The sequence below is a fragment of the Patella vulgata genome, chromosome 3 (assembly GCF_932274485.2).
Source record: "Patella vulgata chromosome 3, xgPatVulg1.2, whole genome shotgun sequence".
Taxonomy (NCBI): domain Eukaryota; kingdom Metazoa; phylum Mollusca; class Gastropoda; family Patellidae; genus Patella; species Patella vulgata.
The window spans coordinates 69,828,220-69,958,795 of NC_065881.2; the positions used below are offsets into that span (position 1 = coordinate 69,828,220).

Here is a 130,576-nt window from a genome sequence, read left to right on the forward strand (position 1 = left end):
AATTACCGTTGTGTTATTACGTTCGCTTTTCAGATCTTTTATATCGTCTTCCTTTAAATCAGACACGAGTCTCGAGACTGTTTAATGCGGGTGAGGCGGTAGACGTAATTCCAGACTGCAAAACTATACATGTATACATGTTCCACAACGCGACATCTGGTTTGCGGAAACAGTAACTCTATTTTTCAGAAGGTCAAGAACAATATCATAAAAGGCATAATAATTGTCAATGCTGTAATACAAATTCTATTTTGGTAAGTGCGACCGACAAAGACCAAAAATATACCCCCTTTTCAGTGCTGATGCAAGAGCGCCAGTGACATTTTTAGCCAGGGGCCCCATGAAAATTTCACCCGACCCTGCTATAAGATCGCATACAATAAAAAGTGGTCTTACAAAATATTGTTTTATGATAATCAATTTCTTGATAATTACCGTTTAGAGATGAAGAAGCGATTAAATGGGTTTAATTGTTGGCAAAGGCTATCAATATATTAATAGTGGCTCTGTCTATGTCTACGCTTGCTCGTTCTTGGAATCCGTCAACCTATTTTAAAGGCATTTGCTTAGATGGTTAGAAGCCAACATCCCTACAAATTACTGTTCAAACGGTAATAAGAAAATGGCAGAATGTGCCATGGATCAATTTGATTTAAACAAATCTGAATATTTACCAACCAAGCAACATATCTACTAAACTGATTGGAAACGCCCTGAGTTGTTTTACGAAACACCTTTGAAAAAGTCAAAATCTTCTTCTTGGTACCGCAACTATGGACATGTGCAAATGGTGTTAAGCATAGCGGGAAATGAAATTGACATTCTAAATCGTTACTCTTCCGTTCATACTCTAAGAGTATATACAGTGACCAACACTGATCCACACCGGGAACTACTAAATTATTCAACTACAATAGAGAAACATGGGCTACCGTCAGGTTTTTAATTGTAATGAATTTGGATTATTTGAGTGATATAATATTTAATGAAAACAAAAAATAATGAAATTTGTAGACAGAATCGGTTAAATTCCATGACATTTAAAGGTCGTCAGTTTATACTACCTTGAGTGGTAAATATATTGCCATTTTCAGAAGATAGAGGCCACATTGGGTTTACTATAATATTGGTATGAAACATTGTGATTGTAGAGGATCAACATTATGGGACTTTTTGGTGCAGAGATTTATCACGTGTCCAGGAAAGCTTGTGAACACGAAACTCGATAGAGACGAGATTTCCTGAAAGCATACTGAATCTTAAGAAGCTTTGGTCAACATCCAAGTACATCTTTCGGATAAGCTGCCTTATGTAGCTATCTTTGTTTCGAGACGTAACTGCTGTGTGGGCATACTTCAACGCTTTGCAGAATTGACTTTTACAGGGTATATGTCTAATTAAACTATATAATTCTTGTCAACGTTGCTTCACATTATAAAGGAGAATCATATATAGAGAACGAAAATATAGAGCATGGTTGATAACAATTTTTTTTTCAATTGTGAACAAAATTTGAGATTTATCCGTCGATCCATTCGTTGTAAAACCCCGCCCCAAAACACCTATAGAAACAGACAAATAAAAATTCGAAACAAACGTTCTTGGGTTGTTTTACCATTCTCGTATAACCGTGGGTGCTTGGGGTGTATATTCGTTACATAGAAAACTATATTTAATTTTCGGTAATATGTTATGTATCTAAGATTATTTAATCTAGTTGTCAATGTCATATTACCACTTATAAGCTATCGCATACAATGTGGCGAAAACACAGTAACGTGTCTTGGAATGGATGGTTCATGTAATACCAGTGACGTGTGTAATATATCAGATTTTTAGATCTTTAAATACATTCCCATTCAGAAAAAATCGAGTTACCTCAAATTATGGAATCAAACAGTGGCACCAGGTGTTCAACATAGAATGGTTTTATAGAAGAGTTCAGTTGTAATATTGTCTGAGATTCTTCCAATTTCTAAGAATTGAAGACAATCATAACACACAAGCAACATAATGTTGGGTCTTGCACCTATTATGAAAATCATAATAGATTTAGAATTATTTTTATAACTGACCAACCATGTTACGAATTAACAACAGTACTACGTACGATGGATATGCGAATTCATCAAATACGAAGTGGTATCGTGAGTCCTAGAACGAATAAGGATACGATTCTTAGTGCACAAAGCCATCACTGCTTATAGCTAACCGGAGCAAGGCCTGGGTCTGAAATTACCCTATATTTACAAAGAATGTGACAAGAAAAATGAATACGGCTACGTATCAGTTTAAATTTTACTTAAACTTCTGTTACTAAACAGGGGTGGTGACTCTGACCTTCGCCATTAACATGGGGTTATCAGGCTATACCCAGAGGATAGCTACAACGAAAGCTTCATTTTAAAGCGACGACTGTTGCTGTGCATGCAGTTCTATATGCTTCCAGACACTTAAATCTAAGTAGGTGTGAATATCATGCACGAGACAAGTTATGCTTAATGTCTTCACAGATATATTGCACTTTTATCAGCCAATTCATGCGTTAGTATCGATGTTTGATTTAATGCCTATTAAACAACTTAATTTCATATTTCAGATTTTAATTTGAAACAAATGGATTATTGATAGTTTTATAGTTATTGTACAGATCTATATCTACAAGGAAAAGATAACTCTTATTACAAAAGAAAATGTGCCGATTTCTTGAAAGTTTTATCACCGCTCTGTTTATTGTCCTTGTCCTAAAACAAGGTAAGTCGAAATTAATAACTTTTTTTATATATGTACCGAGCCTAGCATGTTGACCTGTCAGTAATTTTTCAAATCAAAGTTTCTAATATTAGTCCTATTATTATTTACCATCATTATTTTTACCAAATGTATATAATTTGCTCCTTTTTACATCTGGTGTATATGTAGGTACTTTTCACCCTTGAATGACACAGTGTCGCTCCTTTTTTAGGGCATCAAGTGACGCCAGGTGTTATGAGTGTTAATAAGATTTTTAGAAAAATAAATTAATGTGTTGGAAGTAGATTGGGATAAAAACAATTCCTATTTAGTGTAAATGGGTACATAAAATGGTACAGGAGGGCGTAAAAGGCGCCAATTCTGCAGGTAGCTTGTTTGTATTTCTACGTCCGGTGTAAACGACGTACCCCCCCCCCCCCCACTCCACCGACTTATCTATAGTTCCAATAAAGTAACAGTCGCCTGTGATATATGCCTTTTGTACCAATTGGCACATGTTAATATTGACTACCCCGGTTTCTTGAAAACAATTAGAGACAAGCGTTATATTAATACCGGTACATCCCTGAACAGACCGAAACAGTCCTAAACTGCGGTTTCTTAGATCGGACCAAACCGCTCAAGGTATTCTAAAGAACCCTAGTAGAGGCGGTTCGGGCGGTGTAAGTGCTAAAGGGGTATACAGTAATCCCTTTAAATTACATCTTTCTGGGGAACATTGGGAAGAAATAAATGATCAGATTTTTCGCAATTTCTAAATTAAGAATTCTTTTATCTGAAATAGGTAAATGCCTAAAAACTTACAGCAAAATGATTCCAAGCAGAAATGTGAACTGGTCAAGTCGTTTAACTAAACCCAGTGAGAAATCTTTTTCATTGTTATTCATAACTCTTACTTTTTCCATTTTCTATAATTATTCATTTTAACCCCAGACTGAAAAAAAAGACTTTTAGTGTAAAAAGCTTCATAACGAAATGCATTATTCAATCTTTTCTCATATAATAGGTAATAATCAATAAGAAATTGCTGGATCAGTTTAGTTCATAAAGAATTCCAGACCAATTGGAACTCAAAGAGTGATTTAAGACAATACTAAAACACTTGAATGAGCACTTTGATATCGTTGTTCACTAGCTTTGTCATAAACACAACCCCGAACCAGTCAGACAAAGTGGCCGTCCTTCAATTTACTTCTTAAATATCATGCTTTATTATTTAAATATGACGTCTCTGAGGAGCTTTCTATCGGCTGGATTGAAATTCTGATTTCAGATTTTATCAAGGATTTACAATAAACCCCCGTTTTATATATAAAGAGAGAGAGAGAGAGAGAGAGAGAGAGAGAGAGAGAGAGAGAGATGGGGTTTAACGGCAACTCGACACAAACTAGATCATTTCGGGACTTACACATTGTTCTTTAGCAGTGGCAGGAAACTGCCGGAGAAAACCCACGAGGTTGGACAGGTGACCCTACTCCTTGTCACGTACAACTGGGAATCGAAACCACGCCAGTTGACTCAATGACAGACCACATGATACAGCGCGCACGTGCTAATCATTCGGCCATCCAACCCACTCGTTTTATATGATTCAATATAAATGGCAACAGGTCGTCTTAGGGAAATAATAAATCTTTAAAAATCACATGTTCTGTGGAACGTGGAATGGTTCTGTAATGATTAAAAAAAAAAAACCCAACAAAATTCCATCTAACTCGTGAACAACACTTTGCTAGTTTGTAAATTGGACAAATACTACTTCATGATGATCACAGGGGAATATTAATATAGGGACAATCTCTGTCTAATAATCAGTCTCTATACTATACGGGGGCTGGAACTAAATACGAGAACAACTGGTCAGGTTTTTAATAAATGGAAAATGGAAAATTATTCCAGTGGAGTTAAAGAATGCCTGTTAATGTCGAGTACGGACATTTTTATTTCACATGGTTCAATAATCGATTTCTGATCCCGTTTTCAATGATTATTATTAACTTTCGAGTCAATAATGTCTTTCAATAGCCAAAATGTAGTCTAGATAACATGCCGAGATCAAACAATATTTTTTTATTGTCTAACTCTTCTTTCAAAGCCATTTTTTTTATCCCTACCATAATTCCTTCCTTGCTAACATTTCAACTTTAAAAATTTCTAGAGAGATAACTACTGGTTTTAAGTTGGAAGTTTTGGATTTAGATTATTTTCTTCACAAAATCCAATTTAAAATTAAATGAAAGATAAGAAGAATATGACGAAAACTAATGTTAACTACATTGGATACAAATCTATACCAATTACCTGTTAATAATTATACTACAGTTTGTAAATATCAATAGATATACACACTGCATTATTCATTCACTAATTACTCTAATATAATATATAAATATACCTTATTATTCGCATTCCAATTAGGGCTGGGTATCGATAGTGATTTTTACTATCGATAATCGGCAATGAATTGTCGGTCGATAATCGATAGTATCGAAAACAAACTTATTTTCACGGTCGTCATCAAGACTGGATACAGTGTAAGTTCAAAGTTCAAAACCATACGAAGTTGCGAAAGATCGTTTGCTCCTGTCTAAGGAGATTTATTTGGAAAACATTAATAAAACTTGTTATATTACGTATATATACGTAAATTGATGTTGTTTATTATTAAAATAATGCAGCCGTGGTTCCGACTGAAGAAATATCGTAAATAATTATGTTAAGGGACCAAAATGAACTTGTTCCGATTCAAAACATTGCGTACGTGCGCGCGAAAATATCAATATGGCAGACGAATTCTGAAGCTTACAAAGGGAAATAACTCTAACTTTATTTACACATCCGGGTATCTCCGATTTAGCGATATTCAACAATAATTTCTTCAAAACTAAAGTAACGTTTCAATGAGAGTGAATTTATGAAAACGGCTGTTCAATAAGCAGTCACAATTTTGTTATGTGTTACATTGATACTTGATAGTAATTAAAGTGAGCGGTGTATTATGTTTAAGTTTAACTGAAAGAAAACATTGACATTTCAGACGCAAGAAAAATAGACGAAGAGCGATAATCGATAGTAACCCACCGCTATCGATGGTGCTTTTCTGTGCCGTCCAATCGATACTATCGATTTATAGCGATATTTTACCCAGCCCAATACCCTAGAATGGTCATTATAAGTTTGTTTTTGTTCAACAAATTATAGTAATTTATAGGTTCATGTATACAAGCCAATTTTTTCGGTTAAATTTTAAGAAGAAGACGTTTTTTTTTTACCGAATTAGATAAAACTAGTAAAGTCTTCGTATAAGAATTTTATTGAACATGACCTTTTGTGAACGCATCGATATTCTTTTCGTACTTTACCAATATGTGTCCAAAATGAAATGGGTTTGTTTTACTTTTGGTATCAGCTGGGCTAATGCAGACGGACATTCGCCATGCAGTTTCATTGCAGTTTACTATAAAGGACATTTTGCACGGACATATTTTTGCCATGATGTCCGTTTACCACATTCCCGGTTGTACGTGACAAGGAGTATGGTCGCCTGTCCAGCCTCGTGGTTGTTTTCCGGGTCTTCCGGTTTCCTCCCACTGCTAAAGACCCCTATACGCATGCGAATTATTGAAATAAAATTGAGCCACATGTTAGTCTCTCTCTCTCTCTCTCTCTCTCTCTCTCTCACCACATAAAATTACGTACAAGGCTAGAAGAGTTGTTATGTAAACCGCGTTCTGGTTGATGTAACGAATTAGCCAATGAAACGGTCTACTACGGCGAGTTCCTGGCGTCACAGGTTCAAAAGCAGATCAACACCCTTTACTATTAAGTGGTAAAATACTGTATATGATTCTAATAACCAACACTTGTTTATTGTAACCATGTTTGGTTCCCCTTGTCAGCGATGCAGGACGGAGGGCCTGGCAAGGACAGCTGGCTAGTCATTCGGATGAGACGAAAAACCGAAGGCCCGTACACATTGACGTGCACGTAAAAGATCCCTTGACAGATGGAATTCGATATAAGAGTAGGCAAATGTCCCTCCTAGCACACTGTATAGCGTATGCCCGTCTTCATTAGCCCAGTTCGGAGCAAAACAGTAGGACGTTAAACCCCATTTCATTTCATTGTAACCATGTTACAATAGCACTGATTTGAATTTGTGTAAAGGTGTCCATACAACTATTCGTGCTCGACACTAACATCATCTATGAGAGAAATGCTGTCTTGTGGAATGTTCGAATGTACGACCTTTCGGCCAGTGAGCATTTCAGACTAGGACATTTCGGTCTAGGACATCTCATCCTAGGACTTTTCGGTCACTTTTGTTTTAAAAGAAAGAGTTCGTTTCGGACAGATGTATTTGTTTGTTTTCTCCTACAGATTTTTTCTGTGTTTTTTTGTTTGTTTATTACTGCGACAAATATATAGCCGTAACGTCCTAGGCCGAAATGTCTACTGGCTTAAACGGCCTAGGCCGAAATATCCTAAGTCGGAAAGTTCACATAGACAACCTAATGCCTGTTTCCCTCAGGCTTAAACCTATATCAAACAACCGATAACATTGCTTTTTATAAGAAAATTTGTGGTAGATATAATTATTCTAGGCTATTGACACTATAACATTAATTGTCCGTTTCATCTCATAGATTGAAATAACTTACTGTTTATAGTTTGAGTAAATTTCTATTTCCTGACTTCTCCTATGATAAAAAGGAAAGTAATTGAGATTTACTTTTAAATACAGAGTTCATCAAAGATACTATAAACATTACTCGATAATCTCTAAGATTCTAAAGGTGTACTATAGGTTCAACAATGAAACAGTACTATGAGCTCAAAGATACTAAAACAACCACCAAAACTTTAAAAAAAAATGAGCGAAAATTATTATATCGTCAAAGTAGCTGAATTGCACTATGTATGCACAGAGGGTGTATCAAACCTTTACAACGATTTGCCTGTTTGACGCTTTAAAAAGAAAATAGGCTATAGGCCAACTAAAAACAACTCGAATAAAGATGGCGATAGTATATTAAATATTATTTGTTATTCATTAAAATATAACAATACACAAGAAAATAATGATTTGTTATCTGTCTCAACTGTTCGAAACTAGATTGCCTGAAGCATGTCAATAGTATATGGAATTTTCTTAAGAAGATTTACAATTATTTTTTTAGCATCTCCACATATTTGATATTTTTATGCGAAAATTCTTCTTAGTTTAAGAAAAGCATTTTTTCGGGGATCATTTTTTAAAAATATATATAGATGTTCTTAACCGTTTGGCGTTGGGTTATGTGGACTTCCATAAGGCAGCATTTCTCATAGATGATGTTAGGGATGTCGAGCACAGATGGTTGTATGGTCCCCATCTTTACTCTAACAAACCACTGTAATATTTCGATGGCATGTGCCTGTTTTTGTGCCATCCTAAAGACTAGACGCTCCTCCTCATTGGGTTAATGGGCCAGCTCCTTATTCACCGAGACTTAGTGTCATCCCTGTATACGCTTGCAGCCAGTTACCATAATGGCTGATATTCTTTCCAGACCTTAATATCACCTGAATATTGGAATCTTGTTTGTAAAACAATACTTATTAAAATCTAAAAATGTCGATGCTGGGTAGATTTATTGAATAATGAAATCGTAGAACGTCAGAGGTGCGTGTATCTTTTAGAAAATTAAATGATTCGATTTATATAATATCCGGTATGACATGCGTGGAATGTATATGTAAAGTCTTTAAACAAAAAATGAGCCTTATAATTCATTCTGATATCCTCCCTCGGGCTGTAAACCATGACAGTAGCTGTCACAAAGGCTAGAAAAGTGGATTATGCTCCGAATAATAAGTGATGGATAATGGCCGAAGACTGTCCATTATGTAAATAGAAAGAAAAACTAACGCCCCTCAGTTGTTCTTTCTATTTACATAATGGACAGTCTGAGGCTATTATCAAACTTAAAACATGACACCATAGAGATACATGTAAATGATAGTTTTCTAAAAGAACAAGACACAAAATAATGGATATGTTCTTAAAACAACATGCACATTCTCATGAATGCATGTGACAAAACACTCCAGTCATTCAATGCAAGCATACACAGACAGTCCAAAATATAGGACATGGAGACGACATGTTTATAACACAGTCGAAAACAAATATTAATAATGAGAATATACGTAATAACTAATAAGCATTTGGATACGGATTACATTTGGTAATGTACTCAATATGGAAGATAATAGCCGTAAAAATTATGATGTTCTTGATATGGGGGATAATAGCCGTCAAAGTGTGATAGAAAGGCTGCTTATGAAAATGATTTAGATATTAATAATATTCTTAGTACTGTGGGGGGTATGGAGAGTACTAGCCGTCCAAATTTTGATTTGAAATTTAATATATACTCTGATATAAGTGACAGGACATAGGATCAAAGGCACAAACCAATTCAGGAAATTCGAACTCAACTGTCATTATGGTGTAACGGTGAACGATTTGTTAAAATCGGATAAAAAATTGTGACCTGTATAGGTTCCACAGGCTCAAAACACGTTTTTTTGTTCAATCAGGGGTCATAATCCAGGAAGTTACGGTCCGATATGCGTCAATATCGCAAGGAATCGAGATCTTTGGGGTATAAACACACATGTTTACTTTCATCAAAAGGGCTAAAAATTGTGACCTCTAGTGTGTACAATTTACGTTCCATACAAGCCAATATCGAAAGAAACCGAGATCTTTGGGATATATACCTATATTTCAATTTATGACTTGTAGAGTGTCCACAAAGAAGGTGTGAAAATGTGGGCGTATAAAAACGTACGATATCGATCTAGTGCCGAACGTACTATTAAACGGACAAGTGACATATAACAGACGGATTTAAGTGGAATTCTTTATGTAGACAAACTCGTGAAATCAACATTCGGTCATGTGACATTTTGGTAACTATGAGGTTTTAAAGTAATTTCATGTACTGAATTCGTTCAGAGAATAAATTATCCCAAAATACATGTTCATTTTTCAGATAGGTGTCTATTATTGGTAAACCTGTCCATTATTTTCAATACATAATGGACAGTTTTATTAATAATAGACGATTGTTAAGAAAAGCGTACATTCTCCTATATACTGGTTAAAAACATCAAAGGGTGACGTCATATCTATGTTTTAATAAGTATGATAGAATAGAAAACTGTTTTTTTATGGCTAAATATGTAAGTTATTGGAAGGTTTCTTTATAAGCTTTTTAAGGATGGGGTATCAGAAGACAGGGTTTATTAGCTTGGCATGAGCGTGAGACTGGTTTTATTAGCTTCAAAATTACGAGTGACTGGTAGACTGGCTTTATTAGTTTACTAGAAGAGTGGGGTGGTGGAATAGACAATTATTTGACAATTGGGAGATACTGTAGTCATTAGTTTGTGGTATGTGGTACTGTACGATTGGTTTTAGTAGCTTGGTAAGGTGAATGGTAGACTAGTAGCTTGGCAAGAACGGTGTAATGTACAATTGGTTTTATTAGCTTGGCAAGGTGAATGGTAGACTATTAGCTTGGCAAGAACGGCGTACTGTACAATTGGTTTTGTTAGCTTGATACGGATTGGTTTATTAGCTTGGCAGTTATCGGTTATTGTAAGATTATTTTTATTAGTCATGGAAAGTATAGGGCATAGGTAGACTGTACGACTGTTTTTTTCTAGCTTGGTAGAGACTGGTAAACTATTTTATTAGGTTATCCGTTTGACAAGTATAAGAGACATGCAGCTTTGTTAGCTTGGCAAGTATGGTAATCTGGTAGATTCGCGTGATAATTTTGAGAGTCTTTGAGACTGGTTGTTATTACCTCCACTCGTATTTAAGACTGGAAGGTAGAGGTACAGAGGGTCGCACTTCAGGTTGTGGCAGGCCGGTCACCTCTCGCTTGCGGTCGTCATTTCGATCACTGGTGGGTCTGGTTCAACTTCGGGTACAACGGTTTCCTCCCACAGAAAAGATCTCTGCGCGTGCGCTAGGATAATAAAAATGAAAATATGACAACTTGTCTGAGATATCACCCTCGGTGGAAGAACAACAAGACTGGAAGAATAGTTTTATAATCTTACAAATTATGACAAACGGTAAAACTGTTTTAAGAGCGTGTTGAGGCTATATAAAAGAATATGAAGAAAATCTTCTCGTATTTCATACTTGAAATCCAATCCAAACGTATCTACATGATCATCAGCTTTAGTATTTAATTGAGTGCTTTACACACTGGTAATAGTGCAGTAGATAAAATAAATCTCTAAGAGAGAGAGAGAGAGAGAGAGGGAGAGAGAGAGAGAGGGGGGTGTTAACGTCCACTCGACACAAACTATGTCATTTCGGGACCAACACATGGTTCAATTTCATTTCAATAATTCGCTTGCGCGTAGGTTTCTTTAGCAATTGGAGGAAACCGGAGGACCCGGAGAAACCCCAAGAGATTGGACAGGCAACCCTACTCCTTGTCAAGTACAACCGGGAAATCGAAACAACGTCAGTTGACTCAATGTCAGACCTTATGATACAGCGCGCACGTGCTAACCATTCGCCCCCCTCCCTCCACCACCACCCAAAGCTCGAAAAAAAATACTAGAGAGATAAAATTAAACACACGAATAAAGTTTCCTCTTGATCATTAGCTTTGTTTCTGCCATTAATTTATAACTGCTGTAAATAGTAAAATAAAGATCGGAAAAAATATCAATGCTTTACGTGACTCGATGAAATACAATGAAATCAGATAAGAATCGAATTGTATTACTTTTGATGAAAAAAAATCCCCAAAGATTTCTTTTGTTTTCTTTAATAAAGATAGGTACTTTAATTAAAGATGATAATGTCATAAAGATTCAACAAATCTGATATAAATATTGAATGAGAGCATTGTAAATAAAAATAATTGATTTTAATAATATATATAATACTGTTTTGAATGGTCTAATCAACAATTCCATTTTATCTCTGGTCGGGGTGGGGAGGTAGGCAAGTGTTAAAGGAACTGGACTCTCTCGATTAGAATGTCCTGTGTTTGAATGCCAACATGGGACTAACAAATAAATTGTTGCTTAGTCTATCGAATAGGACTAAAATCGATATCAATCTGTGCCCGGTTGGTGGCACATACAAGCACCCTTGAAGTGGAAATTCGACAAAGGTTATGGACGGAAACACCGCTATTCGGCCAAAGTGCCCTATCGTAGAGCTTGGAGCGTTATTATAGAAAAAAGTAATCTATGTTAGTCACAAAATGACCGTTATATTGTGTTTAAGATACGTTAAACTTCAGATCTTTACTTTACTTTTCATATTATCTCATATATTAGTATAAGATTGTCAGATGTTTTACAATGGTATGACCCGAACAAAAAAGTGCCATTTCTGAAAACCGATAGACATAAAATTGTGGACATTATTGAGTAACCTATATCCCTAAGAACAAGATTCAACAACAGTGGTTCTAATCTTATGAAAACGTATTTATAGTCGTTCGAATGGGACGAAAAACTGAGGTCCCGCGTACACATTGGCGTGCGTGCAAAAGAACCCTTTGCCCACCTTCATTAGTCTAGTCAGGTCAGAACAGTAGGACGTTAAACACCATTTCATTTCATTTAACCAGATTGAAATTCAGCCAAGCCATAAAACGATGCTACTTTAAAGAGCCATGAGCCATGACCGAGCCGATCATTTAAAATTGATATCTTTGTGCTCACTAAAAAACTGGGCATAACGAAATATTATCGCTATGAGCTGTTGATAAGAAACGGAAATGAAATAAATCAATTAATAGATATTATAAGGTTACCGTGAGTACTTATAGCCGATCATGACTCATGTTAGTGTTTGTGTTTGGCATGACCCCCTTGCACTTACTATTATAACATCGATCTTGTAGTGTTTTCAGGTAAATTTGTCAACATCATCGTGTAGGCGTGTATATTTTATTCCGTGAATATTAGGCAATATTAACACTAGATTCAAGTATATTCATAACATTTTACGATAAACGGAATGTTGAATGAAGTCTTATCGATATAAATGGTAATAAGATTAATTAAGGGTATTCGTCCGCTATACATTATGTATGTTCAATTAACCCTAGTTAATTCCTCATTCCATGCACATGCTTTATATTGATTGGTAGGTTCTAGACTGCCGTAATGAAAATGTTATTTCTCTCATCACTAAGATGCTGTTATTCACATTCCTTAATAACAAACTGTAAAAATTTGAACTATGAAATTAGTTAATGGTAGAATTGTGAAAAAAAAATGGTTGGCTTTTATTTCAGTGCTAAATTATAATGACAATGTTTGAAGTTATTTTCCTTCAAAGCGCCCCGATACATTATAATTATAATGTTTGAAGTTATTTTCCTGAGAGCGCCTGGATACATTATAATGATAATGTTTGAAGTTATTTTCCTTGAGAGCGCCCGGATTTGAAGTTATTTTCCTTGAGAGCACCCGCATACATTATAATGATAATGTTTGAAGTTGTTTTCCTTGAGAGCGTCCCGATACATGCACATCGATTTACGTCTATGCGAACGAGTGAAAGGATTTATGTTCTATACCAGTTCTATAAATACCCCTATATGGTGATTCCCAGACGTTTGAATGGGCGAGCGACACCCTTAAACGTAACAACTGTCCAGATATCAGTGGGGTCTCGTGCACAAAGCGTCGATACATGACGTGTACCCGCCTTCATTATCCCAGTTGGAGAAAGAGAGAGAGAGAAATGGGGTTTAACGTCCACTCGACACAAACTAGGTCATTCCGGGACTAACATATGGTTTAATTTGATTTCAATGATTCGCTTGCGCGTAGGGGTCTTTAGCCGTACAACCGGGGATTCGAAACCACGCCAGTTGACTCAATGACAGGCCTTATGATACAGCACGCACGTGCTAACCATTCGGCCATCCACCCCCTCCCTATCCCGGTTGGTGCAGAAAGAAAATAGGACGTTTAACCTCATTTTATTTCACGAAATATCACCCCTGGCCCCTATTCTGTTTAACTAGATATGATATATTATGTAATTGTATTTTCTGTTTCTAAGAAATAGATATTTATTAAAGGGTGATATCGAAGATAAATTATTCTGGTTTCAAGTTATTTATACTTTATAATGCGCGATCAGTAGTGTACATGTTGTGATCGGTCTACCGCAGATAAAACCTGTGACAGACATATCCGCGAAATCCTTTGAAATACTTTCATTATCCAAACATTTGATTAACTCTTTATTAAGGTCAAAGCTACGAATACACTGTTGGCACAAGCACAAAATGCATCGTTCTCATGTTAATAAAGTAACCAAGTTCACTGTCGATTAAATATACAAAGACAATATTAAATGGCACTTACGAAACCCCAATTCGTTATTCTTGATAACTCGATGTTTACAAATAATGGCGGATTATAATATGACCGTATAAATAGTTTTGAAGTCTGTAAGTCCGAACTATAACTATAACCCAGTCTGATCTTCGTAATGATAATGGGGAATATTGTCGTTATTGGGATTTAAGCAATCAAAATATGCTGGCATTGTTCTTTGAGTTCTCATAGCGATTAAGTCTATTGTCGCCATCAAGGGATTTAAGTTACCAGAATGAGGTTTATTGGAGACTAGCCCCGATTATGTTTCACCGAATATACACATCCTACATGAAACGGACGTAGACATCGGCCATCACTAGTGTTTCTGTTTATAGGCCACCCCAAACACGCATTATGTTGCGGGTGTCGTACACTAGGCATACACCTTTCGGAACACCTAATACTGCTTAGCCATAGGAATGTCAGCTACTTTGGCGTATTCAATAACAGAACACAATTTTTATGGGAAACAATCACTGGTTTTATTCTAAAAGCACGACGTTTCGACAAGTATTCTCTTGTCGTTATCTTGTCGTTCCCCAATCACTAAATGCCACTTAAAGATTATTGGCGTATTCACTTAGTATTTGTAAACTTTTGAGTTGATTTTCTTTAGAACCGATTAGTGCGAAAGTTATGTCAAGCTTCCTGACAAACTAGCGTCAGCTAAGTTTTTCACTCCTGGGGTTTAGCCGTCACGCAGCACTAATTTGGCGCGAAATTCGACTAATGGAAATTCGACGTAAACATTAATTTCATTCTTGGTGGATGGAGTCACCAGACATACTAGAACGTAGTTTTAGTTCTTAAGAAATGGTAACTACCAGTATTTATATTCGAATATTGTAGTAAACACCCACTGTTTATGCCAAACGATTCATTAGCAAACAAAACCGCTTAAGAAATCTTGAGGTAAGGAGTTATCAGATAAGACACGATGCAATGACATGATGGTAATGCAGCTCCTCAGCCGTTTTAATCGAACATTAATGTAGAATTAAGATCATTTTCCTCATAGACTTCAACTTCGGCAATGACTTACAATACATAAGCTTTTGAAACTCGTACTTTTAGCCAAAGACCCTCAGCCAACTGACCCATTATCCAAGGACTATGCAAATCAGGTACCACGTGATATTAAATAGTTAAAACGTTCTCAGGATCAGTTAAGATTGCAGAGAGTGATCTGGAGTTGACAATTGTAGCAGGGAATTCCACGTTTGGTAGCACTAATTCTAGGTTACATAGTATAGTACTAATTTCACGCCACCAGTACTTTGTAATATTAAAATACTATAATACTGACATTTATACCTCGGATAGAGTGAACGATATTTTTTTGCCCAACCTATTAAATATTTGCTTATCGTCGGTGAAGTGTCAAAAGGGTGTATCTAAGAATTTCTAAAGATTAAGAAATAGAACCTTTTGCATTTCAAAATATCCACAAATCAAGATACAACATTTGGACACGTGAAAACCAGAACAGTTCTAATTGGTGTAGAGATACACAGCTTAGACAGAAATGTGCATATTAATTGGGAGATTTTAAAAAAAAAAAGCAAAAAAAGTGTATTTGACTAATTTCCCGAGATAAACCCTTTTGACACTTCACCGACGCTATGTTAATCGTTAATGACCTTTGATACTTTTTGTTTCAATCTTAGAAAATTGTACTAATACTAGGTGTACCTATGGTGGTGCTTGTAGTTACTGTATGGCGTATGCCCGTCTTCATTAGTCCAGTTTAGGAGCAGAATAGTAGGACGTTAAACCCCCATTTCATTTCATTTCATTTCTGGGATTGCAATTTTCAGGAATGACAATATGGTTATTTTAAAGGTATATACCCCGATAAAAGAAACTGGATTCGATTTGGTTCTTTTAAAGTACATTAGTACACACGACTAAAGATCAAACGCGCAAAACAGTTTATGTTGACCAAAAGTATGATATTTATTATTTAGTACAACCGTGGTCTATAAAAATTTAATGTTTTTAATGTCTTTATATTGTAACTCAGGGCTGGTTGTCGTTTTAAATTTCTAGCGGGCCTACGCTGTCCGCGTTTTTATCTTCTCATATTTATCTGAACCATAAAAGCATATTCGGTTTTTATGACGCATACGACATACTCGTATTACCTTTCACGCCTGCATTTAGAGACACCTACGCTGGAACGGAACAATACCTGTGAACAATACCAGACTAAATAACATTTATTTGACTTTATAGGTATACTTACTAAACTTATTCATGAAGGTAATTAAGTTTCTCGTTTTGCGTGACAATTTGCATTAGAATTTAGTCTAAAATCGATGAAACGGTTTTGATATACATTCACTGCCATGTCTTGCTCAGTATTAATGATTTGTGAGTGGATGAATGAGGCGAAGTGAGATGGGAAAATATCTGTGGACATTCCAGGAGTTTAAAGTGAAATGAAATGGGATTGACCGTGGCACGATATTACGAGGGTTATACCAGTACAGGAAGTATAAATTGAAGCCTTGTCGTCACAGTAAATATGGAGCAAACTGTATTTGCCATCGAAATTGCAAGGAGCCTTTTACAATCAACAAAAACAAACTGTAGATAAAAATCTCTCAAAGAGTATAACAGGTCTCCCTCTAGATAAAAATCTACCAAAAGTATATCAGGTCTCTCTAGATAAAAATCAACCAAAGAGTACAGCAGGTCTCCCTCTAGATAAAAATCAACCAAAGAGTACAGCAGGTCTCCCTCTAGATAAAAATCTACCAAAGAGTACAGCACGTCTCCCTCTGAAAAATAGTAATGGTTGAAGGGGGTATTGTAAATGATCTGTTTCAACCATCCATTCCATATAGTTAGCACAGTGGAAAGAATTCAGGATCTGCACATGCGCATGCAACATATTATTAGAAATAGTGAACGTCTGAAGCATCCGGGTGTAAGAAGAACTACTTCGTACCTCAATCTAGTTTTTCATTGAAGAAATTATTTAAAAGTCGATAATCAAATGATATATGGTGACATTTCCAACAGTAAATCAATTTTATTAGTAAATAATTCTGTTCAATTTTCATTAGTCTATTCAACACTGTTAAAGGTCAGTGAGCAGTTTTTATTCAAACATCTATCATTTAAACCACATCCTGGTATCATTTATTTATCTGGAAACCCAAAAGATCAAACTTTTATGAACATGCACGACTGAGACTATAAAAGCTATCATTAATGTTGCATGATTAATTAACCAATGTAAAAATTTCATCCACATCTTGATATAATTTACTTATCTGAAACGAAACATACTAAGTTTTTAAGAACATGAAAGTATGAAACTATATAAGCTATCATTACTGTTGCATCCACGAGATGTTTAAAAAAGAAATAAAATTGAATGACATTAATTTCAACCCCTGACTTTATGTTTCATTTGTTTTTTTTCTGAGATATATACTCTTCAAAAAAAGAAGCGCACAGTCCATTTTTCATCATTTTTTATTTGAACGGGGTCGTTGTTTCCATAAATCTTACTTGTTTTTAATGTCATTATGTAAGGATAAAGGGAATTCATTATTGGTTTTAAATGTAGCGTCACTAATTGTGACTGGTCATACTTCGTGCCGAAATTTGTTTTCGCTTGATTGCACCAAGACACATGAGTTTAACAACTTCGCGAGCTTTTCGCACGAAACCCAAATCAAAAGCCTTTAAAATCCAGGGGTTCTCGGTTTTAAAAATGAGTTGCTCATGTAAACACTCCACGAGCCAAGTGATGCCACACCTGAACGAAGACCAACACAAGAACGCTATCGGTTGGTTAAAAAGCAGGTGAATACCAGACAGATGTAGCCAGGCTACTAAATGTGTCCGAGAGTACCATTTCTCGCCTTTGGGATAGGTACCGACAGCGAAGATCAACAGCGGCCAATGCTCAGGCCAAACAAGAGTGACCGCTTTGCCCTGGTTACGTTCTTTGCGGGAACGGTTCACAACAGCGACCAGTACTGCAGCAGCAATTCCTGGACGGCGTAGGATCTCAGACCAGGCAGTCCATAGATGCCTACGTGAAACCGTATTACGAGCCAGACGACCCGTTAGAGTTGTTGTTTTGAAATACGCCGACACACAAGGTATGGCCACAGTAACGCTGGAGCACAGTTTGGTTCAGCGACAAGTCGCGGTTTCTGTTACAACGAGGCGATGGTAAAGCGAGGGTATACCGACGACGAAATGTCACTATGTGTTTCTTTATTTGAAGAGTATATTACTGAATTTATCGGACACATTATCGACCGACCGTTAAACCGGAATTAAATCTCTATATTGAATTAAATAACCCGACAATAATATTTAAGATATGGTAGAAGCTGAGCATTATATATATTTCTTCATGTAAGAACAGAAAATTCCATTTCGCGTCCCGACCATTAATTTTTGTCGGTATATCTTTATGCATGACGTAGGAAGTAGACATATAAAGTAGATCTGCGTATGCTCCCCCAGAACAACAGACACTCTTTTATTTCGATATAATCAATCGTTCAACTTTATTAAATTTTCTTACCATTGATGTGGATAATAATGAAATCTTACAGATTAAAAGACATTAAATAAAATGTTAACGGTGGCGTTTTTAGGTTTTAAACTGTAGACTCCCATGACATATCCATCTGGAAAAAAGAATTTGATTTGGACAAAAAGAAGAAAAGATTCGTCTCAAATTAGCTGAATCATTTACTTCCGAACATTTTAATTTGAATGAAAATTTAGAGTGAGGAACTAATTAGTTACTTATAACAACTACTATTTTTAGTTTTAAATAATGAACTAAAATGTCTGGAAATAAGAATCCAATAGTAAATAAAATCTGATTATCACAATTTTAATATCGATAAAAAAAAGGAGCCAAAGCTTCAGAAATAATGCCTGGAGATATAAACAAACGCAGGATTGTACTTCTTAAAGGAGCTAAAACTCTGTTCGTTGGTACCTAGAAATGAACAAAAATGGGTCGCAACACATATAACAATGTAATATGCATGCATATAAACTGATTTACATTCAATCGTTTCGTTTCTGTTTTACTCTAATTTCTAATCAGTACGTTCGGCGAGTGCAAATTTATTGGCAGTCTCTGATTACACCAGTCTACACGGTAGTCTTCCCATGTGGGATATATTTAATCACGTTCATCCACCCACTTCATTATAAATGGCGCTCGAAAGCATCTCACTGAGTCTTAAATATTGGATGCCAGAAGCCCATCTTTACGGGGTAAGACAACATCAATGTTCATTTAAATTGTCTAACAAGTCGTGTTTGCCATGTTGAAGACTGTGGATAATACTAAGTTAAAGACATAGCTACTTTAAAACGTTCTTTGAATTTTCACATTTAAAAAGATCAATCTTTTGTGTTAAAATTACCTCAGTGACGTTCGTAAGACACAAGACTCTTCTCATTTGAAGCTAATTGATTTTCTCACAGGCTAAAAGATTTTTATATCAGAATTCTAGGTTAGTTAGATATAATTGCATCTTTGACATCTAGGTACAGACGATCTTAGGTCTGTCACTAATGACACAATATTTTATATTCGAATCATGAACAAAACCTTGTAAGGTTTTTTTTCTGAAGTCGAGGACTTTATCTTGCTTATTAACCGTATATGTTTACATATAAAATGAGAATATCCCAGAATTCCAGTAAGAAAAACTTTATATTATGTTTTCTTATCGGGAAAAAAACCTACCTTGGAACAATAACCCTAAGTTCTGCTGTATATATCCAAAGCCGCAAGTTATTCCGGGCATAGAACGTACCCCAAAGATCAAAGAGATTTGCCGTTATAGGTTTATAATGTACTTAGAGACATAACATTTCGGACCAAAGGTACATTCATTATTTACTTTGATTCCATACACAATAAAACGTAGTCGTGTCAAAATACATATTGGTCCAAATCCACCATTCCAACCCACGTTACGGGAATCTACGCCCCCCCCCCCCCAAATCTCATTTTCTTTCATGACGTCATTTTTTTACATCTTAGACCGTAAATCGACGACAGATCGATAATTCATTTCTATCCACGAACATCGAAGCAAAAATGGCGCCTAACCTAGTTTTTGGTTTAATCGTGCAGGTTACTATCTAAAGATAGGAAAATTAATTAATGAAAATGAGGACACGAGAAAAATGAAATGGGGTTTAGCGTCCAACTGTGCTGCTACGACCGGGCTAATCAAGACGGGCATACACCAGGCAGTGCTATGATAGAAATTTTGCCCGGACAGCGGCCCAATCAAATGACTTGACGTTATCACTTTCCAGGCCCTCTGTCCTGCACCACTGATGAGGGGGAACACTGCCGGAAACTCTCGATGACCAACGCAGAAATGCTGCATTTACATGTAAACCACTCACGTACCATTTTTTATCTTCTTTCCATGCCTTACCTTACTGTGAACAGGTACAATTGTGGTTTTCAACTAATTTACATGAGCGGGTCCTAGTTGTTCACACCATCCGAATGAATAGGCACTTTCTCTTGGTCCACATTAATAGAATTTGAATCCACGAGTCTGACAGTTGAAATCCGTATTCGTACAGATTAAAAGACACAAAAAAGGCTTAACATTCATTAGTGGTCGATATAAAACAGTCCATAATGTATATAAAAATTGAGTCCTTGTTAGAGAAAGTTTGAAATATGCAAAATGTATTGGGATGCTAAATAAACACCACCGAAAAACTAACGAAAACCTCATTAAACAAACAGAAATATTTAGGGCTCTCATTTCAGCCATCTTGACTGACTGGAGAACATTCACACAGTCAACTTTTATGCCATAGTATATATTTAATGGAGCTAAATCTTTAACTCAGTATCATCCAGCGACTTATTGGCCAAATTAAATCAACATTGATTTTGTTATCTTGGGCTTCTGATATCCAATATTTCAGACAAAATGAAAATTTTAAAATTGGCACACGAATGGCGTGCCAGAATGCTATCGAGCGCCAGTTGGATGCTGCGACTCGATGAACGAGACTAAACATATCCTATGTAGGAGAATACTACCGGTGTACACTGGAATAACCAAACACCAAAGACTGCCATTCAATTCCGACTCTTTCGCCGAACATAACTGATCAGGAATTACAGTAAAAACAGAAACGATTGAATGTAAATCAGTTTATATACATGTACCTTCAAATTACATTATTATATGCGTTGGGACCCATTTGTGTCCATTTCTAGGTGCCAGAGAACAGCGATTTAGCTCCTTTAAAATGTGGGATAATGCCAAAAAAAAAAAAACGACAGCACAAACCAGGCCATTTCGGGACTAACACATGGTTCAATTTTATTTCAATAATTCTTTTGCAAGTAGGGGTCTTTAGCAGTGGGCGAAAACCGGACCACCCGAAGGAAACCCACGAGGTTGGAGGGACGACTCTACCCCTTGCCACGTACAGCCGGGGAATCGAAACCACGCTAGTTGACTCAATGACAGATCTTATGATAAATCTAAGAAAGACGAAATACAATCAGCTGGCAAAAATGTTAAATGAAAGTTCGGTCTCCACTGCATCATTTGTCTGGCCCTGTTATCCCGCGTTGTCTAATTGGAAATAAAGAGAAATAAATGCGCATCAGTTCACAAAGTGTTAGCACCAAGCAATCAAACTTTAAAACCCCCAATAAATCAACCCTGGATTCCGAGAGTGACATAGTAAGGCGCATAAAGGAATGAAAGTACCATAAAAGGTCATGAATGGTAGTACTCAACACGTCAAAATCTATTGTCTAAAATCAACAGTTAACTATTTGACCATTTCATCTCGTAAAGATGTCTAAGGTTATTGTCTAATGTAAAATATATTCTGACAAATGCCTCGAATCACTACTGCAGGTCAGAGGGTAACGGTACTGTGAATATTTTTCTTGTATGTGTAAAAGAGTAGTTAAGACTTATGGGAACAAATAGTCGTAAAACGTGATTTTTGTGTCGACGGGGGTCGTAGGTAAAGACTATTTGAGATGCTAATGTGTCGTCAATCTGATGGAATTATTGTGTAATTGTTCTACACAAAGACCAGTTAACGAGCTGATAGTGAATATTTAGTAGCAATTACACACCTAAAGGAATCGATTGTCTATACCCAGTAGAGAAAGCAGCATCAGCGAAAGACTACTTTTCTTAAATGCAAGAAATCCTGAATGATTAAAATGATTGAAAATCCATTGTGTAGTCGGAATGAAATGGTCAGTATAGAAAACAAAAATAAATGTAATTTGGGAATAGTTTAATATTTAAAGACGCGGATGATTACTAAAGAAAATGTTATTTCGGTGAATATCAGCCGTACCATCTTATAAATCTTTTTTTTTCACCAGAAATACTGCGCTATTATTACACCCTTTAAAATCTCTGATCATCATTTGAGAGATTCTGAATTAATATTGTGAAAGTTGAATATCTCAAAGGACTATCAGTGCCATCTATAATGTTCGCTGAAATCTTTTGTTATTAACCCAAACCGACATTTAGATATTGTCCGAAAATTTAAATGATGACACGTCAACGGCTGATAAAAGAGATATCAACATTGGACCGGGAACTAACATCAATCAATCAGCACCCAAAGTAAAAATTACTGCTGAACGCGATCTGCCAATTAGCATCCTATATTTAAAGTCTATTCAACAATCCATCAACTAATCAATATTAATTGATCAGCAAGAAACATGCACTTGCAGGTTAAGTTAGTTCTTTAAGGAAAGACAATAACAAGAAAGTACATAACACCAAAGAAATTTGCAGTGGCATGCAATGGTTTTGCTCATTACCCAGAAATGTGAGAGAAAAGCGCTAAAATAGGTAAAAACACATGAGATTAAGATGGACAGCTTGCACATCAAAGTTTCAACAGCGATAATTTTAAATTTCATAAACTTGTATTAATGCTTGTTTTATGTTGGTGGGGTGGAGGTGGGTGGGTCTTATCTATGCCCATGAATGTTTCAACCAAATGGCAGGTTTTGTAATATTCACAATATTTCAAGCAGATCCTTCCAAACTGGTCGCCTATAGATGGGTGACAAGGTTTGGAATCCGGGGCCATAACGCATCAACGAATTTTGTGGACGAAAAACATTAAGGGGTCATCCTTTGACCATCGGTTATGTGTGCCATGTTTCAAATGATCAAGCAAAAATTTATTTTAAAATGTGGGACCTCAACTTTGTAAATAATTTGATCAGTTGATTAAAATTTAAAGCACACCGATCTTAGAGCATAATCATTAGGGTGATCTGTCAAAACTGCAGATTGTTTCTAATTTACAACTTGTCTAACATAGGGGGCTGTAACTCCATGACTAATTTGACCAGGTAAGCCTAAATCAATAGAGATCATCCTCCAGGAAAAGAAACAATAGTATGCCAAGTTCCACATCGATTTATATCAATCTGCCGCCTATAGATGAACCACAAATGTTTTGGAATCGGGGCGATAGCCCTGTTACTAATTAGGACATGTGAACCAAAACCCTTAGGCCGTAATGAATAACTACACCGAATTTCAAGAAGATGGGTCAAAAATTGTGGACTGTGATTCATAAATTTATTGAAGCAGACGACAAAACTCCGTACCTAATTAGGTGACACACACACTGAAAGGAATTCGCTGATGCATAGGAAACATGCAAATCCAAAATAGAGGAAAAGAGAAAAAAGCAAAAGCTGAAAAAAAAACTCCGGGAGGAGATCAAAGTCAATTTCGATGCCTTGGGAATAATCCAAAAGTTCAAGCATCGAGAACTAACATTGGGTTCTATCGAAGCCGCCCGTTGCTGTCATATTAGAAAACTATATATAGTGCCAACCGTAAATTGTGCGATGTACTAGCAGGGGAGAAAGGAGCCCCTTGTTCATCTTTACATGAAATGAAATTGGGTTTAACGTCCTACTGTTTTGCTCCGAAATGGGCTAATGAAGACGGGCATACACCATACAGTGTGCTATGAGGGAAATCTTGCCCGGACAGCGGCACTACGACCTACTCTTATATAGAATTCCTACTGTCAAGGGATCTTTTACGTGCACGCCAATGTGTATACGGGGCCTCGGTTTTTCGTCCCATCCGAACGACTAGACAGCTGTCCTTGTCAGGCCTTCCGTCCCGGATCACTGACAAGGGAGAACCACGTCCGGAAATATGGATGAACTTTCTCGGCCAATGCAGGGATCGAACCTCCGACCTCCAGGCTAGCGAGCCAGCGTCTTACCCACCGCGATCCCCGTTTAACTTTACAGCAGACACCTAACATGAACTTAATGCATGTAAGATGTATTCGGATGATGTGGATTTGTGTGGAGATAAATAGAAAAACAGTGACATTATAGTAGTATGGATGTAACGGATTTTTACGTTACATTTAAATATCATAATCCAAAAGTGTCACGAACATGGAAAAAACAAGAAGTAAACATCGTGATTTAACAAAAGGGTCATTTATGCCAGTTTATCGGTTTCATCCATTGTGAAACTTTTGCAAATCCCCAATCTATGTGCTGGGCAACCGAGCTGAACGCCTCCCAGTAACCCAATTGGAGAAGAAGCTATCAAGATAGCCTATAGGGCCACTGGCATCCATTCAAGTACATTTTTCTATAACTATGGGGTTTACTTGACCTTTCTAGTTCATGCTGTACCGTAGACTTTCCTAAAAAAATATGACTAAAATACCTATTGAAAGTGTATTTTGACAAGCCATCTATTTAGTAAAACGTATTACAGAAATCAGGTTTAGCGTCGTATGTTTCTGTACCCACCGGGTCAGAACAGTCAGGACGTATCTGTGACTTCAAGATACTTCAATATATTAGATATGTAATACCTTTACATTTACTATCACAACTTCAATAATATTTCTGGTCTTCAGGGAATCGTGTAGACGATGTCATTATAAATACTTCACCTTTCCTCGACTTTCAAACTGACACATGGCTGTTGTTTCAACTACCATCTCTTCGTTCTGCATAAACAATTTAAGACAGGTTTTAGTTTACCAAACATGTCAATATGTAAGAAATAAAATAGCGCCTTCAAGCATGTAACCCTTCTGATGTACATTGGTATCTAGATGTTTTGGTAGTCGCCAACATTGATACATTTCTCTAGGAAGCGAATGTTAGACCAAACGACAACTAAGGTTTAAATTACAGCATAATGTAAATTAAGCAAACCCAATCACTAGATGTTTGGAATTGCAGATGTTAATGTATACTATAGGTTATGGATTTTAGGTTTGAAAAAAAAATGGCTATTCATGATGAGATGGTTGAGATATATGGTTTCTTTTCTGCCGGTCGCTTAAAATTTAACGCTGGAAAGTAAAGATAAACAACCAGCAATAGACAGTCAAATTCTAAAGTTTCAAAAAGCAGTACATACATCTGCACAGACGTCATTCAGAACTTTTTTCTAAAGAATTAGCGAAACATTTCTCTCATTCATAGTAAATTAGGCTATATTGTGGCAAAATCAATGGGCTCAAACGTACTTTTTTTTTTAGCTAAATTATCTACCTATATCTATACCACGTTACTACTTTGGCAAATGTTGTTTTAAATGTAAGTGTACTAATGATCTGGGAAATATAATTTCCTAATTAATAGATCTTATAAATCTGTAGATATTAGGATAAATCAGACGGAAATGAGCAAAAGATCCCATTTCTAGCATTCGTTTGCGTATATTATTAGAGGCGGCATCGTTACCATAGCGTAATTTCATATTCATGGAATACAAAACTAGCAGTACACAATGCGGTTTTGCGTGCCACGTCGCCTTTTGTTTTGACGTAAAGATGTTACTACAGAAACATGTATTCATTTTGTCCAACCAGCCTTTGTTCGGAAATAAGTGCTGATAGGTATTTTTGTAATGGAATAAAATGGAAGATAATCTATATAAACTCTATTTCATTAACACTTCTGGTATATCTGATCATTCCATGAAGAACCCCTTAAAGAAAGTCTATATACAAATGTATTTCATCAACACTTCTGGGCGATTGTGCGAAACGTATAGTCTATAATGAGTTCATTCATTAGAATGTAAGTAGCCCTCGTGTCTAATACTAAATTCCCCGTCCTATTATTTTGATATCCCCTTTTTTTTGCATAATACTCTTTTTGCATACTATTGTTGTTTGAGTGGAGGGGTTAGTGCATTTCCTTCTGCAAAACACAGTCGTCAATAAACCAACATATTTCAATTCCATAAGTGGGTTCGTATCCTGGCGAAGGACGAGAAGAGCCTTTAGGAATCTCCAGTCTAAGTTCTCACTTGCCGTCAGTGTGGGATAAATGTCCAGATTAGGTTAAAACGTAGGTGCCTGGGCAAATTCGCCAAACTTGTATTACATATTTAACCGTAGAAATAAATATTACAATACATTTCATTTTTCATAAAGCCAAAATATTAAACCCCACAAGTTCCATCTCATTGACATTTCCAATTGTGGTTGGGGACATAAAAGGAATCTGTTTTGGTTTTACTATGTTCACATGTAAAACACGACTTCTTACAAGTTATGTATAGCGTTTGCTGGGCTCCAAGTTATGAACAACTTCTAATCACAAAATGGTGAAATAAACCCAAGATTGAACAAATTTATGAAAAAGCCGAATTTTATTTTAAAATGACTCCAACAACTAGATAATAATTAAAGTGTACAAAAACTGTAACACTGTCAGTACAATTATAGCATAGGCACGAATCTAATAACATGCGTCACAACCCTTCAAACACCTTTCATAACAATTGAACTGGAAAAAGAATTATTGTATCTAATTAAAAATTTATTTTCCTGGCTGCTGAATATGCTAAATTCCAAACTACTAAAATTATTTCACATTGTTTCCATGATGTAGTTTAGCCCACTTTGACTTAAGGTACACTCTTACACTCGTTTCTGGCTTTACTTATACTTAAAGAAGCATTATGTAAGCGCTAAATCTGCCCATTGCAGATCTTTCTTTTGGTCTCAAATGTTATATGAATTATCAGACATTTCAACTCTCTATTCAACTCTCTAGATTACCAGATGGTTGTAATTTTGAACGGATTGAAATATGATCGCCATTTAATAATTTATTAAAAATTGGATAATCGATATTTTGTTTATTTTCGTAACAATGGTAGCAATGAATCTCGAGACTATTATAGTCTTCCAACATTTAAAACTTGACGAATGAAGTAATTTGACTGAAATTGTCAAATAATTTCTTTTTCATTACCTTTGTTTAAACTATTATTGCGCGAACTGTCAGCTCGTTATGTAAGCTTTACATAATTCATCTTTAAGAAGTCTAAAATATTTCTAATTTAGGAAAACTTTACTAGAATTTCACTTTAGTGTCAATATTTTTTCTTAGAATGTGTAAAACATTGCATATGTTGAAGTAAGAAGCTGATTACTGCAAATTTTTAATTCGAAATTAATAAACGGTCTTACGCTTGTTTGTGTATAGACATAGATGAACTTATAAGTATTTGTATTATAATGACCTTTACAGTGCCACAAATGACCAGTAATAATTGACTATGACTAGCCTGACGTTCCTTCGGTTAACTATATTCCCCAAAGATCTAATACCACTGGAACTATTTAATTTACCATGTATTTTGTTATCGGGCTCGATGAACCTGAAATGCCCGAAACAATATCGGGTTATAGATGGCGGTGCCGGTCGTCTGCGAGAGGCGAAAGGGTGGGGCTTACCGTTTAGAGCTCCCCCACGCCCATTTTATTTTAAAAATCGAAAATTTGACGGCCACAAACGTGTTTTCCTTCAGTAAGGGAATACACCAACTTCAAAGTGGTCTGATATAGCCTAAATTAGGTAGCTCACTCGAATCCCAATCAACTAATCAATCTTTAACAGTCCACGGAGATGGGACCGTCCGGAGAATATTTAACTGCCGCAAACGCGTTTTCCTGCTATTCCAGTTCGTGAATACAGCAAGTTCAATGTGGTCCAATATCGCCTACCTTAGGTGACTTACCCGAATCCAAAATCCCAAACAACCAATCAGTCGTTGCGGAGTATGGAAGCCTCGCTCTCCCCAAGGAAAGTTTCAAAAAATTAATTGTTATTCTAGCCCACGAATTAAGAATTAAGCAACCCCAAAGTTTCTAACCGGTTTGGAACCGAAATCCCACTCTATGACGACCTAAATTCCAACCATCCAAAAAATATTTTAATACGGGGATTGAGCTAGGGGGAATTGCAACAAGAGATTCTTTTCTCTAAGAATATGAAAATCATTAGAAGAACGTAAAAAATACCCCAAAAAACCCAAAACATAACAGATTTAAAGATAAAACGGTGCAAGATTATTTAGATATTTGAAAGTTAATAATATGATTGAAGTTACGTGATCGTTTTACATGGAATAACAAATGACAACGAATTAAAAGAATCTAAACGAGAAGTGACAAGAGAACACATCGAGGTCTTTGTAGCGTCAATTTATAAATATTTTGCTAAAGTGTTTAAGATGATAATAAACAATTTTACAAATATTGTCGATATAATTATCCATGGACAAGTTACTTGCTGATAGAGCCGTCTCCTGCATCAATAGAGAGATCAGTTTAATTTGTTCAAATTGGCCCCAGGCCAAATCACAAGTTCTCCGGTATTGCCAGTTTTAGAAAATTGTTTTTCAATCCTACCCGATTCCCTCTCATTTATCACCGGAACTGTCCCTTCATGTTGCAATGACTAAATATATATCCATTTGAAATAGACTGCTTTCGTTCATGGGCCGCGTCATATTTGTTTGGCATATTGAAGGTCATTATTGTTGTCTGTTCTTGATTTGACATTAATCGCGCTTAACCAACGTTCTAACCGTTCGCCGGCTGATTGATGGGCCTGGATTATTAATACTATTTTATTCGAAACATAATGATCAGCCTTTCCAGGTAATCACTTTACAGATTTGAATGTGAACACATGTTAAGGTAGGGTCAACTTTTATTAGCTATTAATGGTCTAGGAATGGCAAAGTCCGGATACAGCCCGCAGTTAGACTAACCCTTCGAAAATTGCTAGAGCCGCGTCTTTAGAATTCTCTGGGAACAAAAGTGTGCAAGACGTTTGTATCATGGATAGTGAGATGCTGATGTCGGATACTTTATTTAGAGAACTAAGCGTCTATTCAAAATTGATAAGGAAAATGGCTCTCAGTGTCATCATGTTCTAAAGTGGATCTGGTTGGAGTGTAGGGTTATGGTGATAGCCCTATTCTACTAATCTTTAATATACAGATCAAGTTTGTTTGTTTCTGCAAAATGCCGCTAGACATCTCAGTGATAAGCGGTTTTATTTTCACCAGAGATTGAACACTCACATAAGTACTTGTATTTATTAGGCGGATATCTTAAAACCCTAAAGGCAGTAGACGATATTCTTTTATAAATATCGTAATTATCTGGGTTTTGAGTGTATTTGGGTTTTTCTGGGTGTGTGAAAATACAACACCCAACATTAAAACACAAATCTATATTTACTGTACTGGGTATGAACTGTTTCCGAAAGGTATTATGTTAAAATGTCAAAGCATTTGAACACGGTCGAGAGGTTATGTCCACCGTAGTTCAATAACACGTTTCGTTTCCCCACAAGCCTTTACTAATGGGAGAATTGGTGAGAGGCAACCTCATCATCGTCACGTACAGCTGCCATGGCATCAGAACCGCGACTTACATAACGGACCATTATTTCATCCGCAGCACACGCGTTGGACAACTTACCACTAAATCAATATGTAACCCCGCTTCTTAAACTAACCAGAAATTAAGAAAACTGAAAAATTAATGTCTTATCCTCCATTGTTTCTAAAAATAAAAACTGTTGTCCTGTCTAATGAACTACTTTTTGGCCATTTCAATCCTAGGGTTAAATATATTAAAACGTATTTGAAAGAGACATAATCTCGTAATCTACATTTTTCAATATTTATACTTGGCAAAACACCCATTTGGATACTATAGACTAACATAAGGGTATGGCTTGATTTGTCAAGGCATCACAGAAATAGAGTTTGTCAATATCCTAATAAATCTCTATGATTGATAGCTGCATATTATTGTATTCATTGAAATGAAAATAACGCTTTTCACAACAACAAGCCCTCTTAAAGGGACAATAACACTCTTGCTGGCTTGAAAGCTCCAGAAAATAAATAATATCTCTATCTAAGTACTAGATGTTTAAGTGTCCTACCTGTTGTGCAATTTATCTATTACATCCTATTTTACTTGTCCAGAGGGTTCGAAAATATTTTTAAATCGAAGTTTCATTTGAAAAGGTTTACGTTAGACGTTTCAAACCATTATGTTGAATTTTTCAAAATTTTTAAATAAGGTGTGTTAAGATGAAATTTGTATCATCAATTAATTGAAATATTCTAAAATAGTACAATTTGTTGACCAGAATAAAGATTGGGACATATTATTCAGTTACAACAAGAGTGGTATTGAGCCTTTAAAGTATATAATTTATTAGTGTTCAGTACTCACTACCCATCTATTAATTAATCGAACAGTGGACAGTATTTGTATTACTAATGATGCTTTTAAGGGTTGTACAGAGCAACGCTTTGCACTTGAAACTCAAAGACCTCCATCCTTTAGTAATTCAGCGTGAAGAGTAATTAATTCTTTAGTAGAAGATGTCACAAAGATGATTTTCTGCCCTTCAGGGTGCATTGTCCGCCTTTTGAGTTGCCATGACTGAAAGCGGTCATCGTTTGATATAGGATATAATGAACTCTCGACCATATGAATTTATTCTTAACTCCATATAATTGTTCACTTCAATTGAGATCGTTAACTTAGTCAAGGATAGGAACCGTCAAGTTCAAGGATTACAGTTAAGATATACTGAAACCGAGATGTCTTAGTAACTATACCCCAGTTAGTGTCCGACTAAATTTGACTGTTACGAATACCCCCCCCCCCTTCTCAAGATTAGATTTGATTTCATTTAAGATAATTGTTAATAAATCTGGTGAATGAGGGTAGACATCAGCGCATCAAGATGTTGGTCGACTGCATAATTCTACCAAAGAAGACATTTTCCGTATGCTTCTATACCTTGGTAAATTTATTCCCACATTACTCAACCAAATATAACCGATTGGATAGCCAAATACGAAACTACCAAATGAGTCACATAAATTAATGCCTGGCTTACTTTCGTAGAACGTTGATACGAATAGAAAGTTTATTTAATTTCCGTTTGGCGAACTTAAAATTACCATCATAATTCTTTATGTTTTACCTTCAGTGATCTACCTCTCCTATCTACAACCACATACAAAGCTAAAAATGATTGGATATCCGATTCCCATCAATAACCAATCAATACTCACGACACTAATTACTCCAGGCCATAAATAGAAATACTTAAAGGGAATTTCTTACATCCGGTGATTACTCGTATAAAATTTTACAAAATGAAATCAAATATTTTCAGGTTAAAGAAAAGACCCTTATAATATTGTTATTTTAAAAAATCCTCTAGGCGCCACCATTTCTATTATTCTTTTATAATGATTGGGAACGACATTTTAGTACTAAGACGAAATATAAAATGACGGTAAAATAACAATTAATACTGATTTTGTGCCGTTCTTTATGGTTGCTGCGTATAGTAGTAGTTGATTTGATTAGTTATTATTATAATACTTTTTTGAATGTAAGTATTGGTCACATTATATGCATCAACATTATAGTAGGTGTTTCACTTCATAACTGGTGGATTAAGTTTCCTCATACGACACTGCATGACCACCTACCTGCATTAGTGCAGACAACTGGATGTTTAACAGCTTAATCGATATTCGAGATTATGCTTAGTTGACAACGACTTCTTAGTAGGCTATGCACTAAAGGTAACACTTCTAGAAAAGTGATACCACGTCTCATTTGAGTAGTTCACTTAGATAACAAGCTGATTTGAGTTTTGTATTTAAGCCACTTGTCTTTACTTAAAGGAGCTAAGTCTCTAACTCAATATTATCCAAAATCTTCAACATTGAAAACACGATTTATTTGTCAAATTAAATCAACATTCATGTTGTGATCTTACCGGGAAAAGATGGGCTTTTGATATCCAATATTTAAGACAAAATAAACATTTTACCATTGGTACACGAATCGTGTACCATAATGCGCTTCAGCCCCAGTTGTATCAAGAGACTCGAGGGACGAGGCTAGACACATTGCACCAAATCAAACGGCGTATGTAGACTGGAATTACCAGACGCTAGAAATTTGCACTCGATCGAGACTGCTGGCTTATTTCACCGAACATAACTTATTTGAAATTGGAGTAAAAACGGAAACCATTGAATGTAAATCAGTTTATATACATTCATATTACAGTATTATATGCGTTGCGACCCACTTTTGTCAATTTCTAGGTCCAAAATGTTAGTGATTTAGCTCCTTTAATAAAGACGGGAGAACCCTCGCCGAAACCTCGCTGAAATAAACTCCAAGTAACTTGTATTCCATATAATTATGTCATGTGTTATTGTCTGATGTCTGTTGGGGGCCTTGCACAATTTTCTACCACCTTGTAGCCTACGACTTGTCTGATGTCTGTTGGTGGCCTTGCACAATTATCTACCACCTGAGGGTTGAAACCACCGCTTAAGTGTCGTGCCGGATGTCAGGAACTGTTTACTCGAAAACCGGATATATATCATGACTATCTGTTTTCTAGCGGGGTGGCGTAGGGGTGTCCATTTCAAATCACGTGGTACCATTCTTACTACTTTGTGAATATTTGTACGATTTCACTTCAATGGTGGATATAGAATCAATTATTTACACGAGAGTAACCACTGAATATTGTAAAATTCCCAAATGGTTGTATTGACAGAATTATAGTAGACCCTACACTACAGTATTATATATTGGGTGTTAAATTAGATTAATTTATAAAACAATTGATTGACAGCATTATGGCTAAAACTTCATTACACTGATTTTTGTTGTAATTTATATAAAACAATTGATTGACAGCATTATGGCTAAAACTTCATTACACTGATTTTTGTTGTAAATGACTGGATTTAGTAATCGGATGTGTATTATTCATCAAGTTGCTGTTGTTGCTAGAAATAGTTACCAAACCACTAGGATATCTTCTATACGAATCGAGAACGGCTATTTCTTTGGTTATCCGTCTAAAATGATTGGAAAAACAAACTCGCCTGTCATACAGCTTCCCGTCCAGTTAATGTTAATTGATCTGATGTTGTTCAAGGTTGTTTCCTCGTCATGTAGCAATTTACACTCGCGGGTTTTACTTTCAGTGTAAAGTTGAATTTGATGATTGGGATTTTTGTAAGACTGAAATGTAAGCGATGCGATTGGAAATTTACAAGTGGTAATCTTTTTACAATGGCTATTGATTAAATTACACTATAAAAACTGTGTGGTTTATGTGCATTCTTAACGCGAATCTAAACGCAGCCGGTTGTACATTTAATGACCATACTGTCCTTGGATAAATATGGTGTACACGTTAGAATTGGTTGAAGAAAATTGGTAGGATGTCAGAGAGTGGTAGGAATATTGATGTGGGAAGTCGACTAAAAAGTACTTATAGTTTTCAAGATCTATACAATACAAGAAAATTAACAAATCTCTTTTTATTTCAATTAAAGTGCATTACAAGTCAGTATCGTAAATATTAAGTGCGCTTTAGCTTTAGTTATACAACATTTTGTACTCGCCACAGGATATCTTTTGGGGTATATCATCCCATAACACTTGATATCGCCCTTCTTAATTATTTTCTTAACTACTTCGGCCGTTATTATATATCGATTGTAAATCCAGTTTTATCGACCCCTTATGTATTCATATTAACCACCGTTTTTCCGACAGCTAAATTTAGAAATTAAACAAATTTTGGCCTGTAGTAAAATTTTGACATGACTGAATGACTACCACAAGTAGGTAGTTCGATGCAAGACGTAATGCATGATAATCTGTTACTTTAAATGAGCCAAATCTTATTGAATTACATAACAATGTTTTAGACAGTACTTTCAAACAGCAGGGTAACTAAACTTGTTGCTGAAAACAAGTTTATCTTACGATATCTTTTTATATTTGAAATCTAAAAATACGGTCATTACGAGTAACACGTCAAGAGTGTTGTAGTCTGTAGCTTTAAATCTTGAATTGTTTTTTTATTTATTGTAGACTTAATAACCACTTAGAGTGTGTAATTTTATTATGCTAGATAATACGAATAAATTTAGTTAATACCTTTAAGAAAACATATCTTATACACAAAAAATGTCCGCTTACTTTGAAATTTAGAATACACCCCGTGACTGTTGGGGTATATAAAAGTAGTGTGTATATATTATACCTTTGTACTGTGATATTTTATGAATATGCTTAAACACAAATATCTGTTATCAGATTACGTTGTATATTTGTACGCAACCTTTGATCAAAGTTTCTTCGTCATCTGAAATCCCCCCATTTAACAGTTTTTAAGTAATACTATACGCAGAGACACACACGAGTCAAAATATGCTAAATAATTCTGGTCAATTCAAACAATTTTAACACACCTTTGTTGTCTTTATATCAGTCTATTTCACCCATTCAAAAATTATCTGCATGTTGCATTAATTCACTGAAGTTGGTACACACTGGACTAACAAGATATGGAAACAAATGAAATGGGGTTTAACGTCCTACTGTTCTGCGCCTATACTGGGCTAATGAAGACGGACATACGCCATACAGTGTGCTATGAGGGAAATTTTGCCCGGGCAGCGGCACTATCGCCTACTCTTATATCGAATTCCAATTTACTGCCAAGGGATCTATTACGTGCATTCCAATGTATACACCGGACCTCGGGTTTTCGTATCATCCGAAGGACTAGACAGCTGTCCTTGTCAGGCCCTCCCTTCTGCACCACTGACAAGGGGAAACCACGAGGGAAAATCCAGATGAAATTTCTCGGCCAATGCAGGGATCGAACACCCGACCTCCAGGCTAGCGAGTCAGCGTCTTAACCACCTAGCCACAGATATGGAAACAAAAGTAGAACTAATGATTTAGTCGCCTGTAACAGATTATATTGACTGCCTTATTAATGCGCGCTAAAATATTTCAGACACATCGGGTTACACCTCACAGGGTTACAATTGTCTTTCATTGATTTATATTTCGATTGTCTTCTCTCCACGTCTTTTTTATTTTTACTTTTGTTATAAGATTTGGGCCCTGTTTCTCGAAATTTCAACTAAAGATAAAATCCAAATTTTAGTAGATACTTCAATTTTGATTGGTTAAGCACTAAAATCAATCTAATATTATCCAATCAAATTACAAAAATTTGGATTTTTATCTTAGTTAAAATTTCGTGAAACAGGCTCCCGTATTGTTTGTGATTTTAACTTGGTGTTTTGTTTTCTTCCTCATAGCAATAATATTAAAGTTAACAAGTTCTGGTGCACTCCACATTAAAATCCCATTTGTTCGCCTTTTGTTTTAACGTGTGTGCACACGAGATCATAAGCTTTGTCACTGATCCAGGCGTTGCTCAGATCTTGAAAAGTGCAATATTTTTCCGGCTATAAATAATACCAGCTGACTACACGCATTTTTTTTCATGATGTATAGAAACTTTGATGCGTTTGTGTCCCTATTAACTTTGAGGGTACTTATCAGTGTAGGGAATTTGAACGATGCATTAAAGATACATTGTGTAAGATTTAGATAAAGAGCTAGCCATTTTTGTTATAATAGTTCGAAAATAGATAGATTCATGTAAAATGAATAATTTGAAAATTTCATTCAAATTACTGTATTATAAGCGAAGCGAGAGAAATGGGGTTTAACGTCCACTCGACACAAACTAGGTCATTTCGGGACTAACATATGGTCCAATTTTATTTCAATAATTCGCTTGCGCGTAGGGGTCTTTAGCAGTGGGAGGAAACCGGAGGACCCGGAGAAAACCCACAAAGTTGAACAGGTGACCCTACTCCTTGTCACGTAAAACCTGGGATTCGAAACCACGCCAGTTGACTCAATGACAGGCCTTATGATACAGCACGCACACGCTAACCATTCGGCCATCCAACCCCCCCTAAGCGAAGATATAAGCCTTTAAAAGGTTTGACAATACGTGTGCATTTATTGCATGCACCGTACTGGTTGTTCGAAGCTAAGTCTCGCTCCTCCATTTTTAAATTAAATCAAATTATGGCTGAAACATTCTAATCTACTTAATATCGGAGATATCCGAAGGCAGCGAGAGTTGATTATGGCCTGGATAAGGTAATTAATGTCTAATTAAAAAATGCAATACGAAGATTTAGCTTTTGCATAATGTATGTTTAATAATACTAGAGATCTTTTTTTATACCAACAGGAATCAAATTAAGACTGTTTTATCGATATACTACAGATATCCCGACATTAAGTTGAAACCTGACATGCTTTAAAGTCAAAAATATCCCCTTAATTTGATTGCTCAAGGAACCGAGGGCTTTATGTCATTTAAATTGCATAACTTCTAATACGGAATTCATTATTTATGCGATCAATGAATACGTCGCAAATGCAATTAACTCAACAGTTTTCTGAATATAAAGATCCCACAAACCAATCATAAATATAACTTGAAATATGTTGGATTCAAATAAATCTGAAGCGGGGGTTTTAAGATATTGAATGTCGTCAGATGGAATTGTGGGTGGCATATTGGAAAGATTGTTTATGTGATCAATACATATAACGTATATGTAGTTAACAACTTTCCGAAGATCTTGTAACAAGTCATAAATATAATTTGAAATACTGTAAAATTCAATTAAAGCCGTATTCGACAGTTTTTAAGCTTCGGATTCTTGACATTTTTGTACGTGTGAGGTACTTTGAAACTTTATCTCGTCTACTTTCTAAGCTAGTGGCATAGATACCATTTTAGCGACTCCTGTCGGTTACGCATATAAATGAATTGGTGTTTAACGTCCTACTGCCCTGTTCCGACTGGGCCAATGAGTAAGGATATGCAGTGTGCTATGAGGGACATTTTGTCCGGACAGAGGCACTACGGCCTACTTTTGTATTGTATCGAATTTCAACTGCCAAGGGATCGTTAACATGTACGCTACTGTGTACACTGAACCTCGGTTTTCGTCCCATCCGAACGACTAGACGCTGTTCCTTGCTGTGCGCCCGGTCCTGCGACACTGACAAGAAGGAAAATCCCGATGAACTTTATCAGCAAACGCTGGGATCGAACACGTCTTTCACTAAGGTTTCAAAATGCTACCTACTTTAAACCATATTGTGGTTGTTTATAAGCATGAAGGTCATATTCATTTATACGATGTAATCCACTTAAAAAATAACGCTGTTTAATAGTGTGTCGAAAATGTCGCTTATAACTGAGAAAATGTTGAACAGCATGACTTTTTTTCTGGAATTTCATTTTTACTTCTCGATGAATTATGTGGAGTTAATTATCTGGTAAACGCGTATATGTTAAAATTTGACATCTTCAAGGTGAAACTGATTAAATTGAAGAGACGCTTTAATATCGCCTGGGAATTGTTATCTACATACCATGTTTTCAATTGCACGTAGAGTTCGTAACAAAGTTACTCACGTGACGTGAAGTTGTGACCTTGTAAGCAAATAGCTTGAACACACAGTGAGTCGATTCGGTGATATATACCATTAATCTCTGTTACCCCACCCCTACGTCTCAATCTGGTCAATAATACAGTGAAATGAAGATGAGCATACGCCATACAGTGTGCTATGGGGGAACATTTGCCCGGACAGCGGAACTACAGCCTACTCATATTGAATTCCAATTTTCAAGGGATCTTTTACGTGCACGCCAATGTGTACACGGGACTTCGGGTTTTCGTCCCATCTGAATAACTAGATAGATGTCCTTGTCAGGCCCTCCGTCCTGCATCACTTACAAGGGGGGAACCACGACGGAAAATCTGGATGAACTTTCTCGGCCAAACCTCCAGCCTAGCGAGGCAGCGACTTACCCACGTAGCGACCTTGACCCCCAGCTCGGGAACGGAATGTCGCAGAACACTTAATATAGATAGGGTTATCCGCTCACGACCCCAATGCCTCCCACCAAACTTGAAAGATATCCTTTAAGAACTGTAGCCTCGGTCGCGTTCAGTGTTTCAGACAAGGTGGATAACTCCGTAACGAAAAGTCATGGAATGCTCACATTCAGTAGAGTTCATCCTCATGACCCCAAAGCTTCCCATAAAATTTGAATAAAATCCGTTTAAAATTACGCGTTACAATGTTTTCAGAAAAGATGGAACGCTGAAAATCAGTAGGGTTCATACCCATGACCCCTATGCATCCCACTAAGTTTGAATAGCATCCGTTAAAAACTACAGCTTCTATCGTGATCGGCGAAGGAGGGTAACCCAGGAACGGAATGTCACTGTGTACTGCATATCGATATGGTTTGTCTTCTAATGACCACAATGCTTCAAACCAAATTTGAAAAAAAAAATTTCTGTACCCTCTATCGCGTTCTAAAGCCATTTGTTGACGGACCGACGCACAGGATGACGACACAGAGTAAGTGTTCAAATATTTGGTGTATAGACCCCATGGATATGCTAATATTTTACATACGATACGTTTAGCATTGAATGTAGTTGAAATTCAACCCACGGTAATATGAACGTAAATTCGCAGTTTTCGAGTTAAAATTGTAAATATTTTGTCCGTCATACTTTATTGCTAGGGTGGAATGTAACACGCAGATATTTGTTCTCGTAATTTTTCTATACATGTTCAAGTGACAAACAAGTCATACATGTGGGTGTGGTTATGTACGGGTCCACACTAAATTGTGTGATGAGCATGGAAACAAATTTAATTATATGTAAACGTCGTTCGTAAAGAGACCATGAAAAATCTAGAAAAACACATTGCGTTAATTTAAGGCGGTGAGAGTACCAGAGTCGTGGGCCGAATGCTTAAATTTGATCACACTACCACCCAGAAACTGGCCGATCGTTTCCTGCAGGCAGGGTCGCTAGAAGAATGAACGGCAATGCCTCGGCAAGACTGAAACATTATCGGCAACATCTGCAGGAAAGCACGCTACCAACTACCCATACTGTGACGGGTTCACCAGTGCTGACACGGTCCCTGACCACCGGAAATATTGTCGACCCCTCTGTCCGTCCCCAACTTCAAAAATCTCCGTATCAGATCCGAGTACCAGAGACGTGGAACGAATGCTTAAATTCGATCACACTACCACCCAAAAACTGGCTGATCGTTTCCTGCAGACAGGGTCCACCAGAGGCTGTTAAAAATACGTCCGCTCCTACTAAGAAGTATGGGCGCCACCATTCCAGTCTGAATATATTTCAACAACAAATTTAAGAACGCCAGCGATACGAAGACGAAACGAAATTTATGAAAGTAACGGAAAATTGATTAATACCGTTGCATTTATTTAACAGTCTTTATGTATTTCCAAGTTAAGAGTTCTCATTAACTACCCCAACTGATTATTAGTAGTATACATCTTTGTTGTTTTGCTTACAGAGTACTGGATTGTACGTTATGTAGGCCGGTCGTTTCTTTACAACTATAGGGTATTGACCGAATATATAATTCTACATTATGTAGGTCGGCCATTTGACGTGTAAACACATACAGGATATTGACCGAATATATAATTATGTTATTTGATATAATCCTTTATTCATCGTAACTGGTGCATGTCACTTGCTATATGTGTATTATATACTAAAATAGTGATTACTTTCTGCGTGTAAGCATGTCTTAAATAAGTAAAGCTATAAACAGGTACATGACATTCTAAATGGCCTTTATTATATAAAGTCCAAACTCGTCCAACCATTTAAGGGAAACCTTACTTCTAATTCTACTTAAAGATACATTTGCACAAAAATAAATATAGGGTAGTTATTTTCAATAAAAGTCTGACATATTTGGTATATAGGCAAAGTAAGTACCCTCCAAAAACACACATTGCATGCTTTTAACTGGCAGCCCGTCTCCACGACTGACGTAATGAGCTCGTCTTATGTGTTGATCTAATAGCTGACGATGAATTCAAACATTAATTTGGTACCCCAAACGTGTTCAGAAGACGTACGAAGGGCGTTTTTGTCGAAGTTACGCCACTTTCGGTCCTTACAGAAAAATGTTTACGAAGCATACAAAATTTATTTTAGACGAAAAGAATAATAAATAATGAAGCTAGATCATCCAAACTTATGTTGCGAAAGGCGAAATAACTTAGAGAAATGTCGGAACGCCTTACACCCGTATCCAAAATGCCATTCAATATAGGCACAAAAAAATTGTTTTGTAAAATTTTAAAACTCGGCGCTAAACAATTGCAAAGATATGCCAAAATTAAAAAAAAGTGTTATAAACAAGAGTTGAAATCTTACAGCTACTTAAAATGTTTCGCGTTTTCGCATTCAGATTGCAGACTGCAGACTATAGTGCAGTTAGGAAAAGTATCTAGTCGTTCGTCCGAAACAAACAGCCGAATTCTTAGGTCCCCAATTCCATGTCTTCTGTCTCTTTACATGATTCTATACGACAAAATCTACTGTTGATATATATTTCCAAACGAATAACACCACTCTTAATATGACAATAATGTGTATATTCCCGACCCTGTAAATTTGGTTTCAAAACTAAAGCATCATTGCGTCATTTAAGCGCGATAAGTATCCGTTGAAAACTACAATATTGTGAAAGATGAATCTTTAATAGGAATACCGGTATAAAAATGGCTCAATGTTGAATTGAAATTTCATCGATCTATGCTACTTGCCGGTCGCCATTATGTTGTGGGCGAGCAGGGTTGATAAGCCGGTTTTAAATCGGATTGAATCAAAGCAGGGAGGTTATCAAGTCCTTCACGTTTTTCCCTGTATATTTCGGCACTAATTTCGATTGTGTACTGACCCAACTTCAGAGCCCACTAGATTCCACAATCATCGCGAATACCAAGCCTCACGCTTTCCAGCTAAAATGTTGTGAAATTCGCTGTCGTTGCTTCAGGAACATGAAATAATCATTTCTTTGTAAGCTTCTTGTTTCCTTTCGACATCTATATAGACTATGAATATTTGCTTGAAAACGATATCTGTATGTGTATCGAAACGTAGCATGTTAATAAATTCAGAAGTAGTATATCCATATAAGTGTGTTTTATTTTTAGTGAAATCTATTTCTATATGTCTTAAAAGGATTATGAATATAATGTTTAAAAAATTCGAAACGGCCTGTGTTCTTCTTTAAGTCGCTACCCATGCGCATGTTCTTAGTTTTGCATGGTTGGTTACATTTACTTCACATTTTCACAAGTGATATTACGCAGGCCGATTTTGACCTATATGCTTGTAGTCATTTAACGGATGTGACAATTAAGTAACACCGTAGATACCAACAGAGAGTATTATAAAACAAACTGTTGGAAATATTCTTGAGCAGAGAACTCATATTTTGAGAAAAGTAGCCATCATGATGTCACTTTTTACCCATTCAGTGTTAAACACCGTATTACTTCTGTGTGTGTGTGTTGTTGGATATCAAGCGGAAATTATTAATACAACTACTGCAACCGCGGGGGTCATAAAAGGTAAAACAAACACTGTTTCTATCGATGATAATAATATAACGATTGTGGAGTATTTAGGGATTCCCTATGCTGAACCCCCTATTGGTAAATTACGTTTCCAGCACTCCATCTTAAAATCAGGGAACGCAAGTGATGTGTTCGAAGCTTTTGAGTATGGCCCACCCTGTTATGAATTTACTCCAGAGACACCCATTGTTAATCATAGCGAGGACTGCTTAAGCTTGAACATTTTTACTCCCTCCACCAACGGGACAGATAATTACCCAGTCATGATTTTCATTTACTGTGGAGCTTTTCTTCACGGTAAATCGTCTTTATACGACGGGAAAAGATTAGCTGCATACGGTGACGTGGTTGTAGTGACGATGAACTATCGATACGGACCTTTTGGATTTTTGTCAACTGGGGACAGCCATGCCCCGGGCAATTTAGGGACAATTGATCAACAGACTGCCTTGAAATGGGTGAAAGATAACATTGATAGTTTTGGCGGAAACAGTTCCATGGTTACAATCTTTGGAGAATCTTCCAGTCCCGCAGGCATTATGTATCATATTTTATTTGGGAACCAGTCGTTATTCCAAAGAGCTATATCACAGTGTGGTTCCGTTAATGGGTTTTGGACTCAGTCCACACCCGATCAACAATTCAACACTGCTAAGAGATTCGCCATGGCATTAAATTGTTCGATACCAAACAACAGACGAAAAGCAAGCAAGGAAATCCTAAATTGTCTCACATTAGTCAAGGCAGAGGATATCTGGTCAATAGCGTCTGAACCAAATATATATTCCTGGGTTCCCAGGTTTGATCTTACCAAGTTGAACACAATTCGTTGGCCTCAAGCACCGCATCATATGAATAAACTCAAGGATGTTTATCAGGGGAAAGATTTGCTACTTGGAGTAAATGGATACGAAGGCCATTTTCGAATTGAAAGTACTTTCAGGGACAGTCTTATTATGATGAAAAATACTTCCATTCCTGGAATACGTTCTCTGTTCAGACACTTTGTCAAAGGTTTCGTTGCACAGATGAACATTGCCCCCGATGCTAACTCACTGGAAGCATTGATTGATGCTATTACGAATCTGTATACGAATGCCGAAGATCCGGACGATCTGGACTTTAATCTGAAACAGTTTACCGATTTCCTAACGGATACCTTATTTGTAGTGCCTGCTTATAGAGACGCCGTGAGCCATGCATATATGAACAACCAAACCAAAACCTACCTATATGAATATAATCACGTATTTCCGTTTAGGGCCCATAAGACTATTGACGACTGGTTAAATTCACCACGACATGGTGGAGTACTTGGTTATGTATTTGGATTACCGAAGTCGCTGACTACATCTTTGAACACTACTGAAGATCAGATAAACAGTCAGTGGCCATTCTCTAAAGTGGTTATGGATCATTGGACCAACTTTGCAAAATCAGGGTAAGTTTATCAATTATATTAAACAGAACGTTATTTTTCTCGGGTTTCTATTTTATAAATAATTAACACATTTATTCGCTTTATGACCAATGTTGAGCGAAAAAAATTGCAAGGGATTTTCCAGCGTGCAAGGAACAGCTACCCATGCAACATTTCCTGCACAGTGCACTATGGTGTATGCGCGCGGCTTCATTTTATTTATCACCAGTCACGTCTAAACCCTTACCATGATTTATTAACTTCCCAGGATCATATTGCTTAATAAAACCCGAACAAATTGTGACGCTAAAAAATAGCCGTGGGTGTCAACTTTCCCAGGATGATTCTATTAAATAACCGTTGACGAGCTAGATTTCATGATTAATTACGGTTCTCCCCTGTTGATTGCGCAAGTCGCGCTAAACCGAGGCTTGGTTGAATAAACGGTTATTTTTATTAGTCCCTACTAAATACGTAAGTTTATTTACGTTACGGGGAATAATGTCTTGCTCTCAATGAAGTTATATTTAATTAACAGTAGATTCGTTTATCTTTCCAATGCACCGACTGGACTAATGAAGACGGGCATGCGCCATGTAGTGTGCAATGAGGGAAATTTTGCCTAGACACCGGCACAACGGCCTACTCTTTTACGTGCACGCGAATGTGAATACGGGGTCCCGGGTTTTGTCCCATCCGAAAGAAGATGTAGTTCCTTGCTAGGAACTCCGTCATACACCACTGGATACAGCCTACTCCTATTTTGAATTCCAACAGACAAGGTTTCGTTTACGTGCAGGCAAATTTGTACGCGGGACCTCGGTTTTTCTTCCAATCCGAACAACTAGACGCTTTTCCTTGCCAGGAACTCGGCCATACGTAGGAAAGCAACGCCGAAAAAAGCAGACAAAATTTCTCGGCCTAAACCGGGAGCGAACCCGGGAAATCCTCTATGGTAATAGTTATGGACATCACTTGGTTCATATGCATTGTATCAACAAGGATATAAGTCTGAAACTGATCAGCGAATCTGTTTAATACTGTACGATAATGTCCATTTTTTCTCTCTAGAAATCCGAACCTACCAAGAAATGTTGAAACAGAATGGAAAGAGTACACGAACAATGAACAGGAGTATCTTTACTTTCCTGAATCCGGAAATCCAATGACCAGAAAGTACATCCGAGCCAGGCTTATTACATTCTGGCAGGATTATGTTCCCAAGCTGATGAATCGTACCAAAAGCTCGCCCACCAATCGAGAGTGTAACCCATCATCTTCTACTCAAGCAAGCGTGAATATTATTCTGTTAATGAACCTTTCATTCAGCGTGCTTCTTATCTTTAAAAACCATTAATAAATCGTGCATTCCAAGTGGTGTGTCTTACGAACACAAGAGAGTGCTTGCATTGCCCCCTTTAGACTGGTTTAAAATAATGTGTCTACTTAAAGTTCTGATAACCGAAAGAGGGTATTTTTATGATATTATTTTATAAAAATCTATATATTTTATATTTTTTTTAACTTGTTGCCCTTGTCATTGTAGATATTCAAAGATAACAATAATTAAAAGTCCCTTTACAATTGTTTCATTTTGCCCTTATGGGAACTTGGGCTAGAAAGAGCATAAGAACTTTGGGGGATGGTTGCCTTTAATGAATAAGGAGTTGACATTTTAGCCACCCCCCCCCCCGCCAAAACCCTGTCATTCAATCCACAGTCGCACAGATTATATTACATCCATAGGACTAATATGCTTGTTATGTCATAGAATGTCGAATAATATTTTAGCTTTTTTATAATATTAAATACAAAAATAAACATTATAAATACGTTGTTATTAATGCAAAAAAAGAAGAAAAAAACACTGACGTATAAAATAGAAATGGCGTCAATAAGAAATAATAAGTTCTAACCTGCAAGCATATGCTTTTTTGTGTTTTATAAAACCTTTTCACTATAATGCACGGAACTGTGAAACGGTAAATTTACCATTAACTAAATCTTATATAAAGAGGATGATGGCAATGTGAACTGGAAAACTACATTGGGTTCGTGACAAATCTATAGCATGTGAAGGAAAATATGAAGCGGTTGACACATACAATGAAAAAAGTATGGAAAGAAATCGGCTGCATTCTTTATTATTTCTCCATTATTACCTTTTTGCTGCCGTAAAAATTCTACATGGTTAAAGTGGTTAAGGATTTTGTGTTTCATGCCATGCTAAATAATAGTGTAATATAAATGTATATAAACTGATTTACATTCAATCGTTTCTGTTTTACTGTAATTTCTAATCAGTTATGTTCGGCGAAATATGCCAGAAGTCTCAATCGAATGGCAATCTCTAGGGTCTGGTTATTCCAGTCTACATTGATAGTATTTATTGTACATGCCCTCCGTATAACATGATTTGTGGAATATGTCTAGCCTCGTTTTTCGAGTCCCTTGTTACAAATGGCGCTGAAAAAAGGGTTTGAAAATACATTTTCTGCCAGGTTTTGGTGAATATTCATGATTTTGAGGCGGAAAGATACAAGAGTTGTGAGGTTGGTTACGTTGAATGTAGGGCCGGAAATTGCGTGTTTACTTGTCTCTACTTCCAGCTTGTGTATGTCAAGTTTTTCATGGTGAACCTCATACATGCTTTTGGGCATTTGTTTGCCACACGTTGCTCCATCTGTGGCAGAAAGCGTTCTACCCAACAAAAAATTTGGGAAAAAGTTAGCGCCGGTCTAAGAGACGAGAATTAACATTAAAGTCAATGGGGAAATAATTAGTGATCTGTGGCCAGATAGATTACACCCACTTGACATCCGCTTTATTACTCCTACCGGTTGAATATCTGCCTAAGTGTCAAGCGAAATAAATGGTTAACGAGAATAGTCCATGGGGTAACACGCGGGTGGAATCTGTATGTAGACTACCCCAAGAGATTGCAAGAGGGTTGAATCTCTTCTGGGAATGCTTCTCGGGGTGTCAAGAAACAAGAATCTTTAAATAGAATAATGTAAGGGGGTGTCAAGTGGGTTTGTCATCTTATCACCACAATGCTTCAAACCAAATTTAAAAAAAAAAATTCTGTACCCTCTATCGCGTTCTAAAGCCAATTGTTGACGGACCGACGCACAGGATGACGACACAGTGTAAGTGTTCAAATATTTGGTGTATAGACCCCATGGATATGCTAATATTTTACATACGATACGTTTAGCATTGAATGTAGTTGAAATTCAACCCACGGTAATATGAACGTAAATTCGCAGTTTTCGAGTTAAAATTGTAAATATTTTGTCCGTCACACTTTATTGCTAGGGTGGAATGTAACACGCAGTTATTTGTTCTCGTAATTTTTCTATACATGTTCAAGTGACAAACAAGTCATACATGTGGGTGTGGTTATGTACGGGTCCACACTAAATTGTGTGATGAGCATGGAAACAAATTTAATTATATGTAAACGTTCGTAAAGAGACCATGAAAAATCTAGAAAAACACATTGCGTTAATTTAAGGCGGTGAGAGTACCAGAGTCGTGGGCCGAATGCTTAAAATTTGATCACACAACCACCCAGAAACTGGCCGATCGTTTCCTGCAGGCAGGGTCGCTAGAAGAATGAACGGCAATGCCTCGGCAAGACTGAAACATTATCGGCAACATCTGCAGGAAAGCACGCTACCAACTACCCATACTGTGACGGGTTCACCAGTGCTGACACGGTCCCTGACCACCGGAAATATTGTCGACACCTCTGTCCGTCCCCAACTTAAAAAATCTCCGTATCAGATCCGAGTACCAGAGACGTGGAACGAATGCTTAAATTCGATCACACTACCACCCAAAAACTGGCTGATCGTTTCCTGCAGACAGAGTCCACCAGAGGCTGTTAAAAATACGTCCGCTCCTACTAAGAAGTATGGGCGCCACCATTCCAGTCTGAATATATTTCAACGAACAAATTTAAGAACGCCAGCGATACGAAGACGAAACGAAATTTATGAAAGTAACGGAAAATTGATTAATACCGTTGCATTTATTTAACAGTCTTTATGTATTTCCAAGTTAAGAGTTCTCATTAACAACCCCAACTGATTATTAGTAGTATAAATCTTTGTTGTTTTGCTTACAGAGTACTGGATTGTACGTTATGTAGGCCGGTCGTTTCATCCACGTGTAAGTTTCTTTACAACTATAGGGTATTGACCGAATATATAATTGTACATTATGTAGGTCGGCCATTTGACGTGTAAATTTTATCACAACACATACAGGATATTGACCGAATATATAATTATGTTATTTGATATAATCCTTTATTCATCGTAACTGGTGCATGTCACTTGCTATATGTGTATTATATACTAAAATAGTGATTACTTTCTGCGTGTAAGCATGTCTTAAATAAGTAAAGCTATAAACAGGTACATGACATTCTAAATGGCCTTTATTATATAAAGCCCAAACTCGTCCAACCATTTAAGGGAAACCTTACTTCTAATTCTACTTAAAGATACATTTGCACAAAAATAAATATAGGGTAGTTATTTTCAATAAAAGTCTGACATATTTGGTATATAGGCAAAGTAAGTACCCTCCAAAAACACACATTGCATGCTTTTAACTGGCAGCCCGTCTCCACGACTGACGTAATGAGCTCGTCTTATGTGTTGATCTAATAGCTGACGATGAATTCAAACATTAATTTGGTACCCCAAACGTGTTCAGAAGACGTACGAAGGGCGTTTTTGTCGAAGTTACGCCACTTTCGGTCCTTACAGAAAAATGTTTACGAAGCATACAAAATTTATTTTAGACGAAAAGAATAATAAATAATGAAGCTAGATCATCCAAACTTATGTTGCGAAAGGCGAAATAACTTAGAGAAATGTCGGAACGCCTTACACCCGTATCCAAAATGCCATTCAATATAGGCACAAAAAAATTGTTTTGTAAAATTTTAAAACTCGGCGCTAAACAATTGCAAAGATATGCCAAAATTAAAAAAAAGTGTTATAAACAAGAGTTGAAATCTTACAGCTACTTAAAATGTTTCGCGTTTTCGCATTCAGATTGCAGACTGCAGACTATAGTGCAGTTAGGAAAAGTATCTAGTCGTTCGTCCGAAACAAACAGCCGAATTCTTAGGTCCCCAATTCCATGTCTTCTGTCTCTTTACATGATTCTATACGACAAAATCTACTGTTGATATATATTTCCAAACGAATAACACCACTCTTAATATGACAATAATGTGTATATTCCCGACCCTGTAAATTTGGTTTCAAAACTAAAGCATCATTGCGTCATTTAAGCGCGATAAGTATCCGTTGAAAACTACAATATTGTGAAAGATGAATCTTTAATAGGAATACCGGTATAAAAATGGCTCAATGTTGAATTGAAATTTCATCGATCTATGCTACTTGCCGGTCGCCATTATGTTGTGGGCGAGCAGGGTTGATAAGCCGGTTTTAAATCGGATTGAATCAAAGCAGGGAGGTTATCAAGTCCTTCACGTTTTTCCCTGTATATTTCGGCACTAATTTCGATTGTGTACTGACCCAACTTCAGAGCCCACTAGATTCCACAATCATCGCGAATACCAAGCCTCACGCTTTCCAGCTAAAATGTTGTGAAATTCGCTGTCGTTGCTTCAGGAACATGAAATAATCATTTCTTTGTAAGCTTCTTGTTTCCTTTCGACATCTATATAGACTATGAATATTTGCTTGAAAACGATATCTGTATGTGTATCGAAACGTAGCATGTTAATAAATTCAGAAGTAGTATATCCATATAAGTGTGTTTTATTTTTAGTGAAATCTATTTCTATATGTCTTAAAAGGATTATGAATATAATGTTTAAAAAATTCGAAACGGCCTGTGTTCTTCTTTAAGTCGCTACCCATGCGCATGTTCTTAGTTTTGCATGGTTGGTTACATTTACTTCACATTTTCACAAGTGATATTACGCAGGCCGATTTTGACCTATATGCTTGTAGTCATTTAACGGATGTCATTTAAGTGATATTACGCAGGCCGATTTTGACCTATATGCTTGTAGTCATTTAACGGATGTGACAATTAAGTACCACCGTAGATACCAACAGAGAGTATTATAAAACAAACTGTTGGAAATATTCTTGAGCAGAGAACTCATATTTTGAGAAAAGTAGCCATCATGATGTCACTTTTTACCCATTCAGTGTTGAACACCGTATTACTTCTGTGTGTGTGTGTTGTTGGATATCAAGCGGAAATTATTAATACAACTACTGCAACCGCGGGGGTCATAAAAGGTAAAACAAACACTGTTTTTATCGATGATAATAATATAACGATTGTGGAGTATTTAGGGATTCCCTATGCTGAACCCCCTATTGGTAAATTACGTTTCCAGCACTCCATCTTAAAATCAGGGAACGCAAGTGATGTGTTCGAAGCTTTTGAGTATGGCCCACCCTGTTATGAATTTACTCCAGAGACACCCATTGTTAATCATAGCGAGGACTGCTTAAGCTTGAACATTTTTACTCCCTCCACCAACGGGACAGATAATTACCCAGTCATGATTTTCATTTACTGTGGAGCTTTTCTTCACGGTAAATCGTCTTTATACGACGGGAAAAGATTAGCTGCATACGGTGACGTGGTTGTAGTGACGATGAACTATCGATACGGACCTTTTGGATTTTTGTCAACTGGGGACAGCCATGCCCCGGGCAATTCAGGGACAATTGATCAACAGACTGCCTTGAAATGGGTGAAAGATAACATTGATAGTTTTGGCGGAAACAGTTCCATGGTTACAATCTTTGGAGGATCTTCCAATCCCGCAGGCATTATGTATCATATTTTATTTGGGAACCAGTCGTTATTCCAAAGAGCTATATCACATTGTGGTTCCGTTAATGGGTTTTGGACTCAGTCCACACCCGATCAACAATTCAACACTGCTAAGAGATTCGCCATGGCATTAAATTGTTCGATACCAAACAACAGACGAAAAGCAAGCAAGGAAATCCTAAATTGTCTCACATTAGTCAAGGCAGAGGATATCTGGTCAATAGCGTCTGAACCAAATATATATTCCTGGGTTCCCAGGTTTGATCTTACCAAGTTGAACACAATTCGTTGGCCTCAAGCACCGCATCATATGAATAAACTCAAGGATGTTTATCAGGGGAAAGATTTGCTACTTGGAGTAAATGGATACGAAGGCCATTTTCGAATTGAAAGTACTTTCAGGGACAGTCTTATTATGATGAAAAATACTTCCGTTCCTGGAATACGTTCTCTGTTCAGACACTTTGTCAAAGGTTTCGTTGCACAGATGAACATTGCCCCCGATGCTAACTCACTGGAAGCATTGATTGATGCTATTACGAATCTGTATACGAATGCCGAAGATCCGGACGATCTGGACTTTAATCTGAAACAGTTTACCGATTTCCTAACGGATACCTTATTTGTAGTGCCTGCTTATAGAGACGCCGTGAGCCATGCATATATGAACAACCAAACCAAAACCTACCTATATGAATATAATCACGTATTTCCGTTTAGGGCCCATAAGACTATTGACGACTGGTTAAATTCACCACGACATGGTGGAGTACTTGGTTATGTATTTGGATTACCGAAGTCGCTGACTACATATTTGAACACTACTGAAGATCAGATAAACAGTCAGTGGCCATTCTCTAAAGTGGTTATGGATCATTGGACCAACTTTGCAAAATCAGGGTAAGTGTATCAATTATATTAAACAGAACGTTATTTTTCTCGGGTTTCTATTTTATAAATAATTAACACATTTATTCGCTTTATGACCAATCAGTAGCTCACTACCAGGTGATCCGGGGTTCGATGCTGGTGTTGAGCGAAAAGAATTGCAAGGGATTTTCCTGCGTGCAAGGAACAGCTACCCATGCAACATTTCCTGCACAGTGCACAATGGTGTATGCGCGCGGCTTCATTTTATTTATCACCAGTCACGTCTAAACCCTTACCATGATTTATTAACTTCCCAGGATCATATTGCTTAATAAAACCCGAACAAATTGTGACGCTAAAAATAGCCGTGGGTGTCAACTTTCCCAGGATGATTCTATTAAATAACCGTTGACGAGCTAGATTTCATGATTAATTACGCTTCTCCCCTGTTGATTGCGCAAGTCGCGCTAAACCGAGGCTTGGTTGAATAAACGGTTATTTTTATTAGTCCCTACTAAATACGTAAGTTTATTTACGTTACGGGGAATAATGTCTTGCTCTCAATGAAGTTATATTTAATTAACAGTAGATTCGTTTATCTTTCCAATGCACCGACTGGACTAATGAAGACGGGCATGCGCCATGTAGTGTGCAATGAGGGAAATTTTGCCTAGACACCGGCACAACGGCCTACTCTTTTACGTGCACGCGAATGTGAACACGGGGTCCCGGGTTTTGTCCCATACACCACTGGATACAGCCTACTCATATTTTGAATTCCAACAGACAAGGTTTCTTTTACGTGCAGGCAAATTTGTACGCGGGACCACTGTTTTTCTTCCAATCCGAACAACTAGACGCTTTTCCTTGCCAGGAACTCGGCCATACGTAGGAAAGCAACGCCGAAAAAAGCAGACAAAATTTCTCGGCTAAAACCAGGAGCGAACCCGGGAAATCCTCTATGGTAATAGTTATGGACATCGCTTGGTTCATATGCATTGTATCAACAAGGATATAAGTCTGAAACTGATCAGCGAATCTGTTTAATACTGTACGATAATGTCCATTTTTTCTCTCTAGAAATCCGAACCTACCAAGAAATGTTGAAACAGAATGGAAAGAGTACACGAACAATGAACAGGAGTATCTTTACTTTCCTGAATCCGGAAATCCAATGACCAGAAAGTACATCCGAGCCAGGCTTATTACATTCTGGCAGGATTATGTTCCCAAGCTGATGAATCGTACCAAAAGCTCGCCCACCAATCGAGAGTGTAACCCATCATCTTCTACTCAAGCAAGCGTGAATATTATTCTGTTAATGAACCTTTCATTCGGCGTGCTTCTTATCTTTAAAAACCATTAATAAATCGTGCATTCCAAGTGGTGTGTCTTACGAACACAAGAGAGTGCTTGCATTGCCCCCTTTAGACTGGTTTAAAATAATGTGTCTACTTAAAGTTCTGATAACCGAAAGAGGGTATTTTTATGATATTATTTTATAAAAATCTATATATTTTATATTTTTTTTAACTTGTTGCCCTTGTCATTGTAGATATTCAAAGATAACAATAATTAAAAGTCCCTTTACAATTGTTTCATTTTGCCCTTATGGGAACTTGGGCTAGAAAGAGTATAAGAACTTTGGGGGGATGGTTGCCTTTAATCAATAAGGAGTTGACATTTTAGCCACCCCCCCCCCCCCAAAAAAAAACCCCTGTCATTCAATCCACAGTCGCACAGATTATATTACATCCATAGGACTAATATGCTTGTTATGTCATAGAATGTCGAATAATATTTTAGCTTTTTTATAATATTAAATACAAAAATAAACATTATAAATACGTTGTTATTAATGCAAAAAAAGAAGAAAAAAACACTGACGTATAAAATAGAAATGGCGTCAATAAGAAATAATAAGTTCTAACCTGCAAGCATATGCTTTTTTGTGTTTTATAAAACCTTTTCACTATAATGCACGGAACTGTGAAACGGTAAATTTACCATTAACTAAATCTTATATAAAGAGGATGATGGCAATGTGAACTGAAAAACTACATTGGGTTCGTGACAAATCTATAGCATGTGAAGGAAAATATGAAGCGGTTGACACATACAATGAAAAAAGTATGGAAAGAAATCGGCTGCATTCTTTATTATTTTCCCATTATTACCTTTTTGCTGCCGTAAAAATTCTACATGGTTAAAGTGGTTAAGGATTTTGTGTTTCATGCCATGCTAAATAATAGTGTAATATAAATGTATATAAACTGATATACATTCAATCGTTTCTGTTTTACTGTAATTTCTAATCAGTTATGTTCGGCGAAATATGCCAGAAGTCTCAATCGAATGGCAATCTCTAGGGTCTGGTTATTCCAGTCTACATTGATAGTATTTATAGTACATGCCCTCCGTATAAGAATGTGGCGTCACCGTTTAACATGATTTGTGGAATATGTCTAGCCTCGTTTTTCGAGTCCCTTGTTACAAATGGCGCTGAAAAAAGGGTTTGAAAATACATTTTCTGCCAGGTTTTGGTGAATATTCATGATTTTGAGGCGGAAAGATACAAGATTTGTGAGGTTGGTTACGTTGAATGTAGGGCCGGAAATTGCGTGTTTACTTGTCTCTACTTCCAGCTTGTGTGTGTCAAGTTTTTCATGGTGAACCTCATACATGCTTTTGGGCATTTGTTTGCCACACGTTGCTCCATCTGTGGCAGAAAGCGTTCTACCCAACAAAAAATTGGGAAAAAGTTAGCGCCGGTCTAACATTAAAGTCAATGGGGAAATAATTAGTGATCTGTGGCCATATAGATAACACCCACTTGACATCCGCTTTATTACTCCTACCGGTTAAATATCTGCCTAAGTGTCAAGCGAAATAAATGGTTAACGAGAATAGTCCATGGGGTAACAAGCGGGTGAATTCTGTATGTAGACTACCCCAAGAGATTGCAAGAGGGTTGAATATCTTCTGGGAATGCTTCTCGGGGTGTCAAGAAACAAGAATCTTTAAATAGAATAATGTAAGGGGGTGTCAAGTGGGTGGGCCAGGCAAGTGAAATTCCTTTTGGGAATAGTTCTCGGGGTGCAATCCGATGTAATCAATATCTAGATTACCCCATTTGTGTGTCGGAAGTGACAAAAAACTTGAAAATCATTATTTGAATGGTTTTGTGTGGCAGGGATTTTGTATGGTATAGATTTGTTAGAGGAGTTTATTTTGGCTTGGTGTAAAATGACAACCTATACACTCTTATTTCACAACAATAATTCAAGTTCTTTGTACAATATTGCCTACAGTAGAATCTGTACGAGCAGCCACTCCTATTTAGCGACATCTCCTTGTAAGCAGTCACGACAAATCTACCCCCCCCCCCCCCGTAGAAATTCTATACTTTTTTGGAACGAGAAATTTATACGTGCTTTTGTTAAAGGGACAGTCGTATATTTCACAGAAATAATAAGAATAGTGACTGAAAGATTCAAATGAAAGCGATGAACTGTTGGCAGTATAACTGAGAAAACCACTAGAGGGCCCACTAGATATCGGTCAAGGTCTGGACAACGTCTCGACAAGATCAATACATTTTCCGGCTACATTTGCAGGCTCGGACCCTACCAGCATGTCGTAGTGTTGCCACTGTAGGGCATCCACATGGGTCCAAATATATTTCTGAAACATTAAAAAATGTCCATTATCAGAGAGCCTATATATAACTAAAATGCTACCCGGTCATAACGTAAGAAGCCTGCTAAGGAAAGAGCGGATAACCAGATAGGCGTAGTCTATGTAAGGATTTCGACATCGCGACGAATGTATAGGCGAACAGATTAATTCATATACAAATGAAACCAGACAGTTATATGGGTAGATTGGCTGTTAAAGATATCTTGGTTTGTCGTACCGGTGGGATGAAATGTGTGGTGAGCGTTTGAACACTCTTCTTCGAATTCTATCTATCAATTCAAGTTGTCTATTACCTATTCTTAGAAGACCAATTTGCCCGTGACACCTCCAGTCTACACATTCTTTTTTGGTTGACAGAGGTTATTTCTAGATTGCATTGATAAGTCTAACTTTGCAAATAACACAAAACAATAAAACTTAGGTTGAAGACGTCACATTCCGATTAGATTTAAGAACAAAAAAGAATTCTAAAGTTGTATAATATAATTCATCCAAGCTATACAAGTCCGCCCAGTGACTATATATCAGACCCCTTTTGTTTTAACGGTGTCATCGATAAGATTTCAATTCATTATAACTTGTAAATACTGATTTGAATTGGGTCATTTTGGCGGTGTCTGTGGGAATGAACGGTAAGAAATAGAGATAAATTCGACTTAATGATCGGGTTTCCCTTATTTCCCGCGTATTTATTATTCTGCTGTAAAAATTAGAACTACCGGGAAATCCACTACGAAACGAAGAAATGCAATGTGCTGCTCATAGCATATGTCTTCTATTCAATTTATTCCTTAAATATTCACTGATCTGTGTTGATAAAAAACTGATAATCATTATTTACAGTTTTTCGACCAAAATTAGATTTCAAGATAATTTAATCTCTGATATTTTTTTCTAACTTAAATATAAATGTGCAGATTTGTCTGAATTGTTGCATACTTTGTAAGGTAAACATTTCCGACTAAACTGCGTAGTCAAATAAAAGAAAGGATAAAAGGAACAATGCCGATCTCAGTGGCGATAACCAATGTGTCTTTTAATAAATCTGATGAAATAATAAGTAAAAAAAAAAAAAAAAAAAAAACTACAGAAAAAAACAATCATGGCAATGCCTTATTTTTGTTAAGTTTCTGTTAGTTTCATTTTCTTCGAACGAAAACTAATAATATTTATAATAATAAAGACTGAATTTATATATATAAAAAAGTAAATATTATAAATGCAAAAAAAGATCATTAAGGTTTAACTTAAAAAATTTTTTATTGCAGTGGAACTTAAACATGCATTATGCAAGAGCTAAATCTACTTATTGCATGTTTTTCTTTGGGCCTCAATTGTTATCTAAATTATTAATTAGACATTAATTATCTTGATAATCAACTTTGGATGCCATCGTTAGCCTGTGATATTTACTGGATTTGAATACATTTTGTGGTGGATAATTTAACGTAAAACTGGATAACCGAGACTTTATCATACCAACGGCTGTAGTGACGATAGGAGACAATCCTAAATATTCAATGGCTAATATCTCGGTTCAGAGTGAAGCAATTTGATTGAAATTTTCAGCATATTTTGTTTTCATTATCTATTTTGTAACTAATGCCACTTAAATACATAGTTAAAAATGCAATATTATTAACGCCAATAAGAAAATAAAGTTCTAACAAACATCTTTTTTGTGTTTTTTTTTTATAAATCTTTTCACGGCAAAGCCCGGAACTGTGAAACGGCAAATTTGTTATTAACCAAATTTTATATAAAGATAATGATGTAAATATAAAGTGCGAAACTGTAATAGGTTGTTCGTGACATTTTATAGCATTGGAACAAAATATAATGTTGAAACAGAATTGCGTTCATAATTCTTTCATCTATATTATTACCTTTTTGTTGCCGTAAAAAAGTTTAAGATATAAATTTAGACATACGTATTATCGCTTGTCATGTTATTTGATGTGTGTCGCGTGCAGAGGGAATTAAACGTCAATAATTTCAAGAATGTTTAATGCATGATCAAAAATCTTTATGGATTATTAACCAAGGTCATGTTTGTTAATTTACCTTTAATTTATTGGTACATTTAATGAATAATTACCGCCTGATCTTTAGATTCATCTATTATTAATAAAATTTCTTTCGACTGAATTCTCCATTTGTAAAATGTTCGAATAATTAAAGATGGTAGCCAGAGAGAATGAAATAAAATAGGGTGTAACGTCCTACTGTTCTGCTCTTACTGGGCTAATGAGAAGAGGCAGCTAGTAAGAGTACGCATGCATTACTTAAACAGTTTATGCACGGTCCCTAAAAAAAGCTTTTGTACGTACACGGCGGCCTCCGCGCCAACATTTTACAGAATTCATTTATTTTAAGAACAAAAATTTGGGACGTGATTGAGGCTGAAGTTAATAATCTGCAATGGCTTATGCCCTAACGATAATGTTTCCGGACGAATCTTTGTATACATTAATTGTCATAACGACAAGCTTTTCGGATTTTCTATCTATTAAGAAAGTAAAGTTAAATTAAATATGTTAACCCTGCTTTTTGAATATTAATCTTCGTCATGTTGGAACTAAGAACTAAGCAGAAAAATAACACGGGCTTTATCGGATATATCGTTTCGAAGAACTTTCTGATCAGAAAGGAGTATGCCTAAATCTGTATGAACACTTGGTACCACTGTCGTGTGGAAAGGTTCAAATGTACGTCTTACAAGAATTGTTAAAGGAGCTAAATCGCTATTCTTGTACCCGGAAATGGACACAAATGGGTTGAAACGCATAGAATAGTATAATATGAACACTCGCAAACCTCGGCAAACTCTACATCTAGCCTCGATGCGGCACCGGTTTGCTTATTAGGAAATCTTGCCGCTTTTAAAAATAAGTTATCAAAATTGCGTCGTTCGATGCGTGTGTAGAATTATCAGAGCAAAGTTCTCCTTGTTTGAAGAAAATCGGATGAACTTTAAAGAAAAACAGCTTCAAACTTTAAAATATGTGTATGGTAATCTGGGAACTTGAAAGTAGTTCCAATGGCGGACGTCGTCATAAAGCCGAGGCTAGGGGACTGGCATCTGCTGAGGTTTGTCGAGTGGTAATATGAATATATATAAACTGAATTTACATTCAGTCGTTTCTGTTTGTACTGTAATTTCTAATCAGTTATGTTCGGTGAAATACTCGAAGAGTGCAAATTGAATAGCTGTCTTTGGCGATTCGAGTGTCAAGTTTAAAAGTTTCATTGTGTCTTAAATATTGGATTATAAGTAGCTCATCTGTTCAGGGTAAGATAACAACACCAACGTTGACTTAAATTGACCAAATAGTTGTGTTTGCAATGTTGAAGACTAAAGGGCTTTGCTACTTTAAGTACATCACATGTTTCACTAATAGCTTCACTAATGGTGAGTCATTGGTCATTGACCATCACGTTTGCCTTACATTGTAAAATATTTAATAGAAGTATTATATCAATGTGTTACAATGATTGGGTTGTATCAGTAGTCTTGGGCAAATCGCCCCGCCCCGCCTGCTTAAAATGCTTAAAAGTACCCGTCATCAATACATTGGATGAATATCCCGAGCCTGCTAACAATATGTTAAACAATTATGTGTTATTTTCTTAACAGCTGGAGTTAACAGCTCGAAAGACACCCGTATTCTCCTGCCGTTGGATACAAACTACATTTAACAAGTGTTAATTTTAAAACCATTTATAAGCATTCGCTAGCGGACTTTTCCTGTGTCGGAACTGAAATAGACAGAAATTTGAAAATCATTATTCTATTTGTCGTGTATATATGGAAAGCAGACATACTGAATAGCATAGATTCACAAAACTTGACAATTGAAGTACAAAAGGTCAGATAGTTTGGCATTATCCAGCAACATGAACATATAAAAAGCAAACATCGGTAAAGAAAGAACAAAAATCAATTTACTTCCAAGTTTTTTTTTGCAATTGATTTTAGATAGATATTCCAATTGTTGATTAAAACAATGTAATGTGAAGCATGTTTCAGTTTGCGATATTGATTTAGTTATTGAGTTATTTGGTAGGTTTAGCTCCCAGTGAGGTAACCATTCCCTTTTCAACATAGCGTTCGTCCAAAAGGATGACGTCACGCGATTCTCAAAAGTGCTGAATCTTCTCTTGCAGATGTACTACGAGGTCTACCAGAACGCCGACGGTCATTTACCTCACTCGTCTTATTTTTTTCACAATTATCGACTAATGGTCGAGGAATGGAGGCCCAACTGGCGTGCAATCTCAATCCCAGTGTGTTGCCGACACAATGGGCGCATGCTTTCAGGCAGCTTTCATTGGTATCTCGTATGTATGGAGGGCAGACTACTTCAAAATTCTAATTTCACTTTTCCATATATTTATTTAAGTAATAACTTTTTCTTAAGCACAGAAAGATTCAGGTGTTGCGATACTTTTTTTTCTCTGTGTATATTCTGAATTTGATCATGATTCAAGAACATACTGATCAATACCCCATTTACGTCATATTATGTTTACATAGTTTTGAGGCACTGGTGAATGTTTGATTTAAATGTCATCCCAAAAAAATCAAAACCGCCAGTTCTAATTATCCGATCAGTTCAATGTTTTTATTCACACTTTGATATTGTTTTGTTTTTTAAAGTATGAGCTGCGTCAGATCAATTTGAACGAAGAGAAGTTAAGCTAAAACAAATAACTTCGGATCTTTATGTTTGTAGAAATAAAAATTCATTCCAAAATTAAATATTGCGTGAGAAAGTCTCGAATTTGAAGGAAGATGGTTAAAAGTGAGATCAAATTAATACTAGTTGAGCCAAGGATATGTTAAATATGACAGTAATAATATCTAATAGATTTTATAATCTGTATTTAATGTTTCTTGAACATGTACTTAAATATTAGACTAGTATCCGACAATCTTTCACTTTCTTTGCCAATTCTCCGATAGTTCGGAGGTAACATATAAACGTTCCACGGGTAAGACTGCAAAGTTGAATTTGAAATATAGCTAATTACAAAGAATTTCTATCGCAACAGTCAACAATTGAATTGTGTATTATCGGTATATATCTAAACTTGCAAATATGGTAATGAAAGTACTCTGATGAATTCAGTGGATGCTAATTCATAGATTTCGACGATTAGATAATTCTTTTATCATAACATAACATACCATATTTCAGAAGCTGACTTTTTGAATCCAAATGGCGACTGGAAATTCTCCGATAACTCGGAGTATTACATAAGCATTCCATAGGTAAGAATGCATAGTTAAGTTGAAATACAACTAACTACGAAGAATTTCTATCGCAATGACACAAAAATTGAATTGCGTTTTTTCAGTATCTAAACTTACAGATATACTAATAAAAATACTCAGTGGGTGTTAAAATTAATTTCGACACTTGGATCATTTTTTCTTATAAAGTGAAGCTGAAATCCCATAGTTTGGATGTGACCAATACCATGTGTCAAATTTCATGCTTTTCTCAAAATGTGAACCATTCTGCGAAAACATCGAATAAGCTCTCTTACAAACGATTTAAAAATTTACAATTTAACAGTACTAGCTCGACGATCCGAGACAGGTGAATTAAATTTATTAAATGCCTTAAACATGCATTATATCTTTCTTTGGACCTTAAATGTTATATGAATTATTAATTAGTCATTTATTAACACGACAAGATCCGGATGCCCCCGATTTTAAGTAGATTAATGATTTAATTTATAAATGCTAAGATTCGAATGACGAGTACTTTAGTTACGATCAATCTACACATTTTATCAAAACTACAACCATTGATAAAGTAATTTGAATGAAATTTTCAATATAATCGTTTTGCATTATCTAATTTTTTAAAAAATATAGCGAGAACAGCCAATTATTGATCTAAATCTTACACAATACCCCTTTTAACAAATAGCGAAATAAAAAAAAAAACAAATGTAACAAAGCACTCTATAACTTTTATCAAATTGAACTTGTTGACCTCCAGCTGTTTTCACCTGTTAATTACTTCAAAAGATATACGCAGTGCAATTACATATACCATAATCTGATAAATAAACAATACCATAATTGCCGTACGCTATATACGCAGGAGTTTGCTGATCATTAGGCAGACGACTAGAGACGAGCGGAGACAGAGAGACCGGCGTATGGACTCACCCGAGTTCAGCCGCTGCCTTGGTAGAGGGGCAGAATGGTGGATTTAATATAGTTATATGTGTTCCTGTCGTAGTCTAGTTTCTGTATACTAGTTTAAGTTCCAGTATTGCTGTATGCATGTAACTGTAGCTGTTTTATATACCTGATGTAAATAAATCATATATTTACTAAACTGATCTCTGTTATCACTAAGATAGTGTTACACAAATTCCAAAGAGATTAGAAAAGAATTAAACCAAATACTAAAGCGATGGACATACTAACCGAGCGATTCGACCGAATCAATCGGCGACGAATTGCAGTCGAATGAGATTCCGCCGAATGAGTGGACACACTAAGCGAAACCTTCGCCCGATTCACTAGTCAATTGCATCACCTTTCACGTCACATGATTAAACGTGGCAGCGATCATGTCTTCAAATCGTCACGTGATATGAGTGGTGATTGGCTAATGAATTCTACAATCGGGCGAATTCGGCGAAGCGGGCACACTAGGCGAATATGATTCGGCCGAATCAAAATTTAGCCTAATATATCAAACATGTTTGATTCGGGCGAATCATTCGGCCAAATGACAATGGACACACTAGGCGAATATGTTTCTCAGTAAAAACATCCCACCACGTTTCCATATTATGACCAATGTAAGATCAAGGGATTTACAAATGGCCCACATAAAATTGTTCATGAAAACGAACCGCCTACACTGCACACCTTCTAATTAAAAAAATAAATACACAACGAGGGATATGACCTAGAGTATCGATTGCATCACATGATTAAACATGGCAGCGAACACGTGATATGGATGGTGAATGGTCAATGAATTCTACAATCGGGCGAACACTTCGGCGAAACGGACAAACTAGGTGAATATAATTTGGCCGAATATCTTACAAACATGAAATTTATCTAAATGAGACATATCATTGGCAGTTCATATTATCCAATTAGCTTCGCAAAGGAAACATAATATTCCATTTAAGAAACTAAAAGATATTTTCTTGAGCTGCATGCTGCGAATTCTGATCAAAATATCTAATTTGTCTGGATGCCAAACAACATTGATTTTAGTTTGGAATATTATAGTCACTTTAAGAGATATGAAAAAAAACCTATCAAAGATTTATCGCCGTCTGTGACCTTTAACATATATGATACTAAACACGGAATAGTTTATATCAGGAATCAACGAACTTATGATTATTGTCAGGTGTCTAAGATTGGGATTTGAAATGTTTGAAAATTAATTTGTCTCGCTGTGGGACTGGAAATTAAAAACTGAACAGAGAGCACCGGGCGAGACGTTTGGTAACTGACTATGTTATTAGTTAAAAATCACTTTGGCTGAACAATGTTTGGCACGCCCATGAGCAATCCATGTTCAATCTATGACCCATTCTTCCAATCTGATTAAAACACAGATCCTATTTCGTTTCGTTTTTTATAGTTCAAAATTTCGTTTTACTTGTCTTTACTAAACTAGGACCTGGAAGAGTTGTTATATTACCGGCGTTTTGGTTGAAGTAGGGGATAAGCCAATGAAACAGTCTGTTACGGCGATTTCTTGGCGTGCTATGCACGAAACTGTTGGTGAACTACTAGAAACGCCAACGCTGATTGATTAATCAATGTCTGACGTCATAGGGAGAAAAGCCCCTCGTACGACCCCTGACACGACCATCGCATACAACTTGTCAGATCTTCATGTAGTGTAAGCCATCGGAAGTATAAAAAACGAAACGAAATATAGATCTGTGTTTTAATCAGATTGCCATTCTTCAAATGCTGGGTATTTATCTATATTTAATATCAGTCATTGATCAGTTATAATATAATTAGCAGATATACGTGATTGAAAACTATATTAAATATGTACACCTAATGTTTTGATGTCGTGATACTCTTCAAATCAGATACATTTAAGAATTTTTAATTCACTTTTATGCAGAGAACTTGTTGTCCAGTCTAGACGATCCAGATCTTTTAATTCTATTGTTGGTAGTTATTTCAAGGTATTGGAAGGTCACAGACAGACATGCACTAGGTGAAATATAGAACATTACCTTTAATGACGTGGTTCAAAAGTCCACATACCTGGCGCACACTAATATACTATTCAAAAAAAGTAGGGGATATTTGATTTTTAAGTGTTATTAAAGTCACCTAATGAAACTGACGAAGAAACAAATGACAAAATGAAATGAAGTTCACATTCATCGATTTATTCCAAATGATCGTTAGACTAAGTAAGGCACAGACTGACCATTATAAGGGTAAAATGATACCCGGGGTCAAACAGCAAAGTTACCACAGCATCACAACCAAGTCAGTAACGGGTAAATCCTCCTCTGTTTGCCAAACAAGCATTGATCCGACGTGGCATACTCCTAATGAGACGTCTAAGGTCATTTTGGTCCAGATTGTCCCATTCCTGTTGCAACGCAGCAGCAAGTTCTTGGACATTGGCAGGACGTTGTTGACGTTGACGTAACCTCTGTCCAAGCATGTCCCAGACATGCTCGATGGGGGAGAGGTCGGGACTCAGTGCTGGCCAAGGTAATGTGGTGATGTTCTGTTGTTGGAGGTAACCTGTAACGATCCTGGCCCTGTGACATCTTGCGTTGTCATCATGGAAGATGAAACGGCGGCCATGACGTCGTGCGAACGGCACAACATGGACTGCCAAGATGTTGTCCCGGTAGTACTGGCCTGTAACACGCCCTGCAACAACATGTAAAGCCGTTCTTCCAGCAACAGTGATGCCTCCCCACACCATAACAGAACCACCCCCAAATCGATCATGTCTGATGACGTTAACGTCTTGGAAGCGCTCGTTTCGACGACGCCACACCCTCCTACGTCTGTCCAAAAAATCAACAGTGAACCTTGACTCATCTGAAAACATCACATTGCTCCAGCGTCGATTATCCCAGTGTTGACGATCCCTACACCAACGACGTCTTGCCTGAATGTGATGATCTCTCAAACAAGGGATCACGCGAGGACGTCGGGCGCGAAGGTGACCCCTATGCAGTCGATTCCGAATCGTCTGGCCACTCACTCTCACACCAGTGTCTGTTTGAAGACGAGCGCTGATCTGATTTGCTGTGATGACACGATTTCTCAAGGCCAAGGTACGGATAAATCGATCCTGGGCTTGAGTTGTCGCCCTTGGTCGACCTGAGCGTGGTCTGTCCTGTACAGATTGTGTATCACGGTATCTGGACCATAGCCTGCTTATGACAGACTGAGAAACATTCATCGTCCGCGCCACAACCGCCTGTGTTGTGCCGATCTGTAGCATGCCAAGGGCACGTAACCTTTCATTTTGGGTAAGCCGACGCATATCAAAATTTGTTTTCTGGTCACTAAAACAATTAAACTGATGTTTCCACCCTGGAATTCAATGCCACAATGACTGTAACATTCAAAGTCAGAGTCGTGCAAATCTTGGGTTGGACCCCCATGATGATCCCAAGCATCACCTGCATTCCATGCGGTAGCTATTGGTGCGTTTGGGCGTCACATGTAATTGGAAATGTTTCTTCTGTTAGGTTCTATAGTGACTTTTTTCGTAGTCATTTGCATATTTTAGTATTATGCCCCCAAAATCAAATATCCCCTACTTTTTTTGAATAGTATACAATAGGTGGCGATAAAACAGTAAACTAACTAAACACGAGATCGAGAGAGAGAGAGAGAGAGAGAGAGGGGGGGGGGAGAAAGAGAAATGGGGTTTAACGTCCACTCGACACAAACTAGGTCATTTCGGGACTAACATATGGTTTTAATTTTATTTCAATAATTTGCTTGCACGTAGGGGTCTTTAGCAGTGGGAGGAAACCGGAGGACCCGGAGAAAAGCCAAGAGATTGGACAGGCGACCCTACTTCGAAACCACGCCAGTTGACTCAATGACGGGCTTTATGATACAGCGCGCACGTGCTAACCATTCGGCCATCCAACCCCTCAACTAAACAAGAGAATCATAACTATGGCAATTTTCTTAACTTTACTGTACGCCACCATTTTATAAATCATTTGCGATCATGTGACTTTTCTTAGATTTTGTGGTGTTAGCAGATCAGCCCCGCACTCCCTCCCGATTCAATCCCAACATTCCAGCACACTAAGACGTTAATGTGTTGCCAAAACTGTAACGGACAGACAGGCGAACAGTCAAACAAACTCAATTAAATATAGTTGCCTGCTTTCTTTGACAGGCGGAGGACAAATTCAATATAAAGCTAAATTAAATTAAATTGAAACATAATGTTAATAGAGTTTAATTAAGTGTGTAAAAACATTTTATATCAGTGCAAAGCAATGAAGATGCAAAAAATATTTAGTCAATAATAAATCATAGATTCTAGATTGTTAACCATAAAAAATAACGAATAAACAAAGAATTAGTTGTAAAGACTCTTCTTTTTTACAACAATAATATGAGAATTCATCAAATCCCACAATTTATTACCAGAGATTTCCACATACACGAGTAATTACTTGTAAAAATCTATTTATCCTATTCAACTATTTTCCCATTTATCAACTTTTTTTTATTTCTAGTTTTTGCAGCCAATATTGATGACGTAAGTCGCCTCCACGCAGATTTATTTAGAAAATATCGGAGAGTTATTCCCCCAGTTTATAACCAATCTAAAGCTGTAAATGTAAAAATATCTATGTTTCTCCTGATGATACATGATCTGGTGAGTTGTATATTTAAATTCCTATCGGGTGGTTTGAGCCAGGAACAATTTATATGGTTTAAAATTAATATATGGGATCCCCACTTATTCCCCATATGCACTAAAACACCTAGTCAAAATTTGTTCATTTCACTGGATTTTATTATACTAATTTATCGCTCTTCATTGAATGTTTACGTCTATAGATAAATCTTGTGTTAAAATATAATTGTTTTTGCGTTCCACTGTCGGTACAGTTAACCATAAGATAAACTACAGCTGACAAAATTCCATTCGCTTTATTAAATCTACTTAAACCTACACTATGCAGGGGCTAAATCTTCCTATTGCAGGCCTCTCTTTAGACATAAAATGTTATATAGACTATCAATTAGACATTTGATAACATGGCAAGACCATAATCAATGCTCGATGCTTTCGATTTTCATTGATTTGAATCCGATTTACCGTTCAACAGCTATTGGCGATTAACCGCAAAAGTGGATAATCGGGACTTTGTTTATTATCGTTATAACGGTAACAATGACATTCGAGGCTATAATGTTATTAAAATGAATGTTTCTCGACTTAAAGTTAAGTAATTTGCTGATATTTCCAGTCTATCGCCGTTACATTATCTATTATTTAACTATTATAGGAGAACTGACAGCTCGTTGTCTAATCTTCCATAATGTATCTTTAAATTATAGAGTTATCTGGGTTAAACATACTGGTTATAAGAAGACAATAAATTAGTCCAGCTCACATTGTGACCCCACTAAATATTACGATCGCCCCTGCCCAAACTGTCCTGCTTCGAATACAACAGTAGTTCCCGCTTATATCGCGTTCCCCCGGTAGAAACTGGCTCAGATTCAGCTGCAACGATCGTGTTTGCGATCGCTCCGACAGAAAGTGTCTCGACTTCTACGGTATTGAATAATGGTCTGGACAAATTAGTCTATGTTTCACTGATTATGCGATGATCTATATGTATGAACATTTATTTTCTGTATTATATTTAAATACATTGTTACCGTATATATTTTACAGGACATGAGGAATCAAGTTTTAACAACTAGTGGCTGGTTAAACATGGTAAGTACTCAACTAGCAAAAAATAGTTTCTACAGGGTTCCATATAAGTGTGCCAGTGCACTGAGTTGCAGTAATACATTTCAAACGGTGTACACCTTTATATGATAAGCCACTGCTATTGGTAAGGTTGGTTGCACAGAAGGTGCCGCAGCCAGCACACAAACGCCAATCAACACGATTATAAAGGAGAGAAACAAACTGGTACCTGTATATGTTATTGTACCTATGTACTTGATTGGTGATTACGCAGAGACCACCATACAACTCCCAGATAATATAAGGTCTTGCTTATAAAACGTGTTTTACGAACCATCATTCTATATACGATATCTGATGGGAAGGGTATGTGGTGGAGGCAGGTGGTATTTAAAAATTCTCCTGTGTCAAATATTGTATCAAATAAAAAATATTTTGTCATTTACTCCACCAAGAAACGTCTTCGTCATCCCATGAGCATCTGCAATTTTAACAAGAAAATTCTCGAAGGTCATTTATTTTATTTCACAGCGATTAGCTTGTCGTAGATAATACAACAATATAATTCTCAGGCATGTTTTTGTTTACTTAAACATGCATTATGCAAGAGCTAAATCTCTTGCGGGTCTTTCTTTTGGCCTGAAATGTTATCCAAATGTCATCGTTAGTCCGCGATATTTATTGGATTAAGATCCGATTTGCTGCCGAACTTTCATTTATAATTTAATCATGAAATAAATAATCGAGAATATATATTTTTTATTGTACCGACTTTAGTAATGATGATCGAGGCTGGGCCGAATATTCAATCGCTAAAATCTCGGTTCAGGGTGGATCAATTTGACTGAAATTTTCAGCAAATTGCCTTTACATTATCTAGCTTTTAACTATTATAGTGAGAACTGCCAGCTCTTTATCTAATCTCCCATAATGTATCTTTAATCTGAACAATATCTAAATATCTAAAGCCTAGGCCATAATCCACCGTACGTGTTTTGACAAACACAGGTCGTAGGATTTGGAAACTCGCAGACCAGTCGAAAGAAACCGGGTGAAGGACCAACAGTCTCTGCGGCCAGTCTGCGATCTTCTACAGTGCCGAACACACGAAAGTGACACGTTTGTCTCACGTTTGTCTCAAAAATTTTGTTGTACTTTGCCCCCCCCCCACATCACAAAATACAAAATAGCTATTTAATTTTTTCTTTACCCGAAAACAAGAACTGAGAAAAGAAAGATCCCTACCCCATACCCCAAAAATATATAATTCAAATATATCTAAATTTAATAACATCCAAACCAAGCCCTAATTAGATTAATTATGCACTAAATTGAAATACTTTCAGAAACTGAAAAGTGCTACAAAGTCATATTACAAGTGATTTGTGAGGCATCTAGAAATAACTAGCATACACAGAAAACTAACAAAAGAAAAATGCACTATTTTGCAGGAGTAATAAAATGATGTAGAACCTTTTCCTCAAACAAAATGAATATTTTGTACATAAAAGGAGCAAAGCATCAAGATTACAGGATTGAAAAATAAAAAAATATCAGAGAAAATCGCAAACATTAAATAATATGTACAAAATATATATAAATAATCACAAGTCAAAAGCAAGGAGGAGCCACTGTGGTTCAGTGAGTGCATTGGCCGAGAAATTTCAACTGGATTTTCCGACATAGTTCCCACACGTCAGTAGTGTAGGACATGGCAAGGGATAATTGGGTATAAGCCCAGAATTGAAACTACCCCCACTGCGTTTACTTTAAAGAACCCTTGACAATTGAATTATCTGACTCAATGACAGACCCTTCTGATCCAATGTGCGTGTGTTAACCATTCGGCCCTCCTGGATTCCCTTTAAACAACCCGTGACAGTTGAAATATTTGATATAAGAGTAGGTTGTAGGGCAGAATCACCATAATAACACAGAAAAGTAGGATATTAAACCCTATTTCATTTCATAAGCAAGGGAAAGTCACCTTAATGTAGGTCAAGGTTTTTTGTAATTCTGGGTATATTTGATCTACATTTGGTTTCTAGACTATGCCTATTAAATACTTTATGATTTCCGACCAAATTCTAAGTGATTTATATGTCACTTTACATTCTATATTATACATAAATTTCTGTAGAGAATTAAAATCTAATTGTGTTTGGGATGAATATTTAACAGTAAAAACAAAAAAAAATATTCAAAAATTGGGTCAAATGCATTCTTTTCCAGAATTATAAAATAAATTGATGCTTGGGATCTCTTGTTGTTATCATACATCAAATAATCTTCCAGCCTAAAAAATAAAAAGTAGGCAATAAGAATACTTTCTTACTATTTATGGTTCACAATGTTTAAATAAACAATTTATTTTGCCACATTGAGACTGAGTCTCTATTTTGTTTCATCTTTGGGTAACACTTATTGTGTCTTGTCCAGTAACAGACCCAGGCAGATTATTATATTTTATTTCCATCGACAACAAATTGGATATTACCTATTAAAATCTATTTGAAAAGTAAAATATTGTCCATTTTTATACTGCTATTTACTGTAAAAATACACATAGGGTCTATCACAACTTTAAGAAAATCAATGGATGTGATTGTCAAAAATCAAGAATGCCAAGACTTGAATAGGAGAGTCCTAGGCATTGCCCCAAGAAGAATAACTAGATTACCAATCAAGTGTATAGAACTAGTTGATGATTAAAAATACAAATATGTATGTTACTTACATTTTACCTGATTATCAAGCTCTGTGAGAAAAAGTTTCCATAATATGAATAGCCATTTCCAACTGTCTTGATCTTTCTGATGTAGTTAACTGAGAAAAAGAACATACTATGTTTTAGTTGACTTAAATCGATTCAATATTTAAATAGACGAAAGTTTTAATTTAATTAAATTGTATTGTAATGTGTTGGTTTGCTTTGTCACAGATGAGACAAAATGAAAAAATGAAATGAAATGGGGTTTGGCGTCCTACTGTTCAGCTTCGACTGGGCTAATGAGGTTGGGCATATGCCATACAGTGTGCCACGAGAGAAATTTTGCCGGGTACCGTGACCCTAAGGCCTACTCTTGTATCAAATTCTAACTGCCAGGGGCTCTTTTACATGCACGCCAATGTGTACACGGGACCACGTTTTTTTGTTCAATCTGAACGACTAGACAGCTGTCCTTGTAAGGCCCCCCGTACTGCATCGTCTTACTGCAAACCCGCGACCTTAAAAGATGCAAACCAGTGTCTAACCCACTTGGTCACCATGGGTCCCCACAGATGAGATAGTCATATCTACATGTATCTGGACATAAGTAAGATTCTGTCTGTGCACATACATGTGCTCTTTCTTTTCCCATATTTGGGTTTTTTGACTTATTTTATTATATGATCTTTGATTTGCTATGGCATCTAATATGGAAACTGAAAAATATGAATATGTGACATGTAATTAGATACCTTACCATATACAAACTGTGTGATATCTAAAACCATTTTAATCCCGAAGATCTTACCTAAACCATGAAAATCTGTTTTAATAACCCTTGTTTGTCATGTGACTGGAGAGTCACAGTAATTAAAAGAGAGCCATGTGGCTGTAGTGTGTAAGGCACTGGCTTGCTACCCGGGAGGTTGCGGGTTCGCTCCCAGTGTTGACCGAGAAAGCTCATTTGGATTTTTCAGCATGGATTCCCTGTCTAGTCGTCATGGTGGCTAAGTGGGTAAGACGCTGGCTCGCTAGCCTGGTGGTCAGGTGTTCGATCCCTGCATTGGCCGAGAAAGTTCACCCAGATTTTCCGGCGTGGTTTCCTCTTGTTAGTGATGCAGGACGGAGGGCCTGACAAGGACAGCTGTCTAGTCATTCAGATTGAACAAAAAAACGTGGTCCCGTGTACACATTGGTGTGCATGTAAAAGATCCCCTGGCAGTTAGAATTTGATACAAGAGAAGGCCTTAAGGTCACGGTACCCGGCAAAATTTCTCTCGTAGCACACTGTATGGCATATGCCCAACTTCATTAGCCCAGTCCTCCGTACTGCAATGTCTTACTGCAAACCCGCGACCTTAAAATATGCGAGTCAGTGTCTAACCCACTTGGCCACCGTGGTCCCCCACAGATGAGACAGTCATATCTACATGTATCTGGACATAAGTAAGATTCTGTTTGTGTACATACATGTACGTGTACAAATTTACTATACTAAACTGAATTTTAAATTTCAAAACAATGAAATGAAATGGAGGTTTATGTCACATCAGCTCCAACCGGGATATATTGTGCCAAACACATTATGGTGAGATTCTAAAATACCATAACAACAATCTTTTCTATTAGAATTGAACACTCACCCTCCAAAAACACCTATGAGAAAGCATAGGTGCTCAAATCACCATTTCTTCAGCTCTTTCTTTTTCCATATTTGGGTTTTTTGACTTATTTTATTATATGATCTTTGATTTGCTATGGCATCTAATATGGAAACTGAAAAATATGAATATGTGACATGTAATAAACTGTTTAAGATACCTTACCATATACAAACTGTGTGATATCTAAAACCATTTGAATCCCGAAGATCTTACCCAAGCCTTGAAAATCTGTTTTAATAACCCTTGATTGTCATGTGACTGGACTGTCACAGTAATTAGAAGAGAGTCATGTGGCTTAGTGTGAAAGGCACTGGCTTGGTACCCGGGAGGTTGCGGGTTCGCTCCCAGTGAACGAGAAAGCTCATTTGAATTTTTCAGCATGGATTCCATGCCTAGTCGTCATGGTGGCTAAGTGGGTAAGACGCTGGCTCGCTAGCCTGGAGGTCGGGTGTTCGATCCCTGCATTGGCCGAGAAAGTTCACCCAGATTTCCCGGCGTGGTTCCCCCTTGTCAGTGATGCAAGACGGAGGGCCTGACAAGGACAGCTGTCTAGTCATTCGGATGAAATGAAAAAACGAGGTCCCGTGTACACGTTGGCGTGCACGTAAAAGATCCCTTGACAGTTGGAATTCGATACACCGCAGTGCCGCTGTCCGGGCAAAATTTCCCTCATAGCACACTGTGTGGTGTATGCCTGTCTTCATTAGCCCAGTTCGGAGCAAAACAGTAGGACGTTAAACCCCATTTCATTTCATTTCTAGTCGTTTCAATGGAACACAAAACCTGAGGTCCCATTGGCGTGCATTTAAGCCGATAGTATGGTAGTTGGAATTTGTTGGCTGTAGCACCCGTGTCACAGTTCGACTGCTAGTTTGCGATACCCACTCGATATGAATGAGTGGTGATTGGCTAATGAATTCTAAAATCAGACGAATGCTTCGGCGAAGCGGACACACCACTCAAATACAATTTGGCCAAATATATCAAACATGTTTGATTCGGGCGTATGTCAGTGGATAAACTAGGTGAAGTTTAGCGCCAATTGATTCAGCCAAATCCTTTGGCTAGTTTATCCAGCACTGACGATTTAAGTTTGTACTTTCTTTATATGCAAATATCACATTTGAAAGAGGCTGTAAGCCTTCTTTCTTTATATGCAAATATCTTATTTGAAATAGGCCATTATTATGTGATTCCCCACTTGAATGTGACTAGGAATAGGGTCGCCTGTCCAGCCTTGTGGGTTTTCTCCGGGTCCTCCGGTTTCCTCCCTTTCCTAAATACCCCTAGGGTGTATTCGAAACAGTGTTCCGGTGCAGAGAACGTTCACGAACACATTCCCGTTCTCAAATCCCACACTACTTCATAGCTGGTGTGAGGGAGAACAAACATGGTCGACGTATTGATAACTGCTGAGAAAACAGCATCATGGGTGCATTTATTAATCTAAAAGTTTAATACTGTTCGAAAATTAGATGTAGTATGTGGCCAGTATAACATCAAGTAAGTTAGGTTGCCAGGCAACGAAACATATGCCCACAGCAGTTTAATCGTTTGCGCAGTCAACAGGGATTGTCGCATATTCATTCTTTTGTAGGTAATGTGGGCATTTACAAGAAAATTTCATACAAGATTATAATTTTCGTCGTTTGTGGGTTTACAAAGGTCGACGCATCGATAACTGCTGAGAAAACAGCATCATGGGTGCATTTATTAATTTAGAAGTTTAATACCGTTCGAAAATTGGATGTAGTATGTGGCCAGTATAACATGAAGTAAGTTAGGTTGCCAGGCAACGAAACATATGCCCACAGCAGTTTAATCGTTTGCGCAGTCAACAGGGATTGTCGCATATTCATTCTTTTGTAGGTAATTTGGGCATTTACAAGAAAATTTCATACAAGATTATAACTTTTGTCGTTTGTGGGTTTACAAAGGTTCTACAAACTGAAACAAGGGCCTTAATTGTTGAAATTTGACAGATTTTTTTGTTTTGTGTTTTACTAATTTAAATAATGCATACAATTTTCATACAAATCGGATGATAATTTTGTTGTTCGTGCGTTCACAAGGTTCGACAAAGTGAAACAAGGGCCACAACTCTAGACATAATTCACAGAAATCGCAGAAATTTAATAGACGTCTTCGTTTCACTAATTTAAAAGATTCAAATGAATTTCACAAAGTGAAACAAGGGCCATAACTCCAGAAGAAACTAACAGAAATTATTGAAATTAAATAGGATTCATCTCATTAAAATAAACAACATATCAATTTTAAAATAATCAGTTCTGTAGACGATGGACAAACCTACGGACGAGAGCGTATCAAAAGGTGATGTAATCGTCATCCAAAGAATTGAAAAGGAGTAAAACGGTGTCATAATTTATCAAAATTATGCTTAATAGCGAAGTAAATACTAAACAAGTTATCGTAACAGATTGTATGAATTTAATTCATCTTGTTACCATTGGATACCGTTCTCTCATGTTCGAGACTCATGAAAGTGTTTTCATGTTCTTCAGCCGTTCTCGAACCTGCGCAAACACTGTTTCTAATACACTCCTACGGTACGCGCAAGCAAATCATTCAAATAAAATTGAACAATATTAGCCTCGAAATTACCTAGCGCCAGTAAGTATAAAGGATCTATCCGACAAACACTAACAACAACTCTAGGTTGATTACATGTCATTTGGGACTCACATCATTTGGGACTCGCGTCATTTGGGACTCAAAAAAATATGACCACGACATTTGGGACTCCGGTATACGTCGTTTGGGACTCGGGTTAACGACGTTTGAGACTCGGGATAATTTATTAGAAATAGGCCAATTCAAACAAAACACGAAAGAAAATATTTATTAACATGAAACACGTGGTTGGTAAAAGGCTCAACCAAACGATAAAACATTAGTTGCACTTACGGTTCTTTGATAATCATCGTTTCTCATAAAAGTTTTATATTTATTTAAAACGAATAATATGCTGATGAATTTATTTGAAAATGACCTACACAAAAAACAAAATAAATATTTACACGACATGCAATCTTTTTTTACAAGCCCCTAGAAATTGTTAACGATAATCCGTGAGCTGCACGTTGACATGTTTGTCGTAGATGGCAATACCAATTGATAAATTAGTGCGTACAAGGCAAAGTTTTTTTGTGGAAAATATAAGAAATGGCAACGATCAAAGCGGGATAATTAAAGCTGATTAACTGATAATCCCAATGTTATTACAGTATGTTCAAAGAAACCTAACGGTTCTTTGGTGGATGAGGAAAAATGTGAGTTGTCAATCATCGAGAATGGCGGCCGTGTGTTATACCGTTTCACGAAAAAACATTAGCAGTGGTCTGTCAATCAAGCTCGTTTACTATTTATAACGCAAATTTTTCGTTTCGGTTAAAACAAAATATACGTCCATTTTAATTGGCCGAAGGATGTGTGACTAATAGAAATATGGCGGGCGGACAAACTGACCAAACAGTATATTTCGAGGTATTTGAGGTAAGCTAATTTAATATTATATCATAACTGCATGTGCATACTTGTGTTTCTGTGTGATTAAATATTCAAAAAATCATTCTTAGGATACAGCCTCGACACCAGTCAGCCCTGAATTGCAATGTTTGTTTTGTGTTCTGGGCGCCATTTTGAAAAAAAACTGACATGACCTATATAATACAATCCAGCAATAGTGAAGTCAATTTCCTTTAAAAGGGAATCCGAATTTGTTAATTTTCTGCAATATCACTTCGGTGGTAGCGGACGTTAAATAAAGCTATTTCACGTACAAAGACCTACAATAAAATCCAGGTGAATTGGGAAAAATATTAATGTATTTTCTTATTGAAGAGTAGCTATTTCAATTTGTAAATGCCCAGTCATCTTAGACAAATAATAATTCCAACTTCAAAACAGTTGTGTTTATTCAAATCATACTATGAATAATTGTATTTTTCCACTTGCATAATAATAAAAACTTGACTTTTATTATTTTATTTCTTCAGGCAAAGAACATGGAAAATTGGTAATTGCCTTGTATCACTGCTAACTATAAGGCACAGGGAGCCTTGGGCAGAAATGATAATAATATGGTTCTCAGATATGTTACTGTGTACAGACTGAACAAAAAATATATATACACTTGCTATTACATGTACATTATATCATTGGCAATAATAAGATCCAATTTTAGTTTTTAGTTACACACTGTTAACCACCAATAGATGAAAATAAATCATAAAATGTATTCAGCTCGACGTAAGACTTAAATAAATAGATACAGTTGGTTTAACTTGAATAGAAGTTTTAATTATCTATGCTGCATATATGCATATCTTTTTAGTTGATGTTCATATCGTCTTACGTATTTGTCAACATCAATGTGACCTTGTTCTATGTCACATTAGCCTATTCACGTTACCACGAATTTACTCACCACACCCTCGCATAGTTATGTATTTATTGTTTCACTTGACTAAAGAAACATTTTGTAGGAATGTATGCTTTTATAGATTGGACACTTGTTTGCAATATCATTGTCGGTTGAAACTGGCACTATACCTAAAGAATGACTGAACAAATAGCGGAGACGGGGTTTCAGCCGGCTGATTTAAATTATTTCTTTAAATACAGTAAAGCTTGAAATATGTCAGTTTTCCCTCTTTAGAATGTTTTTGTAAATAAGTTTTTATTGTAGTTTCCGTGGCGTATTCCCAATAAGCGTTAGAAACAAAGATATACACCCTTAATCCCGGTGCCGATAAATGTTGGGTTGTGTGGAACATGCTAACAAATCTCAGGTACGATATATGTTTGATTCTGGTTGAGAACAGCATGAGAGCAACATGATTGTTTTCATTGGAGATGAGACGCAAATATTCAAAGGGGTCAGACAAACTCTAAACCAACCGCGTTCCCTTCACTGAGTCCCTTCAAAGGAGGCCCTGTCTGTCTACCTGTGGAATAACATGCATTTGTATCTGTTAAATTTGTGTGGTAGACAGATTGATATTATTTATATAACGTCTTACCCCAAACAAATTGCAAAAGAAACCATGAAGTTTCTGAGAGCGATATTTCGTAATTAGTGTGCTTTAATGGTGGGAGAATAAATAATTAAATTTTTCAAACACAAACTGGTCATATATAAAATAGCATTTTCTGACAAGACCAGCGATAATCTCGTAAGATATGACTTTTACTATGTCTATTAAATGGTTTTCGACGTCTCTTCAAGGTCACCGTCTTGCGCCAAAGTCGTGAAACGCACCGTCGGGGGATTTGTTGGGGCCTGTCTCCCCCAGAAAAATTTCTAGAAATTTCAAGTCGGTCTTGCCTGGCCGTGAATACGGCAACCTGAAAGTGGTCGATTTTAATGTAGACATCTGAACTCCAATCAACAAATCAATCAACCAGGCTGTTGTCGTTGCATTCACATGACACCAGACGTGTCACCGATGAAACAAATATGCCTGAAACAAATGTCGCTGTTAGTGCGACCCATTTGTGACAATTTCAAGGTCCCAAATAATAGTCCTTTTTTACTATTAATAGTAATTCAATCAGTAAGTGCTATTTACCTTATAATAGTCGTCTTGGCTTTTACCCGACATTACACAAAACACCAATGGTAACTGTCGGGTGGTCTCTCCAGTCTTAATGAAGGCGTGTATGGAAAACAGCTGAGACCATGGCTTGTTCACCACCCGAAAAGTTGCATCCATATACCAAGTTTTTGCGCGTGCGAGTAGTTGCATCTGTCTATCAGTACAAAAAATGTGATGGCACCTTTCCCCAACTTTTACTCTTTTTTGATAAAATCCCGGTGCACTATGATCGATGAAATCTTCGTCAAGCTAAAACAAAAAATAAATAAAAAAGTACATTTAAGTACATGTTAATAAATAAATAAAATTGTACATTTAATTACATGTTAATAAATTCTTATATACATGGGTATTTAATTGCATGAGTACTTACGCTTGACGACACGTTAGTGGGATCTTTTGGTCGCAGAGTCTGTCGGGTTATTTATAGCGACCTTACAAGTGCTGCAATGGGTGGTCTGCTATGAATGGGTTCTTCTGCAGAACCGACACTGGATAAAACTCTCTCCGCTATTGAGGAACATGCCTTGGTAAAAACATTTCCTTTGGCTTCATGCTTTGCCTGTAATGATAAGATAAAACATATTAAACTACAAATATATTATTAGTTTATTTATATTTTATTTATTTATTTATATATTAAATTCATTTATTATTATAGAGTTAACTGGGTTAACTAGAGTTAATTATGCAGAATTAATATAACACAACATACACAGATGGCAATAGAATGAGACAGTATTCAGAAAAAGGGCGGAAGAAGACTACCTGTCCTACTTGATTCTAGGACATATATATAGCATGGACCTACTTGATTCGACCAATTTAATACAAGGAAATGAATGGCATAGTTTGTGTCAAGTGAATTTAGTGAACTTTAAACCCCATTTACTCGCCCTCTCTCTACAGAGATAAATACTTTTCGTGTTACATACAATAACAATTATTGGCCATTATTAAAAAAATATATTAAAAGGAAATGAAATTCTGTTACCTGTTTTTCTTTGTGTAATACATGCTAACATCAATGACTGGAAAAAAAAATAACGAAACTGTAGAGAAACTAGTGAATCATTGAAAGTCTAATATTAGGCCTACACATTGATGACATTGATATAAAAAAAAGGCTGATTTGTTTGTTGTTGTTTTTTTCTTTTACAGAAATAAGATTACATTTCAACTAAACAACTAACACAAAAGTTAGTATCTAGCTATAGTCCATGTCTGGATATACATTTCTCCTTTTGCCGAACGTCTATAAAAATCAAAGATGGCGGCCAATAATTGCAACCGGGTATTACTATAAAATCAAGACAGATTCTTACCTGCTGGTCCTAGTCGGGGGTTTCTTGCAATTATAAGTATTTGAACAACGGTGTAGCGCCGATTAGCTAATAATATTAAGCACGATTTCAGAAAAATTAAGACAGATTCATTAGATTGCTGAATTAGCGGAACACTTTTAGAACACATCAAAAAAATTTTCTTTGTGGCGCCATTATATAAATAGACTTCCGGTGCAGTCAGTGGCAGTAGTTCTAAATCTGACTGTTTTAACCGAACGAATTATTATATACATAGAAGCAATATATACATGCTAAATTAAATACACGGTTTTATTTTTTGTAAAAATTTACAAACCTGCGGTCTGGTATTCTATGTGACCATTATAATTTTTTTTAAAATATCACGGCTAAAGCACCCTGTTGATGCTAACTTCACTACATCTATCTAACCGAATGTCGCTGATATAATATCAAAGAAAGAATTTGTCGCAATGACTAAAGTATAGATACTTCTTCTTAGTTAGTTGTATTTTACGTCCGCTTCCACCGAAGTGATATCGCAGACAAAAAGTATAGATAACTTGGAGAACCATTATATCAATAAGTCGATTATGAGATACACGTGGATGATCAATTAAATTTGATTGGTTACTTTTCAGTTAACCAATACTGTCCAATTTCGATTACATCAACCAATTACATTATTAAGAGTTTTACTCATTTTTTTTGTTCATTGTACATTGAATCAATTTTCGAAAACACCAGGGTGCTGAAAATCACATGTACACTATATATTCATATGATCTATCAGTTTATTGGGTCAATAAAAAAAGACAGACATTTTAACTTTACAGACAACTTAACATCAATTAACATTCAAGTCTGTCTGGCAATTGTCTGATTAATTGGTACTCACACCCTTCCAGTGAAGAACAGCATGTGATTTTCGAGATGTGAATTAAGCCCTTTATTACTTTTCTTAAAACTTGACGACTCCCGAATTCAGACTTTGTATGGAGTTTTTTTTTTAAAAAGAAAACAAATCTTGGAAGGTACACATTACTTGTGTTAATGATATGAAAAAAACACAAGATTTTATAAATCGACACAAGTTTGTGTTAATGCAATGCAAAACAACACACAACTTGTGTAGATTAGTTTCAACACAAGTACTTGTGTTGAGATCCAACACAAGTGTTTTTTCAGTGTAGAATAAATGTTCCTCGTAGTGGCAGGCACGGCGGGTGGTGAGCTAGGCTTAAGCACAAATAAAAAGAAGTTGATGGGTTCAATCAGATTATACACTGCTTTTTGCAAGTGGATAAACCTGCATTCGCAGAATTACTCTTTCCAAATGTGCATTTAATTAAATGGTGCTGAAGCCTTTCGGTTTCTGTATGTGGTCTGTAAAACATCGGGTGGTTGGATGGCCGAATGGTTAGCACGTGCGCGCTGTATCATAAGGCCTGGCATTGAGTCAATTGGCGTGGTTTCGAATCCCCTGTTGTACGTGACAAGGAGTAGGGTCGCCTGCCCAACCTCGTGGGTTTTCTCCGGGTCCTCCGGTTTCCTCCCACTGCTAAAGACCCCTACGCACAAGCCAATTATTGAAATAAAAAAAATAAACCATATGTTAGTCCCGAAATGAACTAGTTTGTGTCGAGTGGGTGTTAAACCCCATCTCTCTCTCTCTCTCTTTTTTTTCTCTCTCTCTCTCTCTCTCTCTCTCTCCGTAAAACATCAGTGGCTTTGTTAGTTTAGTTGTAGTCCGTATCCTTCTGTCGTTATTGAATAGTTTCAGTAGTTGTCAAAGCCTTGGATCGCGTTTATCAATCATATGACATCTCTAATAGACCTACCGTTAATCTCTTACGTCGGGAATTCTTATTACGGAATATCGTCGAGTTTTCTGATAATATTTTTCTTGCTCAGTACATAAATTGAAGGGTTTTGTTATAACGCACGAAAGGAGTAATTATGGATATGTATATGACTAAGAGTAAGAACTTTGTGCTACATATCTCCCCATCTCGATCTTAAGATTAAACCAAAACAAAATTTAGAATGCATGACAACGTTATTTGAGCTTATTACTGTTTTTCTAAACCCTTTCCACCTTTGGTATTAATGTGCCAATTTGAAGGATATACTTGATTAGATTGCCCCATAATTCTTGTTTTCTAACTACGTAGCAGAAACACAAAAGCCATCTGGCGAACAATTAGACTTTTAAATCGTTCGGGATAATACTGTCTGGAACAGATGCCTTGAACACAATGACACAATTGCTCCGTTTAAATGTGTCGTTTGGTAGTTTTCAAAGAATGCTGTCACCTGAATAGATATGGCGTTACTAACCAGTGTGAGGAAGTGCTCAATAACTTTCATAAAATTGTCTATGGTATAAAATAAGAACTATTATTTAGATGCAGTGAACTTATTGATCCTAGCTGGTTTTGATAATATATTGATATTGACATTTCAACTATACACTTTGTTCTAAACACCTACGCACTAATTAAAGACTATCATCCCACATGTATGGACAATGTACATAGATATGAACGGTATATATTTATACCAGTCCGCTAAATTAAGAATAATTCCCATGAATAACCGAACGATTCGATCCCCGCGATATTTAATAAAAGATTCTTACACATTATATCGATTACTTATTGATAATTCAAAATCAATACACAAACTGTATTTTTTCTGGCGCTATAATATTAGCAAATTAATTACAACCTTTAGTCACAACTTATCATAATATGTTAACAATATTCTATTGCATTTAAGTGATTCGTTATAGATGAATCAAATTAATACACCGGCTTTTTTTAGGGCTGAATTATTTATACTGAAATTATTTCTTCTGCAGTGACAACATATCATTTCGTGCCATTATGTGCTGTCATAATAAACTTAGATTAAACTGTAAATATCGTGTGTTGGTAATAATCAATATCTATAATATGTTTGTGTCAGATTTTTAAATTTTTAAACAGCACCTTTCTTATTTAATGATAAACATTGAATGATCTACACATAATTAAGAAAGAGGATGGAGTTGTTTATCTGGGATGTGTTTATCATCTTATGTACCATCTATCCACGTCTGCTAATAACCATGCAGACGACATGGTATATCAGTAATTTACGTCACTCCTATTGTTCTGTTTACAAGACAAAACAATCCCATTATTAGCACGATTACTGTGTAAAATAAAAACTTGGACTAGAATACTGTCTCCTCCATTGATTTGTTGCTGTTTTTCCCGATGCCGGTAATAATAAACTTGAGGTGATGATGACAGTCCGTCGATAAGACGTTACCACTGTCCTCATTAGGCGCCGATTTAACAATAGTTTTACACATCACTGGTATTTCGTGGATTATTCGTGTATGATTTTATGGTAAAATTATTCATTAGGAAAAGTGGGGACCCTGTAGATAATTCCAAGATTTTCATGAATGACGTTTATGGCATTACTAAGATAGCTGTGACTAGCGTGTAATCTCTAGATAGATTCGATACCGTAGCAACAACCTTGATATTGATGGTTTATCTAAGTACACCCAATCAATTGCTTCTATTAAGTCTGTTGCCAAATTAAACCAGGGGAAAGTCCTATAATTACAAATTTTCAAAAAGATATATGTTTGATGACGGTGTAATTTAGATATTAATTCGAAACTCGTGTATATAAGTGGCATTGGCCTAGATATTAAAGATAACAGAATTGTCAATATTGCTAGAATTTGTACTCTGAAATTGGAGTAATTAGCCCAATCATGCTATTACAAAACAGACACTATTGGATGTAGTCTGGTGTTTAATATGTCTCTTAATATGTCAATCCTTTGAATACCTAGTAGCCTCCTGGGTTCCTGAACAAGTGAAGTTCGCTGTCGTATTGTGGGCACAACTGCGCTGCTACCAGCCGTTGTTGTCTGGACGTAAAGTGTTCAAAGCGCCAATTAGAGATTTCATAACCGGGTTCGAGTTGTGAAAACGTCGACTTGTATTTAGTAATACAAGACCTGATACCACCTCTTTATTTGAGGCATGTCTATCTTTAAACTATTTCGTTATACTTTTTGTATAATGGATGTCTTCATCTTGTCAGGTTAACCTGATTACTTTGATTTCTTGTATTACTATAGTGTTTATATGTGTTGTTATTTGAGTCACGTTTTAATCAGTACTAATACAGTCTGTAAATAGATTTGATAGTGACAGATTAACAAAATAGTGATAGTGATAATTCATCTACTGACTTCTTGTCTCCTGATGATACTAATACTGACCCCGAAACCTCTATAAAATGACCAACACTGAACACACGATCTGTGTGATACGATCTGTGCGACAAATTTCTTCCGACCTATATTTAGGCCTCTCAATCATCTGAAATGTTTTTTAGGTCACGTGAATAAAATAAATAATAAGACTAATTCAGAATGGTAATATTTATGACATTTTTGTATATAAAAATGAAATATATATAAGGATAAGGAATTAGGCTACGGTGCTGGCCCAGAGTTCACAAAGCATTCTCAGACTTGAGTTAAGAATTTACTCAAAATTGTTCGCCTTATTTTAACTAAAATATAGCCCTTTATAAACCTCTTGTTGTTTTAATTTATCAAGTTAATCAATAGGACACTAAGTGCAAAGTTTTGTGTTTCTGGATGAAAGATATTTCTCATAAATAGTGATTGAAAGTTGAGTAAATTCTTAACTTAAGTCTGAGAATGCTTTGTGAACTTGGGGCCTGGTTTAGTGCAAAATTGTCCGAGGATACAACAATCTCCCTCTGAAACATTTAATACCAGTTCCCAAATGACATCTGGGTGGAATATTTGATATATTTAACAATATGTGGTTTGGTGTCGATATCCATCTGAATCCCAAGAAGAAACACCAGATGTTGCATGTCCGTTCACCTACGTTATGAGTTGACCATGGTGACATTTTGGCATGACCAATAAAACCGAAGTAAAGATTAAAATCATTGTTCGAAGATCTGTATCAAAAATTATTTAATAAGACATTTCTCTTTTTTTGTTTTTAAGCAATGGCATGATGAATTTTTACGGTGGAATAAGTCAGATTATGGGGGTGTAGCGGATATCACTGTTTCTCAAAATGAAGTTTGGTTACCGGATTTACTGGTTGAAAATACGTAAGTTTTAGTACACATAAAATTAATCGCATGAATTAATATCATTATAAACACTAGATACGTATCGATAACATATCCTGAATTCTATCGTAATCAGTATTTTGTGCAGTCATTACTGACTGCTCCAGATTTTCCGGCGTGGGTTTTCCTTGTCAGTGATGCAGGACGGAGGGCCTAACAAGGACAGCTGTCTAGTTGTTCGGATGGGACGAAAAACCGAGGTCCCGTGTACATATTGGCGTGCACGTAAAAGATCCCTTGGCAGTTGGATTTCGATATAAGAGTAGGCCGTAGCGCCGCTGCCCGGGCAAAATTTCCGTCATAGCACACTGTATGGCGCATGCCCGTCTTCATTAGCTCAGTTTAGGAGCAGAACAGTAGGACGTTAAACCCCATTTCATTTACTAACTGCTTCAGCCCTAAATGCACCAGCCTCATACATTAAACGAAAACGGCAATATCCCTCACTTTGGTAGTTCCGAGTGGCCTTTGTAAAAGCACTCGTGTTATTGGGATCAGACCGGATTTCCTAGTTAGACTGAATATCCGCTAAGAATGTGATGTAACAGATTCAAATAGATTCATGTAACAAAATGACGCTTCTTATCTGGCAACTAACAGAATCAATAGTCGGGGTTGGGGCGTATTTGTTTCAAATTCTTTATGACATATCGTCGTAGAATCCAAGGGGATTTCTTGAAATCTCACCACTATTGTTTTATTTCAGAGCGTTAAATTTTGCTGCACTTGGTAACTCCGCCATGTTGATAAGTATTGATCACAACGGAAGGATATATTGGGAACCAGGAATAATGACAAAAACTATCTGTGAGGTCAACATTGGAAAATATCCATTCGATTACCAAGCATGTGAAATTAAATTCTTAACCTGGATGCACACTAACAAAACGTTAGGCATATTTCCTGGCTCGGAGTATATTAGTTTGGATGCCTGCATCCCCAATGGCGAATGGGATATAACATCTGCGACTTCCGGGGCTTATTCATACCCTAGTACCTACAGACCTGGTTATGCACATACTGGTGTAACGTTTAAAATAGAATTAATGAGAAAGCGAACGTTTTATGTGTTAAATACTATAGTTCCTGTTGTGTTATTATCCTTTCTCAATGTTCTGGTGTTTCTTCTTCCGGCAAGTAGTGGAGAAAAGATGGCACTGGCGGTAACTGTACTGCTTTCGTTTACTGTATATCTGAGCATTGTTAGTGAGGTCATGCCTAAAACTTCAGAGAGCATATCTATACTAGGTAATTTGTATTTCCATGTTCTTAAAAAATCTATAAAAATATATCAAAATTCTCATTGAATATTGATTAAATTCACTAAATGTGTAAGAGAATGTAAGGGTACCGCCCCCCCCCCCCTCCACACACACACACACACCACACACGTCTAATCCACATTATAGGCCTATGCATTTAACTGGCATTACAGTTTTAATAAATTCAATTCTTATGAATGTTTAAGTGGACGTAAGGGTATCATTCTTCCTACCGTCCAATTCACATGAAATACTGTTGTAAGAGGGACCGTAGTTTTATCTTTAACAGCCCATTATTTGTGCTAGTCTATTCATAGATTTTGTCAAAAACAATTTGCTTCTAAATTAATAACACCTAACGTAGATGAATCGTTATGATGAGGTGTGTTAATTGCAACGTCGACAGTCAATCATTCATCACGAAACTATTAAATATTTGATTGGTTTCTACCATCAAGAATCCCATTTTTAATTTAACCCCCGTTAGTGAATTTAGATTAAGCGTACTTTGGAATGGAAGGTCGTGTGTGCATGACCTCCGTTTTTTGTATCTATATTTTCCAGCCAGATTAATTTAATTCTTAGACATACTGCAAAGAAACATTTAACCGATTAACAATCATTCTCCAGGGACTAAATTAACTGCTATTTCAGTAAGTTCTAACAAGGTTATTCCAACCTGTAAATTGGAGAAAGGTCAAATTCAATGGCGCAGGCATTGCTTTGTACTTTTGTCCTTTCCTCGCTTGGGAGGACCTTCACACCAACTCTTAAACCTACATTTAAAAAAAATAAATTATGCGGTCACTCATAAAAATTTATATTTAGGGTGCTGATATTAATCAATGACCAGCCATTCGATTTGTGGTATCAACAAGAACAGTATCTGATATTTATTTTTTGTTTGTTTCAGCTGTGTATCTAACATTATTGCTGACCTTGAGTACTATGTCGGTATTGTCGTCTGGTGTGGTTATGAACATGATACACCAAGATGCCAACAAACCAATCCCTCCAATGTTAAAATGTGTTCTCTGCTGCCGCAAAAAATACAGAAATCGAAATAAACGAATCAAATCTCTGAAGCGACGTGAATATGAGAGAAACGGCGACTGCAGTAAAAGAATACCAGACGCAGACTTGAAACACTTCTCAGAGAATTCGTCTACCACTAAGGTAGAGATAAAGGCGTCTGGAGAAAATGGACGAACAGAGTTATCTCCCTTGTTTGAAACAACGCTTGAGGAGGACGATTTCACATGGGAGGAAATTGGAGGCGCCGTGGACAATCTCCTTTTTTGGGTATTTCTATTTATAACTATAGGCGCCACAAGCACAGTGTTAGCCATGTTTTCTTGGTAATAAGATTATCGTGTGGGAAAATAAGTGACTTGCCGTGGGGTTTGATAAATATTTGAACGATACAGAAGACGTCCTTCAAATTCAAAACGTCGGACATCCCTAAATCGATATGAACAACTTCTCCTACTGTGTGAGCTGTTTAAGGGCGCTTTATAAATACCATAACCAACTAAACGGTAAACTCAAAGAATTAATTTAAATCATCGAAATGCGTTGAATTTATATATCAATATAAATAACTCTATCGGATAAAATAAGTGAAATGCGAGTGCCACTTATCGTGTTTGGGATATTTGTAAAATAATTATTTACTCTACCATGAAATGCGCTTGCTACTTATCATCGTTATATTTGTAAAATAATTATGTACTTTACCATATTTAGTGCCGGAAAACGATGCCACTGTGCACAACTATATGTACCAAAGATCTGAATTCACAATTTATTCACGATGCAAACAACATCATAATTATCAAATCTGAAAAACAATTTGTAATATCAAAGTTAGAAAATGACATAGATGGCGAGAAATCGATTGAAGAACTGTCAACTCTAGTGAATGAATTCTAGCGCCATCACTGCCGGTGGTTTCTTTGAATTGGTATATGGTAGGAAAATCAAGATGTTTAAATTCATGAATGTCATCGCCTCTATCAACTTATGTTTGTAGAATAATTAGCAGGTTTATATGTCGTACATGTATGTAAAATAACCCACATAATAATAAAACGGGAAACGAGAGGAGGAACGCCAACACTCCCTTAAAAGAGTAGCAGAGGCTGGACTAGCCAGTAGATCAGGGACGTAACTAGCTCAGAGCAACGAGGGGGCTGGAAGTGTTCTCAGCGGGTGCTGTAAAACTGACGGACAATGTATATCTATTCTTTTTATGGGCGACAATTTTTTCACAGGGGTGTGTGTGTGTGTGTGTGGGGGGGGGGGGCTGTGGCAGATCTGTGTAGAAATTAGAGGTGATTTATTCATGTGCATAAAGTTTCGGGTTAAAAGACCCTTTATTTAAGGATAAATATCTAATAAGAAAACTGTTGATAATAAAATAAATCCTTAATGGTTTAAACATTTGTATATATGTAAATATAATATCAGTTTAGTAATAACATATTTTACAATCCCTCTAAAAATAAAAATTTTACTTTTATCATGAAATTTGAATGTGCACCAGAAAGAAAAGAAATTTAGGTCAATATATTATGTGCAATTATTTATTAATGGTAACATGTATATTCTATTGTTTATGTGTTGTATTGACTGTACATACAATATAAATTCAGATCTATACATATTTACTGTTATCAAAATTTAAATAATATACATTATATATATGTATATGGTCTTTATGTACATTAAACATATTTAAGAGTTTTCTATAATTCTTGTTTTACCTTTACAGTTTATATTCACACTAAAGAAGTCCCACATTGCGCGGGGTTGGATGGCCGAATGCTTAGCACCAACTAACCATGGTTAGCACCAACTGGCGTGGTTTCGATTCCTCGATTGTACCTGACTATGAGTAGGGTCGCCTGTCCAACCTTGTGGGTTTTCTCCGGGTCCTCCGGTATCCTCCCACTGCTAAAGACTCCTACGAGCAAGCGTATTATTGAAATAAAATTAGACTATATGATAGTCCCGAAATGACCTAGTTTGTTTCGAGTGGACGTTAAACACCCCCCCCCCCTCTTTCTCTCATTAAACCATGCGAAAAATTAAATTAATACTGCTAAATCAATACTAAATTGACATTTCGAAAGTCAATTCCAATACTAATAAAATTGTGTTATACAATCCCCCCCCCCCCCAATCCTAAAATAAGAAAAAAATACCTATTTAAATTGAAAATAAAACAACCCAAATTAAGCATTGAGACATTCGAAATATATAATAACAAAATCGTTCCCCCCACTCCCCAATAAAGCTATTTAAATTTTAAAAAAAACCAATTACCCTAAAACAAGAACTGAAAATATAATAGATATGTACATAAAAAAAATGAAACTTTTGTACATAAAAGGTGTGCTCATTGTATAATAAAAGCACCAAGATATTAGATTATTAAAAAATAAATGAAATAAAAATATCAGAGAAAATGGCAAATAATGAATAATATGTACACAATATTTATATACAAGCCAAAAGCAACTTTTCAGTTCAAATTCTTAGGTTTAGGACTATAGTGCAGTCTATACAGTAAAACAATATCTAGTGAGGGCGCGGTATTTGACATGAAGCAAATAAGCCATTAAAGAAAGCAATGGCGACAGATACCTTTTGGGTTACCACAATAAGAGTCTTATTTCCGGATTTATTAAAGAATTTGATGACTTTATTTTGAGAATGTAAGGTTCTTTCATTGGTATCAAAAATTTCTAACTAATTTTCCAAGGATGTTGCAGTCTCTGAAAAATATAAAAGCGGTGATTATAAGACACTTATAGACGAATTGAGCGTCGATTTGTTTTTTTACTTGGCATACCAGGTTCAAGTGTGTGTTTTAATGGCCAAAGAGGAGTTATTAGATGGCACAATAAAAGTAAAATACTGAGTCTAGGGAAGGACTAACATGTATGGCTTCATGTGAATGCAGGTGCAAGGGGGTGTATTTGAGTCTAGCATCTTTATTGCCTACTCCCTTTTCATATTCACATTATTATGGAATCTTATTCATGCATCACCAATTTGCACACTGAACCGAATGACCATTTTGATGAGTCTAGAGCACTCTATACCTTCCCATAGTGTGTAATGTTACATGGCATTTACCAATTATCCATGCTTCTTGGCCTGAAAGTTAAGATTAAGTCGAGTTTCTATTATTACGTAATTGGGTAAATTAAATTTTCGATGGAATGATTTGAATAAATACAACATATACTGCTATCATGAGTAGAAGTGGTTTGAAGTTTGAATTATTAATTCTCTAAGACAACTGGGCATTTATAAATAGCTACTCTTCTCTTCTTAGTTTATAAAGAAAAATGCATGAATAAGTTTCCCAATTCACCTGGATTTATTGTAGGCCTATGTCCGAATTCACGTTTCCCTTTAAAGCATTTAGGAAGCACTATTTCGCTTTGCAATGTTGGATTATCTTACTAAAATCTACGCAGTCTGACAAATGGAACACAATTAGTTGTTATCTACTATCTAGGTCATGTCCTTTTCTAAACAAAAACTAAGATAGCGTTCAACATTACTGCAATTCAGGACTGACGGGTGTCGAAGGCAGAAGTCTAATAATGATTATTTGAATAACTAATCACACTAAAACACACTTGTGCACATCAGGATATGATAGACTATTGAATTAGTCCAGCTCACTCAAATACCTCGAAATCTACTGTCAGTTTCCCCGCCCGCCATATTAGCCAAACGTCCTTCGGCAAATTACAATTAGCGTATACATGTAGTTTGTTTGAACCGAAACGAAAAATATGCGTTACAAATACATTGTATTACAAAATACAAAAAAATCACAAACCTGATAATCTTGTTTTCTGAAAATACTTTTTTCACAACAATATCACTTTTTGATACCGGACTATGTAATCAATCGATACTAATCCAGGATGGATTGTTCCCTTCCACCGGAGGTGATATCGCAAAATACTGAAAAAAATATTTCTTACTTTTTTTCAGAGTAATTCATTTTAATTGGTTATTTGCAGGTAAGCAATAAATCTCCAATTTCGATTAATGAACCAATTAAATTAAATAAAAAGATGACCTCAACTATTTCCATGCCCATTCAGAAATTTTTAAAAACCTAAATATAACACTATAGTTCTAAATTTCACATCCTATGAGAATTTCCTTTGATGTATCGACTTTATTGGGACATTACCAATCAGCCATCTGCAAGTGCAGACATTGTAATTACCTAACCGTGTCTATCTATTGTCTGAAACAAGATGTAAAAATAAACACCAAGTATAATCAAAATAATCTTTTAGGGCTAATTAAATAATTAGTTCATAATTAGATAATAATAGACTAAGAATTCGATCTCTTTATTTCATTATACTGCTATAAAAGAGACATTACAGGTATCGCACTATCAACAATATATACACTGAAAGTAATGCGACGATCTTATGAATGGATTCCTCAAAATTCAAATTCAGGGAGATGTGTTTTGAATATATAGGCTAAGTCTGTATCCCAATCCCATATCCGGAATAGAAATATTGTTTTAAAGAAAAAAAACCCCAAATTATTAGAGCTAACAAAATAGCATAATAAGTGTTAACTTAGAAATCGACTTAGCACATAATATTTCATAATTATCGAAACTTACTCATTACTTGTGTTAAAAATATAAAACAAAAACACAAGATTTGATAAGTTTTTGTTGATGCAATACAAACTTTTGTTAATGTATTAGAAAACAACACAAACTTGTATTAATGGATTAAAAAACAACACAAGCTTGTGTATTATAATTTTAACACAATCACTTGTGTTGACCTGCAGTGTGTTTATGCGGGTGTCGCTTTTTAACATTCCATGTGAATTTTACGTTAAAACACATGTCAATGACGTATGTATTTGAAATGTGCGTGTATAGCTGATCAACTGACGCAGACAGGAGGTTGTTATGAGTATAATTAGTAATTAATCGTTACAACATAATCAAGTGGCTCACTGAGTAAGAAGTTGGCCCACTAACCTGAAGGTAGCGTGTTCAATCCTACTGTTGGTCGAGAAAGTTCATCGGACATTTCCGGCTTGTTTCCCCCTTGTCAATGGTGCAGGGCAGAGAGCCTGGGAAGGGAAAACGTCTAGTCGTTTGGATGGTACGAAACCCCGATGTCCGGTGTACAGATTGGCGTGCGCGTAACAGAAACCTTGGCAGGTGGAATTCGATATAAGACTACGCCGTAGCGGGGTTGTCCGGGCAAAATTTCACCCACAGCACACTGTATGGCATATGCCCGTCTTCATTAGCCCAGAACAAGGTCCTGGAGAGGGACAACGTATAGTCAGTCGGATGGGACACACAAAAAAACATAGTCCCATGTACACATTGTCGTGTGTGTAAAACAAACCTTGGTAGTTGAAATTTAATATCAGACCATGCCGTAGCACGGCTGTCCGGGCAAAATTTTCCCCATAGCACATTGTATTGCGTAAGCCGGTCTTCATTAGCTCGGTCGGAGCAAAACATTTCATTTGTAATGGGGCCTCTGTAAGCATTTAATTAGTATCCTCCAGGATGTCACGACGTTATCTGATTTTCACAGTTTGCTTTGTTTGTCTAGTTACTACCTAATATCACTTTTCAGTTCATATTCTTTGTTTGATATAAATGGAGATTGAAATACTGTCTTTCCATCAGATGTATAAGGTATTCCTAGTAAAACAATATACAGAATTGTTGCCAAAATGGAGTAAACGGAATATGTCTAAGCATGATGTGAGGCCTTTGATATCAAGTAAGTATACTCCACCCCATGCAATGTAGTCGTCTATAATTTGTGCCAAAAAACAAAACCCATTCTAAAAGATTTCGAAATCAAATTGTCAAGGATTCTTTTACGTGCACGCCAATGTGTACACTGGGCCTCGGTTTTTGTCACTTCCGACACTCTTCTTGACAGGCTCGCCGTCCAGCTATGACAAGGGTAAACCGCGCAGGAAAATAAGGAGGAACTTTCTCGACCAATATTGGGAGCTAACCCGAAACCTCCTGGTTTTCGAGTCAAGCTTCTCATTCACTGGGGCACCAGTTCCCCCATGAAGTGGGAAAAAATGACAGCATGTAGAACAGGGTGTATTTAACGCCCTTGCTATTTTTCTTGAACTGTTATTTGCTAGCGGTTTGCTTTTACCATTCGTAAAACTATAATGTAAATCAGTCGTTCGGCCCAGGTATCCACTTTCTTGCCTATTACGTTAAATCACATGTTTCACACCCCATTTCCCGTGGATCGTGGTAAAATGCATGCATCTAACCGTGTCCATATACTATATAATAAATTAATACAAACTATAATGTAAATGTAGCCGGATACCCGTGAATAGTCGACGAGAAACATGAAATCGATAGGTATCTGAAAATAATCATATAAAATGATCTCTTCCATACCATTCTGGTCATTCCTCTGCCAACTTTACTACCTGCCTAACGATTTACAAAGTTTCTTGTTGAGATGGAGATGGAGAGGGTGTAACGGGACTGCCATCCTATTTACCTTGTCGGAAGTAAATGGACTGTTAGTCTATTTACCATGTCGAATATTATTCGACGGATAAAAAGAGTTACCTAACCATGTGGCATATTTTGGCGAACTGATCGTTTGTTTTTCTTTGCACAAGAATTGCTGAGATAAATGGGACTAGTACTGAAGTTCCTAATGCTAGGTTTCCACTATCCCGATTCGTAAAGGTGTTGATTGTATGTATCACATATTGAGATTAGTCGTAGCAATCGTGTTGATCGTATCGAAACGTATCCGAACGTATCTGCACGTACCAAATCGCGGACTCATTAGGGATAATCCTATCGTAACGCATCGTGTAAAATGTACGCGCGAAATGGGGACTCATTTACTTGTTACATTATCTTCAATAGGAGAATATACAAATATGAATAGCAAATTATTAGTTACGTCCCCTTCGCCAGGTATAATCAGATGATGAATGAGGTCAGTATTTACCTCAATACTCGGTGAAACTGCCAATGGCGTTTTGATTTAAAAAGTAGGCCTATTAATCTTAAAAGGGAAACCTCTGATTTGAAATGGTTCCATGAATATTTCGAAAATACGTAGACGGGATGATTGTAGTGTACTTTTACTGATTTTTCTGTACTTTAATCATGTATTAAAGGGTAATCCCCTCTACAATATACTATATGCAAATGAAAATCAAAGACGTCAATTATAATGAAATAGTAGATTTTGTATCTTTAGATGTTGCAATAAAATAGTTTTAGTCATCTTTTGTACGGCTATATAGATTTAAATTAGATTGAGTTAGTCGAATGTCTTTATATGTACACATAATTAATGGCAAATAGTCCTAATACTGTTTTACGGTTGCATAGACTTGAATTGGATAGTAAGAATGTCTTTTGATGTTAGCCTATATAATGGAAAACTATTTTACGGCTGTATAGTTAACTCAGTAACATAGTCATTTAATTCGTTTAGAGTACAGATCAAACAAAAATATATTTCTTTTAATATACTAAGCCTTCTCGAATTTTTCCAGGACAATGGTGTTTCCGCCTTCACTGAACATTGGTTTTAGGTCCTATTCGAATGATTGGGCAAGACATTTCTTGACAGTTCAGCAAGCTCTACGCTTGAGTAGCGCTGTCCATCCTAGGATGTTTTTCTCGCTAAAACCTTACTTCAGTGGTTCTCAACCTTTTTTGCCAACTGCACACATTGGTACACATGAAAAAATAGCGGCTCATCTGGCTAAATATATATATGAAAAATATTTGAATTTTTCAAAATAAAAACATTATAAGTCAGACGGCATACAAACCATAGACAGAGATTAGTGGTAGAAACATAGAATGACTCAAACTAAATAAAGAACTTATCAGTAAACACCAGTGAATACTCAATTGGGATCATGTGTTTTTTCGCATAATCTTAGTGTGTCGTTCAAAATTTCGTGGCACACTAAGGAATATCTCGCGGCAAACCTGTGTGCCGCGACACACTGGTTGAGAATCACTGCCTTACTTGAATCGCACGTATTGGTATGTTCATGATCGATCATTCCGCTTTGTACAATATTTATATCACAACAGATACAGTTTATAATTCTCATCATTACTTTGTGTTTGTAGAAGCATCCGATAGCGAGATCAGCATTTGAAAATATCACGCCAAAGATTACCCTAACAGTGTAAACCTAACTTGCATTTTTATAGCACGGTCGAGTATTAGAGACATTACTGACATTCAATTGCAGAGAACGCTTATTACGAGGCAAAACTTCCGGTTTCTAAAAGTACTACCGGAGATTAAAAGGGAAGCGAGAAAGCCGGAGGAGGTGTAAAGGCGAACCAGAAGAATACTGGTATTGAATACGAAACGATGTCGTTAAGCGAAAAAAGAAGCTCGCGGCAGGATATTAAACAACTTTACGCGCTTGTATAGTGCACATTAAAGGTTTTACACTATGGCCTATGTACTTCACTGGGCGACTTTTCACCGACTCAAAGACCGTTGAAACAAGGGTTACAGATATATATGCACATTCACATAATAGATATATTATAGCCAAACACTTTTTACGGTACTGTCTAAATTAAGGTAATTTTGCGCTTTCTCTTAAGCTACAAATCAAAGTTTGACTTCTTATCCATCATAATAGAACTCCTCTCGTACACTGAGAAGAACTTTTATTATGCATGTTACGGAGTTGGATACAAATGACAATATTACGCTGTGTAATCCGTTGGTCCAAACAATAGCTGAAAGAAAATTAGTTAAAATAATTCATGGTACTAATTCTTGTTTGGTATCTGCATAACGTATTATTACAAATTAGATGACGAAAATTTCGCCTTCTGTAACAAGTTACAGTTATGCCAGTTAATTCATGGTGAACTGCAAGAACCACGTCGAATGACCGAATGTTTAACATCAATATTGTATGGGAGATGGGCGTCGAATTGAGAGAATAATTTGGACGTTTTTATACGCCACATTTTCATGTGGAAGTATATTGTCGGCGCCCCTGACCGCCCGGACGTCTATCCGTTCACAATTTGTTTGTGGACACTCTCTTACAGGTCACAATTTTTATCCGATTTTGACGAAACTTGAAACATAATTTTATCACCAAACGACCTCGGTCCCTGTCGATAATGGCATGTATCGGACCATAATTTCATGGATTATGGCCCTTGATTATACGAAGAATCAAGTTTTTAGCTTGTGGACACTCCAGAGGTCACAATGTTTATGAAACTTGAAATGTATGTTTACAACCTAAAAATCTCGGTTCCTTGCGATATTCGCGCATATCGGACCGTCACTTCCTGGATTATGGCTCCTGATTGTACGAAAAATCGCGTTTTTAGATTATTGATCCTCTAGAGGTCACAATTTCTATCCGATTGTAGCAGTCGTGTTGCATAATATTACCGTTACACCCTGATAATGATTGAGTTCGAATTTCGTGAAAATCGGACCGAAAATGCCCGACAAAATGGCAGCTTCTTATACGCAAATAGAGCCAAAGTATTAATACAAAGGTTGTGGACCCCTTGAGGTCACAATTTTTATCTGAATTTGTTGAAACTTAAAATTTATGTTTAAATCCCAGAGATTTCGGTTCCGTTCGATATTCTCGCGGACCTTAACTCCCCTGATTGTACGCAAAAATCTCTTGCAAAATGTGGGCGTATCTTGCACGGCAACCGTTTGTTTGCTTTTTTCCTAGAACTGTTGATGGATTTACATAGAATTATGTACGGTTGTAATTTTGCCCGGGCAGCGACACTATCACCTACTCTTACATCGAATTCCAACTGCCAAGGGATCTTTTACTTGCATTCCAATGTATACACGGAACCTCGTTTTTTCGTCTCATCCGATGGAATAGACAGCTGTCCTTGCCAGGCCCTCCGTTCTGCACCACTGACAAGGGGAAACCACGGCGGATAATCCCCATGAACTTTCTCAAATATATATTTATAACAGTGTGCTTTTCTAATGAAGCGCCTTTTCAGTGTCATACCAATCATTGACTTAATTGGCAACGCATATGAATAGAAGTCACAGAGCACTATGTGAGTGATGTACATGACCATGTTAATTATGATAACACGTTGGGTTTAACTGGAACATTCCCGAGGGTTTATTTATTTCCATATAATTAACATGTTCATATAATTATTACCATTTCCCAACTGTATTTTATCGCTATCAGTTTATCCTTATAATAAGAAAATTAAACACTCGTGCAATGTGGTTTGATGTTATTTCTGTATGGCCCGTATGGGAGCCACGGTGGCTCAGTGAATAAGACGTTGACTCGCTGAGAAAATTCATCGAGATTTTCCGGCGTAGTTTCCCCTATTCAGTGGTACATGCCAGAGGGCCTAAAAATGTATAATCGTTCGGGTGGGACGAAAACCAGAGGTCCCGTATACACATTGTCGTGCACGTAAAAGATGCCTTGATAGATGGAATTCGAAATGCTGTCCGGGCAAAATTTCCTCATAGCACACTGTATGGAGTATGTCCGGTCTCCATTCGCCCAGAATATTAGGGGAAATATCATATTCTCTCCAATACTGGCTCCGTTTCTGCAAGATGTTGACACTTCAAGTAGCTAATCCAGTCAAATATTCCAATTTCACAATTCAATACAAATTCCAAGTCAGATTTTAACACAAATACACTTTTAATTTTTAGAAGGGAATGTAGCCGAAAAGTACTTATGTTTTGTATCTTTCAAAGTACATTGAAAATGTGAAATCAAAAATTTGATTGAGGACAGAAAGCTTTGTTCGCTTAATTGGAGAACGCTTCTTTTGGGTATATGGCAAGAGAGAGAGAGAGAAATGGAGTTTAACGTCCACTCGACACAGGGTATATGGCAAACAACTGATGAAAAGGGTTACCACTCAAAACAGAGGGGGGGGGGGGTAGCGCGTGCGCGTTGTATCATAAGGTCTGTTATTGAGTCACCTTGCGTGGTTTCGATTCCCCAGTCCTCAAGGAGCAGGGTCGCCTGTTCAACCTCTTGGGTTTTCTCCGGGTCCTCCGGTTTTCTCCCACTGCTAAAGATCCAACGCGCAAGCAAATTATTGAATTAAAATTGAACCGTTTGTTAGTTTCGAATGACCTGGTTTGTGTCGAGTGGACGTTAACCCCCCCCCCCCTCTCTCTCTCTCTCTCTTAATATTTAGAAGGGAATGTAGTCGAAAAGTACTTAGGTTTTATATCTTTCAAGTACATTGACATATGTTAGTCTAGATGACCCCCCCCTCTCTCTCCTCCCCCCCCCCCACCACACACACACTGAAAACAGTCTGTCAAGAATTCGTGGCTCATACGATAAACTTACCCAGGAAACGAAAAAAAAGACGCAACGCTAAGGGTAACATATTGCTGCAAATCGTTCAGCCTCACAGCCGAACGGTAACATTACAACCGTGGAAATACATTTACTCAAAAGATTAACTGTTGAAATTCAATTTGGAGGGAGGTGTAATGTTCTATTATTATAAGATTCGGCAGTGAAGAAAAATACAAAGCCGACAATCCGGGTTGCAAAAAGACTGTTGATACATGGGAACACTCACCGCTAATAGTAGGACAGGTGTAGCATTTTAGGATGAGTTCCGGTGAACTGCAGGTTAAGGGGAGATAATCAACCTTTTGAAGTGCCATTCTTAGTTACCGAGAGAGTGAATCGGTCAATAATAAGATTGGGTTTCAATAAAAATCACATTAAATCTGGAACAAAAGTAGCTTTAGAGGCTAATTTGGAATTTATACAATCCTTGTCAACAATAGGAGCCGCTGTGGCTCAGTGGGTAAGGCGCTGGCTCACGAACCAGAGATATATTATTATATCACCTTGTCCAGGGCATAGCTATATAATACATTAACCGAACATTTTACACCAGGTTACGAGTCAAAATTATTGCTTCATTGCTACTACATTTGTCTTTAAAAAATTGACTACTGTATATTTTCATGTCAAATGTTACGTTCTTTCTGCGAATGTGAGCGTATGATTCAAGCTTCGTAATTGGATTTGTCTGTGTTTTGTTGTTGCAAATTATATTATTCGGATTGCACGACACGATCTAACGACTCATACATAGGTGTACGAGCCAGGGGGGTAGGGGTGGCAGCTGCCCCCCTAACTTTCGGGCAAGCTGACTTTTCGGGCAGAAGGGTAAAGTGAAAAAAATTTATTTAATTCATCTATTTGGCAAAATAAAGTGCCCGAAATCTAATAAAACACTAATTTTACGGGCTGGAATAGAATAGCAGTAAAACGCGTTTGCGGCCGTCAAATATTCCAATATTTTCTTCGGGGGTGCATACAAGGTCAGTTCTGCTTCTTCCCCTACTTCAACTGTCATTGAGCCCTAATGAAACACTAATTTTAATTTTCTTTTAATTGAATACCACAAATTTGTACTAAGTTGTCTGGAGCCACTCTACTTTGTGCGACATTTTTCGAGCATCAATTATTATTTGTGAATGCAGCTGCAACGGTCTGAGTGGATGGTTGGAATTCAGAATTACAAAACCATTGAGTACTTTTGGAGTTGCTTACACGGGCTAGAATAGCCGAAAACACATTTGCGGTGGTTAGATTTTCAAAATTTTCTGCGGGAGGGTGAGGCCCCGAGGGTGACCGCCTGGCCAACCTCGTGAGTTTTCGCCGGATCCTACGGGTTTCTTCCACAGCTAGAGAATTATTGAAATAAAATTGAACCATATATTAGTCCTGAAAATGACCCAGTGTGTGTCGAGTGGACTTTAAACTCGCTCTCTTTCCCTCTCTGTTCGACAGATAGATTAAGCCTATTCGATCCATTAAATTTTTTTGACGTTGATGACATTATAATGGATGTGGGATATAATAAGAGACCATAGCATCATGTGTGGAATACCAACCTAATGAATGAATTTAAGCGTATAACATTACTAATCTGTAGGTCATCGATTCACAAATTCATGACTTCGACTATAATTGGCCATTTACTGGTCTAATTGCTAGTATTTGAAAATAATACTAATATGTTTTGATTTGTAGGACAAACTGAAAGAAGCTGATCTGATGACATTAGAAACAAGTTTCAAACAGCTGCCACCTGGACTTAGAATACATGAATAATTGTGCTGTTTTTCAAAATAAATTCTGTAAATATCGAATTACATTACAGATGTCGGGTATGTTTAAATAATATGTATTTGACCTTTGTATTAATATACATATATTTAGAATATGGGATATACAATTTTGCAAGTTACTTTTTCACAATCCCTGATTAGTTTTGAAATGATGAACCGACACACGGATAGCTTTGTTGGGGTGTATAACAAGTGGGAGGAGGTTTTTCTCCTCGGACTTACTACAATTATTTTTACGCCGAAGTAATTGCTTCCAAATGAGTGGAGACCTTGTGTTACGTTTTTTTTTGTTTTTTTTAAAACCCCAACCCCAACAAATATTGTGTTTTATTAATTTATAGAAAGAGTTTTTAATTCACAGAAAAAAGTAGACAGATTTATTCCATAAATATCAACAATATGATTCTGGCTTCTGGTATCATGCGGTTGTCTCTTTAAAATATAGTGTTTGGTGACGACATTATTTCAATGGTGGTTTAGTGAGTAAGGCGTCCGCTCACTAACAAGAAGGCCCCGTCTTAGCCGATAAAGTTTCCTATGTTAGTGGTGCACGAACGAAGGGCCTGGTCAGGAACAGTTCTGTAATCGGTGGGATGGGCCGGAAAATCAAGGTACCGTGTACAGTTAGGAAACGCAACTGTCCGGGCAAAAGTTTCCTCATAGCACACTGCATGGTGTATGTCAGTCTTCAGGTTGGTGCAGGAAAACCTTCCATTTATTTCACTGTGTGTGTTACTTTGTAACAATACCATTTCAACGCCAATGGTTAGAATATACTTGGTTTATTAACCTACTTACAATAATATTTCATTTAAATCTTTATTCTTGCATTATATGTAGAAGCTACAGATTGCCGAATGTCAAATGTAATAAAGCATTTTACATAAACCACACACTTTTATACATACAGAGAATAATACATTACCATAATATTAGATTATTATATATAATAATATTGCATAATTACATGTACGATAGAAGGCTACTATATGGACATGAAAACGATGATGACGCCATCGCCGCCATCTTGGAATTATCAAAAGACTTTTTACAAGGAGCGTTGCCTCAAAGAAGAACAATCTGAGTAGAACTTAGGACCAAGTTCCAAAAATGATCGATTCTTGAACTAATACATCAACTTTCTGTAATGTGACAGGAGTACAACTGTGTTTTGCCAGAATGATATTAAATACATTTGCCATATGTAATATATACATAGCGAAGAAGTTAAGTCTGTTATGTTTTCTTGTCATCAACTTTCAGGGTTATTTTCCCCAACTTCCTCCAGCATTTGTTGGAATCTCACTAATTACTCATCAGTCTGTCCAACTATTACTGTTGTATAATTATATGGCTCTAATGAGAATTCTATATAGACAAATTAGAGATACGTCTATCACGACATTTTCAATCCTAAACTGTCAATATGACGAGATAGATCAAAAGATTGGAAGATCTAATTATGATTTATGATTAAAGTCATCTATTTAATGTCTATATATACATCTACCGCATTGGTAAAATTACATTTAAAATGACTAAACATTGGATATTGTATGTCATTCTTTTTAAACTAATATGATCTGTCAAATTCTCTAAAACAAATAAAATCCCATGTTAAAACAAGTGCGAGCGTACTATGGACAATGAATCGAGCAGCCATGTGGAAATTGTGATGTCATATAAAAATGGATGCGCAATTCTCCGAGGAACAAGCATGGCAAGTTTCATATCGATCCAAGACGCCCCCAACAAGTAAGGTAGCGCTTGCGGTGGGGTCTAAACGTCCTGGTCCAAAACAGCATATTGTAGACATCTACACTTCTACGTAGAAGGGGAACGCGGTAGCTCAGTGAGTAAGACGTTGACTGGTTCGCTGATCCCCCCCCCCTTGTTAGTGGTGCAGGACAAAGGGCCTTGTACGTGTCTAGTGTTCGCATGGGACAAAAAATCGCGACCACGAGGTATACATTGACGTGCACGCAGTTATAAGAATATAAGGGTATAGTGCCGCTGTCAGGGCAAAATTTCCCCCAAAGCAGGCTGTATGGCGTATGCTCCTTTTTATTAGCACAGTCGGTGGTGAAAAGTAGGGCGTTAAACCCCATTTCATTTTAATTCAATTCGCATATATTGGTAGTACATTTTAAAATTAAATATTATATATTGTTCTGTTTAAATAAAGTGATCTGTCAAATTCTCGAAAAATAATAAATCTCAGTTATAAAAAGACGCCGAAAAGTTTAAATGGTTTTAGCTATAGTGGATGATTAACTCTTTCTACAACACCTGATTACACTTCCCATCGCTAGCACATTGTTGTTGTACGATTGTTTCTAAACTGAAACAGATTTACATAAAAATGGAAAGAAACCCTACTTTTTTTACTCTAAAGAAATGTAAAGCGGAACATAAATTACTTTTTTTTCTAAATTTATGTATAAGTTTAAAGGCTCAATACCACTCAAATTGTTGTAACTGAATAATATGTCCCAATCTTTATTCTGGTCAACAAATTGTACTATTTTAGAATATTTCAATTAATTGATGATACAAATTTCATCTTAACACACCTTATTTAAAAATTTTGAAAAATTCAACATAATGGTTTGAAACGTCTAACGTAAACCTTTTCAAATGAAACTTCGATTTAAAAATATTTTCGAACCCTCTGGACAAGTAAAATAGGATGTAATGGATAATTTACACAACAGGTAGGACACTTAAACATCTAGTACTTAGATAGAGATATTATTTATTTTCTGGAGCTTTCAAGCCAGCAAGAGTGTTATTGTCCCTTTAAGTGGATTCTAATTTTTGTAGGAAACAGAATCGTTTCTTAAGACAGCAAGAATCCAGATTTTAATTTCGGTGTGTAAGGAATACTGCCATTCTTCATTACATGAGACATTCCAGTGCACTCCGATTCAAGACAGCAGTGGATGTACCGTTATTCCCCTTGACTCACAACCCGAATGTCCCTTGGCAGTTGGAATTTGAATAAGAGTATCACCCTGGCTAGAAATACTAATTATCCTATTATTTATATAAGGTACTGAGAAGAAACAGGTGAAAGCAGGCAAAATCAATCTAATTTTATTAACCGTTGTCTTCTATTGGTGTATATATACCATCTGGACTGACTCAAAGATTAAGTTTCATCAAAATGTTTTGAAAGGTATCAGATCGTTGCGTTTTGAACTTTAATTCAACTACATTAGTTTATTAAGATGCCAGTATCTGATTGATGCAGGAGATAACACATACTTTTTCCTGGTCATAAACGGCTAAAAACTACAACTTTTGATTAAACAGCTGTTAATGTAGATAGACATACAGCCATCATTTTGAGTACAATGAGTAATTAATCAAATTATACACATATGTACAAGAAGTACAACAATATTTTTTTTATGTCAAATGATAGACACCTGTACAGTGAATAGAAGAAGAAAAGTTACTGGTAACTTTTTTTTATTTCAAATAGTTACTGGTAACTTTTTTTTATTTCAAATTAATATCATATGCGCGCAACAGATATTATTGTCTTTGAACGGCATTTAGTAATTGGCACGCGTAATAAACACACAAAATAATACAGTATATAATATGCATATAAAGAACTGTTTTAAAAGCTTGCAGGCTTTAATTGAAGTGGAAATGTTTGTTAAACAAAAACTAAACTGAATTTATAAAGAAAACACAACAGAACTAAAACAGAACAATCGGGTAATCTGTATTTTAGATAATATAAGGCTCGGGTGTTTAATGCACAATTTAAAACTTTGCATTGCGCCAGTTCATTTTATTGTAATCATATATAAATTGGGTTGAACATGGATAAATTATACTTATTCCAAACACAAATTTATGCACCTGTTTTTGTTTATTTGATCTTATAAGACGCATTATAAAATGGGTGGAAAATGCATAATGTAAGTGTTTAATTGTAATTTATACAAGATATAATAATTCATTTGATTTATGAAATCAGGGCTACAGATATAGAGCTTAGTATGCTATTTTAATCTCAAAATAAAAGGGAACTCCCCAATTAAAAAGTCCGACCAAGACCAGGTATCAGACTAAAAGACATATATAGGTTTTCAGGCATAAAACGATAAAACACAATCGATCAATCCTAAATCTAACTTCACTAACACCTTTTATTTTTAGTCCTTATTAAGTTATCACAAGAATGATTTAACACAAGATATTGTATTTAAAGTTTTATATACTTTTAATACGGATAGTATTGGCAGTTTATGGTCACGGCTACATTATTCAATAATTTATGAATTTGCATAGCCTTGCACTAATGGCAAATGCAGCGAATTATTAGATCAAATAATTAATTTCGAGTGATTGAAAATATAATTAACTCTGCTCTGGGAAACACAAGCTAATTATCTAAGCCTGAAAAACAGGAATCAATTCTGTATTAATGCAAAAGTTTTGTGTGCGCAATTGCCATCTACTTGTACAAATATAGCCGTGCCGAATGAACGCGTGTGAAAGTAATCTTTGTCTTTATAAGGAAGCCAAACTCTCGTTGCACCTGAAAAACACAAAAAGAAGCAGCAGTATAACATGAACAAAACAAATACATATAATGTACTTATAGAATAATTATATAAATAACTATACTGTGAACTCTTAATAATCGAATATGTACCTGAAGCGTACATTTACTGGTATTTAAAGTAGCTAAGTCTCTAACTCAATATCATCCAAAATCTTCGACATTGAAAACACGAATTATTTGTCAATTTAAATCAACATTAATGTTGTGGGCTTCTGATATCCAATAATTAAGACAAAATAAACATTTTACCGTTGGTAGACGAATCGTGTACCATGGTGCATTTCAGCGCCATTTTTAACAAGGGACTCGTAGAAAGAGGCTAGATAATTCCACAAGACATGTCTAACGGTGACGTCGTATTCTTATCTGGAGAGCATGCGCAATAAATACTATCGGTATAGAGTGGAATAACCAGATGCGAGAGATTGAGACTTCTGGCGTATTTCGCCGAACATAACTGATTAGAAATAGCAGTAAAAACAGAAACGATTGAATGTAAACCAGTTTATATACATATACGTTGCTACCTATTTGTGTCAATATCTAGATCCAAAATATTAGCGATTTAGCTCCTTTAAATGACTTTACAATAATAAAGACATGGAATACAGGGAAATGACTATACAATAATAAAGACATGGAACATATTTTTTCTCTTCTACATGTACAGATAAAAATGGAGGTCATTTTTTAACAGGGAGTAATCATAATCATTGAAATTAATACAGGGAACATTCATTAAAAAGCTCATCAAAACAAATTAAAATATTATTTTTTTACATGACGATGTCGCATTTCAAAACAATTATTGGTAATAAACCACTTGTATGGGTTCATTTAAGTTCATATTTCGAAAAACGACACACTCGTTGCCGTTGGATCATCTATGTTACTTGCAGTTACACCATTGATACATTCTTAAAATTGTTCGCGCTTCATGACACCTACTTAGACAAGTTGAATTTATAGATGACTATATGAGATTTCATTAACATCCCAGGATTTATCCACTGGACACCCATTTGGCACAATAATGGCGCAAATTGAATTAATTACTTTTAACAAATAACGAAAAATGATATTTTTCATATCGTATAGTTTTGTTACAGACATGAACCACCAATGAAGGTCAGCTACTAATGACCGCCATTGTTAATATAATGTTTTGTCGTAGCAGGATACCAACTGTTTTCATTCCGAAAAGAAGAATTTATGCATTTCATCTGTAATTGGATTTTTTTCTGCACAGAATATTTTTCAAAAATGTGTCTACATCAATGTAGAAATAATCTCGATTATTTTTTTCTTTCCTCCATGTTATCTAATTGATGACATTTGACAAGTAACAGAAGTAAATGTTCTTAAAAACACCAGGAAACGGTCGTCAAAAACACTTAATGATGCTTTGTTGTTTTTTTTTGTGTATGCTAGCATCAATAATAACCACAACTTTGTAGCTTCTCAAGAACAAAATCCAAAGAAATTTATAATTGATGCACTATAGCTACTAGGAATGCCGTTCATTCAAATGTGCTTAAATTACGTTTCAACAAACATTTGAGTAAAGACTTGTATGTGTAGGTGTTCGAATATGACTGTTAGGAAATTTGAATTGAGCACTTTAGTAGATAATGAAATGGAAATGGTGGCAACGAGAGGACATTTATTGAGAAGTTATATAGACTACTGAAAAAACAAACGAGGAAATGTGTAATATATAATTAACAACGATATGAAATGTGAAATATATTATACGTAACTCCTATTGGGTGTTATAGTATACGTGGTTTAAGTTGCACAGATGCTTTTGTGAATCATCATATTCATATTCATAAAGGTCTACAGCACAGACAACCAGAAGATGTTTTATGTGAATTTAGTATGATAACATAGCAATATTTGGATTATACCACCATATTCCTAAGACAATATCATTTAATAAATTATATGAAATGTAATTAAATGGGTTTTAACGTCGTACTGCTCTGCTCCAACTGGGCTATTGAAGTGGGGAGCCACGGTAGCCAAGTGGGTAAGACGCTGGCTCGCGTGTTCGAACCCTGCAATGGCCGAGATGGTCCATCGGGATTTTCCGATGTGGTTTTCCATTGTCATTGGTGTACGACGGAGGGCCTGACAAGGACAGCTGTCTAGTTTTTCGGATGGGGTGAAAACCCGAGGCCCCGTGTATACATTGGCGTGCACGTAAAAGATCCCTGGGCAGTTGGAATTCGATATAAGCATGGGTCTTCATTAGCCTAGTCGGAGCAGAACAGTAGGACGTTAAACCCCATTTAATTTCATTTGCTAATGAAGTGTGCTATGAGCGTAATTTTGCCCTGACATCAGCGCTACGACCTACTCTTATATCGAATTCCAACTGCCAAAGGATCTTTTACATACACTTCAATGTGTAAATGGGACCTCATTTTTCCGTACCATCCAAACGACTACAGAGCTGTCATTGCCAGGCCCCTCCGTCCTGCACCACAAACAAGGGGGAAAACTACGCCGGAAAATCTCGATGAACTTTATAATTTTTATCTTTTCTTACTTTTGTAGACAAAACCCTGTTTCGTGACCCATCCTATAATCAATCATTGATTAGCTGAATATCAAATTCACGGTAAGTAACATTACGCTTTGATTAGCATTATAGACTTTGAAGACATAGCATGTCATCACATGTTAAATAGATCAGATGAGTTTCTTTGCTGGTTAATATGTACCTTATCTTTTTATGTATATAATGTCTTATTTTTCTAGACAAAACCACGCCTTGTGATCCATGTCTAATCGCTCACTTACGCGGGCAGCTACATCAGCGTTCTGATGATCGCCTGATTAAAAGTAAGACTTTCATAGAAGCAAATACAATATATTTAAACTCTCATTTCAGGGCAGACGACACGAATTCTTTTAATGTTCAAAAATTGACCGATGGAGTTCGCTGGCATCAGTAATTTAGTGTGCTTATTGAATTTCTTTTCCTTTTTTTTTATCAAAGCCTTGAATCGAAATCAATTGATCACGGCTGAATTACTAAAATTGATAAATGTTAAGCCAAAGACATCCCCAGTATGGTCTCATTGCAATAGTAGTCATGTATTAGAGATATTTCTAAAAAAAACCCTAACGAACGTAGTGATTCGATCATAAATTTTCATTAATACAGCGACGGAGCTTATGTTTTACTTCTTATTTTAGTATTAAAATATTCACGTACTAGAGATATTTGAACCTTTTCCAATAATCTAATTCATAACATGTATATAATCTAGATATATCTAGCAGAAATGGAATTTCTTTTTATTAATAACCAGTATATACATGTATGTTCATTCGTGGTTATTTGGGGGAATGCCAACTAGTACTACAATAATTAGGACCTCAAAGAACTATAATTGTTAAGATGCGTCATAAAGTTTATGAATTTATGACCAACCATACGCAGTGTAGAATCAATCTCAAGGTAAAGTTATAGCGGGATCATTTCTTTAACATAAAATGCCGACTGGTCAATAGTTTTAAAAGCTACTGTAGTAATATACGCGCTTGAAAGGCTGAATGTATTATATAGTATGTCAATGCACCCAATTCAGTTTTTTCACCGATATATACTGCTAGCCATCCTCCTTCAGGTCAGAAGCATTGTCAAGCTGAAAATAAGAATCGTTACAGTTTGAATAAAATAGTTTAAAGAAATCCATTGCTATTTACTTGGCATTATTAAACCCAATAGAGAAGATATTAAAATATAGGGTAATCTTTTAATCTGTCTCCAGAGATGGAATGAACGTAATCATTATTAACAAATTTCTATGATCGAATATTAAAGTAGTAAACCTTCCACTATTTGGTGCTATACATGAGCCCTCGGCAAGGCCAATGAATTGTCATAGCCTGTCGAATAGAAATGGACAGTAGATGTAAAGAGAATCACTATAGCGAATGTGCTGTGGTAAAGGTATATACGTTTTGATTAAAATATAATTTTGATTATTGTTGTTTCGTACAATTAATAAGCATTGTGACAGTCAAAGAAGCAGGGAATTGTAATTATCAATGATTATTTACAACCATGAATAATGAATTCTGTCGTCATCGTTTCACATACTATGCATAGTTTGGTCACTTTGTAATTATAGACGTTGGGATTAAGTGCCCATTTAGGATCCTAAGTGACACTTAATTTCATATAATGTAACAGGGGGGGCACTTGAATTTTCTTTTTTGCGAAGGAATAGTGGGAGAGCCCTTTTACTCGTATAGAGATTGCGCGATCACTGGAGAGAGAGAGAAATGGGGTTTAACGTCCACTCGACACAAACTAAGTCATTTCGGGACTAACATATGGTTCAATTTTATTTCCATAATTCGCTTGCGCGTAGGGGTCTTTAGCAGTGGGAGGAAACCGGAGGACCCGGAGAAAACTCACGAGGTTGCGCGATTACTAATCGAAATAACATAGATGAAACAAACTCAACACATCAATTGACAAAATAAAAGTTTTCCAGCTAATTGAAACAAGATATTTTAAAATGAACTTATCAGTTTCTTGCACCAGAGTATCTGAACCAACATGTTCTCACTACACGTAAAAGTTTTATCCCACCAACTGCACGCTGTGGAACATGTATATTGTATTGATTATTGTTCGGTTTATCGATGTGTCTGTTGGCTAACGTTGAAGATAAAACACACCCGACTTCCACGGGACACTTGCAACATTTGTTCTATAGCTAAAAGAAAATGCAGAAATAAACTTCAAAGGATCTGTTCGGTGTGATATATATAATTGCGGGGAAAAGGGTTTGAACACGGTTTCTGTAGTAAGATATAAAGATAAGTAGAAAGACGAGTAGGAAGATAAGATAGATATACCCATCATTAGCACTACAGCGAATCAATAAGCTCAACTCACACCAACCAGTTTTAGGCCCTTAAAATTAAAACGAACCGATTCCCATCGACGATCATAAGACGGGTCATTTTTGCACCACCGATTGAATGGCGTAGTCACTTTATCGGCCATGATAAGTCGTGAATTCATAACGAGAGTTCACCACAACTTAATGTTTGGATGGCCATGTTTGTCAAGAATTCGCCACAACTTGATGTTGGGATTGCTATATTTATAATGATTATAATTATTTTGATGGTCATGTGTCAGCGATAGAGAATCACAGACAAATACTCCTTGGTGTGCGTTGTGTTGTTGCTGTAACTGATAAATTATATAAATTTCAGTGACAGCTCCTCCAGGTTCACATTTTTATTAAAACAGTGTTGCAATTCGGGGTCGTACTTGCAATAACACCATAACCAATAAAGGTACATTTATTATCTAATACAAACAGCGAAATTACAACAAAGAATGAAACCACGGTGGCTCAGTAAGCAAGCTGTAGGTCCCGTGTTGGCTGAGAAAGTTCATCGGATTTTTTCCGGCGTGGTTCCCCCTTGCCACTTAATTGTCAGTGGTGCAAAACGCATGGCCTGACAGGGGAAAATGTATAGTCTATAACAAAGAACACGTGCACTAATGTTGTGTATTTAGGACAGTAAATAATTGTTAATTAGCAATCTACGCCGACCCTTGTCCCTTATTATTTGATTTTTAAAACTAATACGGGAAATCATGCTTTGTCACACACAAAACCAAAATGTCGAAAAACAACACTTCGTATGTCATACCCATATTGAAATCCAAACAATGAAAGTAATAAGGAAAGTTGGTCCTTAACATTTTCTGCTGATTAATTTCAACTTAGCCAACGGCGATACGAGATGATACTTGTGAATGGCAATATACAAAGTAAAGTTAATTTCCTTGAAACATGATTGGTATTGGTGTGTGTGAATATTCGACCTGGTATAGCCTCAAAGGAACTGGGGACATTGCACTGTCTGTATAGAGGAATGAGATCGATCAACAAATGGTAATGGTGCGCAAATAAGCGGAGGAACATTTATCTAAATGTTTGCATGTTTCACAGCACTAACCTTGCAAATCACAAAGTAATAAAATAAAATGTAAGATATGAATTCGTGCAGGGAGATTAAAGTTGAAAATGTATACGAGTTGTTAACATACGAATAAATTATTTTTATGAGATTCATAAAATAAACTATATCAAGAAAATGTGAATATCACAACAAAAGAGATTAATCCCAAGAATAAAAAAAGCTGTGGCAACTGCCACTTTCAGCATCACCGAGACTGGGGTTCTTTTGATCTCCTGGTTAACTGCGAACTGGTGTAATCCTTTATAAATATTCATTGATAACATGACAATTCAACACGCTGAATGCTGAAAAAATAATTTCATACAATGATTGTGAATAAGCAAAGTTAAGAAGAACTGTATTAGAAGTGTGGGTGTTAATAATTTTCCGGCCAGAGTTCCCCAATAGTCGAATTTCTTTTTACCGGCAAAATTCTGTCATATATATTCGAATATCCTTTTCCTGTTTCAAAAATGTCCAAATATCGAGAGGAAGAATACCCTGCATCTTGGTCAAAACTCGTTACTGCATGCAAATTACATTCTAGTGAAGACTGTAATAAACTTTTCTTAATAATTAGTTAATTCCAATAAGCAGGTTACAATTCACATTGTCATTGCAATTGTTGCATATCAACTTTACGAGTTTTACCTTCCTTTGTCTGCACAAGTGAGTCATGGTAATTTCGATAAGATATATTTGGCTTATTGTAAATTTTGATTTCAACAGGTTATTTGTATCGAAACTGTCACAGCGAGATTTTCGACATTTAACCCGCACAACATTTAAAAGCTTTAGTATCTCGATTACACCCAATAAACATTTCAGAAAAAACAAATCTACTGAACTAAAGCCAAGATCAATCTACTGAACTAAAGCCAAGCTTTGATTTCATTTTCTGAAAGGACTGCCAGTCTGATAAACAATGGTTATCGTAACCTGTGTATTTATGCTTTTAAACTGACCAGAAACGTGACTTCTAATTGGGTCGTTAACTAGTCAGACACGATTTTATGTAAACCAGTTTATATACATATACGTTGCGACCTATTTGTGTCAATCTCTAGATCCAAAATATTAGTGATTTAGCTCCTTTAAATGACTATACAATAATAAAGACATGGAACATATTTTTTCTCTTCCACATGTACAGATAAAAATGGAGGTATTTTTTTAAGGGGGGGGGGGGGGTAATCATTGAAATTAATACAGGGAACATTCATTACAAAAAGCTCATTAAAACAAATTAAAATATTATCTTTTACATGACGATGTCGCATTTCAAAACAATTAATAGTAATATACCACTTGTATGGGTTCATTTAAGTTCATATTTCGAAAAACGACACCCCCGTTGCCGTTGGATCATCTATGTCACTTGCAGTTTGGTTACACCACTGATACATTCTTAAAATTGTTCGCGCTTCATGACTCCTACTTAGACAAGTTGAATTTATAGATGACATCCTAGGAAATGATTTATCCACTGGACATCCATTTGGCACAATAATGGCGCAAATTGAATTAATTACTTTTAACAATTAACGAAATATGATATTTTTCATATCGTATAGTTTTGTTACAGACATGAACCACCAATGGAGGTCACCTACTAATGACCGCCATTGTTAATATAATGTTTTGTCGTAGCAGGATACCAACGGTTTTCATTCCGGAAAGAAGAATTTAAATATGCATTTCATCTGTAATTGGATTTTTTTTTCTGCACAGAATATTTTTGAAAAATGTGTCAACATCATTGTAGAAATAAACTCGATTATTTTTTTCCTTTCCTCCATGTTATCTAATTGATGACATTTGACAAGTAACAGAAGCAAATGTTCTTAAAAACACCAGGAAACGGTCGTCAAAAACACTTTATGATGCTTTGTTGTTTTTTTGTGTATGCTAGCATCAATAATAACCACAACTTTGTAGCTTCTCGAGAACAAAATCCAAAGAAATGTATAGTTGATGCACTAAGGCTACTAGGAATACCGTTCATTCAAATGTGCTTAAATTACGTTTCAACAAACATTTGAGTAAAGACTTGTATGTGTAGGTGTTCGAATATGACTGTTAGGAAATTTGAATTGGGTACTTTAGTGGTTATTGAAATGGAAATGGTGGCAACGAGAGAACATTTATTGAGAAGTTATATAGACTACTGAAAAAACAAACGATGTAATTAATGCTTACAAACACCCACCTTCGCAAAAAGAACAAACTGCTAGACCCATGTTATATGCCTAATTATCATATTTTGATATTATTAGACATATATAATTAACAACAATGATGTGAAGTGTGGCATGAAATGTGTAATATATAATCAAAGATACATTCTCTACTTTCCATATACATGTATACCAAAATTGCCATACTTTTATTGGAAATACCCACCCGATAAAAACTTTTCTGGGAACCTATCTGAAATGTGAAATATATTATATGTAACTGCTACTGGACGTTATAATATATGTGGTTTAAGCTGCCCAGATGCTTTTGTGAATCATCATATTCATTAGTAAGGTTCTATAAAGGTCTACAGCACAAATAACCAGAAGATGTTTTATGTAAATTTAGTATGATAACATAGCTATATTTGGATTATACCACCATACCTGATCCATAAGACAATATCAGATTTAGATAAAGTACCATTACCTATAGATTAGTGTTAAAGACGCTCAAGACATGGCATGGTATCACTTGTTTAATAAATTAGATGAAATATGAAATGCAATGAAATGGGGTTTAACATCGTACTGTTCTGCTCCAACTGGACTATTGAAGTGAGGATCCACGGTAGCCAAGTGGGTAAGACGCTGGCACGCTTTGATGAAGGTATCGTGTTCGATCCCTGCAGTGGCCGAGAAAATTCATCGGGATTTTCCGATGTGGTTTCCCCTTGTCAGTGTTGCAGGACGGAGGGCCTGACAAGGACAACTGTCTAGTTTTTCGGATGGGCCGAAAACCTGAGGCCCCGTGTATACATTGGCGTGCACGTAAAAGATCCCTGAACAGTTGGAATTCGATATAAGCATGTGAAATGAAATGAAATGGGGTTTAACGTCCTACTGTTCTGCTCCTATACTGGGCTAATGAAGACGGGCATACGCCATACAGTGTGCTATGAGGGAAATTTTGCCCGGGCAGCGGCACTATCGCCTACTCTTATATCGAATTCCAACTGCCAGGGGATCTTTTACGTGCATTCCAATATATACCTCGGTTTTTCGTCTCATCCGAAGGACTAGACAGCTGTCCTTGTCAGGCCCTCCGTTCTGCACCACTGACAAGGGGAAACCACGTCGGAAAATCTGGATGAACTTTCTCGGCAAATGCAGATATAAGCACGTGTCTTCATTAGCCCAGCTGGAGCAGAACAGTAGGACGTTAAACCCCATTTCATTCCATTTGCTAGTGAAATGTGCTATGAGGGAAATTTTGCCCGGACATCAGCGCTACGACCTTATCTTATATCGATATCCAACTGCTAAAGGATCTTTTACATACACTACAATGTGAAACCGGACCCCAATTTTTCGTCCCATCCAAACGACTACAGAGCTGTCCTTGTCAGGCCCCTCCGTCCTGCACCACAAACAAGGGGGAAAACTACGCCGGAAAATCTCGATGAACTTTATAGTTTTTATCTTTTCTTACTTTTGTAGACAAAACCCTGTTTCGTGACCCATCCTATAATCAATCATTGATTAGCTGAATATCAAATTCACGGTAAGTAACATTACGCTTTGATTAGAATTATAGACTTTGAAGACATAGCATGTCATCACATGTTAAATAGATCAGATGAGTTTCTTTGCTGGTTAATATGTACCTTATCTTTTTACGTATATAATGTCTTATTTTACTAGACAAAACCACGCCTTGTGATCCATGTCTAATCGCTCACTTACGCGGGCAGCTACATCAGCGTTCTGATGATCGCCTGATTAAAAGTAAGACTTTCATAGAAGCAAATACAATATATTTAAACTCTCATTTCAGGGCAGACGACACGAATTCTTTTAATGTTCAAAAATTGACCGATGGAGTTCGCTGGCATCAGTAATTTAGTGTGCTTATTGAATTTCTTTTCTTTTTTTATCAAAGCCTTGAATCGAAATCAATTGATCACTGCTGAATTACTAAAATTGATAAATGTTAAGCCAAAGACATCCCCAGTATGGTCTCATTGCAATAGTAGTCATGTATTAGAGATATTTCTAAAAAAAACCCAACCTAACGAACGTACTGATTAGATCATAAATTTTCATTAATACAGTGACGGAGCTTATTTTTTACTTTTTATTTTAGTATTAAAATACATGTATGTTCATTCGTGGTTATTTGGGGGAATGCCAACTAGCCCTACAATAATTAGGACCTCAAAGAACTATAATTGTTAAGATGCCTCATAAAGTTTATAAATTTATGACCAATCATGTAGAATCAATCTCAAGGTAAAGTTATAGCGGGATCATTTCTTTAACATAACAATGCCGACTGGTCTATAGTTTTAAAAGCTACTTTAGTAATATACGCGCTTGAAAGGCTGAATGTATTATATATTATGTCAATGCACCAAATTCAGTTTTTTCACCGATATATACTGCTAGCCATCCTCCTTCAGGTCAGAAACATTGTCAAGCTGAAAACAAGAATCGTTACAGTTTGAATAAAATAGTTTAAAGAAAGCCATTGCTATTTACTTGGCATTATTAAACCCAATAGAGAAGATATTAAAATATAGGGTTAATCTTTAAATCTGTCTCCAGAGATGGAATGAACGTAATCATTATTAACAAATTTCTATGATTGAATATTAAAGTAGTAAACCATCCACTATTTGGTGTTATACATAAGCCCTCGGCAAGGCCAATGAATTGTCATAGCCTGTCCAATAGAGATGGACAGTAAATGTAAAGAGAGAGAGAGAGAGAGAAATGGGGTTTAACGTCCACTCGACACAAACTAGGTCATTTCGGGACTAACATATGGTTTAATTTTATTTACATAATTCGCTTGCGCGTAGGACCGGAGGACCCGGAGAAAACCCACGAGGTTGGACAGGCGACCCTACTCCTTGTCACGTACAACCGGGGATTCGAAACCACGCCAGTCTACTCAATGACAGACTTTATGATACAGCGCGCGCACGCTAACCATTCAGCCATCCAACCCCCAAATGTAAAGAGAATCACTATAGCGAATGTTTTGTGGTAAAGGTAACCACTACGTTTTGATTAAAATATAATTTTGATTATTGTTGTTTCGTACAATTAATAAGCACTGTGACAGACATAGAAGCAGCGAAATGTAATTATCAATGATTATTTCCAACCAAGAATAATGAATTTTGTCGTCATCGTTTGGCTTTAATGCATTAACACACATTTCACATACTATGCATAGTTTGGTCACTTTGTAATTATAGACGTTGGGATTAAGTGCCCATTTAGGATCCTAAGTGACACTTAATTTCATATAATGTAACAGGGGGGCACTTGAATTTTCTTTTTTGCGAAGGTCGAGTGGGAGAGCCCTTTTACTCGTGTAGAGATTGCCCGATCACTAATCGAAATAACATAGATGAAACAGACTCAACACATCAATTGACAAAATAAAAGTTTTCCAGCTAATTGAAACAAGATATTTTAAAATGAACTTATCAGTTTCTTGCACCAGAATATCTGAATCAACATGTTCTCACTACACGTAAAAGTTTTATCCCACCAACTGCACGCTGTGGAACATGTATATTGTATTGATTATTGTTCGGGTTATCGATGTGTCTGTTGGCTAACGTTCAAGATAAAACACACCCGACTTCCAGGGGACACTTGCAACATTTGTTCTATAGCTAAAAGAAAATGCAGAAATAAACTTCAAAGGATCTGTTCGGTGTGATATATATAATTGCGGGGAAAAGGGTTTGAACACGGTTCCTGTAGTAAGATATAAAGATAAGTAGAAAGACGAGTAGGAAGATAAGATATATATACCCATCATTAGCACTACAGCGAATCAATAAGCTCAACTCACACCTACCAGTTTTAGGCCCTTAAAATTAAAACGACCCGATTCCCATCGACGATCATAAGACGGGTCATTTTTGCACCACCGATTGAATGGCGTAGTCACTTTATCGGCCATGATAAGTCGTGAATTAATAACGAGAGTTCACCACAACTTAATGTTTGGATGGCCATGTTTGTCAAGAATTCGCCACAACTTGATGTTGGGATTGCTATATTTATAATGATTATAATTATTTTGATGGTCATGTGTCAGCGATAGAGAATCACAGACAAATACTCCTTGGTGTGCGTTGTGTTGTTGCTGTATCTGATAAATTATATAAATTTCAGTGACAGCTCCTCCAGGTTCACATTTTTATTAAAACAGTGTTGCAATTCGGGGTCGTACTTGCAATAACACCATAACCTATAAAGGTACATTTATTATCTAATACAAACAGCGAAATTACAACAAAGAATGAAACCACGGTGGCTCAGTAAGCAAGCTGTAGGTCCCGTGTTGGCTGAGAAAGTTCATCGGATTTTTCCGGCGTGGTTCCCCCTTGCCACTTAATTGTCAGTGGTGCAAAACGCATGGCCTGACAGGGGAAAATGTATAGTCTATAACAAAGAACACGTGCACTAATGTTGTGTATTTAGGACAGTAAATAATTGTTAATTAGCAATCTACGCCGACCCTTGTCCCTTATTATTTGATTTTTAAAACTAATACGGGAAATCATGCTTTGTCACACACAAAACCAAAATGTCGAAAAACAACACTTCGTATGTCATACCCATATTGAAATCCAAACAATGAAAGTAATAAGGAAAGTTGGTCCTTAACATTTTCTGCTGATTAATTTCAACTTAGCCAACGGCGATACGAGATGATACTTGTGAATGGCAATATACAAAGTAAAGTTAATTTCCTTGAAACATGATTGGTATTGGTGTGTGTGAATATTCGACCTGGTATAGCCTCAAAGGAACTGGGGACATTGCACTGTCTGTATAGAGGAATGAGATCGATCAACAAATGGTAATGGTGCGCAAATAAGCGGCGGAACATTTATCTAAATGTTTGCATGTTACACAGCACTAACCTTGCAAATCACAAAGTAATAAAATGAAATGTAAGATATGAATTCGTGCAGGGAGATTAAAGTTGAAAATGTATACGAGTTGTTAACATACGAATAAATTATTTTTATGCGATTCATAAAATAAACTATATCAAGAAAATGTGAATATCACAACAAAAGAAATTAATCCCAAGAATAAAAAAAGCTGTGGCAAGAGACTGGGGTTCTTTTGATCTCCTGGTTAACTGCGAACTGGTGTAATCCTTTATAAATATTCATTGATAACATGACAATTCAACAAGCTGAATGCTGAAGAAATCATTTCATACAATGATTGTGAATAAACAAAGTTAAGAAGAACTGTATTAGAAGTAATAATTTTCCGGCCAGAGTTCCCCAATAGTAGATTTCTTTTTACCGACAAACGTCTATCATATTTTTTCTACTACACTTTTCCTGTTTCAAAAATGTCAAAATATTGAAAAACTATACCTTGCATCTTGGTCAAAACTCGTTAGTGCATGCAAGTTACATTCTAGTGAAGACTGTTATAAACTTTTCTTAGTAATTAGGTAATTCCAATATGCAGGTTACAATACACATTGTCACTGCAATTGTTGCATATCAACTTTACGAGTTTTCACCTTCTTTTGTCTACACAAGTGAGTCATGGTAATTTTAATGAGATATATTTGGCTTATTGTAAATTTTGATTTCAACAGGTTATTTGTATCGAAACTGTCACAGGGAGATTTTCGACATTTAACCCGCACAAGATTTAAAAACTTTAGTATCTCGATTACACCCAATAAACATTTCAGCAAAAATAAATCTACTGAACTAAAGCCAAGATCAATCAACTGGACTAAAGCCAAGGTTTGATTTCATTTTCTGAAAGGACTGTCAGTCTGAAAAACAATGCTTATCGTAACCTGTGAATTTATGCTTTTAAACTGACCAGAAACGTGACTTCTAATTGGGTCGTTAACTAGTGAGACACGCATTCTTTAATATTTCAAAGAATTGTAAACTGGGGAAGCGTTTTATATAGAAGCGTTACAATTTAACTAACTCCATGTGGAGTTTGAGAATTAAATCTGATATTTTGCTAGATGAGAGAGAGAGAGAGAGAGAGAGGGAGAGAGAGAGAAATGGGGCTTGCTAGTTTAGATCCATATCAATTATAGTCCATGTCGCCGTTTAGCCCAGTGCAGTGCGGGGTAAGTTTGCACTGTAAATAATTTTTGTGTATTTTTACCGTAAATTGACTGGCAGAAAGTTGCGAGTAAAATGACTGTATTTTAACACTGACTTGTAAATTTACACCTAAGCGGTAGATTTAGATTTACAAACAGCATGTAAATTGACAGTGAGTGTAAAATAACTTCGATGTAAATTTACATTGTGCTTGTAAAAAGAAAGTGAGGTAAATTTACATTCAAAGTTATTTTACACTCACTGTAAATTTACGTGGTGTTTGTAAATCTAAATCTACAATTTAGGGGTACATTTACAAGTCAGTGTTAAAATACAGTCATTTTACTGGCAACTTTCTGCCAGTCATTTTACGGTAAAAATACAATTTGAGGTGTATATTTACTTGAAATATACTTTGAAAGGGATGTGTTTGTCCCCACTCGGCTAAGTAGTCCTAGGTTCGATCCTGGCAAACACATGAAGTTTTGCGGACATTTCAGCCGAGCATGCAAAACACCATTCGATAATGGAAAGAAATGAAATAAAATGGAGTTTAACGTCCTATTGTTCTGCTTCTTACAAAGAAAGTAGTTGGAGGCGTGACACAAAGTAAAATGTCCCACACAACCCTATGTATGGCATTGCTTGTGTACATACGCCAGTTAGGTGCATTCAGATTTTGAAAAACCTATTTCCCTAAAATAGACTAATCTTACTGACATAATAGTAAATATTTTACACAAAATTCGATATGTGGTCGAATGGGGAATAACCGATTTGGACACTATTTGACAGTAAATTTACAATTTGTTGTAAAAATACTATTTCAAATGGCATTTCTGTTCATATACAGCTCACATAATGTAAATTGACATATGGCTGTATTTTACATTACATTTGATGTAATCCTACATGTGGCCAAAGAGGGAATGATCGATGTTGCCACTATTTGACAGTTAATTTACAATTTGCTGTAAATATACCATTTCAAATGGCATATCTGTTAATATTCATGTGCATTTACATCGTTTCAAATGTAAGTTAACAAACTATGTGATATTTTAAGTATACTTATAACTGTAGATATAAATATAATTTAACGGTTTAATATGGATCTTTTACGTGCACACCAGTGTGTACACTGGACCTCGGTGTTTCATCCCATCCGAACGACTCGACAGATATCATTGTCCGGTCCTCTGTCCTGCATCACTGACAAGAGGGAACCACGCCGGAACATCTGGATGAACTTTCTCGGCCAATGCAGGGATCGAATACCCGACCTCCAGGCTAGTGAGCCAGCGCCTTACCCACTTAGCCACCGTGACTATAGACGAAAAGTAATGAAGCCTTTAAAGGTCTATTAATGTTAAAGTTCTAAAGAGATGTACAATGATACGTTTTCTATAAATTGTACACAATTCCCGTATTTAAACATGTTTGAAAAGTAGAATTACCCATAAAACAGTTAAAATACAGCGTTCTCAAGATTCTACAAATGATCAAGAGCTAGTACTTATTATTACCAGAAATAGCTTAACTGCAAGATGCCCTTTCGCCGCTATAATGTAATATCATACATTTAGTGTATATTATGCCCATAACAAATTAAGATCGACGCAAAAATAACGACAACGGCAATATAAAGCCACATTTCATTGTGGGCGTATATAAATGACCACTCGACACAAACTAGGTCATTTCGTGACTAATACATGGTCCAATTTTATTTCAATAATTCACTTGCGCGTAGGGGTCTTTAGCAATGGGAGGACGCGGACGACCGTACTCCTTGTCACGTACAATCGGGGAATCGAAACCACGCCACTTGACAAATGATAGATCTTATGATACAACGCACACGCGTTAATCATTCGGCCACCCAACCCTCTAAATGTATATGGCGATTTAGTACGGTACTACAGCGTCTATTCTAGGTCTTTAACTGTGTTTACAGAGGTTGTGATCTACTGCCCCAGTCTGTCATCAACATACCAAATGTATTGCCTGGATTAAGTGCCTTTGTATAGATTTGCACGTGGATGTGATCGGGTCGAGCCCCTTTCTTTTGTAATTTGTTTGACGGATCTTATCAAACATGGCCTGTTCCTACAAAAATAGCCGAGCATCTTGTCAAGAAGGAATAATACTTTAATCATATCATTCAGAAAACCGACATGAGCAATGGATCAATTACATTAACGCTAACAAAAACCAGAAAACGACTGATTTACAAATCCTTAGCGGACTCACTATAAAAGTCACAATATTGAGCATGAATATTTTAATTTTACATATTGTGAGTTGTGGACTAAGACTAGTAATTATTTCCCCTTATTTCATGATGGACGAATGTAGTGCGAGTTATAAATAGACAATTTTTCCCTTAATTTTTTTCTCCCCTCTTCCTGCATTTTTGGGTTGACTTTTTGGTCTAGAATTGGAGAAAAGGGATCAAATTTGCAATTTCATAGCAGTTTTGGGTAATACTGATGATATTACAGCGGAGGGATAGGGGGTGTAAAGTGTCTTTCTGCAGAGCAGTCATTGTGTCGGAAGTGAGATTTTCACCCCAGTCAACTTCAAATCCGTGTAGCAAAAAATCTAAATGGTCAACCCCCTACAAAATTATGATGAGGAGATTGCCAAATGTTGTCCCCATTGTGCCTATAAAGATTGGAACCAACGGAATGTTGAGAAAAAAGCTACAGCCTGTGATGTTACAGCCATTTAACATTGAAGTCAATGGGCAAATAATTGCTAGTCTGAGTCCTGATGAGATAAAGAAACATGGCCGACTCGGGATGTTGATATTTTTTCAAGGGCTTATTTCCTGAAGTTTTGAATGGAAAGTGTCAGAAATAGTAAGAATACTGCTTTTTTATTGCCCAGCAGTAAGTTTTTTGACTATTTGGTATCAAAATAGCCATGATTGGGGGTATCCGTTGGTTGAGTGTGAATTTTGGGTTGTAAATGTGTAACATTTTCTTCACAATGATATCAAAACATGGTTAGGTCTAAATATTAAGGCCAACTCAACTCCAGATTTGGTCTAAAGTCACGAGATGTAAACAAGGCTGACCCTAACCCTAACCCAAGACCCAGTCCTTACCCTAACCCTAACCCACAATCTTGTCAAAAAGCATGTAGCCTAGGCCTAAGCCAAGACCTAGTTCTGACCCTAGCCCAAACCCACAATTGTGTAAAAAAATCATGTGCCCTAACCCTATTTACATGTTGTGACCTTGAACCAAGTCTGCAGTTGGCCTTAACATTTAGACCTAACATGTTTTTGACATCATACAATGAAATGTTAACATGTACACTCCAAAATTCACACCTGTGTGACTTTTGACCAAACATGCAGTTGGCCTTAATATTTAGACCGAACCTCAAAACATGGCATCTACCTTTGAGATTGGCTTAGACTTATGTGACACTCAAGGTTTACTTTTTTACTGATTGTTAACTGGTTTCTTTTTGGAGGGCCAGTGACGGGCTGTTCGCGAGAAATAAAGAGGTTTATTTCTATTTCCAGTTGAAACCATATTTTTTTCTTATTTTCTCACTGTTTTTTATTGCATATTTATCCCCAGCCTCCTATCATTTCAGGTGCCAGGGCAATGTTTCATAGAGTGGAATGATTGACCTCAACACAAGTATTAAAAAAAAAGAAGCAAAACAGGTGAGATAAATGTGCATTTCATACACTTTAAGAAGTAAATCCAACCTCATCCCCACTTCTGCTCACTAATAGTAATGGGCTGGAAATTTGGTACTGCACAGGCCTGTCTTCTCCCCTTGACATTTAACTGAATGACAGAATTCCACATTTTGACCATTTTCTGGATGTCAATGACCATTTCCCTGGATAGTATTCGCCCCAGAATTCTCATTCTCATCCAAATTTAACATTTCAGGTCTACATCTCAAAACCTGATCTCTTCCTGGACTGGCTTTAGGAGAACGATGATGCATATCAATTTCATCCCTGATCTCTATGACACCTGTGGTGGAAGTGGAGGGCAAATCGTAATCAGTTTGGGACCTCTGTAAACTTTGCTTTTTGGTGATGACTTAATTTCCGAGCTTGAAAAGGACGCTTGTGTGTTTATCATGGCCTCTCATATTGGAAGATAACATTAATGGCTTGTGTGTTGATCGACGGTTGTGCATATCTCTTGGTCAGGAAAGTTGTAGGCACCATCGCCATTGTAAATCATTTGACAGGCTCGAGTGAACGGGGCGACCTATGATTGGTCAGCAATGTATCAGATTCCATACCGGGGGGTGGGGATGAAAAAACTGTTGTAGTGTTACATAATCAGATTATTTCAACTTACTTATCCTGTGGAAATACAGCTATATAGGAGATATTTTGAAATTCATAGGCACTGCATGTTTCAACATTTTAGATTTGACCACAATTTGGCACTTAAAACTATGTTAACAGAGAAAAACTGTGTGGTTTTCGATGAAAGTGTTAAAAGTCTAATATTGCATCATGATTACTGTTTTAAAGTATTTTCGTGTTTGATTTATATTGAATTCATCTCATCTTTTTGAAGAATGCATTTATGTTCAAAAATAAAAATGTTCTGTGGAATTCAAAATTCATGTGCTTTTAAATTATCAGATTCCAAACTGGGGGGTAGGGATGAAAAAGCTGTTGTAGTGTTACATAATCAGATTATTTCAACTTACTTATCCTATGGAAATACAGCTATATAGGAGATATTTTAAAATTGATAGGCACTGCATGTTTCAACATTTTAGATTTGACCACAATTTGGCACTTGAAACTACGTTAACAGAGAAAAACTGTGTGGTTTTCGATGAAAGTGTTAAAAAGTCTAATATTGCATCATGATTACTGTTTTAAAGTATTTTCGTGTTTGATTTATATTGAATTTATCTCATCTTTTTACAGAATGCATTTATGTTCAAAAATAAAAATGTTCTGTTTAATTCAAAATTCATGTGCTTTTAAATTTCTGTCTGAAATTCCGCAGTTTTCTGATGCATTATAGTGTTTGCAGAATGCCGCACAGCTCATCTGAAAATGCATAGATTTTCATATTCTTTGGTCAGGGAATTGCATATATGTTTGTTTATTAGATAACAACAGATTTGTTTAAACTGCAGAAACATGTGAGGTATATAGGACTAAGACTAGTAATTATTTCCCCTTATTTCATGATGGACGAATGTAGTGCGAGTTATAAATAGACAATTTTTCCCTTAATTTTTTTCTCCCCTCTTCCTGCATTTTTGGGTTGACTTTTTGGTCTAGAATTGGAGAAAAGGGATCAAATTTGCAATTTCATAGCAGTTTTGGGTAATACTGATGATATTACAGCGGAGGGATAGGGGGTGTAAAGTGTCTTTCTGCAGAGCAGTCATTGTGTCGGAAGTGAGATTTTCACCCCAGTCAACTTCAAATCCGTGTAGCAAAAAATCTAAATGGTCAACCCCCTACAAAATTATGATGAGGAGATTGCCAAATGTTGTCCCCATTGTGCCTATAAAGATTGGAACCAACGGAATGTTGAGAAAAAAGCTACAGCCTGTGATGTTACAGCCATTTAACATTGAAGTCAATGGGCAAATAATTGCTAGTCTGAGTCCTTGTGGGCTTTGGGATTAGCAATAGCTTAATGTCGGCTCTCAAATAAAATCTACTATATTGATAAAGGTATTATATTTTTCGATAAGCGTTGGGTTTCCAATATAAAAGTAGGAAAAACACCAAACAACCACTAAAAAATAACCATGCCATTGCCATTGAATCGATTGAAACAACCCATGCCGTCGCCTTAAAGTAGCTAAGTCTCTAACTCAATATCATCAAAAATCTTCTACATTGAAAACACGAATTATTTGTCAATTCAAATCAACATTGGTCTTGTGATCTTACAGGGAAAATATGGGCTTCTGATATCCAATATTCAAGACAAAATAAACATTTTACCATTGGTACACGAATCGTGTACCATAATGCGTTTCAGTGCCATTTGGAACAAGGGACTCAAAGAACGCGGCTAGACCTATTCCACAAGTCATGTCAAATGGTGACGCTATATTCTTATCTGGAGAGCATGAACAATAAATATCATCGGTGTAGACTGGAATAACCAGACGCTAAATATTACCATTCAATTGAGACTTCTGGCGTATTTCGCGGAACATAACTGATTAGAAATTACAGTAAAAACAGAAACGGTTGAATGTAAATCAGTTTATATACATTCACATTACATTTTTATATGCCTGGCGATCCATTTGTGTCAATTTCTAGGTCCCAAGTATTAGCGAATTAGCTCCTTTAATACTGGGTATGTGAAAAGGCGGACCTTGTTTCACCACAACCAAATTTAGTCGCTATCTTCATTTTATACATGGTATAAAAGTCATCGCCGTCATCTGTGCTTGGACGGGTTCTCGTTATATACACAATTTCTACTGACTTTGCTGTAGAATGACGTTAAGTCGTTGACTGTAGTAGCAACATGGGCGTAAGAGATAACATTATATAACCGTCAAGTTTAACCGTAACAACCAGAAACTTGATAAAGGGATAGGGGCTGTTTTCACACCAGAGGGCAGACAGGACACGCCAGGATTGGCATCAATCAAAAGAATATTTTTACGGAAAAGTCGACATTAACACCTTAACACGGTTTTCCTTTTTGCTATTTCCTAATATATCTTGGTGTATTTTCTTTTTGATCGTCGGTTTATATTTTTTGGCTAAAAGCGTTAGTAAATAAAAAATGCACCGATGCCCATCTTTGAACTTGTAAACAAATATGTTCAGTTCGCTAGTGGAATCGCCATAGACGTGTTTGGTGGTAAGAATAAAATCGTTCTCCTACAAAAGACATGTCTGACCTTTCCTTACCCTGTATTCTGGCATTAGCTACTGCAATCAACTTAATCAATTTCTAATTGACATGATCGAATCGTATATAAATCGGTCTATCTTACACAAGATCTCTTTAAGACAAAAAATACCAACACGTTTTCTCTGATGTGTGAGTAATGAATGAGTAAATAAAATCTATCAATAAAATGGTTTTATTAAACGTGGTAAAAAAAAAACTTATCTCGATCTCTTTCCGCTAAATATTGACACTGATTCAATAATTAACGGCCTTTTATTTAATTAGTATTTCATTTAGATCATCTTCGTCACTAAATTACATTTTTATTACAGCTAATATATTTCTTAGCTCTCCAGTGCTGGTATGTTTTGGAGAATAAAAAATCGATTTTAGTCAATAACATTACTATTTTTTATCCAATATTTTTATTTATAAGTTCTTTAAACTAAAATTTTTAATTGATGTCGGCTATTTATAAAAGTGCTCTAGGAGCTATAAATCCAGGTTTATTAGACAAGGGGGAGCTATTAGATCAATAAATTGCTACGGGTGGAAGGAAGGAATCGATGTAAACCCACTCCGATATGCCTTATACCCGTTATATCGTAGTAAAGCCCGTGGAACTCGGATATGAAGACGACACAAGATCTTCTTTGAGGCGATCAGTAGTCAGATCCCTTTTATTCTTTGTTTAGAAATGACACCAGACAGATCATTCAGAAATTGGCAAAGGGAGATCCAAAGAATACATGCGGCTAACCTTTGCATACTCCGTCCTGAAGTCAATGCCTAATTTGCTGCAATGCGATCTAAAATCGATGAAAATTAAACAAAAATCAAAACTTTCAATTTCACCTGTTACGGTATTTTAAAGTTTGTCTGGTTGTATTATTATATAATTATTAACAGATTGACAATTTTCCATTCAGAACATTCTTTTCAGAGCCAGCCATATTATTTAATCAAAATCATATTAAAAACACAACACAGTTTATATGGAAATACAATCACTGGTTTATAAGTATAGCACGACGTTTCGACAAGTATTCTCTTATCGTTATCAAGCACAATAAACTGTGTTGTGTTTTTAATGTGTTCAATCGCTAAATGCCACTCAAGGATTAAAATCATATTACTCGACACCCACAGCTTCGTATATAAAATGTCATATTAAATATTGCCGATAAACCGTGAAGAATAACAACATATTTTATTTATGAAAATAGCATATCGTATTATTGCAATGAGTAATTTCCAACACAAAAACACCAACTAATTCTTTCTGAGTCAACTTCTGTCATATAATTATGATTTTATGTCATGAAGATAAAACAAATAGTGTTTTCAAATCTGTGCTTTATTTTGGTGGTTACCGTTTTGTACAAAATTATATATTATAGTGTCAAGATTAATTACTATATAGTGTCAAGACTAGTTATTAACTGTGAGATCTTTTAACCCGTGGGAATCACGGTGGCTAAGTGGGTAAGACGCTGGCTCGCTAGCCTGGAGGTCGGGTCTTCGATCCCTGCATTGGCCGAGAAAGTTCATCGAGATTTTCCGGCTTGGTTCCCCCTTGTCAGTGATGCAGGGCGGAGGGCCTGACAAGGAGAGCTGTCTAATCGTTCGGATGGGACGAAAAACCGAGGTCCCTTGCACACGTTGGCGTGCACGTAAAAGATCCCTTGAAAGTTGAAGTTCGATATAAGAGTAGGTCTAGTGCCGCTGTCCGGGCAAAAAAATTCCCTCATAGCACACTGTATATTGGCCGAGAAAGTTCATCGAGATTTTCCGGCATGGTTCTCCCTTGTCAGTGATGCAGGACGGAGGGCCTGACAAGGAGAGCTGTCTAGTCGTTCGGATGAGACGAAAACCGAGGTCCCGTGCACACGTTGGCGTGCACGTAAAAGATCCCTTGACAGTTGGAATTCGATATATGAGTAGGTCTAGTGCCGCTGTCCGGGCAACAAAAATTCCCTCATTTCAATTTCGTTTAACCCGTTTCCCTCTGTATAAAAATACCCCATGTTCGAATCCCATGTTCGAGGAGATCGTAGGACTTTTCAATCCCGATTCCCCTTTGTCAGGGCAGTGTTGCTAGTTATTTGGGTGGGAAGTATGAATGAACACTTGAAAACTATTTAATATAAGAGTACGCCGATAGCACCGCTATCCGGCGAAGTTTCCCTCATAGTACACTGTATAGTGTATGCCCATCTTCATTCGCCCAATCGGAGCAGAACAGTAGGATTCTAAACCCCATTTCATTTCATTTTCCAACTTTTCTGCGCAAATCGGACTATTGAAGATATGCATATGCTATGCCAGGCCCTTCGTCCTGCATTACCGACAGGGAGAAACCACACTGCAAAATCGTGGGGAACTTACTTGACCAACACCAGGATCAGCGTACATAACCAAACTGTATATTGAGAGGAAGATGGCCGACCACCCGACATTTTAACAGGACAAATGTAGGGTGACCCACCATAAATAAATATCTCCATATATCTCGACAATTACGCCACAATATTTATATATATGCCAAGCCTCAAATCAGTTTCACACAATTATAGTCACTAAATAAACGATCATGTTGTACTTAATAAGCTATGACCATTAATCATGTATAAATAATAGACTGAAAACTGGTTCCAAGAGTCGTCCATAACATCCAGAAACTTTTGAGTAAAAAATAGGTTACGTGCCCTTGTTTTGAAATTAGTCTCGCTTATCCAGTCTATCGACCATTCTACGCCTGATTGACAGGTCGAGATAATCAAGACTACTTTTTTACGAAACATAACAGAAAGCTAGAACAAGAAATTGAATTTAGAAATAAGCACGTTAGGTAGCTCAACAATCGTTTTAAGAAGCTTGTAAAAGTAAAATGAAACTACTGCTAGTATCATGTTCCTGTCTAACCCGAGTGATTCAGAGATATTATTTGTACTAAACCAAAAGATGCCGCTCTTAACGGTACAGTTAACGATAAAGCGATTTAAAAAATGAAACGAACCTAATTTCTAAATCTGCTGTAATAACCAAGAAGCTTAATTTTAATGCTATTCAAAATCGTCAACAACAAATTTTTTACGGCTGTAATAGTTGATAGATTTGTAGAGAATTGCACGTGCCATGGCTATTTATAGTATCATACTGTCAGAAAGTTGATCTCGGCACGGCGAATGTGCACGCTTCAGTGGTAGTCTCGAACTATCAGCGGTGGACTGTATTTCTGTGAGTACATGGGTCACCCTAACAAATGTACCAATTAGCCACCATACTTGCTGGGGTTTTTTATACCCATATTTATAGCGGCGGACTAGTGCACCCGCGGACTAGTGAACCCCTTCCCTTTTCGGGCTAAATCCTTTCACGCGTAACCATAAAAACGTATGTTAGTCTAAAAATTATCGGGGTAATGTGTCGATATGAAAATACGTTAAACCCCATTCCTATGCTATCTTCTGTGTACTTCACTAATTCCAACTGTCCAAGCCATGCTAAAAATAACGCGTTTTCGTCCCGCAGGAGTAAACTTTATAATATTATGTTTTATATTCAGACAAGCATATCCAGAGTTTCCGTAAATAACTTCCCGTAAAATAAAACACATAGTGGATTTTCACATTGGGAGATCCATAATTCGAATAGGAATTTGCTAAAAAGTTGAAAAATGATAACTGTGCAAGCACAATAGGTGATGAAACCTTTCCATTCACCATTCGGTTACGTTGCTTCATTACAAAATGATTGGTACCAAAGTGCTATTCTTGGTAATGCAACATGAAAGTACTGCAATGGCATTGAATGAAATGAATTTCTATGAATCCGTACCCGAGACACAGTATATGCTACGCTACAGTTTGTATCAAGCCGTTAATAAAATCTACGCATGTGGACCGGTTCAACCTTTTCCCGATATGGCTATTTCTATTAAATAACGTTGTTGTTGATTTGCTACCAAGGCTTAGTTGGTTTTACATGCTGTTTCTACTAAATTGTTTAATAATTAACAGTTGCGTGCCATTTGGTGATATTAAATACACATTATGTTCAAATTGCGTTACTATGATTGTGTATATGCATGGAATGTGTATCACTGGTATAGTATGTGCAGCTACCTTTTTTTATTCTACTAAAGCTGAATATATTTCGTAATTAATTCGAATGGAACAGAAATCCTAACTGAAATCAAGAAATCAGTTCAATTTCTAATGTTATATTGGTGTCTATATTTAGAATTGTAACAAGTTTCAATTTTCTCCCAGAACTACAAACCTATGTTATCGAGGTTATTAAATACGGAAGATCAAGACGACTGCTGTAACGGATGAATGTAGTACTATCGGACTAAACAAAACGGGGTTTGCCAGGCAACGAAAGCACACCAGCAACCGCTGATTATGAAGTGGAAAAGGGTTTCATAATTCTAGCCACTGAGTAGCAAGGTTATATAAAACAAAGTAGAGGTTGTCTTTGAAAACCAATGGGCGACTTTGTCATGGTTAACTAATGTTACAAAAATTCAAGAGTGGTCACATGTTTTGAGACAAAGTGGCAGAAGATATATATATTTTTTTTAAACTATCCAAATTTAAAAAAAGGAGGGGTCATGAAGTATAATATACCAGTTGGGCTTAGGTTTATAAAACCAATTTCTATAAGAAACTGCTTTGACATTCAGTTTACAATCATGTATACTTTTACGTCAGTAGATTATTGTAAGACATCTTTGCCGTTTTAATATAAGGACGACAGTTAACATGATGTATTGACATTATTATGTTGATCCTGCAGTTGCTAGTACACATTGCATAAAACCTCTAGTTACTCACGGTCAATGAACATGATCAGGTTCTGATATTGGATTCGGTTTATAATTGGTACTTGCCTATAGAAATAAATCATGCAAATTATTATAGCTGTTTGTCGTAAATCAACTTGATGAAATAATATATCACCTGCACTTGCACCAGAGTATTTGACATAACATCGCAGAAATGGGTGCCATATGAAACGATTGGTTTAATAGCTCGTGTTAAAGCAACCCTGGATTTCGTCGATTGTTCCATCAGTAATTAATTTGTTATGGATTAAAGTTGAACTAATTAAGCAATGGAACATAGAAATGTCGATAATTCAACCTAGAATAATATAAAGCCAACGACGTAGCCAAGCGACGGTCAAAGGGAGGGTGTACTTCGGTTGGAATAACCTGGAAACATAGAACGATAACCGAAGTTTGCCAAGAGCGATGGCAAAAGCATGCTTGTTTCATTTCAGTTTTTAGAGAACTAACTGGTCATTTGGAAATTGCACACAAGAAAAGCTTTTAAAGGGTGTTTAGCTCCAATAGTGGTTCGAAATCCCCCGAACCTATAGTTTTATATTGGAAACTTACTATCTTTTGCATGACAAGAAAATCATTCTTCACCGAGTCAAAACATGGATAAATTTTGTTAATGCTAAGACTCGGATTGATATACTGTATATATGCTTACATTTGCCATTTTATTAGTAAATTTGGGTATTTTATTCGAACTAAATTCGCTTATAGTTTAATGATCTTGAAACTACCGACATCCTTCTTTAATATATATATATATATATTTAATTTATATATTTCTTTCTTTTAGGTTTTTCCAAATGCATCATCCACCAGTCTAGAATAACCACTTTATTAAATTGTAAGCAGTCTATGAATTAATCCGTTAGTTTGTCTCTATGAGAAACCTGAATCTTACTATAACAGTAAAGAATAGCATTTGGCTTCCTATAATACCAAATAGATTCATCACGTGATACTCACATTTCTTTGCCGATAGCGCGCGATACGTTCAATGTTGCCAAACGATATCCGGCTCTCGGCAGACGCTACGATTTGATGAAAGTGACACACACTAGACAGAATATCATTTTTGCGCTTCGAGAATTTTTGACACATCAACAGTGCCTTTTGTGTTACATAATTCAATCAACGAAGGTCTTAAGTTCAGATTTTCTTTCTAATTTATGTACTTAAAATAGAAAAACTTTAGATTAAAA

The 130,576-nt window shown here is 36.3% G+C and overlaps 3 protein-coding genes and 2 long non-coding RNA genes across 7 annotated transcripts; 4 read left to right on the forward strand and 1 right to left on the reverse strand.

The window, feature by feature from the left end:
* Positions 1–2,620: 2,620 nt before the first annotated feature.
* Positions 2,621–86,778, forward strand: LOC126815827 (acetylcholine receptor subunit alpha-L1). The gene is made up of 6 exons (XM_050541800.1): positions 2,621–2,754; positions 65,559–65,701; positions 66,734–66,778; positions 83,116–83,225; positions 83,953–84,494; positions 85,422–86,778. The coding sequence occupies exons 1-6, from the start codon at positions 2,694–2,696 to the stop codon at positions 85,868–85,870; spliced, it is 1,350 nt and encodes a 449-aa protein (XP_050397757.1). The 5' UTR covers positions 2,621–2,693; the 3' UTR covers positions 85,871–86,778.
* On the forward strand, positions 41,685–45,642 carry LOC130010292 (acetylcholinesterase-like). Its single transcript, XM_050541795.2, has 2 exons — positions 41,685–43,400; positions 44,451–45,642. Exons 1-2 carry the CDS (start codon positions 41,836–41,838, stop codon positions 44,734–44,736), a joined length of 1,851 nt encoding a protein of 616 aa, XP_050397752.1. The 5' UTR covers positions 41,685–41,835; the 3' UTR covers positions 44,737–45,642.
* Positions 49,360–52,833, forward strand: LOC126815825 (acetylcholinesterase). The gene is made up of 2 exons (XM_050541796.2): positions 49,360–51,128; positions 52,179–52,833. The coding sequence occupies exons 1-2, from the start codon at positions 49,564–49,566 to the stop codon at positions 52,462–52,464; spliced, it is 1,851 nt and encodes a 616-aa protein (XP_050397753.1). The 5' UTR covers positions 49,360–49,563; the 3' UTR covers positions 52,465–52,833.
* LOC126815836 (uncharacterized) lies at positions 67,926–76,985 on the reverse strand. 2 transcript variants are annotated; one of them, XR_007678077.2, is made up of 4 exons: positions 76,723–76,985; positions 71,108–71,240; positions 69,492–69,580; positions 67,926–69,050 (listed from the first exon to the last, which is right to left on the reverse strand). It is a non-coding gene; the product is annotated as an uncharacterized LOC126815836 (long non-coding RNA). The 2 variants fall into 2 exon arrangements; XR_008787536.1 differs by lacking the exons at positions 67,926–69,050; positions 69,492–69,580 and adding an exon at positions 70,100–70,180 and having other exon boundaries at positions 76,723–76,973.
* A 33,271-nt stretch (positions 86,779–120,049) lies between the features above and the next one.
* LOC126815835 (uncharacterized) lies at positions 120,050–122,524 on the forward strand. 2 transcript variants are annotated; one of them, XR_007678076.2, is made up of 3 exons: positions 120,050–120,505; positions 121,254–121,326; positions 121,562–122,524. It is a non-coding gene; the product is annotated as an uncharacterized LOC126815835 (long non-coding RNA). The 2 variants fall into 2 exon arrangements; XR_007678075.2 differs by having other exon boundaries at positions 120,064–120,535; positions 121,562–122,523.
* Positions 122,525–130,576: the final 8,052 nt, after the last annotated feature.

Coding starts and splice junctions, on each gene's coding strand:
- LOC126815827 (XM_050541800.1), top strand. CDS start 2,694: ATGTGCCGATTTCTTGAAAGTTTTATCACCGCTCTGTTTATTGTCCTT. Junction 2,755..65,558: donor TGTCCTTGTCCTAAAACAAG/GTAAGTCGAAAT, acceptor TTTTATTTCTAG/TTTTTGCAGCCAATATTGAT. Junction 84,495..85,421: donor AGAGAGCATATCTATACTAG/GTAATTTGTATT, acceptor TGTTTGTTTCAG/CTGTGTATCTAACATTATTG.
- LOC130010292 (XM_050541795.2), top strand. CDS start 41,836: ATGATGTCACTTTTTACCCATTCAGTGTTAAACACCGTATTACTTCTG. Junction 43,401..44,450: donor ACCAACTTTGCAAAATCAGG/GTAAGTTTATCA, acceptor TTTTCTCTCTAG/AAATCCGAACCTACCAAGAA.
- LOC126815825 (XM_050541796.2), top strand. CDS start 49,564: ATGATGTCACTTTTTACCCATTCAGTGTTGAACACCGTATTACTTCTG. Junction 51,129..52,178: donor ACCAACTTTGCAAAATCAGG/GTAAGTGTATCA, acceptor TTTTCTCTCTAG/AAATCCGAACCTACCAAGAA.